The sequence below is a fragment of the Phacochoerus africanus genome, chromosome 9, assembly GCF_016906955.1.
Source record: "Phacochoerus africanus isolate WHEZ1 chromosome 9, ROS_Pafr_v1, whole genome shotgun sequence".
Taxonomy (NCBI): domain Eukaryota; kingdom Metazoa; phylum Chordata; class Mammalia; order Artiodactyla; family Suidae; genus Phacochoerus; species Phacochoerus africanus.
Genome location: NC_062552.1, coordinates 48538504 through 48682682, shown reverse-complemented (window position 1 = coordinate 48682682; position 144179 = coordinate 48538504). Strand labels below are relative to the sequence as shown.

At 41.9% G+C, this 144179-nt stretch overlaps 3 protein-coding genes across 9 annotated transcripts; all 3 read left to right on the top strand.

Moving 5' to 3' along the window:
* The first annotated feature begins 43965 nt into the window (after positions 1-43965).
* IREB2 (iron responsive element binding protein 2) lies at positions 43966-88909 on the top strand. Of its 2 annotated transcripts, XM_047795473.1 has the most exons (22): positions 43966-44140; positions 45574-45663; positions 58549-58714; positions 60259-60396; positions 61294-61512; positions 63792-63861; positions 64352-64535; positions 65377-65516; positions 67859-68030; positions 70192-70292; positions 73191-73307; positions 74818-74977; positions 76399-76534; positions 77688-77772; positions 78135-78291; positions 79172-79296; positions 81618-81722; positions 81824-81966; positions 84250-84397; positions 84482-84604; positions 87573-87758; positions 88497-88909. In XM_047795473.1, exons 1-22 carry the CDS (start codon positions 44122-44124, stop codon positions 88605-88607), a joined length of 2895 nt encoding a protein of 964 aa, XP_047651429.1. In that variant the 5' UTR covers positions 43966-44121; the 3' UTR covers positions 88608-88909. The 2 variants fall into 2 exon arrangements, with proteins under 2 accessions (XP_047651429.1, XP_047651430.1); XM_047795474.1 differs by lacking the exons at positions 43966-44140; positions 45574-45663; positions 58549-58714; positions 61294-61512 and having other exon boundaries at positions 60266-60396.
* A 6909-nt stretch (positions 88910-95818) lies between these two features.
* Positions 95819-118396, top strand: HYKK (hydroxylysine kinase). Of its 6 annotated transcripts, XR_007137063.1 has the most exons (7): positions 95819-96021; positions 100781-100914; positions 101535-101901; positions 103070-103209; positions 110813-110996; positions 115218-115396; positions 116944-117007. XR_007137063.1 is itself a non-coding variant. In XM_047796287.1 (6 exons), exons 3-6 carry the CDS (start codon positions 101556-101558, stop codon positions 117402-117404), a joined length of 1131 nt encoding a protein of 376 aa, XP_047652243.1. In that variant the 5' UTR covers positions 95819-96021; positions 100781-100914; positions 101535-101555; the 3' UTR covers positions 117405-118396. The 6 variants fall into 6 exon arrangements, 5 of the variants coding, with proteins under 5 accessions (XP_047652243.1, XP_047652245.1, XP_047652244.1 ...); XM_047796287.1 differs by lacking the exon at positions 115218-115396 and having other exon boundaries at positions 116944-118396; XM_047796289.1 differs by lacking the exon at positions 115218-115396 and having other exon boundaries at positions 100781-100918; positions 116944-118396.
* A 3172-nt stretch (positions 118397-121568) lies between these two features.
* On the top strand, positions 121569-129473 carry PSMA4 (proteasome 20S subunit alpha 4). The gene is made up of 9 exons (XM_047795798.1): positions 121569-121685; positions 123062-123085; positions 123302-123344; positions 123632-123794; positions 125452-125529; positions 126107-126195; positions 126657-126787; positions 127290-127413; positions 129068-129473. Exons 2-9 carry the CDS (start codon positions 123083-123085, stop codon positions 129220-129222), a joined length of 786 nt encoding a protein of 261 aa, XP_047651754.1. The 5' UTR covers positions 121569-121685; positions 123062-123082; the 3' UTR covers positions 129223-129473.
* Positions 129474-144179: the final 14706 nt, after the last annotated feature.

Genomic DNA, 144179 nt, shown 5'->3' with positions numbered 1-144179 from the left:
CTCAGGTGGTCCTGTACATCTTTTCTCTGTGCCATTTTTTTTTTTTTAGGGCCACACCCATAGTATATGGAGGTTCCCAGGATAGGGGCTGAATCAGAGAAGCAGCTTCTGGCCTACACCACAGCCACAGCAATGCTGGCTCTTTGACCCACTGAACGAGGTCAGGGATGGAGTGGATACTAGTCCTCATGGATACTAGTTGTGCTCATTACCAGAACAGGGACTCTCCACTTTTTTTTTTTTGGTCACACTCATGGCATGCAGAAGTTCCCAGGCCAGGGATCCAACCTGCGCCACAGTCATGACCCAAGCCACAGCTTGACAATGGATCCTTAACCTATTCAGCCACCAAGGTACTCCCGCAACCACGTTTGAAAAATCTCCAGCTCGGAGTTCCTTCAGTGTTCCTTTGCCACTGCTGTGGCTCAGGTGGCGTGGGTTTGACTCCTGGCCCCGGAATTTCCACATGACTTGGTCGTGGCCGAAAAACAAAGAGTCTCTAGCCCAAGAGTTGGAGCTCTGGACTCATATCCAACTTCCTAAATGTTTATCTTCTTGGCTATTGGAATGACATCCCGAACTTACAGAAATATTGATTTCCTCCTCCAAATTTTTCCCTTTAGGTTTCTCCATCTCAGGAAGTGATGCCGCCATCACCTGTTCAGAGAGACATACTCGCATTTGCTCCGTGAACTGAGCTTGACCTTCACATAAGCATCGAATTCATAGGAAGACCTGTCCATCCCCTTTTTGGGATATTTCTTGAATCTGGCCTCTTCTTACACCTCCACTAGGACCTCCCAACCCAAGTCTCCACCACCTGTCACCTGGAATAAAACAGTCTCTTCCTCCAAAGTTACAGACCTTTCTCTGTGCAGCAGCCAGAGCGAGCTTGGAAAAATCACTCCTCTGCCTGGGACACAAGCCTTCCAATGGTTTCCTACTGTGTTTAGAATAAAATCCCGCCACCTTGACCATGGCCCTGCATGACCCAGCCCACCCTCCCCCCACTCTCTTGTCCCCTGTCCTCCTTAAAATGCCCTTCTTCAAACCCTCAGGAGCTGCCTCCTTCTCATTGTCTTAAGGGACTCAATTCAAATGGCACTTCCTCCAGGAAGCCTTCTCTGATGATCACTGAGCTTCTCTGTTTTACCTTCTTTGCATCACTTCTCAGACCCTAAAATTGCTTTTGTTCATGCTCTGTGCCCCTGGAATGCATACTCCTTGAAGACGGTCTCCGATTTGTTTCATACTTTTTAATGCCCACTACCTAGAACAGTGCCTAGTGCGTAGCCCAATCCATGTTTGCTGATTGACTTCTGAAATGAAAGAACAAACTTACCAGTGAAGGAGAGTGTCTCAAGGAGCTGGAAACCCTCCCCAGCATCATCAGAATCATCTTTAGAATTAAAAAAAATTTCTCCAGGAGTTCCAAAGGAGACATTTCAGGGGGTCGGGGGATGTGCTGGGGTTGTGGGGTAGAAATCCTATAAAATTGGATTATGATGATCATTGTACAACTATAAATGTAATAAATTCATTGTGCAATAAAAAAAAAATTTCATGGCCACAAAAAAAAAAAAAAAATTCTCTAGGAGTTCCCGTCGTGGTGCAGTGGAAACGAATCCAACTAGAAACCATTAGGTCATGGGTTCAATACTTGGCCTCACTCAGTGGGTTAAGGATCCAGCATTGCCGTGAGCTGTGGTGTAGGTCACAGATGTAGCTCAGATCCTCCGTTGCTGTGGCTGGGGTGTAGGTTGGCAGCTATAGCTCTGACTGGACCCCTAGACTGGGAACCCCCATATGCCATGGGTGTGGCCCTAAAAAGCAAAATAAATAAATAAATAAATAAATAAATAAATTTCTTTAGTGCAGCCCTTACCATCAATCCTACCAGAGACTTGGCAGAGGTCAGAAAGGGAGTCCCACTTAACTCCTTCCTCCGCTGTCCACACACCCACAAATCCAGTAGAGTCAGCATCTGCTACATCAGACCACAGGCTCATAAATATAAAGCCTTCCCCACCCCACCCTTCACCTCCCTCTCTCCCCATATTTCCCTTGTGATGTCAAGAGGAAACAAACTGGCTTCACATCAGACCTAGCAGAAGTGGGAAAGACTTGTACACTAACTTATCTCCCTACAGGGAGACATAAAATTTGCCCATAAATAAAAGACTTTATTATTTAGCTTGAACATTAAATTTCATCAGTCTACAGCATGTGTTTCATTACACCAGACACTAACATGTACTTAAAAATGGAATGCTGAAGTGCTGCCCTGGCTTGTGTAATTCCAGCCGAGAGACTCCAGTGCAGCCTTGGAGGGATGCTCCAGACCTCAACTTCCAGAACCAAACTGGTCGTCGTGAGTCTTACACTCACACGGCACTTTGTGCTCATTAAACGTGTGGCTTTAGAGGCGGCCAAGTTGTTCCCATCGTGCCTCTAGCTGCTTCTATGTATTGCTGTTTCTAATTTACTGCAGGCTGGAAAAGAAAATTCTGCAGCCAAAGCTGTTAGAATTGACTCCAAAACAGGGATCAATACCCCCCAAATGAGTGCTGAGAATTCTATGTGAAAGAAAAAAGACTTCATTAAAGCTGTTCTTTCTGTCCACTCACTTCCTTCCTCTTTCCCTCCTCCCTCCCTCCCTCTCTTCCTTCCTTCTTTCCTTTCTTTCTTTGCTTCTTTCTCTTTTTTTTTTCCCCTTTCTTTGTCCTTGACAATGCTCCAGAGAAATCTTCTCAGTTGTTAATGTGCAGAAGAATCACCTGGGATCTTGTTAAAACACAAGTCTGGAGTTCCCATCGTGGCACAGCAGAAACGAATCCGACTAGGAACCATGAGGTTGCGAGTTCGATCCCTGGCCTCATTCAGCGGGTTAAGGATCTGGTATGGCTGTGGTGTAGGCCAGCAGCTATAGCTCCAATTAGACCCCTAGCCTAGGAACCTCCATGTGCCACATGTGCTGCCCTAAACCCCCCCCCCCGCCAAAAAAAAAGCATGTCTGATTCAATAGGTCTGGGGGTGAGGCTTAGTTCTAATACCCTCTCATGTAATACTGATGTTGCTGGTCACTGGAACGCCCTTTGAGTAGCAAGACTCTGGAACCGCCTGCTCCAATATGACAGCCGCTAGCAACATGTGGCTATTTAAATTAAAATATGAAAATGGAATTCAAAATTAATTTCTCAGCCACACTAGCCACATTTCAAATGCTCAATGGTCATGCATGGCCAAGGGCTACCATACTGGACCACCTAAGTATTTAAGATTTCCATCATTACATGACGTTCCATAGGAGAGCACTGCTCTGCAGAGCTGAGGGCGTTGGCAATATAATCCCCAAAGTGTGACATCTTCCAATCCCTCACACCCCCAGATTGGCCAAGGGGAAACGAAAGTCTACTTGAGACCAGATGCATAAGCACAAGTTATTATTCTGTCCAGAACGAAGTCCTCAGTCTTACATTGCATTTTCCCTCTTGGTGCACCTTGGTCAGGAATGGCCATGGCTCTCCCTCTCCTGGGAGTGATTTGGTGCAGAGGGAAGGTGGACAGCCTGACTCCCATGTCCCTTCCCCTCACCCTCTTTATTTGCTAGAGGGTCTGGAGTGTGGAGGGGAGATTTACAGGCAAACTGCAAAGACACTAAGGCCCATTGTCTCCTGCTTCCACTTCTCTGAGCATCTTCATTCCACGAAGAAGAGATGCTGCCAGAGAATTGAGTTGATTCTGCACACATTGGAGCAATAAAGCAATGAGGCCCAGCCCCCTCCACTCGAAACCATCCGCACCGCCCATTGCTGCAATAATTCACAGCATAAAGTTCTCCAGCAGGGGAAGGAGGGAGGGTGGAGAGATTTTCCAAGAATGCCTTTTATGTGGACCCAGAGCTGTCAATTTCCCAGCAATTCTGTGAACCAGGACCTGGGGCAATTTCCCAAAGTGCAGTTGGTGAACATGTGGCCAGCTGTAGCAATCACCCCAGAGGGGCATAACCCAGGGCCCCGGAAATGCCTCTCCCCCCACTCTCAGAGTTCATGGCCCAGCAGAGCTGGAAAGGACAAGAGAACGGGGCCACCTTGCTGTTTGGCTGGGGAACTGTTGTCACCAGCTAAGCAGTGAAAGTCTGGCCTGGATCCAAACCCAAGCAGCCTCCTTTCTTGGGCAAGGACTCTGCTAATTTGCATCGGAACCACAGACTTACATCTATAGATTCACAGGCAAAGCTGATGCCATCCATCCCAAATAGTCAGGTTAATCCTTCAACCAACCAGTAGAGATGTAGTGAGCAACCCAGGCAGGAAGAATGCTGGTGCCTGAGTCAGATGAACTGAATTCAAAGCCCGCCTCTGGCCCTTGCAAAGCATGGGACTTTGAACAATCCTTCTTTCCTCTCTGGGCTTCAGTTTACTTCTCTGTAAAGGGAGGATAATACTCATTTTCTGGGATTTTCAGCTCTTGGTATCCAGGATCAGGTGCTCCATGAAGGTAGGTCTACCCATTCATACTCACTAGGGGCCAGGCGCTGGGCAAGACAGTCAGGGAGTTGATGGTAACACAGTCCCTGTCCTCATAGAATGAACTGTGTGGAAAGGGAGACAGGCTTTAATCAAAGAGTCACATGACAAAGTGTAAAATGACAGCTGTGGCAGATGCAACAAGGAGAGTGACAATGTGCAAAGAGAATCTGTCTTGAGGGAACTAACCTAGTCAGGGAGGCTGATCTAAGGTTGTGATGACTAGGCAAATAAGGGAGGGAAGGACACCCCAGGCTGAGGGAAGGACACCCCAGGCTTAGGGAAGGTATGTGCAAAGGTCCTGTGGCAGGAGAGTACTTGGCAGTCCACAAAGGACAGAAAAGATCTTTCCTCTTTTTTTTTTTTTTTTTTTTTTTTAGGGCTGTACCCACAGCATATGGAGGTTCCCAGGCTAGGGGTCAAATCTGCGCTGTAGCCGCCGACTTACACCTCAGCCACAGCAACATGGGATCCAAGCCTTGTCTGCAACCTACACCACAGCTCACAGCAACACTGGATCCTTAACCCACTGAGTGAGGCCAGGGATCGAACCCGTGTCCTCACGGATGCTAGTTGGGTTCATTAATGCTGAGCCACAACAGGAAATTCTTTTGGTTTGTCTTTTTTTTTTTGTCTGAGGGACAGAAAAGGGATTGGCGTTGCTAAATGGCAGAGTCAGAGGACATGAGAGAGAGTGGAAAGGAAGTTGATAAAACTCTACACCTTGCTTCCTAGAGGCCTGTGCTAGGTCTTGGAGGTCAAGCCAATTATAAACAGATCTGCCCTCAAGCAGCTTATACTCCACTGAATTAGAATAATAACTGCTGAAAATTTCCTTTCAATGTTCTTGGCATATAAAATACATTATTGCATCTTGGGCCATGGCCTGTAAGAAATTAGAATGGTGTCAAACTCATGCAATCGCAATTCCTAAACTCCCTGGCCTCTTAGGAACATACATACAGCCCATCTGCAGACAACCAGGAATGGATCAGACCCAGCTTCCCAAGGAAGTCCAGGGATGGTTATGGAAGAATGAATCGAGTCTGACCAGAAATATCCCTTTTCTGCAAAATGCCCTGCCCTCTCCATACTGACCACTGGCTTCTTGAAAAAGAAGCTGGAATGTCCCAGCTGAATCACATCCCATTTTCCTCCTGACTACACAAATGGCTTACATTAGGCAACCATAGTGCTTTGCTGCATTCATTCTTTCCAGATGAGGGTAGACCTGCAGGCATAACTGGATGAGTGAGTGGGGTGATTGATGCCTCCAGCCAATCACAGGGAGTTTTTAGCTGGCATCAAGGGCCCCAACCCACTCACTTGGAATGGCTCAACCCAAGATCCACCTTAGCCAGAGAAGAGGAAGCCATAATCCTGGTAGTAGGTATATCTTTGCTCTTACCCTAGATGTGGTGGCACCTTTCCTGACATGCTCCATGGCAGGTGGCCTAATGGTGGTGACAGTGGCAGGACAAGCAGCAATAGCAGGAAGAAGCACTCCAGTTATTGTAATGAGAATGAATGTTAGTCCACAAACACTCCATTGATCTGTAACTGAGCTAAATTTCACTGGTGAGTCCCTTTCTAGCTAGTGGTAGAAATTTAATCTCAGTCAATTTGGGATTTCCTCTCCCTGTTTTATCTGGTTTGTGCCTAAGCTCTGGGGAGGTTTATGGAGAACCTGGGGCAGGTGGGCGGAATCTGATCCTACATGTTGTCAAAAATCCACGTGGGGGAGTTCCCTTCAGCAGGTTAAGGATCTGGTTGTTGTCCTGCAGTGGCTTGGGTTGCTCCTGTGACTCAGGTTCGATCCCTGACCCAGGGATTTCCAAAAGCCACAGGTGCAGCCAAAAAAAAAAAAAAAAAAGGACCCACGGGGCATCATCCACCAAGGCAGAATATCTGGTTCTTCAAAACTTAGTCATGTCTTTTGCTGGCACTGAGACCTTAGCTAAGATTTTTTGGATTTTTTTTTTTTTTTTTTTTAGACTGCAACCGTGGCTTATAGAGGTTCACAGGCTAGGGTCAAAGTCAAAACGAAGCTGTAGTCATCAGCCTATGCCACAGCAACACCAGAACCAAGCTGTATCTGCGACCTGCACCACAGTTCATGGCAACATCGGATCCTTGACCCACTGAGCGAGGCCAGGGATTGAACCTGCGTCCCCATGGATGCTAGTCAGGTTCATTTCTGCTGAGTCATGAAGGGAACTCCTAGCTAAGCTTTTTTTTTTTTTTTTTTTTGGTCTTTTTGCTATTTCTTGGGCCGCTCTCGCGGCATATGGAGGTTCCCAGGCTGGGGGTCGAATCAGAGCTGTAGCTGCCAACCTACGCCAGAGCCACAGCAACGCAGGATCTGAGCCGCGTCTGCGACCCACACCACAGCTCACGGCAATGCGGGATCGTTAACCCACTGAGCAAGGGCAGGGATCAAACCCGCAACCTCATGGTTCCTAGTCAGATTCGTTAACCACTGCGCCACGACGGGAACTCCCTAGCTAAGCTTTTTTAACCTCTCCGTTTCCTCCTCTCTAATGGGGGGATAATAATGGTGCCTACCTTACTGGGTTACTGTGAGGATTAAGTGGGTTAATGCTTGTGAAGTGCTTTAGAATAAATGCTATATGTAATAAATATTTATTTCTCTTTATATGGGGGTTTAACATTGTTATCCCTCCCCATTCTCCGTGGCTTGGCCTCTCTGGGTTCCCAGGACTGCATCCAGGCCTTTCTTAATCACACAGGACTAAAAGCAGTGCCAGCATCAGATCAGGCTGGACCCGGAGAGCTTAAGGCAGACTCTCAGAACCCAGTTGGCCTAGATACACCACACAGTGCCCCCTTCTGCCCCTATTCCACACTGGGCACTTGACCTGGAAGAAGGCAGAGCATTTTTAGTCTTTATTTTCCTCCACCTCCCCTCCCACCTACTAACCATAAACTTGTTTCTCTTTGGGGAGCCGAGTGTCCCATTCACACTCATTCTCACGCCTTAGTTCTGGAAATATCTCCAGGGCATTTTGTAATTCAAAAGCCAAAAATATTCTTTTTTTTAATTTCTTTTTTTCTTTTTTTTTTTAGGGCCACACCTGCAGCCTATGGACATTCCCAGGGTAGGGATTGAAACAGAGCCACAGCTGCTGGCCTACGCCACAGCAACTGCAACCTACACTGCAGCTTGTGGCAACACTGGATCCTTAACCCACTGAGCAAGGCCAGGGCTGGCACCTGCATCCTCATGGATACTAGTCAGGTTCTTAAGCTGCTGAGCCACAGTGGGAACTCCCCCAAAAGATTTTATTCTTGGGGCTCTCCTCCATCAAGGAGCAAGGGAGGAATCCTCTGCTAGTGGAAAGGGGGAAGGGTCCGGAGCAGAAGGAAATGTTGGGGATTAGGGAAACGGCTCAGTTAAGATGTCAAATGTTCTCTCTCCACATGTGTTGTCACCTTACTGAGGATTCTTCTCAGGGCTAGGGTCTGGTTGAGGAGTAGCAGTATTAATGTTGCAGGAATGCTGCTGAGGACCATGCTGTACTCTGATGCACTCCACAGAGAACTGCAGAGCCCTTTCGGTCAAAGGCAAGAGCACTTGAGAATCCCTGCAGTCAGTGTGTCAGGAAGTGTGTTCTCAGCACAGCAAATTGGTCCAGTCAACAATTGCCCCCAGGTGCCCTGGCACTCTGCCAGCTGCTGATGCCAGCACTGTGAATGCTTCCTGCTAACCAGCCCATCAAGCTGTTTTTGATTTTCTAATGGGACTTAACCCTGGCAGAAAAAGGACCAGCTATAATACATCCTTCTAGAGCCAGTCTCTATGGAACTTACTGCTCTTCCTTTCCTTTCCACTGTCCTCCTTACTGGGCCTTGAACTTGATTGAATTTGAACCAAGCTTGCAAGCACCCCAGGGCCTTTGCACTAGCTCTTCTCTCTGTTCAGATAGCTCTTCCCCCAGATATCTACCTGGCTGGCTCATTCCCCTCCTTCTGATCTTGGATCAATTGTCATCTTATCAGTGAAGCTTTCCCTAATCATCTTAAATTATCCCACACTTCCTTAGCCTCCATCCTTTGTCTAATTTTTGCTTCTCCAAGGCATTTACCACCATCTGTCCTATGTATTGTTTATTCTCTTTCTCCCCACTCCATGAGGGCAGGAACTTTGTCTGTCTTCTTCCCTGCTTTGTGAAAGAAAGATGGGATGAAAGGACCTCATAGGAAGCCTCTCTGCTTTCTCCCCATTGTGTATAGGTTAGGTGACTTGTCCAAGACCACGCAACCATTAAGGAGAGAAGAGGAGGAGTCCCCATTGTGGCTCAGCAGGTTAAGAACCTGACTAGTATCCATGAGGATGGAAGTTCTGTCCCTGGCCTCAGCAGGTTAAGGATCCAGGTTTGCCTCAAGGTGTGGCATAGATCACAGATGTAGCTCAGATCCCATGTTGCTGTGGCTGTGGTATAGGCCAGCAGCTGCAGCTCTGATTCAATCCTCTATCCTGGGAATTTCCATATGCCATAGGTGTAGCCCTAAAAAGAAAAAAAAAAAAAAAGAGAGAGAGAGAGAGAGAAGAGGATTCTGCGTTAATTTCTAGTGAACTTCTTTCCTGACTACATCCTGCTTTTTCCAGCCTTCCCATGGATTTCTCGCCATTGCCAGTACCTGTAATTCACTCCTTTCTATCTCTTGCTGTAGAATCCCCTCGTCCTTCCAGGCTCAGCTCATGTCCTTCTCCAGGAAATCTTCCCGGGAGTGACCCTTCCCTCCTAGGAACTCCTGATTCTTTCTCTCTCTTTTAGAGCCACACCTGCTGCATATGGAAGTTCCCAGGCTAGGAGCCAAATCAGAGCTCAGTGGCTGGCCTACACCACGGCCACAGCAATGTGGGTTCTGAGCCAAGTCTGTGACCTACACCACAGTTCACGGCAACGCCAGATCCTTAACCCACTGAGTGAGGCCAGGGATCGAATCCGCAACCTCATGGATACTGGTTGGGTTTGTAACGCTCTGAGCCACGGCAGGAGCTCCCTGATTCTCCTTATTTGCTTCACGAAGCCACTTCCAAGAGTCAGCCTGGCACCTAGGGTTGTTTGTGTACATACCAGGCCTCCGTGCAAGCTCAGGGCAGGGGCTGCATTTCCCATCTCAGTGTCCTGTCTGCACAGGCCCCAGGAAGGGAGGGGAAGCACTAAAACAGGCTCTCTTCAGATTCAGTTCCCCCTCCGTCCCCCCAAAAACTACATGCATCTCTACCTAAGAACTCAAGAGGAGGAGAGGGCTGTGGAGACAGACTGCCAACCTGGAACATGAAACGATGAACAGAGGATAACTCTGATCTCTCTCAAGATCATTCTTGGCTCGTGGGCAGGATTTGTGTGTGGTCATTCTTTGAAGCCCCCCACAGTACCTGCCTCTGGGTTTGTAAGAGGTGTTCAGCCCTCTTTACAGAAGGAAAAGTGGAAGGAATGGTAGAACCAGGTCCAGACCTATTTCAAGATCAATTCACACTGTTACAGAGCTCATTCCTGATGAAACCCCTGCTTTTCCCATCTCCGCCCCCAGTTCACCCCCCAATGGGAGTGTCAGGCCCAAGTCAAATGCTCCACCCCCAAGGCCATGGGGGCTGGCAGGCCCACAGCAGGTGCACCCAGAGGGCAAGATGCTCTCTCTTGGGCAGACTCCAGTGGAGCCAATATCAACAGGGAAAGGATGAGGGGGTTGCAAACAGACCTTCCCGGGCCTCGGTCCTCCTGTCTCTCCCCAGAACGTTTCTAAACAATTCAAGCACCCACTGACAGCTGAGATGGGAGAGGCAAACCCCAGCCGGGGCTTCCAGCTTGGATTTCACATAATGAGCCTCTGGAATCCGGGAAGTGATTACAAGACCACTGGGAAGAGACCACCTACAGGTTCTGGAACCTTTCACTGCTCTACCTCATGGGGCTCGATGGATGTTGGGCTCACCAGGAAGCTGCACTTAGCTGAGAAAGATGCAGAGCACAAGACTGCATAACAGCGCAGATTAGCAGCACAAGCCTTAAGGATTCTGTGATGGGGGTGGAGACGCTGATGGCCAAGCCTGGGGCAAAAGGGATGGGGTTGGTTTGGTCATGAGGATGCGGATTCGATCCCTGGCCTCGTTCAGTGGGTTAGGATCCGGTGTTGCTGTGAGCTGTGGTGTAGGTCGCAGACTCGGCTCTGATCCTGCGTTCTGCGTTGCTGTGGCTGTGGCATAGGCCGGTGGCTACAGCTCCGATTAGAGCCCTAGCCTGGGAACTTCCATATGCCTCGGGTGTTGCCCTAGAAAAGACAAAAAAAGGGGGGGGGGATGGGGGTCTAGGTTTTCAGCATTCACTGAGAGGTGAGGCTTGAGGAGGGCCTGAACCCACGCTGGCAACTCCATATCTCATGCAAGTCCCATCCACTGGCTCGGATATGTTTATTGAGTTTATCGCCTATCTATTTCAAAATCATGGAGCTGGAGAGAACTTGAGTTTCACAGACAAGCTCCCTCTTTACAGGTGAGACCACCAAGGCAGAGAGAGAGAGGGTGGGTTGCCTGGCATCATGCAGGCTGGGAGGGGCTCAGCCAGGCCCTGGTCTTGGTGCTGTTAGCCCACCCTGCCATCTTCACTCAGCTTAGAGCCACAAGGAAATCATGCTAGCCCCGAAGCCCACCCACTCATTCCTTGTGTGATGAGCTGAGCCACAGCAAGCCCAGCCCCTTGATGGGTGCTAGGCTTGGTTTGGGGTGACCAGTGAAAACCCTGTATGCCTGTCACTGTGCCGGCTATTTTACTGAATCCACTCACTTCCTAGACTCCCCCTATAGGAATTGTGTCCTTTATTTTACAGACGAAGCAACTATGGCTCAAAGAGGTTAAGTCACTTGCTCAAGGTCATACCACTGGAAAATAGAGAAGATGAACCTAGGCCAATCTGACATCAAGCCTTTATCCTTCCAGTGTGCTGGGCTCAGGGAAGATGACCTAGAACAGTTGAGGCAGGGGCTCTCATACAGCGTTAAGAAGAACTTTGAGAACTATAGTAAGGAAAAGAGAGAAAATTTATCTTTGAGGCCAGAGAGTCTTTTTTTTTTTTTTTTTGTCTTTTTGCCATTTCTTGAGCCGCTCCTGCGGCATATGGGAGGTTCCCAGGCTAGGGGTCTAATCGGAGCTGTAGCTGCCAGCCTATGCCAGAGCCACAGCAACGCAGGATCTGAGCCTCATCTGTGACCTATACCACAGCTCATGGCAACGCTGGATCCTTAACCCACTGAGCAAGGGCAGGGATCGAACCCGCAACCTTATGGTTCCTAGTTGGATTCGTTAACCACTGCGCCACGACGGGAACTCCCAGTCTTTTTTTTTTTTAATTAATTAGTTAATTTATTTATTTTCCACTGTGCAGCATGAAGACCAAGTTCCGTCACAGAGGTATGGCTCCTTGGCCCTCAGGCGGTCACTTAATGCTGTTAGGCAGCTTTGTTCTGCTCTGACTTCAAACACAGAAACAGATTCTCCAGGCAAAGAAGGGCCAGCTTGTAAAACAGAAAGCTTCACAGAGATGGGGCTTTTGGGAAAAGTCAGGGGACTTGTCCTCAGGTTTCTCCGAGGAGGCAGAGGAGTTCAGGGTGGCTGGCAACAAAATACCAGCCCTGAGTATCTTGGGGACACTGACCAGGGTGAGGCTCAAGGGAGCAGGCAGGGCTGAGGACGTGGACGGCTGCCAGAGTCCAGCTTAGCCTTGGGCCAGGCCCAGAAACCAGTCCTGTTAAACAAAGCATTGCACAACCACCTCGTTAACCACATCAATTGAGAAGGTCAAACTAACTCATTCCAGCTCTGTGAGGCTCTGTTCTGAGGGGCTGGGAGAGGGCAGTCTCCTGAGTTCTGGGGCCATGTGTCCATGTTGGTTTAATTAGCTCCATGATTTCTGCTTCCCTTGGGCGTGGCCTCGCATGCCAGACCCCCCGGCCACTGCCTGGTATCCTTAGAGGAGCCAGGAAAAGAGGGGGGCACTCCAGGGCTGGAGCAGACTGCTGGCAGCCAGGGCAGGAAGTCAAGGGGTGGCAGAGCAGTGATACAAAGACCAAGGCTGGAGGTACCACTGGGAGGGCTCGGATCAGAAGGACCAGGAGAGGCTGTCAGTGGGCATATGAGGCCAGCAAGCTTGCAGAGTGTGAGGTAAGTCAAGGCAACCAGTCCAAGACAGAGTCATAAAGATGCCAAGGAGGAGTTCCTGTCATGGCTCAGCAGGACGCAGGTTCAATCCCTGGCCTCACTTAGTGGGTTAAGGATCCAGTGTTGCCGTGAGCTGTGGTGTAGGTTGCAGACGTGGCTTGGATCCCGCGTTGCTGTGGCTGTGGTGTAGGCTGGCAGCTATAGCTCTGACTTGACCCCTAGCCTGAGAACCTCCAAATGCTGCAGGTGCGGCCCTAAAAAAATAGACCAAAAAAAAAAAAAGATGCCAAGGGATCATTGGCCAAGTTTGGGGCATTGCCAGCCATGCATATGACAGATGAGAGGCACTCAGCTGATTGAATTGCATTAAGCAGTTAGGACCACAGTCCTCTAGAAGTCACATAACTCAAAGGCTACTAATAGAGGTAATGAAAAGCTTAGGAAACTGGAACAAGCATTTTCAAAGCACGGTCCCTGAATTTGCAGCATTAGGGTCCCCAGAGAATACTTAGAAGTGCAAATTATTGGGTTCCCCCCACCACCCTGCCCCTGGTCTGTAGAATAAGAAAGTTTGAGAGTGGGGACCAGCCGTCTGTGGTTTACACTGACCTATAGGTGATTCTGATGCACAATAGAGAAACCACTTGGCTACTCAAAGTGTGGTCTATGGACCAGCATCATCAGATCACCGGTGAGCTTGTTAGAAATGCAAACTCTCCGGCCTGGTCTCAGAACTACTGAATCAGACTCTACAGTTTTCCAAGGTCCCCGAGGGGTTCCAGTGTACCTAGAGGTTGATACCTAAGCTCAGCCCTGGGATTCTTTGGTCTGAGTGTGGACAGGTCTGTAGGACAAATAGATGCTGATGACAAGGGGGCCACATAGTTCCAGTCACAAGGAAAGACTGTCATCTCTTCATGAATGCATGCTATTCCCAGGAAATGTCACCGAGAGAAATAAATGACTGCCCCAAGCCTGCAAACATGCTCCACCTAGACGTTGTGCAGAAAGCAGATTGCAGAGACAACAAGACAAACAGCCTGACGGGCGCTATTCATATTCCACGGGAGACGGCTAGGGCCCCCGGGAGGCAGGCGGGCTCCCAACCCTCCATGATGTGGAGATGATTTAAGGAGAAGCAGCTGAGGGTAGCTGCGAGCAAGAGAAAAACCCACAGAGACAGTCTTGAGAAGACAAAGCTGCTGAGGCAGGAGGCTGGACCCCTGACATGTCACCCGTCTGCCGAGGGTGACCCAGGTTCTGATTCTTTCCAGGGAAACCAGCTGGGCGTTGGTGATGAATTACAGGAGAGGAGCTTGCCTCTGATGGCTCCAAGCCAGAATATCAATGGCTTTATCCTCATGACGCCAGAAAGAATCCTTTCCTATCTCCCTACTGGCTTTCTGGTGCCTGATTTTACCAGATCAGCCATCCCATACCCATTAATAATAGCTGCTAATTAATATTTAGTGAGAGTTTACCATGTGCCAGCGTCTGGGCTAAGTGCCTTTGTGTATGCAGGTCCATTTTTCATTTAGTCCTTTTAACGACTCCATTCAGTAGACAGTACTATTTTGAGGTTTTACTAATAATTAGGAATTTGCTAAATACTAGCGGTATTTATTACTCTACAGAGGGAGAGGTTGGGATTAGAAGTTAAGCAGCTTTCCAAAAGTCAGCTGGGTAGAAAGATGGCTAGACATCCTGATCCCAGGTTCTCTACCAAACCTATTGTCTCTGTTACTCAGAGTGTGAACTTTGGACAAGCACTTCAGCATCCACCAGGAGGCTCATTATGCAGGACCCAGACTCACAGACTCAGACTCTGCATTTTAACAAGTTCCCCCAGGATTCGTAAGCACGTTTGAGAAACATGTCTGGTTCTATGTGTTCCCTTCCCCGTAATAATGCAAATCCCTGGTACGAGGAACACAGCTATCAGTCAGAGACATTTCAACAGGGATGAGTTTCAGACTGTCTTTGGGGAGTAGGATATCAGGAACCCCAGGGGGGCCTCTGGGTTCTAGAGGGCACAAGGAGGAGGAAGGAGGAAGAGGAGTTTGTGCCTCCTTTGGAAACATGGTGGCCTAGAAATCCGCCTTCCCAGGGTGAAATACTGCCTGCATTTTGTTTTGCATGTTAGAGTCTGGGGAGCAGATGGCTCCTGCAGACACCAGTGAGAAAGAGCTGCAAGAAAGCATTTCTGAGTTTCACTTGGTGAGGGTCATAATTCTGCCCACTCCCCTCACAGGGGTGATTCAAGGACTGCCAGCATGAAAAACAGTTCTCAGGGTTCAAAGCAGGGCACAAGTCTAGGGCACAATCCTTATTATTAGGTCAACGGGGTGCCTGATCCCATGGCCCTTCGAAGACGCATTATAAAATTCTTTGCGGAAAGGCCAGACCCAGATCCCTCTCAGAGCTCCCCCAGGCTCCCCTCTGCTCCTCACACTAACCTGAGAGCATTCCTGGAGCAGCCGTCCTCAGATTACTAATATTAATATAAAGTTTGGCCCGTTTATGATTCTGCTTTTCCTCATGGAACACGATCCTTTCAAGGCGTGTGTGTGTGTGTGTGTGTGTGTGTGTGTGTGTGCACGTGCACTTTTTTAGGGCCACACCCAAGGCATATGGAGGTTCCCAGGCTAGGGGTCAAATTGGAGCTATGCCTGCCAGCACACATCACGGCCACAGCAATGTGGGATCCAACCCGCGTCTTCGACCTACACCACAGCTCACGGCAACACCAGATCCTTAACCCACAGAGTGAGGCCAGGGATCGAATCTGCATCCTCACGGACACTAGTCAGGCTTGTTTCCACTGTGCCACAACAGGAACACCTCAAGGCCTTTGATGACCGCGCTTACGTCCTTCATGGTCATTGAATCAAGACTGGATTCCAAAGATGGGTGTTACCTTTGTTTAAGAGTTCAGGATCAGAGTTTCCATCATGGCTCAGCAGAAATGAATCTGACTAGTATCCATGAGGACGCAGGTTTGATCCCTGATCTTTCTCAGTGGGTTAGGGATCCAGTGTTGCTGTGAGCTGTGGTGTAAGTTGCAGACCTGGCTCAAATCTCGAATTGCTATGACTATGGCTGTGGCTGGCAGTTGCAGATTTGGTTCCACCCCTAGCCTGGGAACAGCCATATGTTTCAGCTACCACCCTAAAAAAAGCAAAAAAAAGTTCAGGATCATCAGGGCTCGAGTCCCAGCTCCACTATTTATTAGGTGTATGATCTTGAGTGAGTTTCTTAATCTCTTTGTGACTCAGTGTCCTCATTTGCAAAACAGAAATATTAATAGCTCCTAATTTATAGAATTACTTGGAATATTAATAAAATACATGATACTTAGTGAGTACCAGCATTTCATTGATGCTCAATTGCTATTACTAAACCATATTTCCAAGTCTCTTAAGACTTGGAAAAGGTGAGACACACCTATAATTTCAGAGCTGTTCCAAAGCCAGAGGTGTTTGGGAAAAAACAAGTTTCTTTCCTGCCAAGTATCTCTGAACCTTTAAACGCTATCTTTCAGTGTGATTTCCAGGGTAGTTACAGATTGCAGTATTTCCCAGACTTAGTAGACAGTGGAACCCTTTCCCCAGGGAGTATGCAGGACGTTCAGTGGAATACAGTTCTGGAAGTGCCCAATGCTCTAATTTCATAGAAACTGAGGGGAAACTGAGGCCCACTGAGAGGAAGAATCTTCCTGAAATTACACAGCTAGTTAAGCAGTGGGGCCTAGGCCACTGAACAGTCCAACTGGAGCCTCCTCCGTTAAAGGAACTCCACCCCCTCCACCACCTTTACCTGTCACCGATGGCACTGCTGATGCTAACTCTGAGAAGTCCCAAGGAAAGAGATCCGCCCCATTGTGCAGACATAGTGCCTGGCCACTGGGCGGTGGACAGACGTGGACTCCACATCAGACTCCTTGGCTTCCTGGTATTTTCTTTTCTTTCTTTCTCTCTTCCTTTCCTTCTCTTTTGCCACACTGGAAACATTCAGAAGTTCCCCAGATGGCGGAGTTCCCCTCGTGGCGCAGTGGTTAATGAATCCGACTAGGAACCATGAGGTTGCGGGTTCGGTCCCTGCCCTTGCTCAGTGCGTTAAGGATCCGGCATTGCCGTGAGCTGTGGTGTAGGTTGCAGACGCGGCTCGGATCCCGCGTTGCTGTGGCTCTGGTGTAGGCTGGTGGCTACGGCTCCGATTAGACCCCTAGCCTGGGAACCTCCATATGCCTCGGGAGCGGCCCAAGAAATAGCAAAAAGACAAAAAAAAAAAAAAAAAGAAGTTCCCCAGATGGGGATTAAACCCACGCCACAGCAGTGACAATGCTAGATCCTTAACCCACTGTATACAACAGGGAACTCCTGCTGTTTTGTTTGTTTGTTTGTTTGTTTTTGTATTTTTTCCTTTTCTAGGGCCGCTCCCATGGCATACGGAGGTTCCCAGGCTAGGGGTCTAATCGGAGCCGTAGCCACCGGCCTATGCCAGAGCCACAGCAACGTGGGATCCAAGCCGTGTCTGTGACCCACACCACAGCTCACGGCAATGCCAGATCCTTAACCCACTGAGCAAGGCCAGGGATTGAACCTGAAACCTCATGGTTCCTAGTCGGATACGTTAACCACTGAGCCACGACGGGAACTCCCTGCTGTATTTTCTTCACTGCCTAAAAACTGTGTCTCTGGAGGGAGCAGGTGAACAAGGAAGGTCTGAAAAGGCTGGGGCAGAAGGTGGTCTCAGCACAGACAGGCAAACCTGGCAGACCTCACTCCCTGAAGCAGTCTTGCTGGGCCGGTCCTAGCTTCTCCCCCAGTGGATTGACATGCAGCCCATCAACCGTCTGCCCTTCCAATCTTGGTCAAGGAGTGGGAGTGGGTTGTGGGAGGAGGTACCAGAGGTACTGCTGGAGGCCTCTCATTTCACACCTGCCCAGGTGCAGAGCCCCGCAAAACGGGGCGGACCTTGGGGTTCAATGTTATTTCATCGCCAAGGCACAGCCACGGTGTCCCACCGGGCTGACTTCAGATCACATTTTGAAGTCCACCCGGAGGTTCTTTCAGCACAACAGTTAATCTGATGACTGCTTTGTTTTAAGAGCAGTTTGTGTTTCACTGGCCAAGGTGAATTACCCTGAGGAGTTAGTTGTTAAGCAATTCATCAACTTTTGAACCTCAGTATGATGTTTGTGGTCAAACACGACCATTCTCACAGACCGAGTGACTCCCAACCTTTTCCTCTTTGAGACACACATGATGGATGTTGTTTATCCACATGCTTGACCCACCCCAGTAGGAACAGACTCCTTTGGATCAGCAAAAACTGTAAAGAATGGCCTCATCGAGTCTTGGTGGGAAAGGTTAACTCTTACACACTGCTAGTGAGAGTGTAAATGGATGTGGACCCAAAAGAGAACAATTGGGCTGCATCTGATGAAACAGAACACATCATTTTGGTTGTATTCCCTAGAAGCCCGCAATTCCACCTTTAAGGCTGTGCCTGAGAGGAGTTCAGTGTGTACACAGGAAACACCTCCAAGGATTTTCTTTACAGAATATTGGTATTCATGTAAAATAGAAACAACTCAAATGCCCACCAATGGGAGAGAGAAGAGGCAAAATATGGTATAGTTGCATGCTGGGATATTGCACAGCAGTTAAGAGGCAGAACTAAATCTGTATGTATCATTTTGGATAGATCCCCCAAATTTATTGTTGAGTGAAAAAAAAGAAAATTGCTGTTTGAGTCAAAATTTATTTTTATTTTTTGTTCTTGACTATGTATTTTTAGTTTAAATATTTAAAGTATGGTTGAGTTACAATGTTGTGCCAATTTCTGCTGTATGGCAAATTGACCCAGTCGTACATATATATACATTCTCTTTCTTATCTTCTGTCATGGTCTATCCCAAAGTAACTGTGCTATACAGTAGGAGCTCATTACTTATCCATTCTTTTCTTTTCTTTTCTTTTCTTTTCTTTTCTTTTCTTTTGTCTTTTTGTCTCTTTTTAGGGCTGTATCTGCAGCATGTGGAGGATCCCAGGCTAGGGGTCTAACTGGAGCTGTTGCTGCCAGCCTACACCACAGCCACAGCAACGCCAGATCCGAGCCGAGACTGCAACCTACACCACCGCTCACGGCAACGCCGGATCCTTAATCCACTCATCGAAGTCAGGGGTTAAACCTGCAACCTCATGGTTCCTAGTTGGATTCGTTTCTGCTGCGCCATTGCGGGAACTCCTACATATCCATTCTAAATGTAATAGTTTGCATGTTTGGTACAAAACTTCAATCTTGTTTATATAAATTCTCAAATTGAAAAAAATCAGTACTAGGTATTTATCATAGATGTATATACATTCGTAAATGTAAAAGCATAAGAAACAGACTGAAAGGATCACACCACATTCATGATAGTGGTTGTTCCTGAGAAGTGGGAAGAGTAATGGGGCAAGTCTGAAGGGCAAAGGGAGCTTCACTTTCTCCATAAGGCTATTGTGTCGGTTGTCTCTGATGCATCTCTCAGATGCTCTCTACCTCACCTGTCTCCTCCACCCTCAGGCACTCACTCCACAGCAAACAATTCTCTGCAGGCCCACAAGGCTCCACCAGAGGCTGACTCGCCACACACCCAGAATCTTGGGTTTCCCCATCATTTCAGGACTTGAATGAAACAGGACCTGGGATCTGCTGTAGGGCCTGGGATCTGGCTTCCTCTGGCCACGCAAAAGGACCACGTGTGATGGAGTAGTTCTCAACCCTGATTTTGCCCCACAGAGGATGTTTCGCAATGTCTAGAGATATTTTTGGGTACTACATCTGGGTGTGTGTATTGGGGTGGGGGGAGATTACCGGTCTCTGGAGGCTAGAAGCCAGGAATGCTGCTAAACAGCCTACAATGCACAGGACAGCCCCCTATAATAAAGACTTATCTGGCCCAATGTCAACAGGGCTGAAGTTGAGAAACCCCAGTGTTGTGGTTAAGAACAAAAACTCTAGAAACAGACCAGCTGTGCGACTTCAATGGAGTTAATTCACCTCTCTGTGCTTCAGCTTCCTCATTTGTAAAAGGAGCATAATGATTGCATCTACCTCATATGGTTGTCGTGAGAATTGAATGTATTAATAATCAAATATATTAATAATTTATGTCCATGAATGGCACTTAGAGAATATTACGAGTCATAGTAGTAGCAACTCTGCCATAAGGAATAGTAACATTGAACACACTAATGCTTTCTTTTTTTTTTTTTTATCTTTTTGTCTCTTTTAGGGCTACACCGTGGCATATGGAAGTTCCCAGGCTAGGGGTCTAATCGGAGCTGTAGCTGCCGGCCTACACCACAGCCACAGCAACACCAGATCCGAGCCACATCTGCAACCTACGCCACAGCTCACAGCAACACCAGATCCCCACTGAGTGAGGCCAGGGACTGAACCTACATCCTCATGGATGCTAGCTGGGTTTGTTAACCGCTGAGCCATGACGGGAACTCCAAACACACTAATACTTTCTAAGGAGGCCATTCACAAACTTCAGGCTTTGATTATTTCTAGTCACAGGTATTTCACAATACACTTCACACTGACTGTAACTAGTTGGTAATACCAGATGCCATGAATTCTTAAACACACACTTTCCTACACTTTGACCTCTGCACTCAGGATGCATTGTATAATCATGGTTGGCAGGTGGTCCTCACACACAGTGTCACTGTCTGCACATGGGCATACAACCTCGGAGATGGGGATCAGTGGTTTGCAAGGAAATGCTGGAGACAGTAGAGAAGATCTCTTTTAAGAAATGGTGCATCACCATCATTAACAGGTTAACAAACAACAAAAACTGGAGAGGGCATGGAGAAAAGGGTTCCCTCCTTCACTGTGGCTGGGAATGTAAATTGGTAAAACCACTGTGGAAAACAGTATGGAGGTACCTCAGAAAACTAAATATAGAACTACCATATTGTCCCACTCCTTTCATTGAAGAAGATACATGCACCCTTATGTTCGTTGCACTAGTCACAATGGCCGAGACATGGAAACAACCCAAATGTCCATTGACAGATGAATGGATTAAAAAGATGTGGTACATATATAGAATGGAATACTATAAGCCATAAAAAGGGGACAAAATAGTGCAATTTGCAGCAGCATGGGTGGAACTAGAGACACTCATACTAAGTGAAGCAAGTCAGAAAGAGAAACACAGACACCATATGATATCACATATGTGGAGTCTAAAATATGGCACAAATGATCTATCTCCAAAACAGAAACAGATCATAGACACGGAGGGCAGACTTGTGTTTGCCTGGAGAGTGGGGGTGAGATATGTGGACGGACAGGGAGTTTGGAGTTGGCAGATGCAGACTGTTACATTTAGAACGGATGGGTGATGAGGTCCTGATGTATAGCACAGCGAACTGTGTTCAGTCTCTTGGGGTAGAACATGATGGAAAATGAAAAAAAAAAAAAAAAGAATGTGGAGTTCCTGTCGTAGCGCAGTGGTTAACAAATCCGACTAGGAACCATGAGGTTGCGGGTTCGGTCCCTGCCCTTGCTCAGTGGGTTAAGGATCCGGCGTTGCCGTGAGCTGTGGTGTAGGTTGCAGATGCGGCTCGGATCCCGCGTTGCTGTGGCTCTGGCGTAGGCCGGAGGCTCCAGCTCCGATTCGACCCCTAGCCTGGGAACCTCCATATGCCTCGGGAGCGGCCCAAGAAATAGCAAAAAGACAAAAAAAAAAATAATGTGTATGGGTGGCTGGTTCACTTTGCTATACATCAGAAATTGAAGGAACATTGTAAATCAACTATAATTTTAAAAATTAAAAAAAAATGGTGCATCACTCACTGTTGTTGGTTCAGAGGACACTATTATGTGAAAATATGGTCATTCGTGATGCTGAACCAAAAAGTGACTCTGAAGAGTCACATTCTTCTGAAGGGAATTGTGTTTACATTTTTCTTTTTACATATGTATAAAAGTGGTATGTTATCAAAAAACCATGCCTAAATAAATCTGAGATTTTTCATTAATTACATGTTTTAAAATTCTACGTAAGGAAGCTTTGTGACATGGTTTAATTGGCAATGTCTCTTCTTTTTTACTGGTACATAAGATAACAGTGTATCTTACAGCTGATGACACCATAGATTTGATGAAACATGTATAACAATCACACTGTCATTTACCGAGTCCTTACAATATGCTAATCAGACTGTATATTACCGCTTTGAATCCTCTTAACAGCCCCTATAATGTATATACTATTATTGTTCATGTTTTACTGGTGAATAAACTGAGATTCCAAAGAGAAGTAACTTGCCCAATGCTGATAAGCAGAGCTGAGACCACAAAGCCTTGGGGCTCAAGCTCTGTATCCTGGTTCAGAATTGCAGTCAAAGCCTGGATCTTTTCTTCCAGGTGTTAGCAACCTAAGGCACGGATAGTAACAACAGAAGGTGGCTGAGCCAATATTCATCAACCTGTGGGCTGGTCTTCCCTGTTGCCATTTTTCCTTCCCTACCCCCATCTCCTAGCACCACCAGACTTTCCCTAACATAGGTCTCCCGCCCCAGTCCAGTGGTAGAATACAACCATAACTGTGGTCAACGTGGTGTGCCTCATTCGAGAGACTATTGGTCTCCCAGCTTCCCTAAGGACGCAAAATTCATGTGCTCTACAGCCGAGAAGGGCTGAAAAGGATGGAGATGGTTTACGAGCTTTGGGTAAAAATCATGTGGTCCCAGGCTGAACCACATGTTTGGCATTTTACATTGCTCTGCTTTATGGTAAAGTTCTGTCTCTGCAGATTCCAGCAAATTGTGGAGCAAAACACAGAGTCATTGTAACCTAACATCCAAAGGTAATTATGCAACGGCATCACCAATGTGCAAATAATAAAAGCCCAACTGTGAAGCCTAACAGATGTATCCTATTAGCATCAGCAAGACAATTCCAACCTATGTCTCCTCTCCAGCAGTCTAGGCCTTCCCCAGTCTCCCTGTGGGTTGGTGGAAAAGCAAAATTGGCTAGTTGCTGGAAATGTGGGGAGATGGTGAGCACTGCTCTGGGGAATCGAGAGACTGGTGTTCAAGTCTTAAAGCCTGTGTGACCTTGAGCAAGACACTTGCTTGTCTATGCCTCAATCTCCCCTCCTTTTAAAATGTGTGTTCCCCCCACCTCCCGGCCAGAATTCTAAAATTAAATGGCAACTCTAGTTTACTCTCTCCATAACCCTGTGGAATCTGGTTTTCATTCTCATCATCTTTCAGGGCCTCTGAGCCAGTTCCTGTGCCCTGTTTCTTTCAACAAGGATAACTACTTCCACCTGCTTTTGTAATTGGTTCCTGGGACAAGAAAAGCCTCTCGACAAGGCTAGGCTGCCTCGCATGTGTTGGGTAAATGCTTGAAATATGGACCTTCTCCCCCCTCACCCACCCATCCTTGGGGGTAGGAATTCAGTAAGAAGAGCTGCTGTTTGAATTGCAGGAGCAGAAGTTTTGCTTTTCCTCTGCTTTGCAACTCGCTCACGCTGATGAACAATAAAAAGATTAGAGTCTAGACTGTCTTGGATTATTTCCTGCCCCGTTCTCCCCCTCAGGTCATGGAAGTTGGCAACTCCAACCACTCTTTGCCTAGAGGCCTGGAGAGGGGACTAGATTTTCTCAGTCTCACAGCAGCTGATGGCTGAACTGGGATGCAAGTCCTGGTGGTCTGACTCCAAGCCCAATGATTGGAGAGGGTCAGAAGAGTCTGGGCTATGGACTCAAAGTGGGCTGAATTTACACCCAGCATTGCCGCTGGCTCACTGTGTCTGTCCTGCGTCCTCATCCCTGGCAATGGAGAAAATGACCAGCTCACAGAACTGGGAGCGTCAAACAGGATAACAGCACAGCGACAATGCAGTCTTGGGCTTAAAAATCTCAAGAAAAGACCCAAGTGATAAACTCTCCCCATCATTCAAGCATATGAAGAGACGGGAGCCTTGCTTGTTAAAGGCGGAAATGTGAATCAAAACAACCCCGGGTATCACATGTAAATTATACCTTAATAAAACTGGTTTAAAACGCCCAAACTACACCAAAATTGGTAAAGATCAAAAATCCTGGTAGTAGAAGCGCATCAAAGGGTGTGAGGCAGTGGGAGGATCGAGCGCCGCCTCAGCCGAGGACAATTTGGAAAGATTCATCAAAGTTGGTCACGCGCACGCACCGGCGAGGTCCCGCGACGGCGCGGGTGGTTGGTGGTTGCAGATGGCCCACCCCCAGGGTGGTAGCCACCCGCCCGGCTTCTGAGTGAGACATGCCACACCCACTTGAGGGCAGAATGACCCGAGGCAGCTTCACTTAAAGCCCACGCTTGGGGTGTAGGTGAGGTGATGCTCACTGGCAGTGCCTTGCAGGTGAACAGTACTACTGGAGTCATGGGGAGCGGGCTGGGGCTGAGGAGCAGCTCCTGGCTGCCAGGGCACCCTTCCGGGAGGGCTTGGAATCTGGTAGGCCTGCCAGTTGGTCCCTGCTCTGCTACCTACAAGCTGTATGGTCTAATACAAGTCATTTGGAGCTGCTTTTCACGGAATCATCGATTCACCTACCTTCCAAGAAGAGCTGATGTGAGAGTTAAGTGAAATCCACAGGAGGGTCTGGCTCAGGGTAAGTGTCTAGACAGCCAGCAGCAAAAGTTTCCTCTTATCCAGTTTATCCGCATAGCCCTCCTCCTATCTTTGTCTCTTCCGCTTCTCTGCTAGCTTTTTTTTTTTTTTTTTTTAGCTGTGGCCAGCGCACCCCTAACCACCACATCGCAGCAGCTTGGAAGAGAAAATTTCAGACCATACTGGACCGCGGAGGCAATTGCTCATGTCTTAGTCTGAAGCTCCAACCTGTTCTGCCCTCCCACCCTCCCTCTGGTCCTGAATGTCTTTATACTGAGCTGGCTTGATCCTTGCCTTAGGCTCCCTGAATTTCCCTGACTTCTAACCCGGTTCCCAGCCAGCTCACCAGTGTGGTTTTGGTTTAGCTTACACCTCTGATGCCAGCATCTTCCTTTCTCTGACTGTGGAACCACACACCTAAGAGAGGGGGTGCGAATTCAGACACTGTCTCCACTAGTCGTATCAAACACAACATGCTTTAAAAAAAAAATGTGCTTTTAAACAGACCTGTGGTTGCCAAGGGGGAGAGAAAGGGAGTGGGATGGACTGGGAGTATCAGGTTAGTAGATGCAAACTATTGCATTTCAAGTGGATAAGCAATGTGATCCTGCTGTATACCACAGGGAACTATAGCCAATCCACTTGTGATGGAAAATGATGGAGGATAATGTGAGAAAAAAAATATACATATATGTATGACCGGGTCACTTTGCTGTACAGCAGAAATTGACAGAAAAATTGTATTTTACTTTTTTATGTTTTTGCTTTTTAGGGCTGTACCTGTGGCATATGGAAGTTCCCAGGCTAGGGGGCTAAATCAGAGCTGCAGCTACCGCCCTACACCACAGCCACAGCAATACCAGATCCAAGCTGCATCTGCAACCAACACCACAGCTCGCAGCAACGCCAGATCCTTAACCCACTGAGCAAGGCCAGGGATCAAACCTGCGTCCGCATTGATGCTAGTCAGATTCGTTTCCACTGAGCCACGATGGGAACCTCCTTGACAGAACATTGTAAATCAACTATAATAAAAATTTTTAATGCACTTTTATTCAAAATAATTATAATCACTCAGAAAGTTGCAAAAAGTAATACAGAAGTCCTATGTACCCTCCACCGAGCTTCCTCCTCCAGTAACATTTTCCATGTCAGCAGTACACTTCTAAAACATGTGTCTGGTGCTTGTACCATCTGGGCAAGGATCTGGTATGAAAATATTTAGTGGTTCAGACATTGTCACAAAGTCTGTTCCATCCTTCCCCAAAAGCCTTGGCCTTTCCTTTTCTCCAGTACTTTGTTCACTCACTGCTTCTGCTGAGAAAGTATTCTTTACTAGCCAGAGACTCATGCTAGCTTGAGCCAAGATGGAAGTTACTAGAAAGATATTGAGGAGTTCCCATTGTGGCTCATCATGTTAAGGACACAACGTTGTCTCTGTGAGGATGCAGTTTCGATCCCTGGCCTTGCTTGCTGGGTTAAGGATCTGGTGTTGCTGCAGATGTGGTGTAGGCTTCAGTCGCAGCTCCAATTGGACCCCTAGTCCAGAAACTTCCATATGCCACAGGTACAGTTATAAATTTTTGTGCGTGTGTCTTTTTGTCTTTTTTAGGGCCGCTCCTGCGGCACATGGAAGTACCCAGGCTAAGGGTCTAATCGGAGCTGCAGCTGCCGGCCTACACCACAGCCACAGCAACACCAGATCCGAGCCACATCTGCAACCTACACCACAGCTCACGGCAACGCCGGATCTTTAACCCACTGAGTGAGGCCAGGGATCAAACCCACAACCTCATGGTTCCTAGTCGGATTCGTTTCCGCTGTGCCATGATGGGAACTCCTATAAAAATTTTTTAAAGAAGAAAAGAAAAAGAAAGATATTGGGCTGCACGAGAATCTGTGGGAAGACTAGGAGGCAGAGCAAGAGCCAGGAGAAGGACCAGGGTGTCCATAACTCCTGGGCCACTTCCTCAGGATGCTCCCACTGCAAGGAATGAATGCCGGCCACTTTGTTTAGTGTTGGTTTTCCTGTCCTTTGTCATCTCTTTGCAAAGCTTTTCCACACCACCCCAGTCAGAACAGACCCTTTCCAGCTGGACTGTGTTCCTGAGGGTCAAATTCTCAGTCTCTACATAGTTCATAATATTTACTCAATATAGGAAACCAAGAAGTAATATTGAATAAATAAATTCTGGCACTAGAGTCAGTTCACTTATTTAACCAAATTCTTTGACGTTCATACATAACCAAAATGAGGGAAACTGGTCTCTTTTAATTTTTGACTTCTCTTCTTAATGAGAGTGTCAAAGCAGTCAGGGAGTGAATTGGGCTTTTAAAAATCACTGACGGGGCTTTTAAGGAGCCCATGAACTTGCAAATAACAGCTACAGAAGGTTTTAATTAGCATAATATGGAAAAAAGTCACTTGACCTCTAGGTGCCCTTCTTTAAAAAGTGGGATAATGAGACTGGCCACCTGCCTAGCTCACGGAGGCACTTGTTCATTAATGAGACCGGTGGTGGCAAGGTGCTTAGAGCACTTTGGATGAAAGGAGGAGGAAAAGGCTCTCTAGATACTAACTGTTATAACGATGGTTTTAGCCAAAGATCCTATTACATCCAGACTCCCTCTGGTGACCAATTTAGTATACTGTATGTAATACATTTTGAATTAATTGGTTTCTCCAGCCTCTCAGTGGCCTGGGAGTTGCCAAACGGCTGAGATTTTGCGTTTGCTAAGCCTCCGTGAATGTATTCTTCTCTCAGTGGTCAGCTCCGCCATCTCTTTCATCGTGGGCCATCTCTGGCTTTGCGTTGGTGCTTGACTGGCTTTTGAAAGCCAGGCTTTTCAGGGCTGCTGTACAGTGTGGGCAACACCCTTGTCCTCATCCTTAGATCTCTGGAGGGCAGTTACATGGACACGGGAGCTGACTCATTCTGTTTGGTGCCAGGAAGCAACACCAAGACAGGCGACACGGAGGAGCGCAGGGTTCAGCCCAACATAAAACGTTTTCGTGGTCAGGCTGTCGCATATTCACCAAGCATCTCCTGGAGGTAGTCAGTGCCTGTCACCAGACTCAGAGCCTATGTTGGTGAGAGTCCTAGGTTTGTAGACCTCTGAATGTCCTCCGGTGAGTTTTAGCAGAAAAGAGTTCACAATGGTGGACGGAGCTTAGCTTTGAGTTCTTATGTGCCTTCTTCTAATGATGAGGCTGGAAATCTAGTCTGGGTTTCCCAGACTCCCATGAAGCAGAGTTCAGATGGGCCTGCACAGAGGTGCACAGAAGGTGAGGAGGAAGCCACAATTCTGCTGGGTCTACTGATTTTTCAGTGGCCCTTGCAGAAATTCCAGTGTCCAATCACTAGCTTTATGAGGATTTGGAAGCAGAGCATGAGGCATCCACTAGTGTAGACCGTAGCAGGCACAGTGTGACTCTGGCTTTGCAGCAGTGGTTGTGGTTTCTGGTCATGGTAGCATCCTGACTGTGGTAGTGTGATTGCCGTGGAGGGCAGCAGTGTGGTGCTGGAGCCAGTGGTGTCCTGATCACAGTCGAGGCAGCAGCTCCATTGACTCCTCTGAGAGTCATTCACTCAACTTCAACCTAGAATTGTGCCTTCAGCTCTGCCACCAACTCTGTAAGCCCTTTCTTACTCTGCAATGAATCATGTTCTCCTTAAATGAACTACCATGAATTCTGTCCTCTGCAAGGGAGCCCTAGCTGACGCAAAGAGACGCCCAGAGCCTAACAAATGAGTGGGACTCTGTCTAGGCTGAGCTGATGGAAACAATTCACAAAACTATGCTGCAGAACTGAGCTACTGAGGGAGCTGTTATTATGTGACAAGCGGGAGACTGTCCTCACCTGCTTATCCCAGAATCGTGCCAACTCTATGCCATTCTGTGCCAGCAAAACAGATGTCTGTGCCCCACCTCTTACTCCACATAATTCAGTTCTGAATCAGTCTCACATGGATCCATTTGACCGGCAGAACAGAAATCACAAACAGATCTCAGCCTGCAAAGGAGCCTTGGAAATGTGGTCCATCAGTGGTCCAGCCCCTGTGGTTCAGAAAGGAATCACCTGAGCCAGGCCACAGTATTTGCTACAGAATCATTGACTTTTACGGCTGGGAGAGATCTTAGAGAGGAGATGAGTTCAGCCTCCAGAGGCAGATGAACTTGGGTTGTCCAAGTTAGAGTCAAAATGACAGCTGCTTAGAGACAAAAATCCATGAGTACAAACATCTAGCTCAGAGCCCTGTCTGCCTGATCCACCTGCTCCATCTGAATCTCTGGCAGGTTCCAGAAGGAATTTCTGCATTCATTGGGAGTCTAGACCACATATACCCAGTATCCAGGGATCCATGATGTTTCTCCAAAGGAAGACACTATGGGATTTGGAAAACTTGTTTCCTCTAAGTTGAGCTAATTTGGTTTCAAATCCTGACATGTTATCCTGTGTGGTCTTGGACAAGTCACTTACCCTCTCTGGGCTTCAGTTTCCTCTTGAGTAAAGTGGACAGTCATAGTGCCTGTTGTAATGGGTTTGTTTTTTTTTTTACAAAGAATAAAATGTGAAAAGCACCTGGCACATAGTAAGTGCTCAATAAATATGTCCTGTGAGTCCCAACTTTTGATAGTCAACAAGTAGTTATATTTTTGTGCAATATGAAGGTAATGTTTCCTAAAGGAGCAAAAGAATTAAGAATTCTCAGAATTTGCCATGGAAACTTAACCTTTGAGTTGCCACATAAACCTGTGACTATCTCTAGGTCCATTCTCATGTTGGCAATTTTTCAGGCAAATGCCCCAGTATGAGCTTAGGTGAGAGTTACTGGAAAGGTTTAGTGCCTTCCATAAACTTGGTATTTATTCTTTATGAAGCAGAAGGGAGGCCCATTAGGACCTGCTGCAGGAGCACGCACTGACTGAGAACGCTTCCTAAAATGTATGATTTGGGGCTAAACTGAGGGAAGCCTTCAAGATGTAGGGCAGTTGGATACTCCCCGCAGGGGGACACGAGCTCTCCCCATCTTCTTTCTTGTTCTTTCCAAGGGCAACTGGTGGGGCTTAGAGGGGAGTTGTGCTCCAGGAACCACTGGAAAGCTGGGTCTTGCCTACCCTTTTTCCACTCTCTGGGCCTCAGTTACTTCATCTAACAAAACGAGATAGAATGGAGTTCCCATTGTGGCTCAGTGGTTAACGAATCCGACTAGGAACCGTGAGGTTTCGGGTTCCACCCCTGACCTTGCTCAGTGGGTTAAGGATCCAGCGTTGCCTTGAGCTGCGGTGTAGGTCGAAGACGCAGCTTGGATCTGGCATTGCTGTGGCTGTGGTATAGGCCGGTGGCTACAGCTCCGATTAGACCCCTAGCCTGGGAACCTCCATGTGCCACAGGTGCGGCCCTAAAAAGACCAAAAAAAAAAAAAGAGAGAGAGAGAGAGAGAGAGAGAGATAGAAGCGTGTTATATCCTGGTGCCAGACACCAGCTCCCTCCCAGTGCTCAGATCTGTGATTCTAAGGCTTAATGAGGGGGTCACCCCCTAGAGGGGAGGGCATCCTGGGACTCAGGCAATAATACACAAAGGCCACTACCTATGCAGAGCAGCAATTTGTCCAAATAGAGTCTTAATCCCTAATGGTCTCATGAACTATACGTATTGGACTCACAGCTTATAAGGGGCTAGGTTCTAAAGTCAGCACTTAAAGTGAAAATCCTCTTTAGTCAAAATTACCCTTGAAAATCCCCGAAGCTGAGTCTGTGTTGCATGATAATATCATCTTTCAATAAGATCAGTACAGCCAGTTTTTCCTCTAGTTTGGGGTATTTGAACACCAGATATAATAGTGGGCTTGTGTTTGGGGATTGTGTTGTATGAAAATAAACAATCTGTCAATGCTGTGGACAGATCTAGTGCTGGGAGATAGTGCTCATGTGATGAAAAGTTGAGCTTTGCTGAAGGGAGAGATGCAGGGGCTGGACAGACAAAGACCAGAGGAAGGACAGGGAATGGCCCTTGACATCAAGAGCAGGGGGAATGTGTAGGGTGGGACTCTGAAAGGTCAAAGGCCAGCACGTTGCGGGAGGGGCTCCAGAGATGAGGCCAAAGAGAAGCAGTGGTGCTAAAGTTGCTAAAGGAGCCCCAGCAACCCTGCTAAGCTCTCCCAGTCCAACCACCCCATCTGTCAGCACAGCTTGGTCTTAAAGGGCCCTTCCCCTAGGTCTGCAAAGAGATCTTTCTTTCTTTTTTTTTCTTTTTGTCTTTTCTGGGGTTGCACCCACGGCATATGGAGGTTCCCAGACTAGGGTTCTAACCAGAGCTGTAGCTGCCGGCCTACACCAGCCTACACCACAGCCACAGCAACGCCAGATCCGAGCCTTGTCTGCGACCTACACCACAGCTCACGCCAACGCTGGATCCTTAACCCACTGAGTGAGACCAGGGATCAAATCCACAACCTCATGGTTCCTAATCGGATTTGTTAACCACTGAGCCACCACGGGAACTCCTCTTTATTTATTTATTTTATTTTTTGTCTTTTTAGGGCCGCACCCCTGGCACATGGAAGTTCCAAGACTAGGGGGCAAATCGGAGCTGTAGTCTCTCGCCTATGCCACAGCCAGAGCAACGCCCAATCCAAGCTATGTCTGTGACCTACACCACAGCTCATAGCAACACTGGATCCTTAATGCCCTGAATGATACCAGGGATCAAACCTGCATCCTCATAGATGCTAGTCAGATTCATTGCTTCTGAGCCACAATGGGAATTCCTGAGATCTTTCAATCAAGTCTCAGCTAATGATGTCATTGGCGTTGAGAGAGAGGTGATCATGCCTAGAGGTGGAAAACTGGGAAGACCTCAGGGGAAACAGGGGCCTTGGACGCTGGGTGGGCTGCCTAGCCAGGGAGAAAGGGGACGGCGTTCTGACCCAGGGGAAACAAGTGAGAGGCGGCGGGAGGGGGGGGGGGGGAGGAGAGCAAATGCAGAAATGCTGAGGTGGGGAAGCTCAGGACCTTTTAGATGGCTATGTGAGATGATGCAGCCAGGAAGGCGTGACAATAACAAGAATGGCCACAGGTGTCCTGAGCCACGTACCAGAGGGCTCAAATACCAGGCTAGAGACATGGACTTTGGCCTTTGTGTAAGGACTCAGGGTTTTAAGCAGGAAAATTACTGTAATCAAAGTTGATTCTTCTGGAAACCCAGCTGGGGTGCAGGTGAGGCCAGGTAGGAGGCCAGGCAAGAGATGATCCAAGTCCCAGGCAGGGTTAGAGGTGGGAGCATGGAGACAGGGAAGTAGGAGGAGGGTGCCCTATGCTCTGGGCTTGGGGGCCTGGGAGCCATACTTTGGTTCCTTCCATGCAACATTCTGTCGATCCCCTAAGGTTCTTTCGGAATATCAGGACCAAGTCACCACATTTTCAGAGACAAAGCTTCTTGCTTTAGAAACATGAAGGTTTTCCAGATCCTAAAACTAAGAGTGTGAGCTTTTGTGACATCTGACCAGGACAAAGATGTCTTCCCTTGTGCTGTGGGGCTCTCTGCTGCATGGATTTGAGGGGTCTCAGTTTTCTGGGGTGTGAGGTGGGAGCCAATGTGGACTTCTGAGCAGAGGAGCCATGTGCTGGCTTCCATCTGGACAGATCCCTCTGGCTGTTGTTCTGAGACTGGTCACAAGGCCACTACAATAATCTGGTGGTAGTTCAGGTCAGGGTGATCTCATTAGTGGGGGAAGAGCAGCACTTTGTAGGAGTAGGGCCCAGGGCACCTGGCATTTGGGGAGGAAAGGTCAGATTTTAACTTTATAAACAGCCCCCAAACAAGTACCCGCTCTCAAGCCTGATCCTTCTAGTCCAGCCCTGGGCTCTCAAGGTCATTCTGAAAGAAGAGTTGCTGCAGTGATTTGAGCGGGGACAAACTCTTCTGGAATAGATACCAAGCCTGGTAGGAGAGCCGCTTTGAAAGGGCCATCGGGTGTCCTAATGTTTAAAAAAACAGTTTTTATTGCCACTTTAGAGAGCACAATTGAGAACTTCATTCCTTGTGTTTCTCCTTTAGAGAGTAAATTGTTTCCTTAGTGCTTCATTCACCACTGGTGTCCAGGTCACCCAGTCCTTAGTGTCCCTAGTTACTATAATCACGCCACAGTGCCTCATGCTGCTGCCCCCCAGAGGCTACTTGCCGCATTGCAGCCCAAGCTGTACCTTCTGAACCTCACCGTCTGTTTTCAGGCATAAAAGTCCGCTCCACGGGCAGAGCAGCATGGCAGAGCCCTCAGAGAGCTGAGAATGAGGTGTGACTCTAAAGGGGTTCAACCTCGGGGTATCTGGCCTGCATTCCCAGAAGGGATGTGGGACTGGGGATCTAGTTTCCCATTCCTGCTCAGTCTTGGTCTCACTGGATAACTCCCTGAGGAACCCGTTCTCACATAGAAAGCCCTTAAACTAGATGGTTCCTTGTTTTCCCTTCTTGCGCTGACATTTTAAAGGAGCTTGTGAAATCCATACATTAGATGGAATATGGTTGCCATATCATCCCCAGTTCTGTTTTATTTATTTATTGCAGCACTTGTGGAATGCAAGAGTTCCTGGGCCAGGGATCCAACCTGCACCACAGCAGATCCTTAACCCGCTAGGCCAGCAGGGAACTCCCCCGGTTCCTTTTAGATCCCTGCAGCCTTTTACCTCTCCCCAGACATCCCTCCTGACACCTAAGGAAACCTGTGAAACCACACTGCAAGGCTCTCTCTGGTCCTGCCTTTCCTGCCTGTGCCTCAAGTTTGAGGGAGCTTTTTTTCTTCTTTTGCTCTCATCAAAACTGACTTCTAGTTCCATCAAGTAATGAGTGAGCATGAGAGATCATATTTTTCCCCATCCCTGGAACCTCGGTTTTTAAATCTGTAATATTTATCTTCAGGGTTATTATAAGGATTACGAATAGTTTGTGCAAACCATCTGGCAGAATGTCTGAGGTATGTGATAAATGGCAGACATTCCTTTAGAATGGACTCGTATTTGACATCATTTTCTCTAAGAAGCCTTTTGTTGTTTTTGTTTCTTTTCTTTCTACAGCCGCACCCGAGGCATATGGAAGTTCCCAGGCTAGGGGTTGAATTGGAGCTGCAGCTGCCAGCATATACCACAGCCACAGCAATGCCAGATCCAGGCTGCATCTGTGACCTGCACCACAGCTTGTGTCAATACTGGATCCTTAACTCACTGAGCAAGGCCGGGGATCAAATCCACATCCTCATGGATGCTAGTTGGGTTCATTACCACTGAGCCACAATGGAAACTCCCCCAGAGGAGGTTCTTGTGGAGAACCCACAAAGTTTGATCCATAAGCTCAAAGGATGACACCAAGGATCCAATATTTCTCTACCTCTTGTGCCAATTTTCCATCGTCTTGGCTTGATTCTCAGGCACCACACAGGGGACCCCATGGCTCCAGATTTATCACAGAAGTGGCAAAAATGGCCGCAGCAGTTCCAGATATCACAACCTCACTCCCCAAGACTTTTAGAGGAATAAAGAAAGCTTCCTTTTTTTCAGATGGCCCAGCAAAACTCTCGTGGGGATTTGTTGTTGCTTCTAGTTACGTTAATCCCCAATTCCTGGGCTAAATACTGAGCCCCCATGGTGGGCCTGTGAATAGGAGGTGGGGAAGGGTTGAATTGCCTGATGGGAGATGAGGGCCATTTGGACAGGAGAAACAGGAAATGTTCACCCACAGTGTCCTACCACAAAGCTTCTAAGTTCAAATTCCATTGCCTCCCAGGAAGCTCATTTTCTGGCTCTTTGGATACAATGTCATTGTTTACCCTTCAGTAAAACTAAGGGACAAGCCTGGAGCCGTCCTAACCTCTTCTTGTGTCTCCAGCACCCTAGACCAGGGCCCAAGCATCAGAGGAATGCTTGTTGATCACTGCGCTGCTTTCTCCAGAGAGGTGAGCCACTCAGGAAGTCGCTCACAGGCTACCTCTCTCTGAGTCCATAGGGAGCTATGATGATGCCTGAACAGGCTAAACATTTATGAGAAAATGTAAGTACTTCAATGGCTGTTAAGCAGTGGTTTAGATTTAAGCCAGTTTGAGTGGAATATTTTTCTTGCAGCTAAAAACATGCTAATGGATACAAATGCCATATGGGGTGTCGGGAGGATTTAAATGAGATAATATATGTAAAGTACTTAGCAAGGTATGGTGGGTGTTAGCCATTATTATTTTTATTGCCACTTACAGTGATATTATCTATTTATGAGTTTCTCAAGGGCAGGTTGAATCCTCCTGTTCTGGAATGTAGTAAATAATACTCAGGTATACTTCAACCAAATTGAAGTATCCAGGACACTACTTTACAAGGGCCAAATTTCCATCAGTGGATTTTTTTTTTTTTTTAACCACACCTTGTCATATGTGAATTCCCTGAGCCAGGGATCAAAGCCATACCACAGCAGTGACAATGCAGGATCCTTACCTGTTAGGCCATCAGGAACTCCCATCAATGGCATTTTTCAAATGCAAGTTATATTTTCAAATTCATGAGTATGGCTTGCTATTTAAAGAATTTCTGTGGAAAAATATTTTGGGGAATTCTCTTGTGGCTCAGCAGGTTGAGGATTCAGTGTGTCACTGTGGCAGCTTGGGTCTCTGCTGTGGTGCAGGTTCAATCCCTGGCCCAGAAGCTTCCACATGCTGTGACTACAGGCAAAAAAAAGGTATTTTTGAAAGCTGAGTCATTTCATAATTCAAATCATTTATGTTTGATTTGGCTGTTGTATAAACCTGGAAATTCTTATATGCATGATCAGGTTTCTTTTATTTATTTGGTAATTCACTCATCCATTCCTTTACTCAACAACTTTTTGGAGCAACTGTCATATGCCAGGCCCTGTGCTAGGAAGTAGCTGTTTTCAGGGACTTCACAGTCTAATAAATAAACAGACAATGAACCAAGGATTTCAGTCTAGTGAGCTAAATGCTATGAGAGGGAAGCAAGGTGACTAGGAGGGCAAGAAAGAGGGGCCCTCAGTGGGGTGGTGGGGAGCTGGTGAGAGCAGTGAAATCTTCACAAATAGGAGGCTCAGCTGTTTCTGAGGGACAACTAGAAGTGAGCTGGTGCATGTGCAAAGGCTTGAGGGAACATAAAGGTTATTTTCAGCAAAACCCAAATAGGGTTAGTTCTGTATGGGTACAGATTATGTAAATGGATCTTGTGTCAGAGAGGTCAGACAGGAGAGTAGGCGAGGGTCACGTCCCTCTGAAAGGACCTCAAATGCCGTGCAAGGAAGTTCAGCTTTATCTTGAAGACAATTGGGGGAGCTTTGAAGGATTTAAGCAAACGTGACCAGACTTGCATTTCAGAAGGACTCTCCTGGTAGTGTTGTGAAGGCTCATTGGAGCCATGGTGAGAGGGTAAGGGAGGTGAGCCTGAAGCAATTAGGGGGAGGCCAGTTAGGAAATGACTTTTAGGGAAAACCATGTAAAATCACTATTTTTTTTTTTAAAGAAAATGGTCAAATGTCATGAATTTCATACAGTTCAACCCAATGTAATGGTCCGGTAAGAAATGATCAGAGGCCAGAGTTCCCATGGTGACTCAGCAGAAATTAATCTGACTAGGAACCATGAGGTTGTGGGATAGATCCCCTGGCCTCACTCAGTGGGTTAAGAATCTGGCATTGCCATGAGCTGTTGTGTAGGTCAAAGAGGCGACTCAGATCTGGTGTTGCTGTGGCTCCAGCATACGCCATCGGCTACAGCTCAGATTCAACCCTTAGCCTGGGAACCTACATGTGCCGCAGGTGCAGCCCTAAAAAGCAAAAAAAGAAAAAAAGAAATGATTAGAGGCCAAATGAAGACAGCAGCAGAGTAGATGAAACCAAGAGACATTTAGGAAGTCTAATTTGATAGGACACCATATTTCTTTGATGAGAGGGACGAAGGAAAGGGCATATGCCCCAAAGTGGAAATGTACAATCATAGACTATATAAAATAATCCTTGAGCCTAGAAGAAGACATACTTCAACCAATTAGTTTTACAGTTGAGGCCTGATATATTCTTTCCTTTGGATACGACAGCACACTGTGTTTGGGGCTTAGCTGGGATTTAAACCCATATCTCCTGTTTACTATACTTGCTGCACCTTGGACATTCCAAGAAGGTATTGGTTTCCTGGGGCTACCATAACAAAATATAACAAATTGGGTGGTTTAAACAACAGAAACTTAATGTGTTACAGTTCTGGAGGCTACAAGCCTGACAACAAGGTGTTGACAAAGTTGGCTCCTTCAGAGGGCTGCGAGGGAGCATCTGTTCCAGGTCTTTTTCCCTGGGTTATAGGCACATCAACGTGATCTCTGCCTTCATGCTCACATGGTGTTCTGCGTGTGTGTGTGTGTGTGTGTCCACCTTTTCACATGGCTGCTTTCCCTATGGTGTATCTATGTCCCTGTTTTTTCTTATAGGGATTCCAGTCATTGGTGTCCCCATAGGAGACACGGTCATAAGGGCAACAGTCATAAGAGCCACCCTACTGCAGTTATGACATCATCTCAACTAATTACATCTGCAACGACCTTATTTCCAAATAAAGTCATGTCCTGAGGTATTGGGGGTTAAGACCTCAACATATGAATTTGCTGGGGAAACAATTCAACTTATAACACTACTTCTCAAAGTCCTGTCATTTTACCGATAGAAATTTTACAGGTCTGAGGCATGAGTCTCTTCTATTTTTCTTTTTTTTCTTTTGTATCTTCTCATAGCTCCAAGAATAGTGTTCTACCCTGCAAGCCTGCATTGATTTCTCTCTCTCTTTTTTTTTTTTTTTTTTGCTTTTTAGGGCTGCACCCAAGGCATATGGTGATTCCCAGGCTAGGGGTCTAATTGGAGCTACAGCTGCCGGCCTACACCACAGCCACAGCAATGCCAGATCTGAACAGCGTCTGTGACCTACACCACAGCTCACAGCAATGCCAGATCCTTAACCCACTGAGCAAGGCCAGGGATTGAACCCGCAACCTCAAGGTTCCTAGTTGGATTCATTTCCACTGCACCATGATGGGAACTCCAAGAATGGAAATCTTAAAAGTTCTCACCACAGGGGGAAAAAGGTAACCATGTGAGATAATGAATGTGTTAACTTTATTGTAGTAATTATTTTACAAAGTACATGTATATCAGATCATCACGTCGTACACCTTACATTTACACAGTGTTGTCTGTCTATCGTGTCTCACTTAAGCTGGAAAATAAATAAACTCTCCCCCCAAATAATGAGGATCTTATCATGTAATATGTAAATATATAGAGAGACACAGCAAATGTGACAAAGTGCTAAGGTTAAGTAAATCTAGGTGAAGTGTACTCGGAAATTTACTTACAATTTTCTCACAGTATTTCTGTATCTTTGAGTTTTTCCAAAATAAAAGGTTTTAATTAAAAAAGAAGAGATGTACCAGTCTGGACATTGCCTGGGACACCAGGCTAAAAAGGTGCTAAAATACCACTGGAGGGTTAAAAAATCACTAGAAATGTAACTTGAAAAAAACATACTGTGAACATTTCTCTATGGCGCATACAAAGGTGGTTGGGAAAAAATGCTTAAGACAACTCACTTGTGGTCGAGGGATGATGTTCCCAGGGGCAAAGCGAAGGATCAGTAAACAGTTACTGTCATTTTTTGGCCTCTTAGGGAAGGTCCTCCTTCTCTACTCTTCCCCTATAAAGTTCTTGGTCTCTTCTTCTAATTAAAACCTAGATGCGGAGTTCCCGTGGTGGTGCAGTGGTTAACGAATCCGACTAGGAACCATGAGGTTGCGGGTTTGAGCCCTGGCCTTGCTCAGTGGGTTAAGGATCCGGCGTTGCCATGAGCTGTGGTGTAGGTCGGAGACGCGGCTCGGATCCTGCGCTGCTGTGGCTCTGGTGTAGGCTGGTGGCTACAGCTCCAATTAGACCCCTAGCCTGGGAACCACATATGCCGCAGGAGTGGCCCAAGAAATGGCAAAAAGACAAAAAAACAAAAACAAAAACAAAACAAAAAAAAACTAGATGCAATGGGAGGGATAAATTAGGAGTTTGGGATTAACATATAGACACTACTATATATAAAATAGACAACAAACAAGGATCTATATATAACACAGGGGTATCTTCTCAATACCGTGTAATAATGTATACAGGAAAAGAATCTGAAAAAGAATGGATATATGTGTAACTGACTCACTTTGCTGTACACCTGCAACTAATACAACATTGTAAGTCTGCTTCACTCCAATGACATTTAAAAAAATAAAATGGGAAAAAATTGTTTCTTCATAAAAAACTAAGTATATATATGTTTAAATGTTAAAAAGAGAGCCAAATTACAAGCTTCTCTTTTTAATCTGGTTCTGCCAGTGAGTTGTACAACCTTGAACAAGTACTTCATTCAACAAGCTTTTTTTTTTTTTTTAGTACCTACTCTGTGCCAGGTACTGTTTTAGATGCTGGGAACGTAGCAAAAATAACACAGATATGGCACCTGCTCCCATGGAGTTTGCAGCCCAGTGATGTGTGGCAGATATTAGAGGTTGCCAACCTTACAGGAATTTCCTCTTCTTTCTTGCTAATAAAACTCAGATTTTGTGCAAAAAACAATGTGGGAGGGAGGAAAAGCCATGTGTGTTATAGGCTGGGAGAAAATATGAGCCAACCACCTATCTGACAAAGAACTAGTATCTGGAATGTATAAAGAACCCTCAAAACTAATTAAAAAAAAAAGGAAAGAAAAATCACTCTGATTAGAAAATGGGCAAAAGCTATGAATAAACATTTCACCAGAGTGGATCTAGAGAAGGCAAAGAAGCACAAGAAAATGTGTTCAATTTCATCAGTCATTAAAACCTGGAAATTAAAACCACAATGAGTTATCACTTCATAGTTATCAGAATAGCTAAAATTAAAAAATAGTGACAACATCAGATGCTGGCAAGGATGTGGAAGAACTGGATCATTCATAAATTGCTAGTGGGAATATAAAATGGTAAGTCACTTTGGAACAGTTTTGTAGTTGCTTTAAGCACTCAATATGCAACTACCATACAACTCAACAACTGTACTCTTGTGCATTTATTACAGAGAAAAAAAATGCTTATATTTGCACAAAAACCTGTACATGAATGTTTATCGCAGCTTTATTCGTAATAGCCCCAAACTGAAGTCGACCCAAATATTTTCAGTGATGGTTGAACAAACTGTAATACAACCATATTGTGGAATATTACTCAGCAATAAAAAGGAACCAACTAGTCATACAACAACCTGGTTGGATCCCCAGGGAATGATGTTCAGTGAAAAAAGCCAGTCCCCCAAAGTTACATACAGAATGATTTCATTTGTATAACATTCTTGAAATGTCAAAATTATAGAAATGGAGAACAGATCAGTGATGACCAGGGGTTAGGAGATGGCAGAGTATAGCCTAGGAGGAAGGTGGATGTGGTCATACAAGGACAACATGCAGGATCCTTGGAAATGTTCTATAGCTTCATTGTGGTGGTGGTGATACGAATCTACACATGGGATAAAATCACATAGAATTCCATATACACATGCCTCCTATGAACCAGTGCTTGTAAAACTGCTGAAATCAGTGTAAGGTTGAAAGATTGTGTAAATGTCAATTTCCTCATTTTGATAGTGTACTATTTTACACTGCAGAAGACTGGGTGAGGAGTTAATATGGGCGCTCTATTAGAACTCCTTGTAAGTCTATAAATCACAGAAGAAAAAGTTTTTTGTTTTGGGGTTTTTTTTTGCTTTTCATGGCTGCACCCACGGCATATGGAGGTTCCCAGGCTAAGGGTCCACTCAGAGCTACAGCTGCTGGCCTACGCCACAGCCACAGCCACAGCCACACCAGATCCAAGCCGTGTCTGTGACCTATGCCCTAGCTCATGGCAACACCGGATCCTTAATCCACTTAGCAAGGCCAGGGATTGAACCCAAAACCTCATGGTTCCTAGTTGGATTCATGTCTGCTGTGCCTCACATGATGGGAACTCCTAAAAATTTTTTTAAATGGGTAAGTTAAATCTCAAGAAGAAGATAGTAGAGTGTTTTTGGTTGTCACCATGGGAGGGGAGCACTTTTGGCATTTAATGGATATGAGATCACCTTCATTCCATAGGACAGAATTTCATGGCAAAGAATCAGCCTCCTCCAGTGAACATGCTGCCAGATATTCAGGTAGATAACACACACGCAGACATAAAAACAGTAACAACAAACATGTTTCTATTTACCTGAACCTAGAACTTAATCCCATTTGGAAATAAATGAAAATATAATTTGTGTATGGTTTTAATATACTCTATATGTTCCAGCAAAGCAAATATCATGTAAAAAGAGGAAAGATGGCTATTTTGTTTGGTTTAGAACTTTGCCAAGAATTAGTCACTGTTCCAGAAAATCAACGACGATGCTTCCAATGATACTTGAGTCACCAATATATTTCATTAGCCTCCATATAACCTAGTCATTCATGATACAAATGCACAGAGATCATTTGTTATATACATGCATTCGTGATGTATATTTTTGCATAACATGCTTTTAGTCCTTATTTTGCTTTTTTTTATTTTTTATTTTTTGTCTTTTTTTTTGGTCTTTTCTAGGGCCACACCCACGGCATATGAGGTTCCCAGCCTAGGCGTCTAATCAGAGCTTTTGCTGCTGGCCTATGCCAGAGCCACAGCAATGCTGGATCTGAGCCGCATCTGCGACCTACACCATAGCTCACGGCAATGCCGGATCCTTAACCCACTAAGCAAGGCTAGGGATCGAACCTGCAACCTATGGTTCCTAGTCGGATTCATTAACCACTGAGCCACAACGGGAACTCCTAGTCCTTATTTTGAACTGTCAAATATAAATAAAAAGCATTGACTATATTTTCGGCTGAATATATTATTTTCTGTAAAATCATAAGTAGATGCAGGCATCTGATTACATCACGTCATGCAGTTGTAGATGTGCCTGTGCACCTGCATATTATAACACGTATTATTTTTTAATCAATTACTTTACTTTTATTTCTCCTTTACATTACAGCTAGGGCATTATATAGATTATTTTATTGCTTTGTATGGGTTATATTATCTGTGAAATTCATGCCAGGGTAGTAAAGGAGACATTATAAATTGTACGTTGTAGGAAGAGGGTATTGGGTTTTCTAGGGTAGAGAACTACTGGTCTAACTTCTGGTCAGTGAGAGGTGTGTGGAGGATCTTTAGGAAAATATTTTCTTCTCTGATTTAAAAAGGCGGCGGGGGGCGCTCTGCACCACTTTCCCTTCCTCTTTTGGAAGTTGTAAGACAACATAATTTTTCTGTATGATGCAGTCATCTTGCAACCGGGAGGCAGCAAGTCTGAGGAAGGAAAATTAATATGTTGAGGAGCATGGGGCCAAAATAAGGAATGTGCCTGGGTCTTTGATGGTGTTATTGATCTTGTTGCAGTAACCCTGGAACTGCCTACTATGGACATTATCGTGTAAGATAATTATAGATCTGTATTATTTAAGCTCCCATTGGTTGGGTATTCTCTTGCATGCAACTACAAGCATCTAACAAAGATATGGAGAATACAGTAAGTGGGCAATTACAATCAAGTGCTCTAATGGAAATATATAGGAAGATAAGGAAGCATTTCATCATATTCCCAACCCAAACTGGGGGTTGTATTTTCTTTAGGAAATATCTGGACTAAGGCCTGAAGAATGAGTAGTAGCAGGACAGGGCACAGCACAGTGTTCCACAAAGAAAGAATAGCAAGTGAGACACTACAGAGTGACGGAGTAGTGATTCTGCCTAAAGGAAGTTTCCTGAAAAGGTACAAACAATAGGTATGAGATACCAGAGAAAAACCTGACTCAGTCACTTGGTAGCTGAGCAATGTTGGGTAAGTTTCTTAACCTCTTAGAGTTTCAGTCTCATTATCATGAAAATGACAATTACAGTAGTACTCATGTCCCAGGGTCTTTTTGAGAAGACTGTCAGTCATCTAGACAGGATATGTTCAAATCTAGACCTGGGTGGTGGCCGAGGGAATGGTTAGAAAGGCACATAAATAGAGGAACTATACTGGGGTTTGCTTCAGCAAGGCTTGTTCGGTTAGTGATTAGGGTAGAGGGTACAGGATCAAGAATGATGTCTCTGTGGGAGTTCCCTGGTGGCCTTGAGATTAAGGATCCCACGTTGTCACTGCTGGGGCTTGGGTTCGCTGCTGTAGCGCAGGTTTGATCTCTGGCCCAGAGATTTCTGCAAGCCACAGACACTGCCAAAAAGAGAGAGAGAAAAATGGTGTGTCTGTGTCTGGCATGGGTAACTTAGGGGTTGGTGGTGCCATTCATTGATACAGGCAATACTAAAGGAGTAAAGGGTTTTAAGGGGGAAATGATGACTTCTGTTTTGGAGATTTTGAGTCTGGGGTGCCTGTGAGATATGGAGCCATCCAATAGGTACTAGAATATACACCTCTGGGCTTAGGGGATGTGTTTGGGTTTCAGGGACACCTCTGGGCTTAGGAGATGTGTTTGGGTTGGAGGTAGACTGGTAAATAAGAACATATAACTAATAACTGAAGCCAAAGGAGAGAGTGAGATGCGCCGGGAAAATAGTGCAAGGCCAGAGCCCTGGGATATATTTAATACCAGTACATTGAATGGCTGGGCAGAGGAAGAGGGACCTGCAAATGAGACTGAGACGGAGCACCCTTAAGGATAGGAAGAAAAACAAGTAGCATCTGAGGTCACAAAAACTGATGGAAGAATATTTCTCAACAAGGGCAGAGATCAAGGAGAATAAGGATTGAGAAACGTGTGATTAGCGAATGGGGTTATGGTTGTCCTTGACCAGAGGCGTTTCTAGCGGGTGGAAAGCAGACTGGAGAGGGATAAGCAGTGGGAGGGGAAGGGAGAGCGCAACCAGCGCTCTCTGGAAAGCTGGCTGCCAACAGGAGATAAGGCGGCAGAGAACGCAGGTACTAGAGGAGCGGAGGCGGGATGGAGACTTTAGCATGATTAACTGCCCATGGGAAGGAGTGTGTGGAAAAGGAGAGAATGAAGCTACAGGGGTGAAAGGAAAATTCATTCAACAATTAGAGCGCTTCCTACGTGCCAGATCAGTCCGGTCACCCTCTCCAAGAACACGCGTGCAGGCCACACATATGACAGGTTTAGCCTGAGACTATCTTCTGGGGAAAGGGGTTCGCCTTAGGCTGTTTTTCCTAGGAGTAGCAATTCTGACTCTTCCCTCCCCCACACCGCTGGATATCCCGCCGGAGCCCTTGCACCGCTGGATCTCACAACCTCAATTAGATATTTGAAGCCGCAACTTAGTAACGGATCGCTAGGAAGGCCAAGCTAGTGCCGCGGAAGATACAGCCGCTCCAGCCTTAGCGCCCGATCGCGAGAACAGGGGCGCAGGCGCAAAAAATCGCCTTCTCGCTGGCTCCGCCCCTTCTCTTTCTTTGTCTCCACGTCCGGTGATCTCGCGAGAGTTGGGCGGCAAATCCCGCGAGCTCAGACCTAGACCTGGGGTCGACTCTGCGGCTCTCGCGGTGTTTGCGCGAGACTGCTCTTTTTTTCTTCTTCCCTTGCGGGTCCGCCTGCTTTCCTCCCCTTTTTCCCCGCCCGGCCTCCCCCTTCTTACCCCGCGGGCCCCCTCCCCGCAGGGATAATATGGTCTCCGGCGATGGACGCCCCAAGTGCAGGTTAGTTTCAGTCCGCCCCCTGGGATGTGGCAGCTGGAGACGCGCGCTTCCCGGGCTCCGGGTCCTTTGCTTCTCGCTTGGAGTCACTCGGCCGGCTCCTGGGCCCTCTGGGCTCAGGTCCTGCTCCCTTAAGGCCTGCCTGCTGGGCCTCACTCTCTGCTTCCAGGCCCCGAGAGCCCGGCCTCGCCGCCCTCGCCCCGCAGCGTGACCCCATCAGGCCCGTCCGCTCCGCCGCTGGCCTCGACCAGTGGCGGCGTCAGCCTGTTGGCCCCTTCCAGAGTCTTTCTGGTACTCCTCACTTAGCACTACGGTCAGGGAGAGGCCCACTTTCGTCCTCTCCCCGCCCCCCATTTGTAAGAGATGAGGGTAGGGGCCGGCGTCTCCTTGGTTGGGTGTCTCGCAGATAGTTGTTTATTCCGCTGTCCAGCCTCAAGTCACTCCCTCTCTCTGCCTCTGGAAGCAGAGTGGGGGGCGGTCAAGGCCGAACACTGGTTAATCAGTTCCCAGACCATTTATTGCAGCTCTGGGGCTCCTCCGCCGCCCCCCCACCCCCATCCACCTTCCTAGCTTCCTCCTCAATAAAAAAGAGGAAAAACATTTAGTATACCCCCAAAGTGAGCTCTGCTTATTGCTTCTCATTTCCGAGCAAGGTCCGAACAATGTTGAGGGTCCTGCCCACCCACCGCAATGAGTCTGCACAAAAGCTCTGAATGTTCTTTAACCTCAAGGCTGCCTCCCCACCACTTTCTTCAAGAATGTAGGAGTTGGGGTACATTCGCAGGAGACCCCTGGGTCTTTGACTTTGTAGTTAAGCGTCAATTCATGCAAAACCAGGAAGACATGCTAATATACCCAGATGTTTTGTTTTTCACCTTTACCCTTAGTCTTAAGACCTATTAAGGTCTGACCTGATAAGTTGTTTTGGTTTGGTTTTGATTTTGTTCACGTTGTTGACTACAGTGTAAAAATCTGTCTTTTGATTATTTTTTTAAAAAAATTCTTATAGTTGTGGCGGTTCTCAAATTGTCCTGTCTGTATTTATGCAGGTCTTCACAAAATATACCTATACTTCTTATAAATAATTCTTATTGTCCCTTTCTAGGTATTCTTTGTTACCACATTTCAAGAGTTATTTTACCAGTTTTTAATTTGACAAGAGTCATGGTTTAGAATTATACTATCCAATACAGTGGACACTAGCTACATGTAACTATTTAAATTAATTAAAATTTAAAACTCTGTTCATTGTAACCATATTTCAAGTGCTTAATAGCCACATGTGGCTAATGGCTACCTTGATGGACAGTGCAAAGAATTGAACTTTTGGACCACTGCAGAAAATTTTATTGGACAAAGCTGATTTCTAGCTATTTTTTTGTTTGAATAAAGGTCCTTCGTATCTGTGTTTAATGGAAGTGTAATTTTTTTTTCAGGATATGCCTTTGAGTACCTTATTGAAACATTAAATGACAGTTCACATAAGAAGTTCTTCAATGTACCTAGACTTGGAGGCACCAAGTATGGTAATGTTGCCTAAATTTTCTTGGGTTCGTTTAGATTCTAATAATAAAAATGCAGTGGTTGAGCTGAGTTGAAGAATTTGTAAATTTATTTCCACCATGTTGTAGCAGTACATCTACACATAGATGTAACATTTTAAACACTCTTCTTGGGACAGCTTTTATTTGAGGAAGATGTAAGCCCATACCTTACTTCTCATTTAGACTCTAAGTTAATGTAGTAATGATTTTTCCCCCCAAAGAAACTACTAATACAATTTTAAAAAACAGCAGAAACCTGACTGGTGATATTTTAGAGCTATTAAATGTATATTTTAATTCTTCAAGTGAACAGTGGCCACAGTTCTTTTTTTTTTTTTTTTTTGGTCTTTTTGCCATTTCTTGGGCCGCTCCTGCGCATATGGAGGTTCCCAGGCTAGGGGTCTAATCGGAGCTGTAGCTGCCAGCCTACACCAGAACCACAGCAACGCGGGGTCCGAGCCACGTCTATGACCCACACCACAGCTCACGGCAATGCAAGGCCAGGGATGGAACCCGCAACCTCATGGTTCCTAGTCGGATTCATTAACCACTGCGCCACAACGGGAACGCCAGTGCCCACAGTTCTTGATCTGCTATCCTTTGAATAGGAATCATCAACAGGGCCCACTGGTTTGAATTGTTCACCAGGGCCTGATTTGCCCAGGCTTGTGCACCAGAACTCTTGGCAGACCTTTGCAGGCGCCTAATCAGGATCAAACCTTTCACTGAAGTCTAAGAAGAGTGAATTTGGCGGAACCCCAGAGTACTGGATGGAAGTCTTGACTTTGTTGACAACTGAGTACCTTTCTCAACCAGGCCAGTGAAGGGAAGGCCTGCTTAGAAGAGTGATTTAGATTATTCAGACTTTTCAGTGAAAACTACTTGAAAAGATAAATGCCAAATCGATTGCAGTTTTGGAGGGAGCATTTCCCTTAATCTTTTTTTAAAAACTTGTGTTAAGATTGTGTTCATGATTTTTCTGTAGGTTTTAATGGATATAGATGTTCTAGACTGCCATTAGCAGTGTTTTCTCATACATTGTGAGAAAATATATATTGAGTGTATTTTGGTGAATATCCGTATCTTAGAATTAGGTTGCCATTTAAAAAATAAATAGTTCAGGAGTTCCCACTGTGGTGCAGGAGGTTAAGGATCTGACATTACCGCAGCTCATTTGATCCTTAGCCTGGGAACTTCCATATGCTGTGGGTATGGCCAAAAATAGATAAGTAAACAGTTTACCCAAATCCTTTATGTTGCATGTTTAGTTGCTGGGATTAGCATTAAGAGAGATTGGTCGTTTTCTTAATGCCATGTACTTTCCATTCACATTTATTTTAGCTCTTCACTGATAATGAGTTTGTATTAATTTTAAAAAGGGAACAGCTTGGTTGATTATCTACTAGAAGGATTTTTTATTTCCCTTCTTTCAAATATCTAATGATTCTGGCTGGGAAGTTTCTTAATCCAAATTTTATAGTTTAATAAAGTAAAAGAACATATATGAGGATTTTTTTAAAGTTGAGTATAAGTTCCTCTGTGGATGATTTGTGGAAATGCACCTACTTGAAGATATTTCCCAACTGCAGAAAATAGTAGGAAACTACAACTGTAAAATGCATTTACAGAGTGATTAATAATTTCAGAGCTATATTATCCCTGCAAAAAAGCTGTCATGGGCATCTGTACAGAACTGAGTTCCAGAGTACCAGGGTTTTTGTGACCATGATAAATAATAATAGAACACCTGTAAGTATAAATGTCTTTAAGGCAAAAATTGGTTTTTTATTTCTGTGGGGTTAAAGCTTTTTTTTTTTGGTCTTTTTAGGGCCATAACTACAGCATATGGAAGTTCCCAGGCTAGGTGTCAAATTGGAGCCGGCCTACACCACAGCAGTGCAGGATCTAATCTACCTCTTTGACCTACACCGAAGCACATGGCAACGCTGGATTCTTAATTAACCCAGGTCCTCATGGATACTAGTTGTGTTTGTTACCCCTGAGCCATGATGGGAACTCACGACATTTTTCTAACAGAGTGGTTTTATGAGAGGTTTATTAAGTAATTACCTAAATTTCTTAGTAAATACTTAGTAGGGAATAAAATTTGAAAGAAGAACTGACTTTGAAAGGAGGAGCAACTTGAGTAGAAAACCAAAAATTCCTGTTTCATTTTTGGAAGGACCAGATTGAATGGCCTCCCAGAGATGCGTTTAGGAGACATTGCTTTGGTAATCGCCACGGTTCGGCGAACAGCAGAACTTTCTTTTCTGCTTCCCACGTTCTGGTGCCTGCCAGGCTGAGGCTCGCAGCTGTAGTATACAGTGAAGTGCTTAATGGAGGGAAAGTGTTCTCACTGTCTTATGTGTTGGGGAGGAAAGATAGTTGAGAACACCCTTCCAAGCTCCCTGCTAACTGTATCAGGAACATCTGCATCTGCAAGGAACGGGAAACCTACTGTACAATGGCAGGGTTTATTTTTCTCACATAAAAAGAAATCTGGATGTGGACATACTGGGATTGTATAGCACCTGTGTCATATGTCAGCAAGGACCTAGACTTCTCCCTTTTTTCTGTTTTGCTTTCACTTTTTGGGTTGCAAATACCTGCTCTACCTCCAGGCATTATGTCCATGTTCAGGCAGCCGGAAGGGCAAAACAGGAAGAACAGCCCTCCCCAGGAGCTTTTGTCTGTATCTACTTGGTCAAAATGTCATTGCCACTCTCAGCTTTAAAGGTTAAAAGATGGCTATTAGGAGTTCCTGTCGTGGCGCAGTGGTTAACGAATCCAACTAGGAACCATGAGGTTGCGGGTTCGGTCCCTGACCTTGCTCAGTGGGTTAACGATCCGGCGTTGCCGTGAGCTGTGGTGTAGGTTGCAGACGCGGCTCGGATCCCGCGTTGCTGTGGCTCTGGCGTAGGCCGGTGGCTACAGCTCCGATTGGACCCCTAGCCTGGGAACCTCCATGTGCCGTGGGAGCGGCCCAAGAAATGGCAAAAAGACAAAAAAAAAAGATGGCTATTAGCTTTCCTGCATTTGCACTAGAGAAAGGCAAGGGGTAAGTGGGTGAAATGGTTGTGAGTGAGTGAACTAACCTAGGCTATCTGCGTCACTAACAATACCTTCCCGTATTAAGTTTGTCGTTAAATAGAATGCAACACGACTTATTTGATTTCTGCTTTTTTACTGCCATTTTATCTTTTTGCTTCCCAAGTTTATACTCAAGGATCATATGGAAGTGGACACATTATGCACATTGACTGCATTTTTTTTTTTTTTCCTTTAGGGCAGCACCTGAGGCATATGGAGGTTCCTAGGCTAGGGGTTGAATTGGAGCTGCAGCCTCTGGCCTACACCACAGACACAGCAACGCAGGATCCGAGCCGAGTCCGTGACCTACACCACAGCTCACGGAAACGCTGGATCTTTAACCCACTGAGCAAGGCCAGGGATCGAACCCATGTCCTCTTGGGTACTAGTTAGTTGGGTTTGTTAACCACTGAGCCACAAAGGGAACTCCCTTTTTTTTTTTTTAATTTTTAAAAATTTCTTAAATTTCATTTTATTTGTTTTGAATATTGGGCTCATTATTAGTGCAGTTAACTTTTTTTTTTTTGTCTTTTTAGGGTCGTACCTGTGGCATGTGGAGGTTCCCAGGCTTGGGGTCTCATTGGAACTGTAGCTGCCAGGCTGCATCACAGCCACTGCAACAAAAACTCACTTAATTCAGCACTCAAGTAGAAAACATGCTGTTGCAGTTTCCAGACATCCAAATGCAAAGGAAGAAAGCACAGTCAGGCTTATGGGAACTAGAATTTCTAAGCCAGAGGCCATTCTTTTTGTCCCTTAGAGGTTGCCTGTTCTCTTTATCCCTGTTTCTCTCCAGCTCACTTTATTTATTAGATACTGTGTTAATACCCAGCATAACCACTACTTGACTCACCAGCCAGTTAAAACTGTTTGTATATCTAGATGACTTTTTCACCTATTGTTTTAACCTATAGTTAACCCACAGTTTAGCTGGGCAAGTCAGGTATCTATTGCCAGTCAATTATCTTGCTGGTAGGCACACAAGTCCATGTTTTCTCATCTTGTCTATTCCAAGGACTCTGGAAAGGGCTGGAAGTTAGGTAAGCAATGAAGTGGTTTGCTTGTGGTGCTTACATGCAATACATGACTTTTGTAAGGAGTACTTTTACCTAACATGATTTCTGTTTCGTCTACAACTATGTGCTTGCCAACCCTCCACATTTGTCCACTGGACTGTTGATTTTAACTGCTGTTGTAGACAATTTCTGTTCTAGATTAGGTCCTTTTGGTAGCTGAAAACAGACACCCACTAGCTCAAGTAAAGAAAAATTTATTTTAATGATACAGAGCTCCCAGGCAAATGAAATGTGGCTATATCTCAAGAAAATGGGCAATGGTCCAGAGTTGAGGGAATTCTTTATTTTCTCTCTGAGCTTCAGATCCCCCCCCCCCCCCCCCCCCGCCCCACTTCTGCTCCTTTTACTTCATTGTAAACTAGCTGCTTCAGCCTACTAACTTTATACATGCTACAAATGGCAACCTCTGTCTCTAGCTTAGTTCTTAACTTTCTGGTTCAGTCTCTGTCCTGATTGCAAATTCCTGAGAGAGGAATCTAATTGTCCTAGTGTATTTTTCCACCAGGCTGTTGGTCATTGACCTGCCAAAGGATTGGCTCTTGCTTCATTGCTATAGCCAGGGAGCAGTGGGACACTGAGCCCTGTCCATTCAGGCACCATGCAGGATAGGATGTCTGTTATGTTAGCAAATGTGCCAGATCACATGCTTACCAGGAGCAGGAGAGAAGAGTTTCTGTACCTTTATCAACGATAATATTATTTTCCTAGTTTTCTTTAGAGCGAGTGAAAAAGAACAAGCTTAAAGAAGCAAGAATCTGTTTTCTCTTTTTGCTTTCTTTATACTCTCCATGGCAATATTAAAAAAAAAAAATCTTTCTTGGAAATCAGTTACATTTAACTTGGTTCCAGTTAGAAACAATACCTTGACTCTAATGAGGCATGGGCATTAGTTAATCCTTTCTCAAATCTGGGGTTACAGGTCCTTCTAGAACAGTTAATCTTTTCTCTAGGCTCTTGGTCTTGAGCAAGGTTTTTGAGTTTACCCTATAGCTACTCTGGCAGGTTCTTACCAGTTAACTTGCTCTCCTAGTCTGGACTCCAAAGATAACTTCCTTGGGGCTTCAGGCACACCTAGAATATTTGAATGTTTCCCCTTTCCTTCAGTCTGGTGTATTTCTCTGTCATATTTATATAACTAAAGCCAGTTAACACTGCTATCTCCTATGGGTAATTTCTTTATCTACTGTTTAAACATGGAATTATCACTTTTAAGAAATAATAAAACCCTTTTACATTATCTGTCTTCACTACATTGCTTTGTGTTAGGCAGGGAAGACAGTTTTATGCAGTTGAGGAAAATGAGGCTAAAAATCTGAGTAATTTGCCTAAGGTCACATGTCTTCTAAGTGAGAAAGTTGGTCTTAAGAGTCAAAATTTCTGATTTCAGACCAGCACTCCCCCTGCCCTCACCACACCATTCTTTTGCCCAGCTTAATAATGGCAGTAATAAAGTGCTAGTGTTTCTTGATTATTTACTATATCCATTCTGTAAGATAAGTTCTGTTATTATTCACTTGACCAAGGTCCCCCTGCTAAGTACCGTTACCTAGTAAATGATAGAGGAGAAACTTAAAATTTTGTGATAGTAAATAAATAAACCATGAGGATTCCTGTTGTGGCGCAGTGGAAATGAATCCGACTAGTAACCAGGAGGTTGCGGGTTAAATCCCTGGCCTCGCTTAGTCGGTTAAGGATCTGGCATTTCTGTGAGCTGTGGTGTAGATCGTAGATGAGGCTTGGATGCTACATGGCTGTGGCATAGGCCAGCGGCTGTGGCATAGGCCAGCATCTGTGGCTCTGATTAGACCCCTAGCCTTGGGAACCTCCATATGCCGCAAGTGCAGCCCTAAAAAGCAAATAAATAATTGAGTAAATAAACTGTGATGTCAAAACCCATGATTGTGAAACTGCTACACTGGGGATTCCATGCTCATACTTACAAGGGCTGTAGAAGCTCCTTAAACAAGGGAAGTGGCCCTGGCTGGAATTGTGGCAAACAGGAGAGCAGATGCCTTATATAAAGGAGTAGGTGCTACTCAGTTCCAGCAGAAAGGTGGGGTTGGACTTGTAAAATTGTGTGATACTTCAGAAGCCAGAAATTGGAACTTTTCTGTAAAAAGTCTCTGGTTTTTCAACATTGGCAATTAAACTTTAAAATGTTAAAATCCTGCAGAACAAACAAAACATGTCTGTAGGTCAACAGTTTGTGACCTCAGCACTGAGAGATACATTTATTGCCTAATCTTAGTAGCAGCCATTTAGCCTTAATTGGTAAGATCTGCAGGCCTTGGAACCTGGATATGCTTTTCATCAGCTGCCTCCCATGTAAAATAACTGACCTCAGCATCTTTTTTTAAAGCCTGAACCACCTGTTGGATCTTCCACTGAGTAATTGATCGTAATTGATCAAAAATATGTATATTTTGTTAGTGACTCATTTCAGGCGTGTGATAGCATAAATTATCATACTTTTTCAGTTTAAGGTACAAGCTTGTTCTGTTTCCCCACATGTCTTTTTCATTACCTATCTTCAGAGGATTAGCTTCCCAGATTCATAGGGTTCTGCAAATTGCTGATTAGAAGAGGCAGTATTAATCCAGCCCAGTTTTTTGCTTGGTACATGGCATCCCTCAACAGTGCTGTTTAATTCATTCAGCTAACATTGAGTACTCACTTGTTTCTGGCAAGTGAAAGAGGACTAAGATAGCATCTTTGTGCTAAAGAAAGCACACAGTTTAGTAATGGAAAATATGTATGTACAGTGCTTTATTATGTTGTAGCAGTTTCAGTCCAACCAGGAGATAGAATGAGGGAAGTTTAATATAAATAATGACTAACTGTAATGCAAGAGTAATTGTAAGATGTAAGGAGATTCGATATGGTACTGTAGGGCTGACAATACTCCAGGAAGAACAAATTGGAAGAGGTTCAAACCTCATTGGAGAAGGTGTGGTTCAGCTTATTAGCAGAGAAGTTTGCTAGTTTAGCCAGTCTGGAGTTGCTGGACAGGCAGTAGGCCATCCTTTGGAGTACAGGCAGGTACCTAGGCAACCAGCAACTGCTAGTGTGGGCGTGTATTAAGAGAACAGATGCTGGCAGGGGCAGGAGCCCTTCAGAGTACATGGGCCATGTGGGGGGGGCTTGCAGAAGCAGCAGCAGCTCAATGTGTAACTCTGGGCAGCTTGCAGGGGAAGTCCAGATCCTGGCAGAACAAAGATTATTGTTATCTTAGAGGCTGGCTACCAAGAGAGAAATAAGAAATAAATTATTTTTGTTTGGGAGAAGGGGGTGTTTATTTGCATCTTCCCTTGCTGTAGGCCTCTAGTAGTTACTATGAAATAAGACAAATCTGCAAGTTATTGCACCTTAATGACAGTGATTTGTGATTTGTTTTTTCTTAGGGCACTCTTACCTGAAAATCACTTTTAATACTAATCTTCAAATGATAGAGTTAAAAACCACTGAGACCACTGAAATTATAACAAAAGAGTAGCCCTGCCCCAAATAATATTCTCTGCAGGAAATACTATTTTTAATTCTTTTGGCTTTTTTGGTAATTGCCTCCATATTATTAGCCTTGCTTATATAGCTGTTTCTTGATTTTTTTCAGTTTTAGACTCTCACCAATGAGAATTTGGCACTTTTCCTCTCTCCTACATATATCTCATATACCTCTTCATAGGATAGTTATAATTTTTGCTTAAGTCATTTTTCAGTTGCTTAAATTATCATGACTGTAAATATTCTCAGCCAATCCATGTAGTTGATGATTGCATCTCATTTCTCTTACAACCTTTTTTTTTTTCCGGAATTAATGAGTCTTTTTTTGTTTGCTTGGTTTTCTGTGTCCTTATCAATAATTCTCCAAAAGAACTAAACTGCTCCTGGGATAATCAGGTAAAATCTATCAATTTTTTCCCCTTCTTTTGGCAGCATCCCATTTGGACTTCATCTTCTGTTCCGTTTGAGACTAATTGCACTGTGGCTCACACAGCATTGCCCTGGAAGAGTCTTTGCTCTTTCCTGTGTTAGAGATTCTATTTCCTATATTTCATGGTTTTAAAATTTTCCTTTATTTCCCTATTTTATAGAACTTATCCCAGTAGTTTCCTAAGAAAGAGTGCCTGAGAAGTAAATTTTTGTGAACTTGTCTGATTAATTGATAGTTTACCTGTGTACAGATTTCTAGCTTGGAAATTGATTTCACCTGGAATTTTGAAGGCATTGTTATATTCCCTTCTAGCTTCTCACACTCCTCTTAAGAAATCCCGACTATCCTGTTTCCTGGTCTTTGTTTCTGATTGTCTTTCCTCTGTGTAGACATGTGCTCTCAGCTTTCTCTATTCTGCTCAGTCCATTACCATCAAACCAACCAATTTCCAAAATTTTGTTAGTTTTGCTTCCTCCTGTTTCTTTGTTGCTGTGGATTTATAACTTTTTTCTTTCTTTTCTTTTTTTTTTTTTTTTTTTTTTTTTGCTTTTTAGGGCCACACTGGAGGCATATAGAGATTCCCAGGATAGGGGTCAACTCAGAGCTACAGCTGCCGGCCTACACCACAGCCACAGCAACTCAGGATCCAAGCCACGTCTGCGACCTACACCACAGCTTATGGCAATGCCAGATCCTTAATCCACTGAGCGAGGCCATGGGTGGAACCCAAATGGATCCTAGTCCAGCTATGATGGGAACTCCTAACTTTTTTTCTTTACTATTATCTTAGTGGGTTTCAGGAGGGAGTGGAGATAATTACTAGTGTTTATTTTTACTAGAAATCTGACAAAATACTTTCTAGAAAGATACTTTAAACAAAAAAATTCCTGATACTGTTTTTCCAGAATAATTAACCAAATAGGAAGTTAATTTTTTGTGTTTGCTTCTATGATAATATTTTATTTCTCATTATTTCCCCATGCTCTATTAAAAAAAAAGTCCCCCTTGGTTTGGGGGGCTTGTGTTTCCAAACAAGATAAGAGTGGAAACTAATATTTGTTAATTACCTACTATTTGTCATAATATGTTTGTGTGAGCGTTTTGCATGTACTAGATAGATGATGAGGTAAGAGAGTCTTCAGATCTCCATTACATAGCTGGCATTCTCGTTTTAAGTGAGAAAATGAATCAACTTGAGTAGCTTTCCAAAGGTCATACCTATTGTAAATAGCAAATACTAGCTTTCAGTCTAGTGTTTCTGATTCTATAGTCCTTTATCCTCTTTACTTATAACTTCATCAACCTTTAATTTGTGTTTTTAAAAATTGCAAGCATAAAAGTGGGCTGAAAATGGTATAATAATCCATCATATATTTGTCAGCCAGTTATCAACATTTTGCCAGTCTTTTGTTTCAGCTATCCCATCATTTTTTTAAAATCTGTAAATGTACTCTAATATATGTCTCTGTTGTACAAAAAGACTTAACACCACCATAATCTCAGTACATTTATTATAGCTAAGTTAACAGTAATTCCTTAATACGATTTAAAACCCAGTCTCTATTCAGATTTCTCTGGCTGTCTCAAAAATATATTTCTACAGTTGGTTTGTTCTCACAGTACCCAAATAGGATCCACACATAGCATTTGGTCTTCGTGTTTCTTAAATCTCTTTTAATCTATAATATTCATCCTCTCTCCCTTTTCCATGTCATTTTTATGTTGAAGAAACAAGATCCTTTATTCTGTAGAATGTACCACATTCTGGATTTGATTGCTTCTTCATGGTTTCATTTTACTGTTGTACTGTACCCCATATTTCCTGTTAACTGGAAGTTAGAGCTGGATGTTTGTTTAGATTCAGGTTTATTTATGTATCTATTTATTTTTGCAAAGAACATTTCATAGTTGGTGCTTGTATATCCTATTTCATCAGGAGGCAAATAATACCTGTAATGTCCCACTTTTAATCAGGTATGGTTGTTCTCAGCTTGATCCATTCATTGTAAGTTCCCCATTAAAATATTACCTGATGATTTTAGCATCCATTTATGATTATTATATATATAGGTCCATTATTTCATTAGGTATTGCACATTGGTGATTTTTCTAATTACATCATTGCCCTTCTACATTTATTAGCTGTAATTCTTCTATAACAAGGAACTTTCTCTTCTTAACTATTTGGTTACTTGCTTGAGATCAGGAAAGATAAGACTAATAATTGATTTTTCTCCCCCTTTATTTGTCAGTTCTCAGAGTAATAAGCTTCTGTAGCCAGAGAGTCTTCATGAACTAAGGATTATTTATGTAATTGGTATATTTCAGTGTATTACAATCATTATTCATTTCGATGCTCAAATTGATCCATTAGTGTTCCCATGGTTTCTGACGCAAAGTTCCAGGCTCATTTTATACATAGCCTTTCCCAAACATGGAACCAACTCCTTCTCCAAGGAACTCTGTCTTTTTGGGGGGCGGGTCACCTGCGGCCTATGGAAGTTTCTGGTCCAGATGTCAAATCAGAGCTATAGCTGCTGGCCTACACCCAGCCACAGCAATGAAGGATCTGAGCCATGTCTGCGACCTACACCACAGCTACAGCAATGCCATTAGCCCACTTAGCGAGGCCAGGGATTGAACCTGCATCTTCATGGATACTAGTTGGATTCATTTCTGCTGAGCCACAAGGAGAACTCCTTGGTTTTTTAAGAACGGGATAGTATTCAGAAACAGCAAGCTGAGTTGTTAGGGGTTCGTCACTATTGGATTGTTACCTTTTTAGGCATTTTCACTTGACAGAAATAGAAAGTACAGAAATAGAAGGTACGTACCTATTTTTAAGAAAGAGAAAAAATCATGTTTGTACTCAGGATACCAATTGAAATGTAACTTTTTCAAAATTTAGCTACTTTCATTTTATACTTATACATCATTACTCTTAAATCTTTGTTCCCAGCCATAGTAACAAAGTATTTTTTACTTTGTTCTCATTATATATATGACAATTTCAAAATTATGGTACCAGTACTGATGACTGAATATAATTTGTTTTCTTTGTGGGTCTTTTTGTCCTTGTATATATCCCACTAGGGAGATACAACCAAAATACTGTATGGGACATAAACTAGGTTTTTTATTTTATCTTTTCATTGTTCTTTTTGGGGGAGGAAAGTATATATTATTATATATTCAATATATAATATATATATTTAATGTATTTTAAATTATATAGGTTAAATTTTATATTTAATGTATGTTCTTATATTTCTTCTACTCCCTTTCTTACCAAAAAGGTATATACTGTAAACATCGTTTTGCACTTCTTTTTCTTTTAATGATGTAGATCACTTCTTATAAGCATGTAGAGATCATTATTCCTTTAAACAGTTGCATAGTGGGAGTTCCCATTGTGGTGCAGCAGAAACAAATCCGACTAGTATCAATGAGGATGTGGGTTCCACCCCTGGCCTTGCTCAGTGGGTCAGGGATCTGGCATTGCCATGAGCTGTGGATGAGTCTCGGATCCCGCGTTGCTGTGGCTGTGGTGTAGGCTGGCAGCTGTAGCTCTGATTTGACCCCTAGCCTGGAAACCTCCATATGCTGCAGGCATGACCCTAAAAAGCAAAAATAAAACAAAATAAACAGCTGCATAGTAATTTGTTATGTATGCTATGATTTACTCAACTAATGTACTGATTCAGTCTTCTCTCTCTTTTTTTTTTTTCGGCTGCATCCATGGCATATGGAAGCTCCCTGACCAAGGATGGAATCTGAGTCACAGCTGTGACCTATGCCACAGCTTTGGCAACGCTGGATCCTTGAATACTGTACCAGGCCAGGGATCAAACCCTCGCTGCCTCAGAGACAATGCTGGGTCCTTAACCTACTGCACCACAGCAGGAACTCAGCCTTCCCTTTTAAGTCCTAAGGAAATAGTTTTATATGGCAGAATTCGGTGTGAGAATTTAAACTTTAGCCAATTTTGATGAAAATCTTTTGAATTTATTACAAACTTTTACACAGTTAAACCATTTTTTGCCGTAATAGTGATTTTTCATTACTGTGTTTAATTCTAATTTTCTCTGCTTTTCAGTTTTTGTCTTCCCTGAATGTATTTTTCAGTCTCCTATGCCCAGATCAGTATAGCTCTTGTTTAAGGTTTTATCTCTGCTTTTTCTGGGCCTCAGCTTACATATAGGAAAGTTAAATTTATAAAAAGCCTGGTATTAACAAGAATGGTGTTTCACTCCCTGTTATACTAGACTAAAAAAAATTAAAAAAAAATTTTTTTTTTTTTAGGGCCGCACCCAGAGCATATGGAAATTCCTAGGCTATGAGTTGAATCAGAGCCACAGCCTCCCGCCTACTCCTCACTTGTGGCAATGCCAGATTCTTAACCCACTTAGGCCAGGGATCAACCCGAATCCTCATAGATACTAGTTGGATTCTTAACCCACTAAGCTGCAATGGGAACACCTACCTTTTTTTATATTGAGGTAAAGTTCATTTAAAATACTGTGTTAGTTTCAGTTATATGACACAGTGCTTCCCTTATGTGTATTTTTTCAGTTTGTATTCTATTATAGGTTACCATAAGATATTGAATGTAATTCCCTATGTTCTACAGCAAATCCTTGTTGCTTATCAATTATACTAAATTTTTTTTCGAGAAAACAATGCATCTGTGTCTTTAACATTTCGCTCCTGTAATTTTTACAATATGTAATTATGACTATCCCTTATTAATAGCGATTTCTCTTGAATCAGATGTTCTGCCTTACTCAATACGGGTCCTGTTGGAAGCTGCTGTGCGAAATTGTGATGGCTTTTTAATGAAGAAGGAAGATGTTATGAACATTTTAGACTGGAAAACCAAACAAAGCAATGTTGAAGTGCCCTTTTTCCCTGGCCGTGTTCTTCTTCAAGATTTTACGTGAGTGATAGGTTTATTTTTCATTGATAAATTTTCAGTGTTCCCTTTTTAAAACTCAGTCTCCTTGATGGCTCTCTTGTTTCTTAATTGCGAAAATTTATAAATTTTTTAAAAATTGACTTTTCTAAACTGAAGAAATTTGTTAAAAATTAGGCACTTATTTTTTTGTACCATATATTTAAAAATTACTTTTACTTTACTGCCTATTTGTCATCTTCACCTAGCCAGTAGGCTTCTCAAATTTAACTTGTTCAAAACTTCACTGCTCAGCCCACCTTTCACCTATTCCTTTCACAGCTTTTCTGTCCTAGTGAATGGCACTTTAGTCTCCCATTTGTTTAGGGTAAAAATCCAGGAGTTAACCTTAATTCCTATCTTTTCTTTAATATGTAATCCAGTCTGTGAGCAGGTTCTGTCAGCTCTACCTTTGAAATGGAGATAGCCAAATACTTCTTACCATCTATCTTCACCACCATCATCCTGATTCTAGCCCCATTCTCACTTACCTCAACTGCAATAGTCTCTTAACTGATACTCCTGCTTCCATACTTGGAATGTATAGTCTTATATTTTCATGGTAGATGAAGTGACTTGGTTAAAAAATGTTAATTGGGTTAAGAATCTGACTGCAGCAGCTTGGGTTGCTGCAGAGGCGTGGATGGATTCAATTCTTGGCCCCTCGCAGTGGGTTAAAGGATCTGGCGTTGGCCACAGCCGTGGCTTAGGTTGCAGTTGCGCCTCAGATTCAGTCCCTGGCCGGGAACTTCCGTGTGCCGTGGGTGCAGCCATTTAAAAAATTTAATCAAGGTCATATCATTTCCCCATTCTCCAGTTGGCTTCCGTCCACTTAGGATAAAATCCAGAGTCTATTTACCATAACCTGAAAGAGTTTGAAGGAGGCATAGGCGTTGTTAGCTAGACAAATGAGAATATCCCCTTTACCCACCACCCAAATCTAGGTTGTATGCTCCTTCTCTGTGTACCGTGTATATGCTGCCACTATAGTACTTAAGATACTATTCTATAATCACTAGTTTACCTTCCTTGCAAATTCCTTGAGAGCAGTTACTGTCCCTTATTTTGTCTTGTGCCATTGGTGTCTAGCACACTGAAGGCATTTGGTAAATGCTTGTTATATAGTTGACTAGAGATATATATTTATATTCATATATTTAGTGGATAGCTTTGGAGACAAGAAGGCACTGGAGTGAAGGGGTTGGAGCTGTGGAAAAGGGAGAGGGTATCTTAAAATTTAAGGCAAGAGAAAGAATTCTATAGGCAGTTGAAGTTCTCTTATGCCTCTAAAAATCATCTCATTGTTTTTGGCACATCTACCTTTTAACACTCCAGTTCTCAGATAATATTTAATATTTTCGTTAAACCAGTATACATCTAACTTTGGATAACTGGTAAATTATCAAACATGATTGCAAACTAAAAAGGGATATTTTTAAAATTTAAAAATGAATAAATGCATGTTGATCATTTGAGCATATATAAGAAGAACAATTAGAACTATAAGTTGATATTCCTTTATTTTTTAGTGGAATACCGGCAATGGTGGATTTTGCTGCTATGAGGGAGGCAGTGAAAACTCTTGGAGGTGATCCTAAGAAAGTCCATCCTGCCTGTCCAACAGATCTCACGGTTGACCATTCTTTACAGATTGACTTCAACAAATGGTATGTTAGATATTTATAAAGACATCTATGCAAGTTAACTGACAGCCAATTTACTGGGATTGTATGGTATGGAAGAAAGGAAATAAGATAATTTGTACCAGCCTAAAATTTGCTACATTTGGTGTTGACTAATATACAAAAGAAAAACTATTGAAAAGTTTATGTATTGGTGAGGTTTTTTTTTTTTTTAACTCAGTGTATGTTTTTCATGTTTGTATACCATATGTTCCATGTTCTGCTACCATATGTTATAAAAATGTATAAGCCTACAACCTGCTTTTTGGAGTGAACGTCTGAAATAAGGCTTTATCTCCTTTTTGTTTTCTCACTTCCCTTCCAGAGAGAACCTAAAGATGTGAGCCATGAATATCTTTAAATTGGTGATTGAAAGCACTGAGCTTACTACAGCTCTGTTTTCGTTCCTCTGAAATAAATTTCTTTTATTTAAAAGGTCCCTTTGACCAAAGTCAAACCAGAGAATATGTGATTCTGTCTTCACGCACCAGCTTTCTTTTACATTCCCTGGAGTAATGAAATAAGACTATAATTTATTAAAACCCATGAGAGTTTTTGCCTTCTAGATTAAATTGTGACTGAGCTTCTTTTGTTAGATGAAAAAAATATATTTTAGTACTTGGCGAAAGTTTTTTAAATTGTTAAAGAAATATATGGAAATGATTTTAATAGGCACTTAGAATTATTTGTTTCCATTTAAATTGCTTGTCTTTTTTTAATATAATCTGAGATTTGCTTTTGAAACCTGAATTAAATGACATTAACCTTTGAATAACATTCAGTTCTTACATTCAGGTAGCATTGCTAGTGTGTGCTTTTTGAAGAGCCAAATTTCTGTCACTTTTAAATAATTTTATTTTGTTTCCTTTTTTGGAACGATAGTGCAATACAGAATGCTCCAAATCCTGGAGGTGGTGACCTACAGAAAGCAGGAAAGCTTTCTCCACTTAGAGTTCCGCCTAAGAAGCTTCCCTGCAGAGGCCAGACTGCCTGCCGAGGATCATGTGATTCTGGAGACCTAGGCCGAAACTCAGGAAAATTTTCTTCGCAGATTGAAAACACACCCATTCTGTGTCCTTTTCATTTGCAACCAGTGCCTGAGTATGAGATGTTTTTTTTAAAATATTTATTAGTGCCAGGCTATTTTTCAGTTAAGGAAATCACCTTTATTCTCCTTCCCTTCCTGATCCCTATTATGTTGCCTTCATACTTACTGTGCTTCCTCTTGCACCGAAAGAGCAAAGTTAATTAAAATGGTAGTCTCTAAATATATTACTTAGTTCTATTCCTTTGAAAGAAAACTTTTCTTAAGAATTTTTTATAAATATATTTAATTTTTGTAACTAATGTAAATAGAAAAATATCTTAAACTGTAAATTTTTTATTTTAGTGAATTTGTACCATTCACATGCACATGATTTATGCAGATTTCTTTTGTGAAATCCCTATATATGTGTATTTTTTTATTTTTTCTTTTTCAGCTGCACCTGCAGCATATGGAAATTCCCAGGCCAGGGATCGAATCCATGCTGGAGCTGCAGCCTACACCTCAGCTGTGTCCATCAATGCCAGATCACTGTGGCCCTAAAAAGCAAAAAACAAAACAATAAAAACCACATTTAAGATATAGACTAGCTCAGAATAACATCAACACATTATTTCATAAGTGTCGAATAATACATTAATTCACTTGCATCTAAACTGGATCTTTCAGGTTCTGGGTAGTTCTAAATTTTGTGTTCACTATTTCTGTAAAGCCTCAGGTTATACTGACCTTAATTGTTCCTCCTCTCTAAAAATTCAATATAATTTGTGGGTCTTTTGCCATCAGATTATGACAGTTTTATGTAAGTCCTCATTTCTCCTACCTAGTTGTCCTAATTGTTAGGGGTGTGTTGACTTTTGAGAATAACATCTCGTCTTATACAGAAATTAATTTCCTGAAAAAGATTTGTTGATTCAAAAATCATTGATTTTCTTGGTCATCTTTTTATAACTGGCAGAGTATGAAGTGCTAAGACAGTGTGTTTTTATTTCTTTTCTTTTTTTTTTTTTTTTTTTGTCTTTTTTTGAGAGCCACACCCGCAGCGTATGGAGGTTCCCAGGCTAGGGGTCTAATCAGAGCTACAGCTGCCGGCCTATGCCACAGCCACAGCAGTGCCAGATCCTTAACCTGCTGAGGGAAGCCAGGGATCAAACTCACAACCTAGTCAGTCGTTTCTGCTATGCCACGATGGGAACTCTGTATTTTTATTTCTAAAACTCCAATCTGGTGTAACATTTTCCCTCAATTTTGACTCTATAAATTACTAAGTATTAAGATGGGATATGTTATAGTCCCTGGCTGTATGAAAATAGTAACTCTTTGATGTACTTTAATGCGTCAGTGAAGTACTAATTATAGACTCGAACAGGAAATTGAGGGGTGGAGTGTTGGGAGCATACATTTGACACTTGAAATCTCTGCCTAATTTGATGTCAGGTTATGAGCTAGTAAATGTATGGCACTTTGTAGCTGTATGTGCTATGAAAGGTCAAATAATTGGAATGACTCTAGAAAGCTGTGTTCCCTTAGGTCCTAAGAAAAATCCCATTAAGATGTGCTGTGGCTACAGATGATCACTCAGCAATGAATTATTAAAGTAATCTTTGTTAAAAGTTGACAGTTAAGCAGCTATAATTATCTGGACCCTGGAGGACATGTATAATTTAAGTTATATTGATATTCTAGTCAATACTTAAATCACCATCTGGCAGGTGAAATAACTTAAAGCTGTTAGAAATAATTTTTTTAAAAATAACAATTAGATAAAAATAGCTTCCAAAAAAATGGCACTATGTTTACTGCTTGGCATTGAATTGTTTTTATCTCTTCGTTTAATTCATGTAAAATATATTTGTAATCCATATAAACTACTATTTGTACATAAGATAGAACCTTCCATTTGGAGTGAGATGAATACAAGATTTTTGCCAAATACTGTTTGTAAACTAAAATGATGTTGCGTTATTCTTTGTCATTGCTGCATATGGATAATCAACAAGCATCTCCTGGTTTAACTGGCACAAGAGCCAAGTGGGTAGAAATGTACATGCTATTTACCGTCTTTATTCCTTGCTAAGGAAAATCCAGCAAAGCTTGCCATGCTACTTTTAATATTTTAGCCAAGTGTCATAATAATGCATATTAAATACAGTTTAGGACTCTGGTGTGGATGTGGCTTTGTGATACCCAGTAAAATAATAAGTCCTTGCAACTTGTTACTTAAAGCAGTTCTTCCTTGATTTTTAAAATATGTTTTTATGTAAGTGCATAATAATGAAGACTTAGAAATGTCTTTTCTCTAATACATGCATTTAATACCTGTTCTTCTTTTTAGACCTGAAACAGTATTAAAAAATCAAGAAGTAGAATTTGGCAGAAATCGAGAGAGGCTTCAATTTTTCAAGGTATAAATGACTTGGAAATCTTTTAACTGGAATTTATAAAATGCTGTATGATTTTTATGTCTTTAGAAGTTTTTAAACCCTAGCAGTAGAACCCTCTTTTATTTTATTTTTTTTCTTCAAATAAAATCTTAATCAGAAACTCTAGTGTATAACAAAATATAAAAACAGAATGGCTCTAATTCAAGTGAGCTTGGAGAATCTTGTACTTGGGCCTTCCCCTTTTCCCACCCTTGAGAATCCTTGAAACATAGTCAAAAACTACTCTTTATTTGGAATTTGGGGGCATTTTCTTTTGACTTAATTTTGTTTTAATCTGCAAAATGAATATTTAGGTTTAGTATCTGCATATTTATTTTTAAGTAGGTACTATCAACTTTGACCATGTTGAACATTGGTAAAATATTTTTAATGTCAGTATTTATTTGTATGTTGGCACTAATTTAGATAATATACTAACAGTTGGATTTCTTACATTTAAACAAAAATATAGTGGAGTTCAAGAGTTTTTAAGAATGTGGCTGTAATCCCTCCTGGAACTGGAATGGCTCATCAAGTAAACTTAGAGTATTTGTCGAGAGTGGTCTTTGAAGAAAAGGACCTCCTCTTCCCGGACAGTGTTGTTGGAACAGATTCTCATATAACCATGGTGAATGGTTTGGGGATTCTGGGGTGGGGTAAGTAAGTCACTAAATATATTTAATTGTTTTGGGGACAGGATGTCAGGAACATTATGAAAGAAAATAAAGAGCAGGGTCTTACCAGCCTATTTGAAGCTATTTTTTCATTTATAATGATAGCAACAAAAATAAGTCTTAATTCAAGTGTGGTGTAAGAGAATTTATGAAAAGAAATGTGTACAGTGCCCAGCACAGCATTGCCATTTGTGGAGTGATTAGTGATGATAATGATGTCTCTGATGGTGATGTGGTTACTCCCTTGTTTAAAGTCCTTCAAGGACTTCTCCTGGCCTTCTTTATAAATCCACATTTCTTCATATTTTATATAAGGCCCTTCACAATCTGGCGCCTCTTTGATGTTTAGCTAAACATATCTTAGAGACTACTGGTTTATTCCCCGAGTGTGCTGTGCTCTTATACCTCATGGCTTTGTGCAGGCTATTCCCCTCTGGCAGAATATATTTACTCTTTTACAGGGTGTTATCATTGTTGTCTTTTTTGTCTTCATCATTAGACAGAGCTTCTTGAGGTTAACAGGGGCTGGGTTCTACTCATATCTGTATCTTGAGCATAATACAGTACTTAGCATAAGAAATACTAAATGTTTTCTGAATTTAATATAAAGGTAAAAGTGAGTTTTTTCAACCATGTGCATGGAGTCATTCTGTGAAGAAGATTTGGGTTCTCTATTTACAGTAATGGCATTGTAGCAATTCTGTGTAAGGTACTTAACTATATAAGACAAACTCATGAAACACCCAGAGGTTTAGATGTTACAAAGGTAACTTAAATTATCTTTAAATGTACTGTGCTCATACACCTGCCTTTATTACATTAGGGGTTGGAGGCATCGAAACCGAAGCAGTTATGCTTGGTCTGCCAGTTTCTCTTACTTTACCAGAGGTGGTTGGATGTGAATTAACTGGCTCATCAAATCCTTTTGTTACATCCATAGATGTTGTTCTTGGCATTACAAAGGTAAGCTAACATTGTGCCAACTGTATAATTTAGTGGACATAGTTTTTTTTGTAAGTAGAAGAGCCCCATGAGAGCAGGGGTTTGGGTTCATCACCTCATCCCTCAACCTGCTGACATTATTATTAACTACGTCATCATAGTAATAATAGAAGAACATAAACCTTGCATTGTACTAGTCAGTACAAAACAATTTGTGGTGTCATTGTTCACTTAATATTTTGACTCAGTTATTCCTCATTACAAGCCTGTGAGATTGGTATTATTACTATCTCCGTTTTAATTTTGAGAAAACTGCGACACAGTAAGGTTTAATGACTGGGTTTATAGGGTCATAGGGCTGAATAATAAGAGTAGAACAAGGATTCTGACCTAGGCAGTCAGGTTCTTAAGTCTGTGCTCTTAAGCATTATGCCTTATTGCCTCAGTAAATACTTGGTGACCATGTGAGTTTAAAAAAAAAAATCATGTTTAAGAAATGTCTAATTGCATCTCCTTTATGCTTAATTGAATCATTTGTCCTCTGGAAACTGATAGTGTGTAAGATAGTACTTTCAAAAATATGGCCTGTAAAAATGTGGTAGTGTCAGATTTTTCTATTGGCTATTCTGACATTTTGAAAAAGTATGTCACTTAACCATACACCTGAAACTAACACAACATTATAAATCAACTATACGTCATTAAAAAATAAAAGTAAATGATGGAAGTAATGTATAGAAACTTTTCTTCTAAATTTTTAAAATATCGGCATGTTCATTTAATACATCTACTTTAGGGTTTCCTAAAGACAATAATTTTTAACTCTCCACCCTAAATTTCTAGTTTTCACTAACTTCATTGTAATGATTAAGTCCCATTTTGTTAAATGAATGAACGTGGGAAATGTTTCACCTGTAATTCCAATTTAGATCCCAGAGTTTCAGCATTTTTGGTTAGATTATTGGTCTGAAGGCTTTCAGGATCCTCCTTAGGGAGAGAAAATGGAATTGCCACCCTTTCACCATTTAGTATTGATCCTTCTTCCCTAATTAGAAAAAAATTGACATCTTGAAGAAATGATTGATTTTATGTATGGCAGCAAAAGATCAAGAAGTTAAATTGAGAATTGAAGGATTATTCCTAAAGGGAAAAGAATATTCCATTGTGTGTTTAGAGAAATCAATTCTTTTCTTTCAGGCATATTGAAAACTAATGCTACTTTTTAAAACTCCTGGCTCAATTTTTTCCTTAATATTATACATCTACTTTTCACATTTTGGCTCATTGATCCAAAAGTTAAATCTGTTATACATGTGTATCTTTTGAATACTTTGTCCCTTTTTTGAGGTCCTGTTCTATTCAGGATCTTGACAGGATTAATCTTCTGTTGTTTTTCAAAATGTATATTGTGGTACCTCATTAATTTGGTGAAAGCAGCATTTGGCTTGGTATATGCTCTCAACCTCAAAAATATAACTGTGAAAATAAACATCTTTCTTTTAGGCTTGAGTTTGGTGAAAGCAGCATTTGGCTTTGTATTGCTCTCAACCTCAAAAATATAACTGTGAAAATAAACATCTTTCTTTTAGGCTTGAGTTTTTGCATCTGTAAAATAGTTTGCATTAAGTGATCCCTAGCGCCTCTGAAATGTTAGGACTTAATATAATTCATAGGTGAAATGTGGTTTCATACTTATTCACTCTCCTAGGCCCTCTCCCTATACCATTCTGAGACCATTTTACAATTCAGAGAAGATGAATAGCTGTTTGACTACTTGGTAATAAGAAAAATGATTTTAGAAGGAATTAAGTTTGAAGCCACATGTTAAATCCTATCAGAATGAAATTTACCTATAATTAATGATACTGTAAATATTTGAACCAGCAGTTGAAATTTTAAGATTATAGCCAGTATATGATTTTTTAATTCAGATACAGTTTCATCAATGCATTAGTATTTCATTAAATCTCAGATGCCCTCAATGGTTAGAAGTACCATTGTTTTATGTGCTGCTAAGAAAGAAGTAAGACTGACAGCTAACAGACACACACAACATTGTATCCAAGGGATTCCCTGATTTCAGAGACATTAAAATGTGTATCTTAGCCATTTTGAACTTTCAAGCCCTTTTCTACCCTAACAGTGACATTGGACCACTCTTCGATTGACCATTTGTCTTAAAATACCTACAAAACCTGAATGAGTTTTTGTTCCATAAAAACAGCAGAGGACCTCTTTCCTTCTTGGTCATTTGTATGGGTTACAAATTAGATTTTAGAGTTTTCAGAGAATCCATGCCGTTCTGACCTTGCCATTGCCGTTCTGACCTTGCCATTGCCGTTTCTGTGTTTCTCTCTATGTAGCACCTCAGGCAAATAGGAGTGGCTGGAAAGTTTGTTGAGTTTTTTGGAAGTGGAGTTTCACAGTTATCTATAGTGGATCGAACTACAATAGCAAACATGTGTCCAGAATATGGTGCTATTCTCAGCTTTTTCCCTGTTGACAATGTGACATTAAAACATTTAGAATATACAGGTAAGGTATACGATCACTAGAATAAACTTGTTATATTCCCAGTATGTCTGAAGAATTTTATGATAAATTTACTACCTTTTACATGCTATTTGATGTTCGTGAAATTACCTTAGTTTAAAACAGCAACTTTGAAATAAACTGCATCAGATGCCTTTAAAGAGTGTTCTGTACTCAAACCCTAGCCCACTGTGACTCATTTACAGCAATTTAGAGGAATTATTCAAACTACTGATCTTTGCCTCACTTTTCTCCCATAATGATGGATACCTCCACCCAGCTTGGTGATTAAAGATTGTAGTTCAGTGGAAGTCAGGCATATGCATTTCTGCAGCTGTTCCCTTCTATATCCAGGAAGAGAGGAGCCAACAGACAGAAGAGTTTGGGACCTACTGCTCTATGTAAAGAATAAGAAGCTCATGGGAGTTCCTATCATGGCGCAGCGGAAACGAATCCAACTAGGGACCATGAGATTGCGGGTTCGATCCCTGGCCTTGCTCAGTGGGTTAAGGATCCGGCGTTGCTGTGAGCTGTGGTGTAGGTCATAGATGTGGCTCGGATCTGGCATTGCTTGGCGTAGGCCAGCAGCAACAGCTCCAATTAGGCCCCTGGCCTGGGAACCTCCATATGCCTTGGGTGTGGCCCTAAAAGGACAAAAGACCAAAAAAAAAAAAAAAAGAAGCTCATAATTTAGTGAGAAGCAGTATAGGGTTACAGGTTCCAAATTCCTTTTGTAGACCAATTAACTAGGAATTTTGATCGCTGTTCTGTTGACTATTTAATACAGAAAATACCTGCAAAACTAGAATGTATTGGTATCTTGTAAGGCCTCTATTTAAAAAATAGGATCTCTTTATTTGATTCACTTCTTTTTAGGCGATCATTACTGAACTACCGATCTCTAATCAAAAGTGTATTGGAGGGATGTATTCTGGTATTCTTCATTTGGGAGCAGATTTTTATAAGTCACATGGCAAAATGCTTGACTGGTCATTTGGAACCTTGGAGGGAATGTTCCTCATAAAATGCAGAGCTTTTTCCAAACTGGATTTTGGGTGATAGAATATTCGAGAGAGACACATCTCGTTCCTTACTACTAAAATGAGTTAATGTATTAATGATCTATCTGTGTAACAAATTTTCCTAAAACTTAGTGGCTTAAAACAGCAATAATCATTTATTGCCACATAATCTCAGTGGGTCAATAATTCTGACAGGGCACAGCTAGGACAACTTGTCTCTGCTTCATGATGTCTAGAGCCTCAACTGCAAGACTTAAAAGCTAGGGCCAGCAATCCTGAAGGAATGTTTACTAGTATGTCTGGCAGTGAATGCTGGCTGTCCGCTGAGTACTCAGCTAGGACTGTCAGACAGAACACCCATATGTGGTTTCTGCATGTATGGGTTTTCTCATGTGGTGGCTTTTCAAAGATAGTAACCTTAAAGAGGAGAGGAGGGTGGGGGAGAGAGGGAGAAAGAGACAGGATACATGCCAGCTAGCCAGCTAGCCAGCTAGAAATCACATTGCTCAGGTTCAAGGGGAATAATGCAGGTTCTACCTCTTGATGAATGGGTGTCATTGTCACATTGTAAGAGAACATACAACTTTGGATATATATTGTGGCAATCATTGGCAAATATCTGCCAATTATTTACTTCTCATCAGGCTTACAGATAACTACCAAAATGTTTAATTGGAAACTTTAATTGTTAACATCTGAATTCTTTTAATTTCTGGAAGATCTTATTAAATATCTTTCTGCTGTGTAAAACTATCCTTTCATTTTGACTATTAATGTTGCTTCTTATTTAGGGAAAGTAATGAATTTCATCTTTTATGGTGGGTAGAAATTATGGTCAATTATGTTATTGATTTTTCTTTTGCAAACTATTTTTTGTGAGTTTTGTAGAACTGTCTCATTATTTCTGATCTTAGCTGTGACTGAGTAACTTTTAAAGGGGTTGTGGTCTGGTATGTATTTTATAGTTTCCATGAAGGGTAACATTTTTAGAATTGGGAATAATATTACTTTGTAAAGAAATCTTTTCTGAGTGCTTAGTAATAAGTAATGTTTGTTTCTTACTCATCATTGAAATTCAGCATCCTTATCCCTAAAGACTTAAAAATTTCTGATAGGATTTTTGTTGTTAATCTTCTTTTTAGGTTTTAACAAAGCCAAACTCAAGTCAATGGAAACATACCTTAAAGCTGTGAAATTGTTTCGAAATGACCAGGATAATTCAGGAGAACCTGAATATTCCCAGGTATATACAGAATAAATCCACCTTCTAGTGGTTAAGAGTATAAATTCTGGTGCCTGACCACCTGGGTTTGAATCCCAGCTCTAAGACTCAATATCTATATAGCCCTGGCATCTGTTTTGGGGTTTTTGTTTTGTTTGGTTTGATTTTTTTGTCCGCACTCAAAGTTTAGGGAAGTTCCTGGACTAGGGATGGAATCTAAGCCACAGTTGCAGCAGTGCCGACTCCTTAATCCATTGTACCAAAGCAAGAACCCCACTTTTTTTAGCCTTTTTGTTTTTTTTCTTTTTTTCTGTCTCAGGGTGCAGCCGCTGGTCTATGTCACAGGCATAGCCACTCCAGATCCAAGACACATCTATGACTTGTGCTGCAGATTGCAGCAACACTGGATCCTTAACCCACTGAGCGAGGCCGGAGATTGAACCGGCATCCTCATGAATACCAATTGGGTTCTTAACCCACTAAGCCACAGCAGGAACTACTCCGCTTTTTTTAGCCTTTTTGTCTCAGTTTTTTCATCTCTAAAATATGAAGATAATATCTACCTCATAAGATTCTTAAGAGATTAAATATTATAACAGTTTCAGGTACATAGTGGGTGCTCAATAAATGTTAGCTGTTATTATTTAACAAGTTAATGTTGTTTGTAACCCTGCTCTGATTTCGTTAACTTTACATAGATTTATGTTACAGTGAATTTTATGACATTTTATAAAGTCTAAATATTTAGTACTTAAAATATAAAATTGACTCTTAATTTATCACTCTAATTATTTTCTGTTTTAGAATGGAGTATACTATAGTATACTGCCTAAATACCAATTTTGATGATGTCTGCATCTGGCTAATGTCTACATTTTGTTTTAAAAAGAAATCCATTTTTATGAAAGGGATATGCAGTTATGTGGTCTTAAATGTTAAAAGATATTTTGTAATCTAAGCAAATATTTCATATCTGTTGGAAATTATATTAAATAAGGGGACATGGAGTTCCTATTATGACTCTTTCAGGCAAGTTTTAATAAAATACATTTTATTAATTCAGGCAAGTTTTAATAAAATTATTTTTAGGCAAGTTTTAATAAAATATATTTTCTAGAAGTGTGTCAGGGATCAGGAACAACTTGGTGTTAACATTGGTGTGGTTAACTGTTAAGCTTTTTTTCTGTTGAGAAATCCATTTTCTCAGCCAGCTTTATATTTCTTTGGCTGCACCCATGGCATATGGAAGTTCCTGAACTAGGGATCGAATCTGAGCCACAGCTGCAGCCTATGCTGGATCCTTAACCCACTGTGCCACAGTGGGTTAATAGCTTGTATTACTGCCTGAAATAGGTTGTTTTTCTTAATAGCTTGTATTACTGCCTAAAATCTGTTTATTTCTATGATTGTTTGCCTGTCTTTTCCTTACCAGAATGCAAGTAGGCTCCATGAGGACAGGAACTTCACCTGTTTTGTTTGGTACTCTATCCCTAGCTCCTAGAAGAGTAATACTGGATATTCAGTAAATGTGCTAGATTAATAAGTGAACACATATAGGTATATTGAGTGCCATATAGAACCAATCGGAATTGAATTTGTGTGACATTTGGGGCAAATCTTTTAACTTCTGTCTTTATCTTCTGGTCCCTTTCGGCTGTGTTTATTCAACCTAGTGCTTCGTCTACTACATTTTTTTTTTTTCCTATTAGGGCCATACCTGCAGCATATGGAAGTTCCTGAGGTAAGGTTCGAATCAGAGCTACAGCTACCAGCCTGTGCCACAGCCAAGCAATGTGGGATCTGAACCACGTCTGTCTGCAACCTACACCAGAGTTTGCAGCAACATTGGATCCTTAACCCACTGAGCAAGGCCAGAGATCAAACCTCCATCCTCATGGATACTACTCGGGTTCTTAACCTGCTGAGCCATAATGGGAACTCCATGTTCCCTTTTTTCAAAAAAGGAGAAGGATAAGAAAAATGGGAAAATTTGGGTGGTATAATGAAATAGAATAAATTTGTCTATCAAAAACCTGACCAGATTATAAGAAATAAAACTAAAATTCCTTAGGATGTTTTCAAGAGAAACTCATTAAATACATACTTAAAGACATAGAGTGGGAACACCTGGATCCTTAAAATGAAAGTGTAAGAAAAGTAGGTGTAGCAATTGTGATCAACCAGTATAAACAGGGCTGTTAAATAATGATGAAAGCCATAGTGAAGAGAAACTTAAATTGAGTATACTCAAATAGAATGTAGATAGGAAAATGATAGAAATACCAGAAGAAATTAATAGAAACCTAGTTGGGAGGTGGGATTTTTATAAAATAATTATTTTTGTTTGTTTTTAAAACCAAGGGATGAAAACATGGTCTGCAGCGGCTTGGTCAGCTAGACACACTGGAACCAGGACTAGAAAAACCCTTTTTCTGCTGTGTCCCTCCAGCACCCTCTATTGACTAGATTTAACATGCAGGCCGAGAAAGAAGAAGTGTTTACTAAGCCCACCTCCGTTATCACAGAGCAGACAAAGAAGGATGAATTTGAAGTTGAGGCAATAAACTGATGGCAAGAGCGGTCATCTATTTTATCATCAGGCATCTGTGAAGATAGTGTTAATCTTTGTGGAGAAAAACATTTGGGGAACAAAAACTTAAGTGATAAACTTTTAAATAGACTATGCACTAGGTATTGTGGGAGTGTGCATGCTGGTCTGCTAGTCTTTGAGCAAATTTTTATGTTTCATAAATGGGGTTGTTTTAAAATGTTTGTTTCTAGGGAGTATATATCACCATTAAAAGAAATGTTTGTAAACAAATGGGAATATACTCATTCAGCATCAGAAAGTAGTATTCAAGTTGAAATCTGAACTTATGAATTCTAATTCCTTTTCTTCCTTTTTCTCTCATTTCCCAGGTGATCCAGATTAACCTGAATTCAATAGTTCCATCTGTCAGTGGTCCAAAAAGACCTCAGGACAGAGTTGCTGTGACGGATATGAAAAGTGATTTCCAAGCTTGCTTAAATGAAAAGGTACATTACTTTACTTGTCAATACACTTTGTGTGGAGTAAGTAGTAGAAACTAGCAGAATGATCCATGAACCCAGTTGACTGCTATATTTTTGTATGTTAGGGAACACACCAGCACCCCACTCTTTTACGTCTGTCCAGAGTGTGAGTGAGACATTTCATAAGCTTATTCCCAGGTCCACCATGAGGGTCAGAGGTTGATTGGGTATATTTAAGTTTTCACGTTTAAAGTAATTAAAATTAAAGTTAAAAATTGAGTTTATTAGTCACAATAGCCTCATTTCAAGTTGAATGGCTGCATGTGGCCATGGCTCTTATATTGGACAGCATAACTATTGAATATCTGCACCATCACAGAAAGTTCTATTGGACGGCACTACTCGAGACTTTTGTGGTTTCCAGACTATAAAAAAAACACTATACTGTTGTGCTTACTCTCTTTGAGTCTGGTAAATTAACTGAATAACAGGGGACCTCTTCAACTTTGGGGGGTTTCCCTCTTGAGACTCATGGCTTCAATTTTGTCATTTTCTCTATTCTGAGAACCAGTGGTTGGCTTTCTTTTCAGAGCCTTTCTTTTATAATTTCTTGATTTTATGTATTTATTTATTGGTGGAAAAAGTCAGACTTGTACAGGAATAAAATAAATGTAGTGAATTCCCATGTATCTTGCTTCAACAATTACCGACTCATAGCCCACTTTGCTTCATCTGTTATACACACATACGCACACGTATGATCATTTTGAAGCAAATCTTCAAGGCCGTTGTTTTTTTTTAGTGGTCACACCTACAGCATATGGAAATTCCCAGGCTAGGGGTTGAATCGGAGCTGCAGCTGCTGGCCTCTTGCCATGGCAATGCTAAATCCCTTAACCCAATGAGCAAGGCCAGGGATTGAATCTACATCCTCAAGGATACTAGTTGGGTTCCTAACCTGCTGAGCCACAGCAGGAACTCCTTCAAGGTGTGTTGTTGTTTGTTTTTTTTTTTTAAGGGCCGCACCCACAGCATATGGAGGTTCCCAGGCTAGGGATCTAATCGGAGCTGTAGCCGCCGGCCTACACCAGAGCCACAGCAATGCCATATCCGAGCCACGTCTGCAACCTACACCTCAGCTCATGGCAACGCCGGATCCTTAACCCACTGAGCGAGGCCAGGGATCAAACCCACAACCTTATTGTTCCTAGTCAGATTCGTTTCTGCTGCGCCATGACGGGAACTCCAAGGCCATTTTTAACAAAGAAAGATTTTATACCATCTCTTGAGAATTACTTTTAAGCAGGAATGAATAAAGAACAGCAAAGCCACATAAGAGTTAGGTCCTGAATAGTCGGCTAGACTCACACAGTAGATTAAAGTTTATGAACACCACCAGACTCTTGTCGTGATTGTTGAGATTCATGCTTCAGCGGAATTATAGCTATAGAATGTCAAGGATCTGCCATATTTTCTACCAGTCTTTTTTCTGTATATATCCAGAAAATTTATATTTATGTGCAAATTTGTATAGGTTGGATTTAAAGGCTTCCAGATTGCGGCTGAAAAGCAAAATGATACCGTCTCTATTCATTATGAAGGAAGTGAATATAAGCTGTCTCATGGGTCTGTGGTCATTGCTGCCGTTATCAGTTGTACCAATAATTGCAATCCATCTGTCATGCTTGCTGCAGGTAGGTTTTGTTTAATGGCCATACATTTTCTTTTCCTAAATTATTTTTTACTTTTCTTTATATTCACATTCTGCTTCTTAGATGTGCATGACTGTTGGTGTCTTTGTTTTATATTGAGAGCCATTCTGAGATTTTAATTAGGTCCTAAGGAGCCTAAGTTTAATTTATGTTATTTATTTTGTTTTTATTACAAAGAAGGTAATTTTTCTTTTTTTGGCCATGCCCTCAGCATGCGGAAGTTCCCAGGCCAGAGGTTTAACCTGCACCAGAGCCAGTGACTATGCTGAATCCTTAACCCACTAGGCTACAGGGATCTCCTATCTATAAGTTTTTAAAATTAAAACTTGTGTCTGTGTGTTTTAGGTTATATCTGCTTTTTCTGTTAATTTATAAGTATAGTTAATTAGCAAATCTCTTGGTAGTCTAGAATTTTACCATAGTAATGTGCTAGATTGTGAGTATAAAGAAAGTAAAAGATTATTGACAAGGATTATAAATGAAATCAGTTGTATATACATGGAACAATTCAATAATGTATTAAATCAAGTCTAATATTTTTTAATTGCTATTACTTCATTATGATTATAACACTTAAAATGGTTCACTTAATAGTATGTGTTAGGAGCTCCCTTGATGGTGCAGCAGATAAAGGATCTGGTGTTGTCATTGCTGTGGCTCCGGTTGCAGCTGTGGTGCAGTTTCATTCCCTGGCCCTGGAACTTCTACATGCTGTGGGTGTGGCCAAAAAAAAAGGATATGTGTCTTTGTGTACATGATGCCATAACAGACTGTGTCTTAGTAATTTATAATGTAAAGGCTGGTACATCTACCACAATTTTTTTGTGGCTATGCCTGTGGCACGCGCAGGTTCCCAGGCCAGGAATTGAACCCACATCGCGACAGTGACCATGCTGGATTCTTAACCCATTGAGCCATCAGGGAACTCCTTATAACAATTTTTGATGGTTTTTTTTTTTTTTTGCCTTTTTGCCTTTTCCTAGGGCTGCTCCCATGGCATATGGAGGTTCCCAGGCTAGGGGTGTAATTGGAGCTGTAGCCACAGGCCTACACCAGAGCCACAGCAGCATGGGATCCGAGCCACATCTGGAACCTACACCACAGCTCACGGCAACACCGGATCCTTAACCCACTGAGCAAGGGCAGGGATCGAACCCGCAAGCTCACAGTTCCTAGTCGGATTCGTTAACCGCTGAGCCATGATGGGAATTTCTTGATTTGTTTTAAATGAAACAAATCAATAGAATAAAATGGACAAAATAATGACAGTAAATTCATGAATTTTGGATTGTTAGCCTAACCTGAATTGGAGATGAGCTGTAAAATAAACCCATACTTTAATATGAGGACAAGAAGGAAAAAAAACATTGCCATAGTAAATTATTGTTTCTTTATTGTTGCAGGTCTTTTGGCTAAAAAAGCTGTCGAAGCTGGTCTGCGTGTTAAACCTTATATTAGAACAAGTTTGTCTCCAGGCAGTGGGATGGTTACACATTACCTCAGTTCGAGTGGAGTATTACCCTATCTTAGTAAGCTTGGGTAAGTGATGGTTACCATTATTTGTACTGACATTGGTATTCAGCAGTGATCGAAGCTGCTTGTTAGGACTTCTCATAAATACAAAAAGAAGATAGGACAAAAAGCGCTTTTAGTTCTACTTGTTGCTTTGCCATTACCACAAAATCTTTGAGGCCATATCACTCAGCAAACATTTACTGAGCGTATTCAAAGAGCAAGGCAGTTTGTTGGCTACAAAGAAGTAGCAGAAGTGATCTCTAAGGATAGAAACACAAGACAAACAAGTAAAACTGGGTAACAGTGACAGACAGGATTAGGGATGGTATCGAGTACTGCATAATTTCCATGAGTCATGTAGAAGAGTTTTCAGAGTGAAGTTTTATAGGTGACATTATTAACTGAGTAAATTACCTTAAATGAGGTTTTGTGAGATTATTGGATCCAGTATACATAGGTTAAGTTGTCCCTGAGCTTTATTGAAAATAACTTTTGTATTTCTTATATACTCAAAAAAATAGATGCTGGCTGTGTTTTCACTGTGTATTTTGGAACATACTGTCTTACATAAATCATGAGTTCTTTTGCAAAACCTAACAGTTTTAGGTGTTTTTTCTTTTTTGTTTAGAACAGCTGAAAGTAATTTCAAAGATTATACCTTTAATTTTTCAGTTGTATCATCTTGGAATTTTTGTCAGACTTTTTTTTGGGTTTAGTTGGTTGAGAATTGAAAGATTACTCCTAGCAGAGTACTCAATTCCAGTGCCTCTTTGAGGGCCTTTAAGTCAGGTTGTTATAACCGGGTCCTCTTGATACTTGGCATTTTAGATACTTGGAGAGAAATAAGTATAATATCAAATTTTTGTATGGTCATGTTGTATTCCTAGCAAGTAGTGCTTGAGGAATTTTCTTGTGTAATGTGATAAGTTCTGTGTCACAGTTAACCTAAATATCAGGGCTCTTCAGAGGTTTGCATTCAGTACAGATAGCATGCTTGAGAGTCAAACTTGATTTTGCTCAAAAGCTGTGAAATGAATTATGTTGGTGAAGGTTCGTATGTTGTGAATATTCCCGTATGTTGTGACTATTCCCTTCAGGCATCTTATACAGTGATGGAAATGAAAGATAAGATTCATCCTTTCTTTACAAATTATGTGACTTTTTATTTTAAATGCAGATTTGAAATAGTTGGCTATGGATGTTCAACATGTGTGGGAAATACAGCACCCTTATCAGAAGCAGTTTTAAATGCAGTAAAACAGGTAAACTGTGGATCAGTAAGACATCCAAATGGATTTTCTTAACCATTTTTCACTATTAAATTAGCAAAAATGTATGTTGATGTATTTATATTCCTATAATCCTTGCATCTCTTGGAAAGAGTAACCTGTCAATCATAAAGTAATTCTTTGAAATAATTTTTAGATCCTTGAAATAATTTTTTAATAGTACAAGGAATTATTTTAGTTTGTTTTACATGATTGATACTTCTGTACCTAATGATTGTTACTACTCTTTGGTTATCTTGCCCTCAGAAATAGAATATTTGAGATTGCTTATATGTGATTATCCAAATTTGTATCATCTCTTGAGTTGAACATATGTGGTTTGTTTTGTTTTTCAGGGTGATTTGGTTACTTGCGGAGTTTTATCTGGAAATAAAAATTTTGAAGGTCGTCTTTGTGATTGTGTTCGTGCCAATTATCTTGCCTCTCCACCCTTAGTGGTAGCTTATGCCATAGCAGGCACAGTGAATATAGATTTCCGGACAGAGCCATTAGGTATCTTTTCATTTATATATATATATATATACACACAAATACCTGCACATACCTTTTCCCCCAAAAGTTGTATTTTTGAGATGCTTCCTATATCATTCATTCTTTGAATTATCCCAAGAAGTCTTAGCACAATGCGTTATTAATTTTTTTGTATTTAATATATATTTTTTATTTTTTTATTTAATGATTTTTTTTTCTTTATAGCTGGTTTACAGTGTTCTGTCAATTTTCTACTGTACAGCAAGGTGACCCAGTCACACATAAACATATATATTCCTTTTTCTCACATTATCATGGTCCATCATAAGTGACTAGGTAAAAGTTCCCAGTGCTATACAGCAGAATCTCATTGCTTATCCATTCCAAAGGCAATAGTTTGCATCTGTTAATTACAGACGCCCAGTCCATCCCGCTCCCTCCCTCTCACCCTTGGCAACCACAAGTCTATTCTCCAAGTCCAAGATTTTCTTTTCTGTGGAAAGGTTCATTTGTGCTATATATTAGATTCCAGGTAGAACTGATATCCTATGGTGTTTGTCTTTCTCTTTCTGGCTTACTTCACTTAGTATGAGAATCTCTAGTTTCATCCATGTTGCTGCAAATGGCAGTATTTTGTTCTTCTTTATGACTGAGTAGTATTCCATTGTGTATATTTACCACATCTTCTTAATCCATTCATCTGTTGATGGACATTTAGGTTTAATTTTTTATTTATATGAAGAATATAAAATGTGCAAGTAATAGTTCTTTCAGCTGCTTATACCTGAATCACTGTTGTTGAATAATATGTTTGGTTTCTGTGATATGTCTCTTAAAAGATGTGAACATTTTGAGGGAGTTACTTTTTATACTAAATTTCGTGTTAAAATCTTTTAACCAGGTACTGACCCTACTGGCAAAAACATTTACCTGCATGATATTTGGCCTAGTCGAGAAGAAGTTCATCAGATAGAGGAAGAACATGTTGTATTATCCATGTTTAAAGCATTAAAAGAGAAAATAGAGGTAAGAAAATAGAGGTTAGTTTAATAAAGTGGCAGTGTTTCTTTATTTTATGCATCTCTCTGAATAGAATAAAAATTAAAAACCCATTATTTTGAATGTACAGTTTTTAATGAGTGATAGTCCTTTTGTATCTGGACTCTCTAATATCTAAGAATTAACTTAGGGAGTTCCCATTGTGGCACAACAGAAACTAATCCGACTAGTATCTATGAGGATGTGGGTTTGATCCCCAGATTCGCTCAGTGGGTCGGGGATCCGCTGTTGCTGTGAACTGTGGTATAGGTCGCAGACAGGGCTCGGATCCCGCGTTCCTGTAGCTTTGGAGTAGGCCAGCAGTTGTAGCTCTGATTCGACCCCTAGCCTGGGAACTTCCATGAGCTGCAGGTGTGGCCCTAAAAAGTAAAAAAAAAAAAAAAAAAAAGGATTAGGGTATCAGAATTGATTTTATTTATTTTTATTAGAAATGTATAGCAAGCATTATTATTTGGCATCTTGGACATACTTAATAGAAACTTGCCTTGTTTGTCATTCTCATTCGGTGGTTCAAAATTCAGAAGAAGTAGGAGTTCTCGTCATAGTGCAGTGGAAACAAATCTGACTAGGAACTCTGAGGTTGTGGCTTCAATCCCTGGCCTCAAACAGTGGGTTAAGGATCTGGCGTTGTGAGCTATGGTGTATGTGGCATACATGGCTCGGATCCTGCCTTGCTGTGGCTGTGGTATAGGCCCGCAGCTGTAGCTCCGATTTGACCCCTGTGCCACAAGTGCGGCCTTAAAAAGCAAAAAAAAAAAACAAAGAAAAACAAAATTCAGAAGAAATCGAGCAATGAAATCTCCCTCCCACTCATTCCCTAGCACTCTACCTTACCTCTTCAGAAACAACCAGTTATGTCAATTTATTAAGCATCTTTCCAGAGATGTTTTGTGCATCTACAAATACATATATTCACACTTTTTAAAAAGAACTTAGAATATAAATATGAGGGCCAAAAATACTTTATTTATTTAGCCCTTAGTATGTACCAGCCACTGTTCTAGCTTTTTGGAATATACTAGTGAAGAAACCACAAAATTCTCATGGGGAGAGGCAGATAGTGAACTGTGGACAGAATGATTAGGTAAATTATACAATATGTTAAAAAGTAATGAGTGCCATGAAAAATTATAGAACAAAGTGAAACAGTTGTGTAAAATGTGGGGGCTAGATTGCAGTTTTATATAGGATAGTTGAAAACATGATACTTAAGCAAAGTTTTGAAGGCAGTGAATAAGCTAGTCATGTATCTGCACAAAGAACAGTGCTTTCCGGATGGAGGGACCAGTGTAAAGGCCTTAAGGAGGGAACCTTAATGAAGGTAGTGTGACTAGAACATAGGAACTAAAAAGGGTGATGTTAGGAAATGTCAGAAAGACATCTTAGCTTTCCTTTCAAAGAGTCCAGGTTACATAGGACATTTTAGGCCATTATTAAAACTTAGTCTTTTACCTGAGTGACATAAGATAGAGAACCATTGGAAGATGCTGAACAGGGGTATCATAATCAAAAAGGCTTGCTCTGTCTTTGAAATGTAAATATATTGGGGGCAAGAGGGTTGAGCACAAAGAGTAGACTCATTGTTGTAGTCCAAAGTGAAGAATGGTAATGGCTTGGAACATTTAGGGTAGCCATAGAGGTGGTGAATAATGGTGAGATTTTGAATATAGTTTGAAGGCAGGACTAATACGTAGTGATGTAGGACAAATGCATTGAAAAAAGCAGACATTTTTTTCCATGATAGTATTCTTAAAGATTAAAAGCATACCCCCCAGGAGTTCTTTTGTGGTGCAGTGGGTTAAGGATCTGGCATCATCACTGCAGTGGCCGCGATCGCTGCTGTGGCGCAGGTTTGATCCCTGGCCTGAGAACTTTATTGTGCTGCAGGTGCAGCCAAAAAAAGACACAAAACAAACAAAAAGAAAGGCATAACCCCAAACACACTTAATCTTGAAAGCAATGTATAATCTTTCTAAATTCTTTTGTTTTGTTTTGGGTTTTTTTTTGGAGGGGTAGATCCTGTAGAGTCTTTTATGTTCAGTTTGTATTAAAACTTAACTCTTAGGGTATTCCTGAAAATCTGCTGTGCTGGAATTTGATGAGCAAATCTGTATCCATCCTGTTCTAAAATATAGAATGCATTATTTTAGCTTCCTTTCCAAATGAAAAAGACCTATTTTCTTTTCCTTATTCTAACATAAGTACTGTCTTAATTTCCTTGATCTTTTCCATAAATCTCTTTTTCTGACTCCATTTTATCTTTATTTCAACCAAAATCATATTCACAGATGGGAAATAAACGGTGGAATTCCTTAGAAGCACCGGATTCAGTTTTGTTTCCATGGGACTTAAAGTCTACTTATATCAGATGTCCTTCATTTTTTGATAAGCTTGTAAGTACTCTTTTACTCTATGATCTTTTAAAGATTGTTATGAAGTTTAAAAAAAAAAAAAACCATTGAGTTAAATACCTTCAACATTTTTTATCTTTTAGACCAAAGAGCCAGTTGCACTCCAGCCTATTGAAAATGCCCATGTCCTGTTATATCTGGGAGATTCTGTCACAACAGATCACATATCACCTGCTGGAAGCATCGCTAGGAGTAGTGCTGCTGCTAAGTATTTGACAAACAGAGGGTATGCGTGCATGGTTATAGGCTGTTTTTGTTTCATCTTTCTCATTGATTAAGAGACTTCTGCTGGTCACGTTCCTTTATCCAGTAAATTACATGCTGTTGTGAGTGCCTGATTGTCCATGTATTTGACCTAAACAATAACTGGGGTATTTGTACCTGATTTTGCTTAGGACTTTAGACATTGAAAATGCTGTTTTAAATTGATCCCTTGTAGTCTAAACTGATTGGAAACAAGATTTTTCTTTTTTTAATGCTACTTTGTTGAAAAGTCAGATGCTTTGACCTACCAAATAAAGCCTGATGGTTCTAACCATCTCCCAATGTTGGAGTGCACAATTTAAATTTGTGTAGTGGGGGCTATAAAATGCACATGCATGAGGCTAGGCTTCATCAAATCAAAAGACAAAGACAATGGATTTCTGCTTTTTGAGCCTAAAATTTTACAAAAATAATGCATGTGAATATAAAAATAATTTACATAGGGTATATAAATCCAAAACTAGAAATATTTTGTTTCATTTCTATATGATTAATAATGTGGAGTTGCTCTGTTATCAAAGAACTGTTTTGACACCAAAGTTTTGCTAAAGGCAAAATTTTTAGTGCTGCTGCCTGATTAGTTTTGGACACTTCCTGATTAGCTTTTTGATACTTGAGCTATGCAAATGACAAGACTTTTCAATGAAATAATCTTAGAAAAATCAGTGCTACATAGCTTGGTTTGACGTGTAATAATACTGTGTAGCTTATTATATAATCTCATTAGTGATATTGTGAAATCTGAAATTATTTTCTAGTTATTTCTAGTTTGGTATGAATTAAAACACTTTTTGGTAGAAATTGCTAATAGCAGCTCCATTGGTATGATTTTATGAAAATGAATCAGTTTGTTTTACACACAGCTTTTGTTTATAATGGTGAGAAATAAGTTTTCTTTTCTCAAATATTTTTTTATTCTGATTTCCATCTTGGTCATAACTGTGACATAGATTCCACCTGAAAATATCACCAATTTTTTAAGACACTCAGACCCTCCCACCGCCTCCATCCTGAAGTACAGTGTTTAAATATACAAATGATTGATTCCAGACTTGGAACAGGAAAATGTATGGGAAGATTCTAGATGTTTTATACCAATAGCAAAAGAGCTGTCAGAGACTACTAGGCTTTCTGTCAAAATGTCTCAGGAGCCAGCTTTGAACCCATCACTGCTCAGTGATGGGACATGTTTAGCGTCAATAACTGGAGTGGTTTGAAACATAATGAATATGTTTAAATCCATGAGTTCATAATAATGTAAAAGAAAAAATTAAAACACCTTTGAAAGGTGATAGGGGAACTGTCTTACTACTTAACAAGTAATTTTTTGTATGACTTAGGAACAAGTCTTTTTTTGTATGGAATGTATTTCAGTATAACCAGATCATTGATGAAGGAAGTTTGTCTTTATTGAAGTTTTCCAGCTAAATAATGAAGCTGTAATATAATAAGAGTGTCATCATTTTATAGTCCCTAATGCGGTCTGGACAATAATAATTATCTTTCTGGAATGGTAGCATTCCGGGAAGAGACAACTGAGTATCATGTGCCTCCTGATGGAAGTACAGCTTATGAAGCATTGTTGCAAAACATTAAATACCCAAACTGTATGTATCAAGCCACTAGATCTGACATCTGGTTAACAAGAAATATAGGAGAGAGAATGACATGTGAAGTGATACTGTGGAGATGCAGTCAGCACAGTCTAGATACAGGGAATTTTACTACAAATGACCTGATATCATGAGATAAAGTATAAAAGAAGACACAAAGGGAGAGGGCACACATAGATTAAAAGAGGCTTGAGATCAACTGAATGAATTTATAAATCATATTTAGATCTGATTTGAGCAAACCAGCAATTTAAAAAAGTAAAGAGAAAGCCAGGAACATTTGAATATTGACTAGCTAGCTGATATTAAGAAGTTTGGGGGGGTTTTGTTTGTTTGTGTCAGGGTAGTTAGTATTTTAAGTCCTTATCTTGTAGAAAAACATACTGAAATTTAAAATAATATTTTCTGAGCTTGCTTGAAAACAATCTATTAGAGGATGATTGTAGAAGGCAAAAGATTCCAAGAGTTTATTGTTGTTTAATGGTAGGCTTCTGGGCATTCATTGTTCTGTTTTCTCTACTTTTGTACATGTTTGAAATTTTCCATAGTAAAGGTTTTTGATTAAGTTTTATAATTCGGTAATGTGTGATTATTTTCCACCTTAAATAACTAACTTTCAAACTTTCTTGCAGCCTTACCCCTCGTGAATTCAATTCTTATGGAGCCCGAAGAGGTAATGATGCTGTAATGACAAGAGGCACTTTTGCAAATATCAAGCTTTTTAATAAGTTCATTGGAAAACCAGCTCCCAAAACAATTCATTTTCCATCAGGACAGACGGTAAGTATGTTTACAAAGTATTTAGGCAGTTGCTGACAAGATCAAAATTTGTATTAAAAATTTTGTGTCTGTTTTAATCTACAGCTAGATGTATTTGAGGCTGCAGAGCTGTACCAGAAGGAAGGTATCCCACTGATTATTTTAGCAGGAAAGAAATACGGTTCAGGAAATTCAAGAGACTGGGCTGCCAAAGGACCATACTTGCTGGTATTGATTCTTAAATTCTTCTTATATCAAAGAGTTTTAAATATTTCCTTTTGTCAGTAGCATCCTATCAGAGTTTATTCTGTTTATTCAGTCTTTTTATGCTTCCTGGGACCTCATATTTGGATTTTTTTTAAGTGATCTCTATATAATATACTAATCTAGTTGAATTTTTAATACTCTGAATTTGATTAAACCTGCATCAGTCTTATTTGTGGAAATCAATATGGTAAAGGGAAAGGAGAGTCTGTCTTAAACTATTACTTTATTTTTTATTTTATTTTATTTTATTTTGACTTTTTTTTTTGTCTTTTTGCCATTTCTTGGGCCGCTCCCGCGGCATATGGAGGTTCCCAGGCTAGGGGTCTAATCAGAGCTGCAGCCACCGGCCCACGCCAGAGCCACAGCAACGCGGGATCCGAGCCGCGTCTGCAACCTACACCACAGCTCACGGCAACGCCGGATCGTCAACCCACTGAGCAAGGGCAGGGACCGAACCCGCAACCTCATGGTTCCTAGTCGGATTCGTTAACCACTGCGTCACGATGGGAACTCCTATTTTGCAATTTTTAGGGCTGCTCCTGCGGCATGTGGAGGTTCCCAGGCTAGGGGTCTAATCGGAGCTGCAGCTGCCGGCCTACACCACAGCTACAGCAACACGGGATCCGAGCCAAGTCTGCAATCCACACCATAGCTCACGGCAACGCTGGATCCTTAACCCACTGAGCAAGGCCAGGGATTGAACCTGCAACCTCATGGTTCCTAGTCAGATTCATTAACCACTGAGCCACGACGGGAACTCCTTAAACTATTACTTTATAGTAATAATTATTTATACCCATTGGTAGTTTGTTTATTTATTTTTTGTCTTTTTCTAGGGCTGCACTCGCAGCATACAGAGGTTCCCAGGCTGGGGGTCTAATTGGAGCTGTAGCCGCTGACCCAAGCCAGAGCCACAGCCATACCAGATCTGAGCCGCATCTGCAACCTTCGGCTCACAGCAGCGCCGGATCCTTAACCCACTGAGGGAGGCCAGGGATCGAACCCTAAACTTCATCGTTCCTCGTCAGATTCATTAACCACTGAGCTATGATGGGAACACCCCATTGGTAGTTTTATTTGCCCCTTTTTCATTTAATTTTCTCTGATTTGCTCCATCAGTAGTTAACAGACTCAGGGATAGTGGGCCAAGTTTCACTCCCCCCCCCCCCCGCCCCCCAAATAGAAAGTGGTGATGCCTGGCTGTCTGCTGGGAAACACATTTGTCTTGAGACTGTTTCTTTGTTGAAGAGCAAATAGGGGGATCTATTGGAGTGAATAGTCATGTGACTATGCTTTCTACCATTTCACACTCATACTTTGCTTCTCTACAGTTGTAGTTGTGAAAAGGCTGGTCCGAATGTAGCCCACATAGCTATCATAATCATGTAAATGTCATTCTTTTTGAATGTTTAATCTTAAAACATTAAAATGCAAATACTCTAAGGAGTTATAAGAATAAACCTAATTCTTTTATCTTTGTAAGATAACAACTATAAGTACCAACATACATCACAGATACTGTAGTTTGGGTTCCACTGCAATAAAGCAAGTTGTACAAGTTTTTTGGTTTCCTGGTGCATATGAAAGTTATGTAGTAACAGCAGAGATCACTTGACATAGATCATCTTAACAAATAAAATAATAATGACAGAGTTTGAAATATCATGAGAATTCCCAAATGTTGCACAGACGTGAAGTGAGCAAATGCTGTTGGAAAAATGGAAACTGTAGACTTGCTTAACAGAGTTGCCACAAAACTTGAATTTTAAGAAAACACGCTATCTGCAAAGCACATTAAAACAAGGTATTCCTGGGAGTTCCCGTTGTGATTCAGTGGTTAACGAATCCGACTAAGAACAATGAGGTTGTGGGTTCAATCCCTGGCCTTGCTCAGTGGGTTAAGGATCCGGCGTTGCTGTGAGCTGTGGTGTAGGTTCCAGACGTGGCTTGGATCCCACGTTGCTGTGGCTGTGGTGTAGGTCTGCGGCTACAGCTCTGATTACACCCCTAGCCTGGGAACCTCCATATGCCGCAGGCGCAGCCCTAGAAAAAAGACAAAAAAAAAACAAAAAACAAGGTATTCCTGTATCATGAAAGTTATAGGTATAGATTCCCTTTTTCCTGAAGGTTTTTTATCCCCCCCCCCCTTTTTTAAAAAAAATATTTCAGGCTTTCCTCATATAGCTGTTGATCCTTAGCTGTCCATTCAGTTAGACATTAAGAAACTGATTACAAGCTATGGTTGTGGGCTGGGTTTTGTCAGAGTGGGCCTTACTAATGATAAATTGATATGTCAGTATCTATAAATATTTTCTCTGAGGCTATACAGTTTCTTTTTTTTCTTTTTAGGGCTGCACCTGCAGCATATGGGAGTTCCTAAGCTAGGGGTCGAATCAGAGCCACAGCTGCTGGACTACACCACAGACACAGCGATGTGGACTCCGAGCCAGTTACCTATCTCTGTTCTCTAGATATTTACAGAATTTATGCATCCTATTCCCTTCGTTGCTGTGGGGTTATACTTCTTTTTTCCTTTATTTTAGTGTCAATTTAAAAAGGAGTATTGATGAACACATGCATGTGTTAGATCCACCTTAATTAAACAAATTCTCCTGAGCGCTATTTGAGTTTTAAGCAGCTGCCTCCATATTTAGAGAACTCTTACTGTGTGGTAGGCACTGGGAATACCTAACCCTGGAGGGGCAGAATACCAGTTAGAAGGAGTAAGGAGCTACTTAAAGATACAGGATACAGGAAAATGAGCTATAAAAGGCTTTTTTAAATACTTTGATATAACATTGACCTTTAGTATGTGTTACTGGGTTAAAAGTTTTTACAGAAAGGCCAAAAGTAGAATTTTTTTCCGTTTAAAATGCTCACAGCAACTTTGAGAGATGAATGGAGGAAATAAAATGCATGTTTGTTACAGGGTGTGAAAGCTGTTTTGGCTGAAAGTTATGAAAAAATTCACAAAGATCATTTGATTGGAATTGGCATAGCTCCGCTTCAGTTCCTTCCGGGAGAAAATGCAGATTCCTTGGGCCTCTCTGGCAGAGAAACATTTTCTTTAACATTTCCCGAAGAACTGTCTCCTGGAGTTACATTAAATATAAAGGTATTTCTAAAATTCTCAACTATATGATTGTGTACTATGTATTGAAATAGATGGTCATAAATCAAATAAAAATAATTACTGTAAATTACATACTAATGTCAGTTAGTGAACATAAATTGTTTAAAATGGCTTTTTTTCCATATGTACTTAAACCTATGTTAATATAGTTGATGTTCTCTGAGGAAAAGTAGAAAACACTGTACACTTAGTCCAGAAGAAGGGATATGGACTTCCATTTACTTGTGTCAACTTGCTTTTCCTGGTTATCAGCTCTCTCTGTCCTGATCAGTTTTAATCCAGGCATGTACAGCACTTCAAGAGAAGCCAAAATGGAATGTTCAGAGTCAGAGTGATACAGACTTTACAATTAAGTAAAAAAGGGGAAAGAGTAGCAGATATTATACGCAATGAACATTTAACATAGAATAAATATGAGTAATGAGTATAATTTTCCTAATTAGTATGTCAAAATCTAAATCATTTGATTTAATGTTTTAGGTGATATAATACTTGTTATTTAGAATTAGGGATGAAAACATCTTTTTCTACTTGGCTTCTGTTTTTCTACTTGATTGTGAAGCCTATCATTAGGTATCATAGGTGTTTTTCAAGCAGGAAAAATGTTTCGCAGGAAATGTGGTAAGTATAGTCATTGCATACGAAGACAAATGGTCTTAACCGCTAAGTAACGCTTTGTAGATTTTACCACTCATGTGAGATGTTTTTGTTTGTTTAAAGACAAGCACTGGAAAAATATTCAGCGTGATTGCTTCGTTTGAAAATGATGTGGAAATAATATTATACAAACATGGAGGATTATTAAACTTTGTGGCACGAAAATTCTCATAGTATCTATTCACCATGGATACCTTTCATAACTGGTAACTGCAAACAAAGCCTTTTGTGCTGGACCCAGGAATCCTTACCATGGAGCTGCAGGTAGTCCCGGTATGCTCACTTATCTCATCCATGGATGTAAATGATGATGAATCAACGTAGTGACTGAAATGAAATCTTCTTGATTTTAAATAATATACGAATGGTGCTATTAACATTGCTAAAATCAATGTGTGAAGTGTGTTGTGGAAGAGACCTGTAAGTATGGGGGGATATTTTATCAGACCATTTTGTAAATAAAGGCAGAATTTGAACTTGTGTTGAAAATTCTTATGAATAACCTTCCTGAAGTCTTTTGTTTAGTTTTGCACCTATAAAACTGTATACTACTGTTTGTTGGTTTAAGAGTAGCAGATTGAAATATAAGCCAGATAACTCTAAAATTATGGAAGGTGGAATCTGATTTATAAATGGACTTTGAGGTATGATAATTCCTTTTCAGAATTGAGCTGGACGTAGTTGGCATTCTAGTTGTATTAGAAGCCAGAGTTATCATAAATCTTAACTGTAAAGGATAGAACCTGCTCCAGACACAATCCTTCTGTCCAGTCCAGCCAAGGTTTCCGCAAGGTTTCCTCCACATTTGAAGGTGGATGTTACAGAATACACTTTGGTTGCGCAGCACCATGTGTCAGCAGTGAAAATATGTCACATATGCAGCCCTTGATTTTTCAGTAATTTCTACTGTGACTCTGGCAAGCGTCAGATAGCATTATATTAATTGGGTTAGATTATTTTGCTCACTTTACATGATACTATAACTTCCTATAACCTAATACTTTAGGGGTCATTAACCAAAATTCCACACTTACTTATCGTTGCTGAAGAGAACTTTATTTAATCATTAAATGCTAACATGATTTCCTCTAGATTTGTTTAGCCACCATAAATTGTATGGTTGCTCAGCCCTAAGCATTTTTTAAATGTTGGTTATTTCTTAATTATTTAAATCAATTTTCTGTCATTTTGAATCATTATTTTACCTGGGATGCATGATATTATTAATTATTTATGCTTTTGCTGACCATCAGGATAAAACACTTAAATTGTTGCTGTCTGAATACCATATTTTCTCTATATGCATGTCTGTTTACCACATCGAATGTTCTGTCAACAAGAAGTTTGGCAACTTTTAGAAAAAAGATTGGAATGAATAATTCTAGAAAGTCCTGTACCTTTTTTTTTAAATTAAGAAATTAAACTTAGCAGGCAGAAGGTTAACTATAGTGATTTCCCCCCCCCCCATGGAGATTATTAAATGAACTAGTTAAGTACTGCAATTCAGAATTAGCTCTCATTGCACAGAATAATTATTTGTTTTAAGCTAAAATGTTGAAACCACCAAACCAGTGGGTATAGACCACTAAGAACTTTGCACATAATCAGTCATACAGTCTTTTTGAAAATATTCTGCAAATATGTGTTTAGACAATTAGATGGACTAGAGTTTGGCAAATGACTTCCCTTTTATTTAAATTTTTTATAAATATTTTCTTTGGTACTTTCAAGTCATATTGTGTTCTTGAATATTTTATTATACTGTATTTGTCAGTGCATGTGTTTTTAATTCACATGAAAACATGAATTAGGGATGGAGACTTTTCAAATTGAATGTTAAAATATGTGTTATAGGCTTTGAAGAAATGATAACCCAGATTGTTGTGTGGGGAAAACATCTGTATTGTTTTTAAGTTGTACTATAATACGTAACCTATGGGCAGAGGCCTGGGCATCACCATAAAGAGCAGATCCAGGAGATGAAGAGATGATAAAGCTAGCTATAAATTAAGCATTTACATTTCCAGTCTACCCAGTCCAGTCATAGTACAAGCAAATCTTATATTTCAGGAACAAAATCGATATTCCCTTAATCTCCTACTTATATTCTGTGAACCAAAAAGCTTGATAAGCAGTGGTTATCAGTTGGGGAGGAGAGTCATAGATAAATGTCCCAGAGTATACCTTATAATTCTGCCCGCAGCCAAATTCTGTGTTTGCGAAAATAGTCAGCGTTGACTCTATCTGGATAATTCTGTGTTTTTAAAAAGATGCACAGGCGTTCCCATCGTGGCGCAGTGGAAACGAATCTGACTAGGAACCGTGAGGTTGCTGGTTTGATCCCTGGCCTTGCTCAGTGGGTTAAAGATCCGGTGTTGCCATGAGCTGTGGTGTAGGTCAGATGTGGCTCGTGGCTCAGATCTGGCATTGCTGTGGCTGTGGCATAGGCCAGCAGCTGTAGCTCCAATTCAGCCCCTAACCTGAGAACGTCCATGTGCTGCAGGTGCAGCCCTAAAAAGCAAAAAAAAAAAAAAAAAAAAAGATACACAGGTATTGTGGCAGGAAATATAAGAGGCCATGAGAGAAGCAAGTTAGTGTTGTAAACTTAAGAGTGCAATTTCAAGGGTCATTGTAACAGCAGCATTTGTGTTATCTTTAAAGAAACACGCTACATACCTTGCCATGTTTCATGACTTTGGGTTTTGCTAGTCGATAAAAATTTCATTCAGTCACTGAATTGCCATTATTATGCCTAAAAGTTCCCAGACATTTGTTGCTATTTCCTATTTTATCTCCAAGCTGACTTTTGAATGAAAGTTATTAGAATCTCTTTAGCCAGATTGCTTGGTTTTTCACTGGTAATCAAACCTCAGTGGTACTAAAGTCAAAAAGTACAACTAAGACCTAAACCAGAATCATAGTTTGCATATACGGCAACAGTGTTGTGTGCATTCGCCTTCTCAGTGTTGAGTGACAGGATGAAGAGAAATTACTTGACTGACATTTTTCTATGGTTGAATTAAAAGACACCTTTCTTTTGCCTTTAGGTTGAGTAGAAGGTGCTAAGATACTGGATGTTGACCCTATCTTAGTTTGATTTGGAGTAATAAAAGAGAGGGGAAGGACTTTAGGCTTCTTTATTGACTTTTTCCCCTGCAGTGTGATAGTGCTGATGTTTCTATCAATTTTACACATAGTATGTAATTTTGAAACCATATATCTCACTTAAGTAACTATAAATCATTGTCTATTATTTAAAGCCAACAAAACAGTATAACAGTTTTAAGTTCAACAATGTTAAAGTATTGTATAGAAATATATTGGAGGCAAAGTTCAGTTGATGACAATTGTGTATATGTTACGGATGCTGTAAATTATTTTTAATAAAGAAAATTGTATTATCACATATTTGACTCTTATAAAATATTTTGTGGTAATTGAAAATAAAATACCATAACTTAAAAAGGATGCCATCCAGAAATTTCTCTTCAAACATGTTATCTAAATGTTCAGACATTAATTATTCCCAATATGACTCCAAAATAAAAATGCAAACCAAGATAAAGTTTGCAATAGGGATAGCCTTCAGGAAACAATAAGTAAAGTTGAATTTGATTCAGGGGTTGTTCCAGCAGGTCCTTAAATTCAAGGGAGTCACATTTTAGATTTGAAAAGACTTAATCTCTCACCCAGAGCAAGAACCCCTGTACAAAGAAAATCTAACTGGGCAAAACCTTTTCTTGAACATTCAAGAGATGGAGACTGTTAGGCAATCTATTTTGTTAACTGAGTTTTGATGGTTAAGTAGATTTTATTTCAAGGTAAAGTCTGCTTCCTTGTAGCTTATACCAACTGATTCTGGTTCTAATTTGTGTGTGTCTCTTAAAGCACCTTGGTGCAACTGAATGTAAAATACACATTTAATGAATAAGTTAGACCCTCCACAAATTACCCTGCATATAACCTCCACACTTTTAATATGGAGGCAACTTATGTTAAAGTGACCATTTAGGACTGAATTCATCTCATGGACAAAGTTGTGTATTACAAGAGAAAAGGCCTTATCTTGGTGGATGCAGGATGGTGGTGCTGTGTTTTCATAAGCCTGTACCCTAAAGTAATGTTTTGTGAATATGGTTTGCTGCTCATTGATCTAAGAATATCTGCCCTGGAGTTCCTGTTGTGGCTTGGCGGAAACAAATCTGACTGGTATCCATGAGGACACAGGTTCAATCCTTGGCCTCGCTCAGTGGGTTAAGGATCTGGCGTCGCCTTGAGCTGTGGTGTAGGTCACAGACCTGGCTCCGATATGGCATTGCTGTGGCTATGGAATAGGCCAGCGGCTACAGCTCCAATTTGACCCATAGCCTGAGTACCACCATATGCCAGAATATCTGCCCTTTCTTCCACTCCTAATAACCTAAATGAATAAAGCTTATTAAAATTTGGTATTCATAAACTCAAATTGGTACATTGTTTAGAGTTTTCTAAGGATTCCAGTTCAGTATCCTAAGAAATTATTTCTTTTACAAAAGCTACACCAGCAGGAACATGGTGATAGCTTGAATATCCAGAGTTTTCAAGGAAACTTAGCATGACATCAGTGTTTCATTTTTGTTAGTTTATGATTCTCGCTTGATGCCAGCTTTGCTTTTTAATTATGAATTATTTTAGCTTCAGTTTTTTGTTTGTTTTGTTTTGTCTTTTTAGGGCCACACTGGCAGCATATGGGGGTTCCCAGCCTAGGGGTTGGGTCAGAGCTGTAGCTGCCAGCCACAGCCACAGCAATGCAGGATCCAAGCCTTGACTGCAACCAACACCACAGCTCATGGCAACTTCTGATCCTTAATCCACTGAACAAGGCCAGGAATCGAACCTGTGTCCTCATGGGTGCTATTCAGATTCGTTTCCGCTGAGCCACGACAGGAACTCCAGCTTCAGTTTGTTTTGATAGGAGTTGTTTGGTTGATAAGTTTTCCAAAATATCAAATTATAAAGCTTGTGTTTGGTATATTTCAAAGAAAAAATTACAGAAGCAGATGTATATGTAATAACCACAAAATCTGCTTGTATGATGACAGTTGTGTTGTCACTGTGAATTTTGTGTTTGCCAACTAAATAGCTTGCAGTCTATAGTTTATTATAAAATTTGTGGGCTATTTTGTTTTTATAGGATGTTTAATAACCTAAACATTGTTGATTTTGTTTCTAATTTTTCATCCCTAAACTCTTTTGAGAGCCATTTCCTAAGTTTCCCAGTGAGCAAATGGAGAAGAAAAAATTTAATAAAATAGTGACATGACATTTCTTGTCTATCAGTTTGGTGGAGCTTTTTTTTTTTTTTTTTTTTTGTTATTATCATGGTATCCTATATTGGCATTATTGAGGAAAAACATGATTTGGTAGCCTGTATTAAGGGCTTTGATTCTCTTTGATCCAGTAATATGACTGAGCCGTGTATCTTAAAAGACATCACTAAGTGGGCACAAAAGATTTATGTATGAGGACATTCTTAAAGACAAGGAAATGCTTGTTTAAAGTTACAAAATACGGGTTATTTCTAAAGAAGTTATAGTGAATGTGGAAAGAGGTGTGCCAAGGGAGGCAATAGCCCTGTCCCTTCAATTCTCACCACAATTTCCAGATTTAATCTTCCCATCCTTCATCCTAAGGAAAATAGAAGAAACAACAGCAACAAAAACAAGACCAATAGAGCTGGAATGGTGAGAGGGTACAGAGAATTCAGTACCTGCCTGAGGGAAGAGCAAGCAGAAGGGCCTACAGAGCCAGTGGGAGTCAGATTTTGGTTACAGATAATCCTTTTAATCACAGTTGGTCTTTGACAATATAAAGGAATGATACATTAAGAAACCTGCTCTGGGGCTATTAAAAAAACAACCTGCAACTTGGAAATTAGAAAATGAAGCAGCTAAGAACCATATCAAAGGGAGCAAAGAGGAGAGAGATCCCTTCAGCCGGTGGTTAATAAGAGGTTTGGGAAACATCCAAGTTAATTAGTCAAGGTGACTGTAAATAACTGGAGTGTGCCATTTCCTGACCAGGAGGTAGGCACCCTGAGAGAGGGAGATGTGCCTGGACAAAAACAGACTTAAATTGGAGTTCCCATGTGGCTTAGTGAGTCGTATGGACCCAGCACAGTGTCCGTGAGGATGCAAATTGGATCCCTGGCCTTGGTCAGTGGTTTAAGGATCCTGTGTTGCAGATATGGCTCCATCCGGTGTTGCTGTGGTGTAGGCCTGCAGCTGCAGCTCCCACTTGGCCCCTAGCCTGGGAACTTCTATATGCAGCAGGTGCGGCCCTTAAAAGAAAAAAACAGACTAAGTTGCAGGCGTGAGTGATGTCCTCCAGTAGAGAGAGTGCTCTGTATTATCAGAGAGGTTTTGTTTGCCTGTAGACATGTAGCAGACTGGCCATCAGAGCCCAGTGCCCTTGACAATTAAGGTCACCAACTAGCGGGTTATTGCAATTCCTAAAGCAGCCTCTTGATAATCATGTGGTTTCTGCTCTTTCCTGCAGGAGAATCCACTAGTTGATCTACCTAAATAAGGATTGTGACCCAATTATCAGCTCAATTTCTCTGTAAATGAATCACTTACCACATCAGACCTGAAACCCTCCCCCCATGCCCCGGCCCAGGGGAACATTTTAGGGTGGCTTTCCCACTCCTTTTACAGCTAATATATTCAGTTCAATGGCTTGAGAAGAGAGTAGAAAACATGGTACTGTGCTGAAGCTTAAACTAGCACCCGAGTGACCAGGTCTCCTTGAGGCTCTGTGCCATCTAGACTTCACTTTCCCCCATCAGTACAAGGAACGTGTGGACCTATCCGATGAATAAGACAATTTGATGTCCTAACATTCTTGTAACCTGGGAGAGCTAGGTCCTGTGCAGAACGCTGCCAGGCCCAACTCCCAGGTCCTCTGCGCAGAACTCTTACACTTCCAGGGGACTGAGTGGGTTTGGGCCATGCTTGCAAAGCCTCTGGGATACGTGTTTCCAGCAGGAAGGGGAGGAAGGGCTAGGAAAGAAAAACGAGGATGTGAATTCTACCCACACACCTGGAAATCTAAGAGAAGCAGTCCACGAAGCCTCCACAGCTACGTGGACCGGGAAGAACTGCGAGGTGCCACTCAAGAGCTGAAAGCCTGCTAAAGCCTGCCAAGGGGTGGGGCGGAATCTCGAACAACCAATCAGAAACCAGAAGTCCAGTTTTATAGAGAAGTAGCAGGGTTCTGACTGGAGTCACCACCGAGAGAAGGCGGGTCAGGATTGCAGTAAAGCCCATCAGAAGCCCAGTCTCAGAATTTCTGTTCGCAGCTTCCTAGGCAGGCCAGGGGCAGGGCGGGTTGGGTAGGCCTGGTAGTGCTTAGTCTTTCCAGGAGTCTGTGCTGATTGGCGGCAGGGGGTATCCAGGAGCCAATCAGAAGTCAGGGATCTCGGGCTCGGAGGACGGGCTGACCGAGGGGCGGCTGGTACGGCGCGACCTCCCAGCCAGAGCGCGAGACAGCAGCCAGGGTCGAGGGCCACCGGAGAACGGATCCACCTGAGGACCTCGGGTCGTTGCGGGTGAGCCGGGTGGGGAAAGGAGAAGCGAACCCCCCCCCGGGGGGGGGCAACCCGGAGAGCAGGGAGGCTAGCTACAAGTCTGGGGCCAGGAGTCGTGAACCTCGGGGTCTTCCAGTCCCTGCTTCTCCTCAGACATTCTGCGTGCGTGATGCGCCAGTCAGTCACCTCTCTGGACCGCACCCGTAATCCAAAGACTGGCCTGAGATCCCAGAATTGAGGAGTGGCACCCAAGACGCCATCTGGTCCAACCCTGCCGAGACCTGTGTGGAGACCCTGGCAGAGGGCAGGTGTGGCGCCTGGCACTTGCGGCCAGGTGTCTGGTGCGAACAATTTCTTAGGGCTCCACTGGACCTCACTAACATAATAACGCTCTGCACCTGACTTGCGCCCTCCCCCTCCCTTATTTTCCTGCCTCTTGGATCAGCAACCCCTCTGCAGCACACTAGCCCACCACTCTCGTCTCACCCAGCAGGAAGATACTCAGAGCACCCATTGTTAAGCTTAGGTAGAATTTACTGGATGTTGTAACACTGAGAGTGAGGGAGAAAGAATCAAGAATGACTCCTGTTTCTTGGCTGGTATACCTTACACAAAGTGCAGAGTTTAAGGTCCGGCCCCCTCGGAGTTGTAGGACAAAGGTTTTGAAATTCTGGCATAAGGCCTAGAATTGGAAAAAAATTGCTTTCAGGGTGCTTTCTCTGAAGCCAGGTCAAACACTGTTGGCAGGAAATATCTGCTGCCTATAGGATTTGAGGTCCCTTGCTGGTCCCCTCCACCTGTACAAAAGACATTTGGTTAAGACAGACTTTGCTGATAACCACATTACTTTCTACGTATTTACTTTTTACAGGAACTGACTTGATCTATGCCATTCATACCATAATTTGAAGTCCTTGTATACAAAGAAAAAAGGCAAATTTAAGTTCAAAAAGAAAGATCTTTAGAAACATATAATATTAGCACTAAAAGTGATTTTTAGGGATGATCTACTCCAATTCCAACCCCCTTCTTCTTCTTCTTCTTTTTTTTTTTTTCTTTTTTGACCACAAACAATTTCTCAGGGATAGAATCCAAGCCACAGCTGCAGCAACAAAGGATCCTTAACACACTGCGCCCCCAACTCCCTTTTAGAGGAGATATGAATAGTCCAAAGTTTCAGAGGCTAAGAAATAGAGCTAAAATATGTTTACTTTCTCCCAGCATAGAACTTTTATCCCTCCATTTAAAAAAAAAAATGTGGTAAAATACACTTAGGCAGCACAACTTTTTATTACACCAGGCTGCCTTTTGGTGGCTAGAGCTGCCAACATTGCTTTAACTTGCTTTAGAAAATAGGGCTCTTCAAGCAGAGGCTTAACAAACCCCATTTAGGAATGTTATAGGCCTTAACTAATTGCCTCTAAGTTTCCTTCCAACTTTAAAGATTTATAATTAATATCAAACTCAGAATTATTCTGACGTCTTTAATGGTTTATAAGTGTTGAAAACTTACCCCAGGATTTCATCTTGGATTTAAAGCATTAGTTCAAATTACATTCTGAATATGGGCCATACACCTGTTTATAAATCTCTAGAAGGAATGTTAAAACCCCATCACATGTAAAGTCTTAAGCCCAAATACAATGTGACAGGATGTATTGGTTCCCAGAAGTTTCAGGTGCAAAGATTATCTTAAACTCCATTTAGGCTTTGTCACAATGCCTTTAGTGAACAAAATCTGGATGACTTAATTTGCACAATTGCTCTGATCAGAAAATAGACATGAGGAGTTCCCTTCCGGGCTCAGCAATTAATGAACCCGACTAGGATCCATGAGGATACGGGTTCAATCCCTGGCTTGCTCAGTGGGTTAAGGATCCAGTGTTGCCATGAGCTGTGATGTAGACCATAGACACGTCTTGGATCTGGCATTTCTGTGGCTGTGGCCTAGGCCAGCGGCTGCAGCTCCAATTTGACCCCTAGCCTGGGAACTTACATATGCTGCAGATGTGGCCCTAAAAAGCAAAAAAAAAAAAAAAAAAAAAAAAAAAAAAAAAAGGCGAAAGAAAAGAAACAAAAGGAAAAGCAAAGAAAAAGAAAGTAGATACGAGAAGTGATTGTCAAGAATGCAATAACTGGGGGAGTTCCTGTTGTGGCTCAGTGGTTAACGAATCAGACTAGGAACCATGAGGTTGTGGGTTCAATCCCTGGCCTCACTCAGTGGGTTAAGGATCTGGTATTGCTACGAGCTGTGGTGTGGGTTGCAGACGAGGCTCGGATCCCTCGGTTGCTGTGGCTGTGGTGTAGGCCAGCAGCTGTAGCAATGATTGGACCCCTAGCCTGGAAAAGACAAAAAAAGAATGCAATAACTGGGAGTACCCTTCATGGCTCAGCGGTTAACGAATCTGACTAGGATCCATGAGAGTGTAGGTTTGATCCCTGGCTTGCTCAGTGGGTTGGGGATATGGCATTGCTATGAGCTGTGGTGTAGGTCACAGATGCTGCTCAGATCCCCGCAGCTGTAGCTCCGATTCAACCCCTAGCAAGGGGAACTTCCATATGCCTGAGGGTACAGCCCTAAAAGGCAGGGGAAAAAAAAAAGAATGCAATAATTGTAACAGGTGGTGGAAACCTACAAGCTGCAAAGGGGCTGTGCAAGCTTAGAGGCAGGAGAAATCATGTGTGGGTGGAAGATCAGGAATGACTCCATGGGGAAGGGACTGGCCTTTGAGGTTTATGTTGTTATCTCTTGAGTCATCAGGCTGTAGTCTTGGGGCTGAGTCAGAGGGGGGTCATGTGGGAGAGCCCTAGTATACCACCATCTGTTTTATCCTCTTCCCCTCACTGGAGTAAGTTGGACTTTGGCTATCATAGATCTAAAGTGATTAGACATTAACAGACATAGGTCTGATTTGGGGAGCTCTGAGAAAGTCCCAAGACCCTACCCCCACCCCCTTGTCATAGCCAGTCTCTCACAAGGCCTTTTTTTTTAAGGTAAAACTTAGACATTCAGTGAGATTTACAGATCTTATGCTTAAGTTTTGTTTGTTTGCTCAAATGACTAAGGCTTTATTATTTGTGGAAAACATTCTTTTTTTTTTTTTTTTTTTGGCCAGGACGTGCAGTGGCTTTATGTGGAATATTTGTTCCCAGATCAGGGATTGAGCCCAAGCCACAGAGGTGGTAGTGCTGAGTCCTAACCACTAGACCACAAGGGAACTCCTAGAAAAGACTTGAGATTTGTGTTTGTTCTTGATCAACACTTAAGGAGGCTATGAATTAGACTTTGGCTTGAGGGAATCTTTCTAGTGGTTTCTATTACATTTATAGTTGTACAACGATCATCACAACCCAGTTTTACAGCATTTCCATCCCAAACCAGCCCATCTCTCCCCACCCCAACCTGTCTCCTTTGGAAACCATAAGTTTTTCAAAGTCCTTGAGTCATTATCTGTTCTGCAAAGAAGTTCATTGTATCCTTTTTTTAGACTCTGAATATAAGTGATAGCATATGAAATTGATGTCTTACTGTCTGACTGACTTCAAATAGTATGATAATTTCTAGGCTCATCCATGTTGCTGCAAAATGGCATTATTTCATTCCTTTTTATGGTTAATATTCCATTGTGTAATATTCCATCTTCTTTATGCCTTAAGTTTTAAGCAAAGTTTTGACAAATACATACACTCATGTAACCAAAGTCTATTTATGATCCAGAACATTTTCCTCCCAGAAAGTTCCCTCAGGCCACCTTCCTGCCAGAAGCAACAATTGTTCTGATTTCTATAAACAAGAGCTAACTGTTTATGAGATTCTTTTATATAAGATTCTTCCACTACATCCCTTGAACAGCAGTAAAAATTGTATCCTAAAATGCAACACATCCTCAAGATCTTATTCATTATTTATAATTTAGTATGAAGGGAGGCTTGGAATTAAACTATTTTGGGAAGAGTGGGAAGTGAGATTGCAAGGATCTTAAATTATTTGGTTCCTAAAGAAAGAACCTACATTGCCTCAGAAGCCCTACAACGCCTTTCATATATATTTGTATGCTCAGGAACTATGCCAAATATGTGTAGCAGAGGGCGGTATTATCCAGGGTAAGAAAACGGTCCCCTCCCCATCTTGTTTATCCAAATCATATTTACTAACTCAATTCAAATCCATCTTCTCAAGAACATCTATCCTTAAGCTGTAGTAATTTCTCTTTCCCCTGAATTTATATCATAGTTCTTGTAGATAATAATTTGATGTCATAAACTCAGATGTACCTTTCTTTTTAATAGGTGACCTTAATTTTTTTTTCAATTCTGCTTAGTGGAAATTTTATGCTTTACATTTTAAGGTAAACTCAGTGATACTTAAGTGAAATGTCACTAATAATTCAGGCATTTCAGGTTTATATTTAATTCACTGTTTTCTTTGGCATTCTCTCTCTTTATCACTTACTGCCTTATAACTTGTATTGAACAGCTTTTAAGTTTTTTTATCGTTTAGGATATCTGACTGTTGAGTTAACTTTTTAGAACCCTCTAAGCACATTTCCTATCTCCCATGGTGCCTTATGTGATACCTTGCACATCAGCCAACGCTTTGAAGTACGAACTAGATGATGATCTGTACAATTTAACAGAACTGGTGAATAGAAAAGTAAGATCACTCTATTTAAATTTATATTTTAAACCAAAACTGATTGTAATATAGTCAAAAGGACGTAATTATGGATTAGGAATCTAGAATACGGAGTTCTTACTATAACTTGGTATATAACTTTAGGCAAGACACTTAACCTCTCCGGATGTAAATTCCCCCTGTGAATAAAGTTGATGTTGCTGGAAGAGGTGGAGGAATTGGACTAGATGATACCAGAGTGTTTCCTGGTCTGTGGCTGAAAACGCACCTTTAGCTTGGTAGGTGAGTTTAGAACTCATTTGTGGTACAAGGAGTTTTATTGTTGTTGCTGTTTTTTCATGCAGAAGTTCCCAGGCCAGGGATCAAACCTGCACCATAGCAGCCCAAGCTGCAGCAGTGACAACACTGGATCCTTAGCCCGTTGAGCCCCAGGGGATCTCCACAAGGATTTTTATTCACTAGATTTTAATCTACTTTTTAATCTCATTTATTCATTTGATTTTTTAAATTTTGTGAGTAAAAATTAATAATCAAAGAAATACAGAATCAGTATGGGGAAACATTATTGGTCTGTCTTAAGAAAGATCATTTAGGAGTTCCCATTGTGGCTTAGCTGTAATGAAACCACCTAGCGTCTGTGAGGGGGCAAGTTTGATCTCTGGCCTCACTCAGTGGGTTAAGGATCCAGTGTTGCCGTGAGCTGTGGTGTGGGTTGTAGACACAGCTCGGATCCTACATTGCTGTGGCTGTGGCTGCGGCTGTGGTGTAGGCAAGCAACTGCAGCTCTAATTGGACCCCTAGCCTGGGAACTTCCAGATGCTGTGGGTGCAGCCCTAAAAAAAAAAAAAGAAAAAAAGATCATTTAAATAAACATATTCATTATATGTCTCCTTTCTAGTTTGTTTTTCCCTTAGAAATAATGTCAAGTGGAGATGGTCACCAGTCACAGGCTCTCACCAAACCCCCTTTCACTGAGGTACAAGCCTCTGCATTAGTGGAATCAGTATTTGGGTTAAAAGTTTCCAAGATCCTGCCACTTCCTAGCTATGATGACCAAAACTTTCATGTATGCATTTCAAGAGCCAAGGACACTACAGATGGCCCAAGTGATTATGTTCTCAAAATAAGCAACACCGAGTCCAGCAAAAATCCAGACCTGGTTGAAGTGCAGAGTCACATCATCATGTTTCTGAGAGTGGCTGGATTTCCAACAGCCTCTGTGTGTCGCACTAAAGGAGACAACATAACCTCTCTCGTGTCTGTAGGTAAGAGACCACCGCTGGTCGTCGCCTGTCTGTGTACACTACTACATTTTGGCTACAAGTAGAAATATCAAGAGCAGGTATGTTGTTGCAAGTGTAGAAGTGGTTATTTTTTCAGCACTTGGGAGAATCACAGCATCACCAAAGTGGAGATTGGGGCTCTGATTCAGAAGTGGTTAGAGCCGGGATCTGGTGTAACTCTTCTGTCTAGAAAGGACCTGATGGATGTGTAACTAAGCTAAGGGGACATGTGGAAATTAGGGGAACTTTTATTTTTAAGCAGAAAAATAATTAAATATTTTTATTCACCATTCCAGCTGTACATTTTGGCTAATGTAGTAGAAAGAACACAGAATCAGGAATTTTATTTTATTTTATTCTGTCTTCTTGCCATTTCTTGGGCTGCTCCCATGGCATATGGAGGTTCCCAGGCTAGGGGTCTAATTGAAGCTGCAGCCACCAGCCTACGCCAGAGCCACAGCAATGCGGGATCCAAGCTGCGTCTGCAACCTACACCATAGCTCATAGCAACACCAGATCCTTAACCCACTGAGCAGGGCCAAGGATTGAACCCGCAACCTCATGGTTCCTAGTCAGATTTGTTAACCACTGAGTCACAACGGGAACTCCAGAATCAGGAATTTTAGATCCCAGCTCTGTAATTACTGTGTATGTGATCTTTGGCACACAGCTTAAAATCTTCAGGCTGCGAGCACTCATCAGTGAAACTTGGTCCCTTTCACTTCTAAATGCCGAGACATACATAATAGTGTTCTCTAAGAAGTAGTTTGTCCCTAAAGAAGCCTGAGAATCTGTCATTTCTTTATCACCCTTTTTCCAAGTGTAAATTTATAAAAAGTGTATTGTAGGCATTCACTTACCAAAATAGGTAATTGATGTTGAGAGCTAAGGCTGGCAGTTGGGGTTACAATTCTGTTCGTATATAATGCCGGGTTTCAGTGTTTGAAGTTCTCTCTGTTCTACCTGCTTGCTTGAGCCACTCAGCCCTGCCTCATAGAATCCTGCTGACTTGTCTTAGGTTAGCACATTTTTTTCTCTTCTTCTGTAATTTCTATTATTCTTTGAGATAATAATTGCAAAGGCAGAACAGCCTCTAATCATTTCTTTTTTTTGAGAATGGTTGACAGGGTGTATCCTTCCGTCCATCTAGATAGCGGCTCTGAAGTCAAAAACTACTTGGTGAGGCTGCTGACTTACCTGCCAGGAAGACCCATAGCTGAGATACCCATCAGCCCTCAGCTATTATATGAAATTGGAAAGCTAGCCGCCAAATTGGATAAAACACTGGAGGTAAGATTTGGGGGTTTTATTTTATTCATAAGAATTTTTTATTTGTTGGTTTTGATTTACTTTATTTTTAAATTACACACAGGGCCAGACTCTCTTAGCATGTGTTAGGAAGGAAGCAGGATACTAGGTGCTTGAATTTATGACAATAAGTTTTCTTATCTTTTTTTTTTTTCTTTTTATGGTCACACCTGCAGCATATGAGAGTTCCCAGGCTAGGGGTCAAATCAGAGCTGCAGCTGCCAGCCTATGCCACAGCCATAGCAATGGAAACTCCGGATCCAAGCGGCATCTATGACCTATGTTGCAGCTTGTAGCAATGCCAGATCCTTAACCCACTGATCAAAGCCAGGATTGGAATTCACATCCTCACGAAGACAATGTCTGGTCCTTAACCAACTGAGCCACAACAGGGATGCCAAAAAGGTTTCTTTCTGCCCAGGTCTGTACTTTACTAGTATAAGGGCAAGATTAACCTACATCTTTAGAAATTCAAGATTTTTTTTAGGGCCGAACCTGCAGCATATGGAGGTTCCCAGGCTAGGGGTCGAATCGGAGCTGTAGGCTGGCCTACACCAGAGCCACAGCAACGCCAGATCCGAGCCATGTCTTCAACCTATACCACAGCTCATGGCAACACCAGATCCTTAACCCACTGAGCAAGGCCAGGGATCAAAGCTGCATCCTCATGGGTACTAGTCAGATTCATTTCTGCTGAGCCACAGCCGAAATTCCAGAAATTCATGATATTCTTTATGTAGCTCACTGAAAACAGTCTGCATTCACAAATTAAAACCTGAAGTTTTCATCCAGATAAGACATAATCAGCCAGAGCTCTATATGAAGCAATAGCTAAGTTATAAATGGATTGAAACAATTTGTGTGAAGGATGTTTTTGTCTTATAGAAATGATACCTTGTTTGACACACATTTTTCCACCTTCATTTAATCCAAACATGTAAGGAATTCCCTGGTTGTGTAGGCTAAGTTGTTGATATGAGACTTTTTCTTTTTTGAGAAAGGCCTTATCACTATGAACTTCCCTCTAAGAACTGTTTTTGTGGCATCACATAGATTTTGAATGGTTGTGTTTTCATTGTCATTCGTCTTGAGTTATTTTTTAATTTCCCTTGTGATTTCCTCATTGACCTATTGGTTTTTTAGTAGCATGTTGTTTAGTTTCGATGTAGACAGTTTTTCTCATTTCTTTTCCTGTGGTTGATTTCTAGTTTCATACCATTGTGGTCAGAGAAGATACTTGAAATAATTTCTATACTCTGAAATTTCTTGAAGTGAGTTTTGAGTCCTAGTATATGGTGAATCCTTGAGAATGTTCCATGAGCACTTGAAAAGAATGAGTATCTGCCTTTGAGGGTGTAATGTCCTGAAAATATCAATTAAGTCTAACTGTTCTATTGTGTCATTTGGGGTCTCTGTTGCCTTGTTGATTTTCTGTCTAGAGAATCTGTCCCTTGATGAGAGTGGGGTGTTAAAATCTACTATTTTTGTATTCCCATCCGTTTCTCCTTCGATGTCTGTTAGTACAGGTTGCCCTATTTTTCAAGTGTAATAACCTCTTCCTCCTTGGTTTAGACTGATAGTCAAATAGGCTCAATCACAGTCTAAAAAAAGAGTCTAGATTTTCTTACTTTCCTCCTCCACATTTTATGATTTTAGTGTTCTTTTTGTACATCTTCATGTTTATCCTTTTCTGTTCCTTGTGTTTATTGTCACTTTTACAGTAGGTTTTTGTTTTTTGTCTTAACTTTTAGATCTGTGTACTGGCTTATTTAAGTGATTGCTCTCCAGTTGTAATTTCCTCCATCCTATATCTTCTTACTTCTTTCCTATTTAGAGGAGACCTTTTAGTATTTCTTTAGAATGGGTTTAGTATTGCTGTATTCTTTTGATTTTTGTGTTTTGGAGAAATTCTTTATTTCTCCTTCTATTTTAAATGATATTACTGCTTGGTAGAGTATTCTAGGCTGCAAATTTTCCCCTTTTAGAACTTTACATATATCTTGCCACTCTCTTCTGGCCTTGTAGTGTTTCTGTAGGGAAATCAGCTGTTAGCCTTTTGGGGGTTCCCTTATAATTAACTCTCTATTTTTCTCTTTCTGCCTTTAGAATCCTCTCCTTATCTTTAGATTTGGCATTTTTATTATAATATGTCTTGGTGTGGGTCTGTTTGGGTTCATCTTGTTTGGGGCCTTTTCTGCTTCCTGTATCTTGATATCTGTTTCCTTTAGATTTGGAAAGTTTTCAGTCATAATTTCTTCAAATATATTTTCAATCTCCTTTTCTTTTTCTTCACCTTCTGGAATCCCTATTATGTGTAGATTGGTCTGCTTTATATCATCCCATAGATCTCTTATATTGCTTTCATGTCCTGATTGGGTGATTTCCATTATTCTGTATTCAAAGTCACTTATTCTTTCCTCTGCATTTTTCATTCTGCTCTTCAATGCCTTAACTCAGCTCACAACTCTGCAAATGAATTTTATAATTTTTCTTGGCTCCTTATTATATTTTCTAGTTCCTTTCTGAAGTAATCTACATTATTGTTCATATCTACTCTTAATTCCTTCAGTATTTTCACTCTCTCCTTTTTCAACTTTGTGTCTATTAGACTGTGGTGGTCTGTTTCATTGTTTGCTCCTTCAGGGGAATTCTCCTGTGCTTTTAACTACAAATGATTCCCGAGCATCTTCATTTTGCTTATATTTTTCTTATTCTGTGAGTTTAGGGAAAACAACTACTATAGTCTTGGAGAGCTATTTATATGCGAGAGCACCCCTGGGTAGTTTGTAAGGGCTTATTAGTTTTCGTGGTGTGGGGGCGGCTTTTGATTTGGATGCTGGCTGTCTCTTTGCTCAGTATGTGTAGGCTGTTATCCTCTTGATAGGTGGTGTGCTGGTGTAAGGCCTATGCTTGCTTTCAGGAAGATGGAGGCAGTGAGCAGGGCCAGTAGCCAGTGCCTGGTTGCTGGGCCCTTGACAGTGGCAAGGACCTGCAGGGTGGTGGTGCAGGCTGTTCCTGGTTGCAGGGATCTGGGAAGTGGCAGTGACCCTCAGGAAGGTGTAGGTGGTGCCCAGAGCCTTTGCAGTGGCAACAGCAGGGTGTGTGTGTTCCCAGGGGAGTTAGGGCAATGGGTGGTGCTCAGTTGCAGTGCCATCCTCTGTGCCAATCCCTGAGGTGACTGGGGCCATAGGGGGTGCCTGTTCACAAATCCCTAGTGGTGGCAGGCCACACCCACCTCTGGAATCTGAGATGCCTGTGGTGGTTTGCGACCACTACCTGTAGCCCATGCAAGAGGCACCCTACCACCCGAGAGCCCACACATATGCCGGGAAAGATATTCCTATGCTGGTCCGCCCCTTCTCCTTTTGCTCTCCCAACAATGGTGCCCAGGCCTCCTCCTGTGCTCCCTCAGCTGAGATGCTCTGCTCCCCAGCCCGTGGTGCACCATGCCCTAGCCTCTCAGGCTGTCTCCACACAACCACTCCCAGAACTGACCTCCAAAGCCTGAGTCTCAGCACCTGGCCCCCACCTGAGTGTCTCAGCCCGTGATGTCTGAGGGCAGTGGTACCGATGGTCTGTGCAGCTCTCTCTCTCCTTTGCCTTCCTTAGTCTGGCTGCTGTGCTTTTCTCTGAGGCTTTGAGGTTCCCCTTTCCAGGACTGTGGCCTCCCAGGTGAGGGTTCCTTTCCTCTTTCACAGCTTCCCCTCTGGAGTGCTGGTCCATCCTGATTCCTTCCCCTGCCCTTCTCTCTCTCTCTTTTTTTTCCTTTTGTTCTACCCAATTGTGTGGAGGGTTTCTTGCCTTTTCTTGAGGTTTCATGTCTCCTGCCAGGGTTCAGTAGATGTTCTGTGCCAATCGTTCTACCTGTAGATTTTTTTTTTTTTTTTGATGTTTTTGTGGGAGAAGGAGAGCGCCATATCTTACTTCTCCGCTATCTGGATCCCGCCTCTCATAACAGAGTTCTTTATAGACTTTTCCTTCTATACTCCCTGTGCCCTTCATTAACATGCCTGTTGCCATTGAGGTTTAACTTCTACGGCTAGATTCTGAAATGGAAAATATAGTTCTCAGTGGGAAATGGCACACCATCATTGCTGACAGTGAGTTCTGTTGTGTAGTTAACCACCTATTGCTCTGCTGTGCAACTTATTTTAGATTGTCTCACAGGGGACAGGGGACTTCTAGAGGAAACCATAAAAGCATGATGCAAATTTTATCATGCTTTATTCCATTGCTCATCCCCTCACCTAACCTCACCCCATACCTTTGCAGGTGTAAGTTCTTAGTTTCTATCTAAGCACTAGGAACTCCAGAGTCTGCACACTCAGGGGCAGAATTTTAATTTTGTAGGAGTGGCAGAGGCCATGACTGCTCTACTGGAGATGTGGCTGGGCCATTGAAGCTTCCAGCAGCTGGACAGGCCTGGGGACCCAGAGTACAAGGAGTCCTGAGGGTGGTCATTGCCAGAATTGAGGCCTTCGCAAATGAGGTGATCGACTGATCTGTACTGGAATTTGGGTATTTCTTGGTTCACAGATGGGCTGGAGGTCAGTCTCAGGAGATATCATTTAAATGCAAGAAAGAAGAAAATACAGGGTACATTTAGGAGTCTGATTGTAGTCAGTTTTGTAGTAGAGGAAGGAAACACGTTGCTTGAGAAATGGGAATTGGGGTGAGAGGTTGGGAAGGAAGTTGACAAGAGGTGGGGCTTAGATAGACTAATAAAGAGTAGTGAAATTCAGATTGGTTTGCCAAGGAGCCAAAAAATGGAAAGGCCAGACAAGTCAGGCACATGAGCTACCGTGTTCACAGTCTTCAGGCATTTATTGAGAACCTGTTATGTATGAAATCTTTATTTACTTCATGTCTTAGTTTATCAACAGGTGACCATAAGGTTAGTATTGATACTCTGATCTTAAGGAAACTAAGATCTGAGATGTTAGTGATAGAACTAGTTGAAACCCAGATCTCTTTGATTCCAAATCCAGGTCCCAAGTATTCTTCCCACTACATACCAGAGCTGGATGCACAGGACAGCAGTGCTACTGTTCTAGAAGCTGACTCATAGCCTTCTCTGAGTGGACTGTTCTCCACTGGAAACCCAACAAGAGTGTTATATTTTGCTTTCTTTAAAAATGAAAGTGGGAGCTCCTGTTGTGGCTCAGTGGGTTAAGAACCCTACATAATGTCCGTGAGGATGTGGGTTTGATCCTTGGCCTCATTCAGTGGGTTAAGGATCCAGTGTTGCCACAGCTGCAGCGTCGATCACAGATGTGGCTTGGATCAGGTGTTGCTATGGCTGTGGCGTAGGCCAGCCACTGTGGCTCCAATATGACCCTGAGCTTGGGAACTTCCATGTGCCACGGGTCCTCAGGTGTGGCCCTAAAAAGACAGGAAAAAAAAAAAAAAGAAAGTAAGGGCTTCCCTGGTGGCTCAGCAGGTTAAGGATCCAGCATTGTCACTGCTGTGGCTCAAGTCACTGCTGTGGCACAGGTTCCATCCCTGGCCCAGGAACTTCCACATGCCTTGGGCACAGCCAAAAAATAATAAGTAATATATGCACATGGCAAAAATTCATTAGTACCCAAAGGTGTAATTTTCTTTCCACCGTCTTCTCCATTCTTAGTTCCTTTCTAATCCAACTCCCCAGAAGTCACAACCCCTAACAGTGTTTTCCGTGTTTTTTATGCAGAGTATTTTTGTGATCCACGGTGACATTTAACACATCAGATGGTCAGGAGATTCAAAACCATGTCATGTGGGAAGTAATTGAAGGAACTAGAAAGGCTTACTCTGCAGAGACTGAGGGGCAGAAATGCTTTCTTCAGACATCTGGAGCACAGTCATGGGGGAGAAGACTAATTCCATTCCCACTGGCCCCAGAACCTGTGGAATGGACACTGTGGGAGAGGCAGATTTTAGCCCAGCAAAAGGAAGAACACAGAGACATGTCAATAAGGGTAAAAGTACCTCCTACAGGAAGTATTCAAGTACAAGCTAAGTGACCACTTAGCAAGGACATGATCATGATAACAGGAACATCAGGGAAGTTTTCAAACTCCAGGTCAGGTGAGTGGGTGTGAAAATCAATTTAGAGGAACGTTTTTAAAGAAAAATAAGCAAAATGCAAAATACCAGAATATATCACATGTAAGATTATAAGTCCTTTTTTTTTTTTTTTTTTTTGTTCTTTAGAGCTGCACTCACAGCATATGGAAGTCCCAGGCTAGGGATCGAATCAGAGCTACAGCTGCCAGCCTACACCACACCCATAGCAACGCAGAATCCAAGTGTGGTCTGTGACCTACACCACAGCTCACGGGAATGCCAGATCCTTAACCCACTGAGCAAGGCCAGGGATCAAACCTGCATCCTCATGGATACTAGTTGAGTTTGTTACCACTGAGTCACAACAGGAACTCCTAGATTATAAATGTTATCATGGAAACTTTTTCCCCCTGGGTGTGTGTTGTCTGTATACCCAGTTGTAATGTAAAATGTATTTCTTACTGCAAGTCATGGGCAAAAAAAATATGAAAGCTACTCCCCTGGGTGACGACCTAGGCACTTTCTAGTACTCTGTAAAAGAGATCTGGTCCTCTCTCAGGCCCATAGTGGCAACTTGTCATCCTTTTCTGAACTCTTCTCCAGTTGCGCAGAGATAGTCAAAGTCACTTAGAACCTTAGAGTGGTCAATGTAAAGGCCTTTCCAGGAGTCCACTGGTGCCCTAACGATACAGCCAAAAAAAAGTCTTTCCTATTTTAGAATTTTCTATGCTGAAGACGTTTATTTACTCAGCAAATATTGCTTGAGCAGTGCCTTTTGCGTACTAGGCACTGTTCTAGGTGCGAGGATACAGTAGTGAACAAAGCACACCAATTACAAGCCCCTGCACCTCACAGAGCTTACATTCTAGTGAGGCTAAACAATGAGGTAAATAAGCGAATCATGGTGAACATTAGACAATTCACGCTGAGTGCTTAAGGAGAAAAAAATAAGCAGGGAAGAGGGATAGAAAACACTGGAGGGAGCACTGAAAATTTAGATGGCGTGGTCCTGCAGAAGGTAACTTTTGAGTAAAAACCTGGTGGAAATGAAGGCACTAGCCATACGGATTCCTGGGGACATGAAGAGGTGGGAACAGCAAATGCAAAAAGGGGTGAGAACTTCCCTGGCCTGTTCCTTGAATAGCAGGGAGGCCAGTGTCATTGTCCTTGGAGGAGAATGAGAAAAAGGAATCAAAGATGAAATCAGAGAGGGAACAGGGGGCCCAGCAGAGTCTTCAGAGCTGCGTCCAGTTCCTTTGGTGCCCTGTGGATAGTCACACCTGTCTTCACCCATCTGTGAAGATCGGGTGAGATGGGAGAGTACTCTCATCTGTATGATATCCTGTAGAAATATGAAGTTGTTACCACTTTTCAGATTAATGTAAATGGAGCACATCCGTGACCATGAGAGAAGGCAGCTCTCCCTAAGGTATCCTGGCCTACCCTTTGGAGGGTGCCGTCTTCCAGCCCACAGCAGACCTCTCAGTAGTACCTGTTCCAACCGTCAAAAAGACTGAGTTTTTTGCTTTTGCTTTAGAAGTTCCATCACCCAAAGTTAAGTTGTCTTCATCGGGAGAACTTCCTTTGGAACCTGAAAAGTGTTCCTCTTCTGGAGAAACACCTGCCTGCCTTGGGCCAGAATCGGAATCGCGAGATTGTCAGACAGGTCATTCAGCTGTTCAAGGATGAAGTCATGACCAAATTAAGTCATTTTCGAGAATGTGAGTATCCTCCCCCGGTCAAATTAGTATTTTTCTTGATTTTTAAATTGTCAAATTTCAAACTATCAGAAAAGTATGGAGGTACAACTTTATTAAATCTTAAAACCTTGTCATATTCATTCCTATTACTTTTTAAAGAATAATACTTTCCCTTTCCTTAAAAATGCTACATTTGGAACCTCTTCTAAATTTGACATGATTCTACCTCTCCCCTCCCTACTAATATTACTACACGTGTATGTATCCATAAATCACCCATAGTAATATTTTGCATATTTTCAAACTTGAGATAAATGACATCACACTGTATTTTATCATTCTGCAACCTGCTTTTTTAATTCAATATTATGTTTTTCAGATTGACCCATTTAATATATGTTCATTAGTTTTAACTGTTGAATAAGTATAACTCCATTGTGTGTGTGTAATGTAATTACCTAATTTATTTGAATGTACTGTAATTTTTTTGGTCTATTCTCTTGTTAATGCAGTGTTAGGTTGGTTCCTTTTTTTTTAGGATGTAGCAAACCTTTTGACCGAGCATGAAGTACTGGTCAAAGGGCACAGAACTGAGGAGGCATTTCTAGCAAAGCTTTGAATGGGCAATGTGTGTCCTTTTCACCCTCTGCTTTCTGTAAGAGTAAGTTCAGGCTGCCAGTAAAAAACACCAAAGACTGGTGGCTTAAACAACAGAAGTGTTTTTTCTCATAGTCCTGGAGACTGGATGTCTGAGATCAGGGTGACAGCACGGTCGGGTCCTGCTAAGGACTCTTCTCTCTGTGTCCTCACGTGGTGGAGAGAGAGCTAGCCAGCTCTGTGCTGTCTCTTCTTCTGAGCACACTAATTCCATCATGAGGGCCCCACCCTCTAAACCCAGTTATCTCCCAAAGGCTCCATCTCCAAATACCATGGCACTGAGGCTTATGGCTTCAACATATGATTTGCTGAAAGTGGGGGAGGCGAGGGGGGGACAGTGGCACTTTCAGTCTTACTTTATATAAACACTAAGTATAATGTGGTTTAAAAATAGAGTTGATTTCTTCCCCCTCAAACCCATTTCCCCCTCCCAGTCATCTTCATCTCATTAAAATGGTATCCACTATTTACTTAGCTGATCTGACCAAAAACCTAGTCATCAGCTTGACTTTGTTCTTTCTTTTGCTCCTCACATCCAACCAAACTCTATCCGTTCTAACTTCAAAAGATACCCTACTCCTGGAGTTACCTGGTGGCACAGCCACTTAAGGATCCTGGTGTTGTGGAGCTCCTGCTGTAGCACAGGGGGATCAGGGCCTCTTGGGAGCACTGGGATGCGGGTTGGATCCCCGGCCTGGCACAGTGGGCTAAGGATCTGTCATTGCCACAGCTGAGGTTTAGTGACAGCTGCAGCTCGCATATGCAGTTCCCTGTCCTGGGAAATCCATATGCCATGGGGTGGCCAAAAAGGAAGAAGAAAAAAAGAAAAAAAAAAAAGATCCTGTGCTGTTACTGCTACTATTGTGGCGAGCAGTCAATCTCTGGCCTGGGAACCTCTGCATGTTGTGGGTGTGGCCAAAAAGAAAAAGAAAAAAAAAAAGATACCCTACTTCTGTTTTTTTAAGTTTTCAATTACAGTTGATTTACAATATTCTGTCAATTTCTGCTATACAGCAAAATGACCCAGGCATACATATACATTCTTTTCCTCATATTGTCCTCCATCATGTTCCATCACAAGTGACTAGATATAGTTACCTGTGCTACACAGCAGGATCTCATTGCTCATCCACTCCAAATGCAATAGTTTGCATCTACTAACCCCAAACTCCCAGTCCATTCTACTCCCTCCCCCTCCCCTTTGGCAACCACAAGTCTGTCCATGAGTTTGTTTCTTTTCTTTTTCTTTTTTTTAGGTAAAGGAGAAAAAGATAGCTTTACTGCTTTGCCAGGGAAAGGGGGCCACAGCAGGCTAATGTCTTAAAGATTGTGCCCTGTTTCTTTTCTGTAGATAGGTTCATTTGTGCCATATATTAGATTCCACATATAAGTGATATCGTATGGTATTTGTCTTTCTCTTTCAAACTTACTTTGCTTAGTATGAGAATCTCTAGTTTCATCCATGTTGCTGCAAATGCCCCATTATTTTGTTCTTTTTATGGCTGAATAGTATTCCATTGTGTATATGTACCACATTTTCTTAATCCATTCATCTATCAGTGGACATTTAGGTTGTCTCCATGTCTTGGCCATTGTGACTAGTGCTGCAATGAACATAAGGGTAAATGTATCTTTTTCAACGAAAGGAGTGGGACAATATGGTAGTTCTATATTTAGTTTTCTCCATACTGTTTTCCATAGTGGTTGTACCAATTTACATTCCCACTAGCAGTGAAGGAGGGAACCCTTTTCTCCATGCCCTCTCCAGCATTTGTTATTTGTAAACTTACTAAAGATGGCCATTCTAACTGGTGTGAAGTGGTACCTCATTGTAGTTTTGATTTGCATTTCTCTAATAATTAGTGATGTTGAGCATTGTTTCATGTGCCTATTGGCCATCTGTATGTCTTCTTGGGAGAAGGGGCTTAATATCCAAAATATACAAACAACCCATAAACTCAACACCCAAAAAACAAAAAACCCTATTGAAAAATGGGCAGAAGACCCCTAGCCTGGGACCCTCCATATGCTACAGGTGCTTTTTTTTAAAAAACAAAACAAAACAAAACACTTTTATTACTGTAGAGTATTCAATTCATAAATATACCACACTTTAGCTATCTTACTCTTAAAAGTTATTTGTGTTGTTTGCAGTTTTGATATGTTAAGAACAGGGCTCTGTGAATATTACTGTGTCTCCTGGTGTACATGTTCCTGAGTTCTTTGGATATATGACTTCATGAGCTAAGGGGTAGGATTACTAGGTCCTAGTACATGTCCATATTCAACTTTACTAGATAATGCATTTTCCAAAGTGTTTGTATGACTTTGTACCACTACTAAATGAGTGTAAAAGTTTTCATTCCTCTACAACCTAGGTACTATCAGATTTCAATTTTTGCTGATCTGATATGCGTATAATGGTTGCTTTGTGGTTTTATTTTTTATTTATTTTTTGTCTTTTTGCCTTTTCTAGGGCTGCTTCCTGCGGCATATGGAAGTTCTAAGGCTAGGGGTCAAATCGGAGCTGTAGCCACCAGCCTACGCCAGAGCCACAGCAACGCGGGATCCGAGCCGCTTCTGCAACCTACACCACAGCTCACGGCAATGCCAGATCTTTAACCCACTGAGCGAGGCCAGGGATCGAACCCGCAACCTCATAATTCCTGGCCGGATTCGTTAACCACTGCACCACGACGGGAACTCCTTATTGTGGTTTTAATATACATTTCCCAATTTATTGGACATTTGGATATATTCTTTTGTGAAGTGCCTTTTCAAGTCTTTTGCCTATTTTTCTGTTGGGAATTTTTTTCTCATTGATTTTAGAAGTTCAAAATATTTTTTGGATACAAGCCCTCTGTTTGTTATTTGTGCTATAAATATTTTGTCCCATTCTGTGATTTGTCTTTTTTCACTCTCTTTATGATGTGTTTTGATGAGTGATCCTTAATTTTTTGGTTTCAAATATATCACTCTTTTACTTCCTGATTAGTGTTTCCCACTTTAGTAGAAAAATTTTCCTACCTGTGGTCAGGAGATATTATCCTATATTATCTTTGTAAAGTTTTAGTTTTTGCCTTTCATAATCAATCTATAATCCATCTGGAATTATTTTTATTTATGGTGTGAATTTTTCTTAAATTTATATATGGCATAAAATTTCCCATTAACATTTATTGAAAAGCCAAGTTTTCCCCTTTGTTTTGCAGTACCACTGCTGTAGTGAATCAACTATGTTTTTGGATTCTATTTTACTCTTTTGGTCTATTTGTCTATCTCTGCATCCATTCCACGCTGTGTATCAGATAGGCTAGGTCATGCTGCAGTAACACATAACTCCCCAATTCTTTTTTTTTTTTTTTTGGCTACACCTATGGCATGCAAAAGGTTCCAGGCCAAGATCAAACCCATGCCACAGCAGTGACAATGCCAACAATGCCAGATCCTTAACCCACTGAGCCACCAGGGAACTCCAATCCCCCAATTCTTGTGGATTAAAATAACAAAGGTTTAGTTCCAGCTCAAGCTGCAGATCTATCTTGGATTGACTAGGGCTCTGTATATTCTCATTTGGGGATTTAGACTGATGGAACTTTCACCAACTGAAATACTGGGGAAAGAGAATGTAGTCATTGTACCCTGGATCTTAAGGCTTCTTCCCTGAAGTAATTCCACTTCTCTTCATATGTCTGTGGCCCAAAAAAGCCACATGTCCACATACAACTTACCCACCATGTTTCTGGAAGATAACTGGAATATTTGTAAGTATCCCTAAAGATTACCACATAGTCTTAATTTCTTTAAACTTCTAAGTCTTCATATCTGGCAGAACAAGTCCTCCCATCTTCTTGAGTCGTTTGTTTAGATCTACTTATATATTCACTTTGTACAATAGATAGCCAATTACTTTATGAACCTCTAAGGAAGAAAAAACATTGCCAATCAAACTATTAAATGGCATCAACTGTATGTTGAATTCCAGTATTTTTCAGTAGTGTTCATTGCTTCTACACGCCATCCTGTCATCGTCCTTTATTACCTAAGCATGATTTACACAATCCTAATTCATATAGAAGAAATCAGCCTTATATTTAGAAGCTAATATTATAGACTTTATATCATGTACTTACTCACTCAGAAGTTTAAGCCAGTGCTTCTCAAACTATCCATGGTAAAAGACAAGTTTGAGTTTTCCCCTCAACCTACTGCAGTATGATAGATGGTCCTACTGTTCAAGATTGGCTCATGGCTCACACCACACATGACCTACCATGGAAGTTTGACAACACCCAAACTAGTCTGTACTCTATTAATGAGATAAGGCCCATCAAAGAGTATGATCCATCAAAGGTCATACTCTTTGATGAAACATTACTATGACATTAGCTAAACAATCTCAATTTCCATTTTTTCTCATGCAGAACAGACACAGTTTGTAGGTCAGCACAAGCCACAGGTGCCACCTCCACCCCCACCCCCCACCCCCTACTTTGAGTGGTACTGACTTTAAATGCCGTCTATTCTAGTACTCAAAAGACTGGGGACATTTTTTTGTCACCAGAAATTTATTTTAGAAGTTCCCATCATGGCTCAGCGGGTTAAGAACCTGACTAGTATCCATGAGGATGCGGGTTTGAACCCCTGGGTTCAATCCCTGGCCTCACTCAGTGGGTTAAGGATCCGGTGTTGCCACAAGCTGCAGCATAGGTCACAGATGCAGCTTGGATCTGACATTGTTGTGGCTGTGGCGTAGGCCAGCAGCTGCAGCTACAATTTGACCCCTAGCCTGGGAACTTCCATATGCTGCAGGTGTGGCCCTAAAAAAAAAAAGAAAAAATAATAAATTTAGTTTAGAAATCCTAGGTTAAAATAAAGGCACATTTAGCTCATTCTAGGACTCTCTGTTTCTAATAATAGTGTATATGTGTGTGTGTATATATACACACTCACATACATATGTAAACACTTTTAAACACTTCTGCTTTGAGGTAGTTCTTTTCCGTTTACTCTTTTCATAGCCAAAATGAGGTGTTTGCAGGAACTACAGTCTCCATGTTCTGACCATGTAGTGATGAAAAGCAAAAGCAAAAAAAAAAAACAAAAAAAAACAAAAAAAAATCAAAATTGCCTGCTTTTATCCTTTTTGGAGGAAATTATTTTATTTCAAGAAAAAGAAGGTTAAACTCTTTATCTCTGAGTGCTCACCAAATTATTTGAATGTCCATACCTGAGAAAGAGAAATGGAGAGAAAATGAACTGGACTACTAAAAACAACTGTTTTTACTTGGCTTGATTTTTCTCCTTTCAGGTATCAATCATGGAGATCTCAATGACCATAATATTTTAATTGAGTCCAGCAAGCCAGCCTTTGGAGATGCTGTGTATCAAGTGTCTGGGATTTTAGATTTTGATGACATGAGCTATGGCTACTATGTATTTGAAGTGGCAATCACCATCATGTACATGATGATTGAAAGCAAGACTCCTATACAAGTAGGAGGTCATGTCCTTGCAGGGTTTGAAAGTATAATCCCACTGACACCTGTGGAGAGGGGTGCTTTGTTTCTACTTGTATGTGGTCGTTTTTGTCAGTCCCTTGTCATAGCTGCATATTCTTGTCAGCTATACCCAGAGAATGAAGAATATCTCATGATTACTGCAAAAACCGGGTGGAAGCACTTACAGCAAATGTTTGACATGGGCCAGAAAGCTGTAGAGGAAATCTGGTTTGAAACTGCCAAATCCTATGCCTCTGGGATTTCTATCTGACTACATAAAAGTTCACATTAACTTGGGTAATTAAAAACCAGGAGGACTAACTCTAATTCCCTAAAGATTTTCCCTGCACAGTTAAAAATGAACTGATTGTACAGATCAATGCACATGAAACCACTAAGGTCTTCCAGCAAGTTTATGACCATTTTTGAAACCTAAGAAAATACTCCTTGAGCAAGGATTTTTCTATGGGTCTCGCTTGCCTTGTGTTTTAAACAGGCAGTGTTATTCTGAATCAGATAATCTCTCAAGGTATACTCTAGCCCCAAAATCAATCATTTTTTTTTAAACTTTGAAAGTTTCAGAGTCATTATACACACACACACACACACACATATAAAATAACTGGATTAACATATAGACCTAGTTAACCTAACGTCAACTCTGTGAAGCCTTCTCCCATCTCTTCATTCTCCAGAATCACTTTGTACCCTGTCTACCTTATGGCACATCACTTGGTATCATGGATTGTGACTGTACAGCCATCTAGCCTAAGAGCTATGTGATGGTAGAAACTTTGTAAAACTTTTGTCTTTCATCTCTTGCATCTGATATAGTGACTGTCCTATGGTCTTTAAAAATATTTGCAAAATTAATGTATGCTAGAAGAAAGGCTGGAGAAAATAAGGCACACACTAAGATGCCTTAGGAGGAAACACAGATGGTATTCATAAGAAAAAGCTTTAACTTGTTTGAGAGGGCAGTTGAGATAGATGCCAGAATATACTGGAACCGCAAGGAAGCAAATAAGACCCCCAGGCAAGCCAGTAACTCCTGAGTTACCTCAGTAGTTTTCAAGTCAATACCAAGAAAGTCCCTAAGCAGATATTTTAAAATTTTCTCCTACTTATGTTTCTTTTCATATGAATACGTAATACTGATGAACATAGCCCATGTATACTTGACTTTAATCATACTACTGTATTTCCTTCGCTGGTTTCTCTTCATGCCCCCTTAGTATGATTTAGTAAATAGCTGTTTACTCATTCTTGTCATTTTATTTTCATTATTTAATTATTTATTTATCTTTTTAGGGCCACACCTGCAGCATATGGAGGTTCCCAGGCTAGGGGTTAAATTGGAGCTGTAGCCTCCAGCCTACACCACAGCCACAGCCACAGCCACGCCAGATCCGAGCTGCATCTGCAACCTACACCACAGCTCATGGCAACATCGGATCCTTAACCCACTGAGTGAGGCCAGAGATCGAACCTGCAACCTCATGGATACTAGTCAGATTTGTTTCTGCTGAGGCACGACGGGAATTCCCATTCTTGTCATTTTCATCATCCATTCTCTGTGGATAATGCAAGTCTAGAACCCTGCTCATTCAAACACCTTCTCAGTAGTTCTCTCTCTCAATACACATGAGTGCATATTGACTGTATGTCTCTCCACCTACTCACCTACCTAAGAACTATCTATACTCCCCAAACTAGGTCTCTCTGAATGGTCTTCTGTCATTCACTTGCATCATTCTGCTATTCACCTTTAACTTCTCTGTGCCTCTATTTTCTTATCTATAAAGGTGAAGTAGGATCTGTCTTACATAGTGCCTGTGGTACCAGTCTCAGAGAGTTAGTTGTGAGGATTTCATAGAGATTAATGCAAAGTTCTTAGCACAGGGCTCGGCACACTGAAAAGAATAAATATTTATGAAATGAATGAATCAGGTTATCCAAACTCAAAAAACTGCAGTAGTTTCCTACTTGCCTCTCTCATATTCAACCAGTGATCTGATTCTTAGGATTCAGAATTTTAGAACAGTAAATGATGACCATAATCTTTGTCCTTCAGGCCCTACTGTTTAACAATAGATAATAAAAAACCAACATTTACTGAGTACTAAGTACTCAGTTTCTTTCAAAGAAACTTTCTCTCCACTCTCACAACACTTCTGACACTAAATGTGTGGGGTTTTCACGCACATTAAACAATTCTGACACTCCTAGGTATTAGAGCAGACCCCCAGATTAAGAGCTCAGTCCCACAAAAATGCCTCTACTTCAGATGCCAGCCTCAAGTCCTAGGTTGTACTTTTGATCCACTGGCTGTAATTTGGGGGTTCCCAGGACTTCCTCCTTACATTTGATATATTTGCCAGAAGCGCCCACAGAACTCAAGGAAAAAGTTTATTAGTTTATTATAAGGGGTAACAGCCAGAGGAAGAAGTATGTAACATGAGGTCCAGAAAGGTTGAAAGCCCAGATGCTTCTAGCTCTGTGGAGTCAGGGTGCACCATGCTACCAGAATGTGGATGGATGTGCTCACCAACCCAGAAGCTCTCTCAATCCCTCTGGTTAGGGTTTTTATGGAGGCTTCATCGGTGATCGAATCAACCTCCCTCCCATCTCCCCTCCCCAGAGGGTGGGGGCGGGTAAGACTAAAAGTTTCAGCCCTCTATTCACTTGGTTGGTTCCTCTGACAGTCAGTCCCCATCCTCGAAGAGTCACCTCTGTTAGCATAAATTCAGGTGTAGCTGAAAGGGGCTTATTATGAATAAAAAAGCCACTCCTTGGCTTCCCGTTGTGGCTCAGCTCAGCAGAAATAAACCCAACTACTATCCATGAAGACTCCGGTTCAATCCCTGGCTTTGCTCAGGGATGCTGAGTTGCTGTGGCTATGGTGTAGGCCAGCAGCTAACAGCTCCGATTCGACCCCTAGTCTGGGAACTTTCATATGCCACCGGTGCGGCCCTAAAACAAACCAATGAAAGACACTCCTCTTCTACCAACCAGGAAATGACATGAGATTTAGAAGCTTTGTGCTAGAACTGGGGACAAAAAGACTAAACATAGATTTCATATTATATCACAGTACTTTACATGTATTATCTCATCTCCACAACAAACCCATGAAAGTAGTACTGTTATTAGACTGATGCTCTCATGGGAGATTATGAGGCTTTATCATCCTAAAACATCACTTTAATCCTCTTTTCCCATTACCTACAGAAAAAGTTCTAGCATTGAAGGCATTCTACAGTCTGGCTCAAAATGCCTTTCCTGCTTTACTCCATTATTGACTTCTTCCTTCATCTGGAACTACTCTGTCACCTAAACTTGTCAAAATTATTTTTTACTTCTGCTTTTTTAATCTCAACCGATCCCTCTTCTTTTTCTTTTTTCTTTCTTTTCTTTTTAGGGCTGCACCAACGGTATATGGAAGTCCCCAGGCCACGGGTAGAATTGGAGCTACAGCTGAGGGCCTACACCAACAGCCACAACAGGGACCCAAGCCACGTCTACGACTTACACCACTTTCACAGGAATGCCGGATCCTTAACCCACTTTTTGAGGTCCGGGGTAGAACCCGCATCCTCACGGATCCTAGTGGAGTTCGTTAACCGCTGAGCCATGAAAGGAACTCCCAATAATATTTTTTTACCCAACCTAAAGAGGACAAAGTCCCTGCCCTGAGAACCTCCCCTTGGAGGAAACTGTGAGCAAATAACCAAGCATTAACGTCTAGTCAAGAAACTTAAACCATGAATAGTTTATCTAGGGATCGAAGCCAGATGAAAAAAAGGGTGGAAAGGAGAGATGGATAATGAACACATAAACAAACATAATCTCTGTATAGAAGATAATGTGTATGTGTGGTGACGGTAGGGTATTACTTTCACCAGGTTGGTCATGGAAATCCTTTCTGACCAGGTGAAAGGCAGAGGAGGAGATTAAGGTAAAGTTTCTCCCAAAGCTGTAAGCCCCATTATAATTTGCTTTATATACCCAAAAATGCATGTATGAGCAATAAAAGTGGAAGAAAGATTCAAGAAGGGAGATGAGAAGAAGCAGGGTTAAGGGTAACGTCTGATTTGCTTGGGCCCATTAGGAGAACAGGGCAGGAATAGTAAGCAATTTAATAGGCGGTCCCACGCCATTGCTCTCCCAGGTCTACGACTTAGCGCACAAGAGAAAGTGAAAGTAAAAATAGAGCCCACAGCGTGAAAAACGGAGTTTAGCCACAACTCCACCTCCGACTTGGCCAGGGTGTTTCTGCTCGCCTTCCCATGCTATAGTGCCCCATCTGCTGGCTCAGGATCCCAGCCACGCCAGTCGCACCCCAACACCCCAGCTCCCACGAAGGCCACCTGCTCTGGCTCTGGCTCTGCCTCCCAGAAGAACTTCCGCGTCTTCCGCTGCCCCGCCCCCGGTGGTTCTGCGCACGCGCGGGGGCCATATTAGCGGCGGATTCACGCGCAGCGGCGGTGGGTTTTCACCCGCGGAGGAGGGTCCTCGGTCTAGGTCTCGGCTCTTCACAGTCCTCCCTTCGGTGAGCCTTTGCCCCCTGGGCTTCCGCGGAAGCTTTGCCGTTCACCCCGCGGGCGGGGGTCGTGGGCGTTACCGCAGAGCGAGTCCCGGCCTGCAGCGGCCGCTGGGGAACCGTGGGCACGATGACTCTGCACCGCCTTCTCCGAGGCGCACCGGCCGCGGGACTGGCCCCAGGCGGCCGCGTCGAGCTTTCTTGCGTGGAGCTGGCACAGCGGGGCCAGGGACGCGCCAGCGGTGGGGTGGGCTTGGGCTGGTGGGCAGGGCCGCCCCTGGAAGAGTCAGTACGTGGAAGTTAGCTTTGCTGGCTAGGGGGTGTGAGTGAACTCTCGTGGGGCCGGTGTCCGGCGTCAGGCGTGGAGATGAGAAAGTTGTGTTCTCGCGCGAATCAGAACTCTGACGGATGTCCTCTGTCCTCCCTTCACCTGCCTGTTGCAGCAGCCTCACAACTGCTTACCCTGCCCCAGCGTTTACCAGCCAGAGTGATCTTCCTGCAATGCCAGTCAGCTCCTGTGGCTCTTTGGCCCAGCATCTTTCGGTGGAGCCCCTTTGCTTAAGAGAAAATTCATGGTTTTAGTTCTTACCTAGGCACGCGGGCCTTCAGGCCCTTATCCCTGCTTGTCTTTCCATTCCTAATTCCCGGTACTCCAGTATTTGGGAAGATTGGCTCTGAAGTCCGAAATTGGGCTTTTACACCAAATCACTCTTATCCCCAGTGTGTCTCTTACGGGAATGGTAGTGATGCCATAGATTACCGCCCCTTTCCTGCCCTTCGGAGTTCAGGACCCCGTATCATTTTCTGGAGAAGCCTAAGCCTCTTAGCTTGACATTCAGAGCTCTACATGATCTGGATACTTGCTTAATTCTCTCCTTTTTTTCATATTACTTTTTTAACTTCAGGAGTGTATTTCTCCCATTGAGCTAACCTGCCACCGTGCTCTTTGCTCAGGCTTTCTCTTCTCCCTTGAGTGCCCTGCCCTTCTTTCTTCCCCTATTCTTCTTCTTAGACCTCAGTGTTCTCAGTTTTGTTTCTGCCTCTCCCATCTCTAATTTGGGATCATTTTCTGTATTTGTTTCACAAAAAAATACTTTATTGATTTTCTCCATCCCCCTTCGCACTATACCCTTAGTGCCTCTGTTTTGACATTGATGTTATGATTGTCCCTCTTTGTCTGTCTGCCTCACCTCACTGCCAGTCTGCAAGCTCTTCAGGAAAGAGATTGGTCTTAACTACTCTGGTATTCCAGCATTTACCATAGTGCCTGGTGCATCATAAATGCTGGCTGAGAGAAGGGAGTGAACAAAACAGGTTTTTTTTTTTACGTCAAGTGGTGCTGTTTAAAGTTTCATTTTAATAATTATCCTATTTTCTTTTTACAGGAATTATAAAGTTCAGAAAATATGGTGAGTTAATACACATGTCAATGAGCTGTTGCCTAATGAATTGTATTGCTTGTACTCAGCTTACAGACTTGCATGAGAAAATTGAAATAGAATGATGTCTTATCAGTTTCCTCCCACACTCTGAATTTTGTGTACCATGGCATATTCTACAAGATGATTTGTGGGCTTTGCTTCCTTTTATTGGGTAGGAATCACTTATTTATTTTTCCTTTGCAGTCTCGAAGATATGATTCCAGGACCACTATATTTTCTCCAGAAGGTAAAATATAAATTTTCTGATCTGTCTCAAAAACAAATGAACAAAAAATTTAAGTGAATTTTAGGGGAGGAAAAAATCTATAGACTCTTTTAAATATTTACTGTCTTGTTCATCCTTTTTGTACTTTGAAGTAATTATGGTCACCAACTTGATTACATGCATCATAGGGCAGTGAGTCAAAGTGGGGCTTTATTTGTAGTCTTCCATTGTTGTTGCTGATTCTCCTTTGACCAGTGGTGCAGGAGCAAGGAGGAGAGTCATGTTTTCTCACTGCTTGTGTTTTGTAGGTCGCTTGTACCAAGTTGAATATGCCATGGAAGCTATTGGACATGCAGGCACCTGTTTGGGAATTTTAGCAAATGATGGTGTTTTGCTTGCAGCAGAGAGGCGCAACATCCACAAGCTTCTTGATGAAGTCTTTTTTTCTGAAAAAATTTATAAACTGAATGAGTAAGTGAAATCTAAAGGAGAGTTTAAAATATCTCACATACTTTGAGAGGTCTGTTCATGCAACATGGTAGAGTTGAGCAGTTTGTGGGGTTTTTGCTTTTGAAAATATTTGCTATTACTTTATTTGCTTAAAAGTTCCTTGGGGCCTAGGACCATTTGTTATTCTTTTTAAATGCTGGGAAAAGTACTTAGTGTAGAAACACTGTTATACGATGATAAGAGTACAGGCTTGGTAGCCATGCTACTTTGGGTTAAGTCTAGGCTCTACCAATACAAACTGTGTGACTTCCCACCCATTGTTTAAATTCTGTGGGCCTCAGCCTGCTAGTGTAGTTGTGGCAGTTTAATGAAATAAACTATCACAGTGTCTGGCAGATGGGATGCCCTCGAGGTATTATTTAGAATGGTTACTCAGGAATTGTATTGAATTATACTGAGTCTTATGAAAGAACAAGTCTTCTGGAGTTCTGGGGAAAGTTTAGACAATCCCTGTATATTTAGTAAAGTTTCTGTTACAGTTAAGTGTGCAGGGCTTTGCCGCTAGCAGAGAACTGGATCAGCTCATTGGAGACTTTTCCTTCAGTGAGTGCTGGTTATAGGGCCTTTCTCATATACTCATCTGAAAATGCATCATCCCTCCACAGAATCCCTGTCAGGCCCCCTCTGCAGCTTGCGCTTGATTAGGAACAGTTCCAGAGGATGCCTAGGCTGTAGGAGAGCTGGGGCAGCCTCCAGGGAGCAGGAGGTAAAGAAAGGAATGCACTCTCCCTGTGAGCCTAGCCCTAGACTTTGTAGGCAGGCTCATAAAATATGCTGCCCTCTGGTCCTCTCACTGCCACCCATCAGTAAGGCCTTAGGAGGTGAGTGTACTACTACCTAAGAGTGTGGGGGTAGTCTGTCTTTCTGACTGGCAAGACCTTTTTCTTTGTAGTTGGATCTGGGGATTTACCATAGTTTCCTAGTGTTTATTCTCCTCCCTCTCCACAGGGTGGTGATGGTAAATGCATTTGTTGTGAAGAACTTAAGGGTGCATTTGTTTATCTTCTGTGTTGAATGACATCCAGTTGAAGTTTCCTACAAAGATAAAACATATAGTTTTTGTCTGAAGGGTGTAGCAGCTGAATTTCTTTTTCTTTGGCTGGGCCGATAGCATATGGAAGTTCCTGGGCCAGGGGTCAAACCCACCCCTCAGCAGAAACTCAAGCCGCTGCAGTGACAACACCAGATCCTTAACTCGCTGTGCTACAAAGGAACTCCATGTGGTAAATTTCTAATAAAAGTTGGTAGTTTTTAAAACTTGTAAAATAGAAGTTCCTGTCGTGGCTCAGTGGTTAACAAACCTGACTAGCATCCATGAGGACGTGGGTTTGATCCTTGACCTAGATCAGTGGGTTAAGGATCTGGCGTCGCCATAAGATGTGGTGTAGGTTGCAGATGCAACTCGAACCGTGCACTGCTGTGGCTCGGGTATAGGCTGGCAGCTACAGCTCTGATTTGACCCTTAGCCCGGTAACCTCCATATGCTGTGGGTGCAGCCCTAGAAAGACAAAAAAAAAAAAAGACGAAAAACAACAACAAAAATAACAATAAAACTTGTAAAATACTCCTGGCAGACATCTTCCCTGCTTATTAATAATTGTCTTGTCTTTTTCTCAAGGGATATGGCCTGCAGTGTGGCAGGTATAACTTCTGATGCTAATGTTCTGACTAATGAACTGAGGCTCATCGCTCAAAGGTATGGTCATAAATAGCATAATCAATAATATATAAAATTAGTTTTGATGTTTCTAAGAAGAACGCTTGTGAAGATTAAAGTCATTAAAAACCTGTTAGTTTTACAGTGTTTTTTTTTTTAACCAAACTTGTAAAATATTATTTACTCCCCCCCTTCAAATTATAAGTAACTTTTTTTTGGTCTTTTTGCCATTTCTTGGGCCGCTCCCACGGCATATGGAGGTTCCCAGGCTAGGGGTCCAATCGGAGCTGTAGCCACCGGCCTACACCAGAGCCACAGCAACAAGGGATCTCAGCCGCGTCTGCGACCTACACCACAGCTCACGGCAACGCCAGATCATTAACCCACTGAGCAAGGGCAGGGATCGAACCCGCAACCTCATGATTCCTAGTCGGTTTTGTTAACCACTGCGCCACAACGGGAACTCCTATAAGTAGCTATTATGTTCTCCCCATGACATAGATTTCTTTTCAGAGGGTATTTTGCTTAGAGTAATACGCCAATTTCTTTCTTTCTTTCTTTCTTTGCTTCACTTTTTTTAAAATTTATTTTTTATATGCCAATTTCTTTATCCTAGGTATTTATTACAGTATCAGGAACCAATTCCTTGTGAGCAGTTGGTCACAGCACTGTGTGATATCAAACAAGCTTATACACAGTTTGGAGGTACTGAAACTCTTGGAAGTTTTATTCCCCAAAGTTAAACTGTTTTATGAGTTACAGCCTTTTTAAAACAGTGAGGAAAAATTCAAAGTGAAGTAAGTAGGCATTTTCCATGCATTCCTGCTTCATGAACTGTTTCTACTATGTAAACTATCAAACATTTTATTAATAGACTATTGAAAGGCCAACATAGTATTTTCAACTCGGGAAACAAATTGCTTTTTACATAATAATGAAATTCAGCACTGGTCCTCTGTGTCTTTATTTCCTCTCCTGGCTGTGTCCAAATCCTAGAAACAAAAGTGGAGTTTTTGTTGGAGCTTATCTGTGGCGGCCAGAACATGAATCAGTTTATGAATGCTTAACTTCACAGAAAAGGAGCTATTCACTGAGCCCAAGTAACCATAGTGGTACTAAATATAGATTATTGGTATATTTGGCTCTTTTTTTTTTCTCTGTTAAAGGAAAACGTCCTTTTGGTGTTTCGTTGCTTTACATTGGCTGGGATAAACACTATGGCTTTCAGCTCTATCAGAGTGACCCTAGTGGAAACTATGGTGGATGGAAAGCCACATGCATTGGAAATAATAGCGCTGTGAGTATTTCTGTGGTGCTGTAACATCTAGCAAAAGGTCTAATAACCGCCATGATTTTGAAGTAATGAGTGTAAACATTTTAAGGTAGCTGCAGCAAACCTTAATGTGATATGAAAATATCTGATTCCTTTTGGTGATGAAGTCACAGATACTGCTAATACTGCTGGGGTTTATTGCCTACAGTAATAATGAGGGGAGATGCTAATTTTCGGTTAGGAGTTAACGAGAGTAAGATCTAGCTTTGTTGTTGTTTTTCCCCACATAGTCATTCACTGACCCCCTGAATTCTGTCATGGACATCTGGGATCCATTCATAGATCGTCAACATCCCCTACCCCCTTCGCACCCCAATTCCATGTCTACCTTCCCGGCCATCAAAATTGTTTATGTTGGTTATAATGCCAGTAATAATTCAGGCATTATTTTTCTGACCAATTCATGTCCCTTGAAAGGATGAACATTTAAAGGAAATTCTCTATGTTAATTCTCTATGTTTTATAGGCAGCTGTGTCAATGCTGAAACAAGACTACAAAGAAGGAGAAATGACTCTGAAGTCAGCACTTGCTTTAGCTATCAAAGTCCTAAATAAGACCATGGATGTTAGTAAGCTTTCTGCTGAAAAAGGTAATTTATGTCCACTGCTCTAATTTGTTTGCTTAGTGAGGGAATTGATTGAGTGGCTGCTGTGTTATGCCTTTAACATGTTATCATAATTCATTGAAACAGCAGCCTTATAAGTTAAGTGGCCTTATAGCTATTTCCTACGACCTGACCAAGGTCACATTGATAAGTTGTGGAGCCACAATCCCGAACCACATTCCAGGTTTAAGAACTGGAGCCTGAATGTTCATAGTTAAATCTGAGCCGTGCTACTTTTGTTAATAATTATCTTAGAGGAGTTCCCATCATGGCGTAGTGGTTAACGAATCCATGAGGTTGCGGGTTGGGTCCCTGCCCTTGCTCAATGGGTTAATGATCCGGCGTTGCCGTGAACTGTGGTGTAGGTTGCAGATGCGGCTCGGATCCTGTGTTGCTATGGCTCTGGCGTAGGCCGGTGGCTACAGCTCCGATTGGACCCCTAGCTTGGGAACCTCCATATGCCGCAGGAGCAGCCCAAGAAATAGCAAAAAGACAAAAAAAAAATTATCTTAGAGACTTTTTTTTTCTTTTCTTTTTGTGGACATACCCACGGCATATGGAAGTTCCTGGGCCAGGGCTTGAATCCTAGCAACACCTGCAGCCTGAGCCACAGTTGTGGCAATGCCGGATCCTCTTAACCCACTGCATGGAGCCGGGATCGAACCTGAGTCTCCCACAGTGACCTGAGCTGCTGCAGTTGGATTCTTAACCTACTGCACCATGACAGGAACTCTTCTTAGCAACTTCTTAATGATGATGTCTGTGCTCACATATATATACAATACAGAATATAAAGCAGTAACATATATACCTAGGATATATATATGTATCATAAAGTATACCATATATCTTAGGGTATGCCATATACGTATGTGGTATACTTTATCCGAGATACAGCATTTGCATGAGTTGTGGTATCCTCTGTTCTTCTGAATCTCCTGATCTCTTATGTTAAGCCATTGTTTGTGATTTTAAATGCTTTATTTAGCTAAAGTTATATGGCCATATAAAACAATATTTCTAAATAATGTTATTCAAAAATTGTGGTAAATGAACATATTGATTTAGTTTGGGATAACTTAGCTCCTGGTGTTTCTTTTAAAAAATGCCATTTATTTGCAAATTGCCCTCTTGTCTACTACTTCTCCCTAATCTTGAGGAGGCACAACTCAATTTCCCCTACTCAGAATCTCTTCTTCTCTTGGTATTAGTTTGCTTTTCTCATCCATAGTCATGGGAGCTGCTTTTCATACTTTGTTTTGAAAAGATAGTCAAAAAGTCCATGAAAAATAAGTGCAAGTACTAATTATAAGATTCTGGCTGATCCTTCGGAGATCCCAATGAGGACATTATGGTTCCTTTTGGTCAGGGCAGCTAGAGCAATTGGCTGATTTGTAATTTTTCCAAGAAAGTGACAAACAGCAGCTCAGAAGGTTAGGATGGGTGAAGAGAAGGACGATAAAAGTAAAAATATTAATAACATTACAAGGTTGTTTGTTCCCATAAAAGTACCCATGAATTTTATTAGGCAGAAAATTGGAAAGGTTCAAATGATGTAAAGAGATTTAAACTGTGGTTGCCTATTAAGTGTGTGGACCAGGTATGGCTGCTCGTAATAGAAATGTGTGTTTGCTTCTAGTGGAAATTGCCACACTAACGAGAGAGAATGGAAAGACAGTCATCAGAGTTCTCAAACAAAAGGAAGTGGAGCAGTTGATCAAAAAACATGAGGAGGAAGAAGCTAAAGCTGAGCGTGAGAAGAAAGAAAAAGAACAGAAAGAAAAGGATAAATAGAAGACAAAATCAGGGATTTCATAACTCATTTGGGGCACCAGTTCAGTGTAAAAGCTGTCCTACTCTTCCACACTGAGAAAGCTTTGACTTTTTAAAAACTTGTCTAGTGGGAAAATAGGATGGTACCAACTGAATTGGGTCCTTGTTATTTCTGCCCAGTTGAATATTGTAATGATGATTACTCTATGGACATCTTAATCACCACGCCCCCCCCCCCCCCTTTTTTGAATAAAACTTGGAAAGGATGGAAATGGTGAAGGAAAAAGTTCTCTAGCAATAACTGTTAAAGGACCATGGCTTTTCATGCTTTATGTATATCGTGGCTGTCTTTGCAGTTACTTTTAAATAAGATGTTAAAATGGACAGAAATATAAACATAAAAAGAAAGATGAGAACTGTGCACTGAACATTTCCTATTTTGTTGTTCCCCACCATCTTGGAGAACCAATTTGAGCAAAACAGAGAGCCACCTTTTTCCTAGGCCTCACCTGATAATACCCTATCAGAGGCCTATCTAGTGAAATAATCATGTTTCTCTTCTAGATTTGCCAGCCTTTGGCATTGATGAGTATTCATACTGGACTGAAAAATTGTGTTTGTGTACGCATGCATGCACATTCAGACATGCACACAAATAATTACAGTAAAACATAAAGGGCGTTATTAATTGAAAGCCCTGTGTACCCACTACCCAGTTTTAGAAATGAATTAATCAGTACTTTTGTAGCCCTCTCTAGGTCTCTTTCAGGTCTCATTCCTCTTCCCCTCTACCACCACCTTGAGTTCCTCATTCCTCTTAGTTCCGGTTTTCCACTTTGGTTTTCCACCCCTCTACTCCAGGGGGTCCTGGTAGGTCTGTCAGTGAGAGACACCCCACTCCTTTCAAAAAGGTGAACACATCTCAGTCTGGACAGAAGACCTGTGTCTTGTCTCCAGGGATGGGTTTGAGAATGAACATGTGGGCTGAGCCAAGGCAGACTTGATGTGTGGATGTGAGGAAAGAGTGCTGAGGATCCTGCAGTTAGAACAGGCTGCCCATGGTCAGTGGCCCAAGCCACATGGAAGGTTATGCAGGAGAAATGAAGGCCACAGGGGAAAAATGGAACCAGAAGATGAGAAGTTTAGTTTGGCTGAAGGGAGCTCCATCGCTGTGCTTTGCTCAATGGCGTTCACCAGGATGCTGTCACCTAGGAGAGTCCTCTGATGAAAGTGCTGGAGAGCAGTGCTGCATAAGTGTGGTCTGTGAACCAGCAAGCATCACCTGGGGGTTGGCTAGACATGCAGATTCTGGTTTCCCATCCCAGACCTGCCGAATAAAAATCTTGGCTTAGAGCCCAGCAGTCTGTTTTAGCAAGCTTTGCACGTGTTTCTAATGCATACCGAAGTTTGAGAAGTGCTTTGCCGCATGTTGGAATCACCTGGGGAGCTTTTACATTTCTCTGTACCCAGGCTGAACTCCATACCAGTTAAATCAACCTCTGTGGTGAGACCTGGCCTTACCACTGCATTAAGTCTCCCCGAGTGGTCTAATGGACAGCCAGGAATGAGAACCGGTGCCCAGAGCCATGGCTGGGTGTTGTCAGTCAGCTACAGGTCCCAGCCTAATCCCTCGTAAGTGCTCTTAAGGAAAGCAGTTTCTTGGAGTTCTCTGCGTCTGGTGGTGTTTAAGCTAGGGTATCCAAGCACCTTTGACATAGGGCTTTTTGAACCTTCTAATTATTTTTTTTACTTTATACAGTTGATTGTTATTCATGGTAGCTGTGTTCTATAAAGTCACCGTGAACGCTGAATTAGCAAATTCGGAGCCATTGCTACTAGTAAAATAACAGGTTGGGTTCCTTTGAGCATCTGATCACAGCACTTTCAGCAAATCAGTACATAGCCTTGTTTTATGTGTGTTTCTGTTTAAAGACATCTTGTTTAATATACATTGATACCTCATCAATATTGAGCTCATGGTCAATAGCTCTCATACCTAAATGAAGCTTATCTGATACGTCTTTTCTCCATAAGGCGAGTCACAGCCTTCCAGTGCTTAGGAACACTGACCAGCACTGCACTTAGGGGACATTTTAAGTGAAATCACCAATAAAAAGCACAAAAACTCAAAAAGCATAACAGATCAAAAGAAGAACGCTTGTTGATAGTATGAGCTGAAACTAGACAGAGTCACCTTGTTTGGCTGGAAATGTGCACATCAGGCAACAAATATTTCCATGGCTCTGTGCTTGTCCACAGTGACCAGGAGAGTGCTGTGAGCATTGGTTTTACGGTTACAAACAAACTTGCAAACCAAGAGTTTGTCGTTCATGAGGGTTGACTCTGTCTTAAAATGGCCTTTCAGTCTTGCTCTGCATAGACGTAGAGGCAGATGGAGAAGTGAACTTAATCCTCTTGGCTTTATCGCCAGAACTTATCCAGAATCCAACCATTTACCACTGTAGGGACCCTGGCCCACACCATTGTTCTTTCTCATTTGGGCATAATTACAGTCTCCGTCCACTTCCTTCCCTTCGGTCAGTTCTCAACACAGCAGCCGGAATGATCCTTTCAAAATATAAGATTATGTAACGGCTTCGCTCGGAACTCCAATGGCATCCCCTCTTGCTCAGTAAAAGCCAAATTCTTTTTTTTTTTTTCTTTTTGGCCACACTTGTGGCATACAAAGTTCCTGGCCAGGGGTTGAACCCAAGCCATGGCAGTGGCAACACCAGGTCCTTAGCCCACTGAGCCACCAGGGAACTCCACAAAACTCCACTGGTTTCGCTGCTACCCTCTCTTCCACCTTGTGCTCCCTTCCTCACTTTTTGTTCATCAGATGAACTCCCTTGTTCCTTGAAATACCAGGCCCTCCTCCATCCCATAGCCTTTGTACTTAACATTCCCTCTGGCTTGAGAATACTCTTCCCCAGGAACATCTGTAGGGCCCACTCATCTGCAGGTCCCTCTTTGTTGCTGTATTTGGCTACTTCCTTCAGAAGAGCAATCTACTGCCCACATGTACACATTCTCCCTTTCCCTCCTGGGCGTCCTCCATAGCGCTCAGCACCATCTGGCTGTCTACTGTCCGTCTACTGCGCTGGATGTCAGCTCCCAGAGCAGGGATCTTGTTTCATTTAACAAGGAACTAGAATAGAAACTGGCACCTACTAGGCAACAAATATCGATGAATGAATGAATAGGCTCTTGATATGCTGAAGTGAAATCCTAAAATACACCCATTTTCCATCCAGGTCATAGACCTGGTGGGTTTTCTATATTCAGATCACCCCTTCAACACTGTTGCTTCAAGTTGTACCAACTTCAAAGACTAGTGGGTAAGAGAGCCTGGCATATTTTACCACCACACGAGGAGCAAGTCTTCAGAGCTTTACCCAAACGATGGACAAATGTCAGCATATTTACCCTTTTGTGGAAATGATTTCCTACCGTGGGGGAAAAGCAGAAGATGAGGGTACAGCAGGCACTACTCTATAACTGGGTTTCTTTCTGCTCTAGGGCTGACTGCTATCCTTGATTCTTACCCAGACTCTTTATTTTTAGCTCTAATTGCAGAGCCCCTGGTTTCTGAGGATGCATCTGGCATGTAAGCTTAGCAGTCCTCACCTGCATGCCTCCGTGCCAGCAGGTGTTTCATCCTCTCACCTGGGCAAAACTCAGTTCTCACGGGGGCACTACCAGTGCAAGAGCACCTTAACAGAAACAAATAGGACACCAAAAACCAAAACGTTTTAAATCTTGAGTCAGAAGTTAAAATCTTGGGTTGTTTCATTTTGGTGGATTACAAATCATGTCCTTAAAAATAAATCCTGTGGTGAAAAAACGTATGTAGTCCTGCATATAATTTTACTGCTGGTGTTTTTCTTAATCAGAAAATAAGCAAGACTAGAATTTCTACAGTCTAGCACATTGAAAGTTCCATGAACATGTTTGTTTTAGCAGTGCAAAAATATTCCACATTATGGAAAAAATCAGAAGGTGGATTCATTTCTTTATTTCTGTATGTTTATCATTTTCCTGGTAGTTTCAGGTGATGGTGATTTGTGGATGAATTAGACATGTCCTCAGTTCCTTTTATTATTATTGTTATTATTTATTAAGTATAGTTGATTTACAATGATTCAGATGTACAACAAATTGATTCCATTTTATGTGTATGTATGTGTGTTTATGTATTCTTTTCCAAATTCTTTTCCATTGTAGGTTATTACAAGATATTGAATATAGTTCCCAGTGCTATACAGTAGGTCCTTGTTTATCAATTTTATATATAGTAGTGTGTATCTGTTAATCCCAAATTCCTAATTTCTCCTCCCCCCACCTCAATCCTTAACCTGCAGTCTTGCAGGAAAGGCAGGACTGTCTTCAGCTACTTAACAACGTGGAGGACGTGCCAGACTCCTGGTGGCTGTACACTGAGGCTGAGGAGTAAAAGGCAGGAGCTGCTTATGTAAAGGGCTGCCAGGGGGAAAACTTCACATTTCCATCGAAAGTCAGTAGCTGAGCAGAGCTGAAGCACAGCTGTCAGTGGAAGAAGCGTACTGACAAGAGCTGAGAGTGGAAATGTACGCTAAGGAAAGAAGACGGCTTCACTGACCTTGGAGTTTGTGCTCAATACATCAGGGAGGCCACTGAGATTCCTGAGTGAATGAGAAAAACAATTACACTCTAACTCTTGAAGCCCAGAGGATGGATTAACTGGGAAGAGACGAGGGACCAGTGAGGAGGCTACGCAAATAGGCAAGAAAGGATGAAGGTCTGAGGCGGGGAAGGGAAATAGAGAGGAGTGAGGCTCCACAGTGAGGGATGGGAGGGAGCAAAGGATGACTAGGTTTTCTTTTCTTTTCTTTCTTTCTTTCCTTCTTTCTTTCTTTCTCTTCCTTTTTTCTTTCTCTCTTTCTTTCTTTCTTTTTCTTCCTTTTTTTTTTTTTCGATTTTTAGGGCCAAGCCTGCAGCATGTGGAGGTTCCCAGGCTAGGGGTCTAATCGGAGCTACAGCTGCCAGCCTATGCCACAGCCACAGCCACATCAGATCCGAGCCTCATCTGTAACCTACACCACAGCTCATGCCAGTGCCAGATCCTTAACCCACTGATCGAGGCCAGGGATCAAACCCACAACATCATGGTTCCTGGTCAGATTCATTTCTGCTATGCCACAATGGGAACTCCTAGGTTTTCTGATAAGTAGTTACAACCCAATTTATTTTTTTTTTAATTTTTTTTACAGCCCAATTTAAAAGACTCTAAATAAACATGATGAACTACTCTTAACATTTCCTAGGAGTTCCCGTGGTGGCGCAGTGGTTAACGAATCCGACTAGGAACCATGAGGTTGTGGGTTCGGTCCCTGGCCTTGCTCAGTGGGTTAACGATCCGGCGTTGCCGTGAGCTGTGGTGTAGGTTGCAGACACGGCTCGGATCCCACGTTGCTGTGACTCTGGCGTAGGCCAGCAGCTGTAGCTACGATTGGACCCCTAGCCTGGGACCCTCCATATGCCACGGGAGCGGCCCAAGAAATAGCAAAAAAAGACAAAACAAAACAAAAACAAAAAAACATTTCCTAACATCTTTTTTGTTATTGCTGTTTTGGCCTGAAACCAAATGGATGCTAACGTCCCTGGGAAGGAAGAATTCTGCACACAGTAGTACACATTACGCAGTGAGTAAAACCATGTCAAACACTTTTGTCTTCTTTCTCTCCCAGATTTTGTTCATTTGTATTCTTTGGTGCACTGTCTCCTGTTGCCCACTTTCCTATCAGAGCATTTAACTTTAAAAAATTCATTTTGGGAGTCCCCATCGTGGTGCAGCGGAAATGAGTCTGACTAGGAACCATGAGGTTGCAGGTTCGATCCCTGGCTTCACTCAGTGGATTAAGGATCCAGCGTTGGTGTGAGCTGTGGTGTAGGCCACAGACACAGCTCGGATCTGGTGTTGCTGTGGCTGTGGTGTAGGCCGGCGGCTACAGCTCTGATTAGACCCGTAGCCCAGGAACCTCCATATGCGGTGGCTGCGGCCCTAAAAGGACAAAAAAAAAAAAAAAATTCACTTTGGGTGAAGGCTTTTTGTGTTTATGCAGGCAAAGCTTTCAATCATTTATAACTTTTGTTGTTAGTATAATGCATATAAAGAGATGCCCCATGCCAAAATATGTAACATTCTCCTAGTAAAGTTGTGGTTTTATCACTTTTATCATGCTCAATTTAAGATGTATAATTGCTACCTATTTTTAAAAGGCGTTATTTAAATTAATCATGCAACTTTAATTCCACTGCTCCAGAGTAATTGGGAATTGTCCATTCTTGAATAGATTCAGAGTTACATGAAATAAGTTATTTGCCTTTCTTGGTTTATTTACTTTTTTATTTTTTATTTTTTTACTATTTTTTTGGTAACAGCTTTATTGAGATATAATTCAGATACCATACAATTCACTCATTTAAAGGGTACACTTCAATGGCTTTTAGTATATTCACAGAGTTATGCAACCATCATCTCAGTCAATTTTAGAACATTTTCATCGCCCTGGAGAGAAATCCTTCACCAACTCGCTCTCACCCCAAGGTCCCTCCTTAGCCCAACACAACCACTAACCTATTTTCTGTCTATACAGAGCTGCCTATTCTGGAAATGTCCTATCAGTGGAGTCCTATACCATGTGCACCTTTGGCACTGGCTTCTATCCCTTCATGTAATGTTTTCAAGCTTCGTCCATGTTGTAGCATGTTGGTCATTCATTTCTTTGATTACTAGATGAGAGGGATAGTAGCATGAATTTATTTCTTTTTATTACTGAATAATATTCCATTGTGTGATTATACTGCGTTTTATCTCTTCATCAGTTCTTGGACATTAGGGTTGTTGCTGTTTTCTGGCTGTCATGAACATGGCTGTTTTGAATACTCATGGACAAGTTTCTGTGTTTTAATTTCTCTTAGGTCTATACCTAGAAGTAGAATTGATGGGGTCATATCTTGGTTTATTTTATCCATCATTATGCTATACCTTCAAATTAGCAATATGGATTTTAAAAGGAGTCTACTTTCCCCTAAAAGGAAACTGGATTGCCTCTGAGTGTGCATATACGATTTTGTTAGTTATTGTTGAAGTAGGCCTCACAGTTGGAGAGGATTTTGGCTCCCTTTCTTCCTGGCAGGAAGAATCTCTTCTCTTAAGTTCCTTTATGCCTAATGCTAGGAAAGGCCGTGTCTTTGATTCTGCACCCAAGAACCTTACATAATAACATTCTCTGACAAAATCAGAGTCACACGAATGAGGGAATCCAGGGTAAATTGTCTTCTGAGTCCTGAACAATCTGGTAACTTATTTCTTCCAGTTACAAAAGCAGTACATGCTCACTTCGGAAAATGCATGACAAATTCAGTAAAAATTGCCCATACTATCTTGCCCGGAGTTACCCACTCTTAACTTATTGCACTGACCCAGTTTATCTGATGAATAAGTATATATAGACTGGAAAACTGCAGAAAATTTATTTTAGAATAATCTTAAAGGAGAATTTAAAATATTTTTTTCCTTTTCACTGCTTTCCTAAGTATTTTGCAGCTTTAGAAAACTTTATTCCTCAACACAATAGAGCAGAAGCTATAATTTAAAAAAAAAAATTTCAGCTACACCCATGGCGTGAGGAATTTCCTGGGCCAGGGATCATACCCTCACCACAGCTATAACCCAAGCCACAGCAGCGACAATGCCTGATCCTTTACTGCCTGAGCCACCAGAGAACTCTGAAGTTATTGTTTGTTAAGTACACAATCTGTGTTCACTTACTTTATATATGTTAGCGCTGTTTCTCACTGTAACCTTGTAAACATTTAGTACAATGATAGCACTCAGTCATTGAGGGCCTACTATGTGCCCAGTGGTTTAGAGGCAGCCTTTATATCATGTAGTTGAGAAGACCAAAGCTCTGAAAAGGCGAGTCATTTGTGCCAAATCATACAGCTCCAGTGTCATCATTGCACTGCAAGCTGTTACTGTCACTCCCTGCCTGGGCTTCTATGGGAGCTGCCCACACTTGCCCTTCTCCAGCCATTCTCCCCTCAATTGCTAGAGTGATCTTTATAAATAAATCAGAGCACATGGCACATGTCTTACCCTTTCACTGGTTTCCCATCAGAGAATTTTACAAATTTACTAGTGAAGTTTAAACTCCAGTGCCCTGGGAAGAACATTAACAATGTATTCGTATACTCATCTATTTTTGCAAAGTTTGCAAAAGTACTTTATTATTATTATTATTTTTTCTTTTTAGGGCTGCACCTGCAGCATATGGAAGTTCCTGGGTCAGGGGTCAAATCTGAGCTGCCGCTGCCAGCCTACACCACAGCCACAGCAATACTGGATCCTGAACCCACTGAGCAAGGCCAGGGATCCAACCCACATCCTCACAGACACTATGTCGGGTTCTTAACCTGCTGCACCACAACGGGAACTCCTCGAATATTTGTTGAATGAATAGCTAGGAAGGGACAGAACAAGGACTCACATTCATGTTTATCTGACCTCAAAGACCAAAGGCTGTGCACTTCCCAATATGTCAAAAACTTTCTGTATTTCCCAATCTAGTCTCTCACTGTTGGAGAGATCAGATGGACATCAAAAACACAACATACAATTTCAACTCCGCTTTACCAATGACTGAGAAGATCCATTGGAATCTAGAATCAAAATATCCTTTTCCTTACAGGTGACTGCAAATACTGTTTAGTTTTCAACCAATTGAAAACACCTAAAATTGGAGTTCCTGTTGTGGCTCAGTGGAAACAAATCTGAATAATATCCATGAGGATGCAGGTTCAATCTCTGGCCTCGCTCAGGGGGTTAAGGATCAGGTGTTGCCATGAGCTGTGATGTAGGTCTCAGATGCATCTTGGATCTGGCATTGCTGTGGCTGTGGTGTAGGCCAGCGGCTTCAGTTTTGATCTGACCCCTAGCCTGGGAACCTCCATATGCTGCAGGTGCGGCCCCCAAAAAACAACAACAACAAAAAGAAAACATCTAAAATTAATCAAGCCTGTTACAGAAGAGTAAGGAAAGACTGTGTCTCAGGTGAGACAGCTGTGGAACTGGAAATTACCAAATGATTCTCAATTTTATTATTTTTTTTTCTTTTTCAGCTACACCCATGGCATATGGGAGGTCCTGGGCCAGGGATCAAATCTAAACCACAGCTACAACTTATGCCACAGCTGCCACAATACCAGATCCTTAACCCACTGGGTCGGGAATCCATGCTCCCACAGAAACAATGCCAGATCTTAACCCACTGTGCCACAGCAGGAACTCCAAATGATTTCCAGTTTTGACAGGTTTGTATTGCTGAAAGGTTGCTTATTTGGTCTTGCTTCTCAGCCATATAGAAAACTTGACATTAGTTAGTTTTGCAGCTAGATGAGAAAGTGAACCTTGTTAAATAAAAGAGCGGATAATAGGAGCAGATTCCCAAACACAGTAGAGAAACGGCTCAATTGTGCTTTTAATTTATCCTCATGTATCCTTAATATATCCCCTAAAAGCATTATATAGCAGTTTACAAATTACAAATGGAAGTGAAATATATTTAATTTAAAAATTTTTGAGTGCTTTTGAGGATCAGAATTTTCTAAATCCCTTGAAATGGGAAGCATGAGGGAACAATTAAATTTGCAATCAGTGAATTAAATTCTAAGACAGCAGTTTTCCTGGTGCATGGCTACAAATTTCTGGAGCATTTGTGGCCCATACCTGTAGCATAATTTGTCCTTTGGATTTATTTTTGGTGTATGTGGCATTGTGTATAAATATCTTTCCTTTCTAGAATAGGAAGCGAGATATAGGCTATTTAGTAAGAATATTTAAATTCCACCCTTTGCACAGAATTGATTATTTGCAATTGTTTTGCAGTCACCAAATAAGGGCGTAAGTTTCTTTAAAAAGTTTATAATAGAATGTTACCTATAAAGAACATTTTACTTAACGCAAAGAGTAGTTATGTATTCCTAATAAGTTGTGTTTAATATACAAGTGTTGAGCTTTTGCACTGAAGTTGCAAATCTACTGAGGGAATTTATCTACAAAAATCTGTATTTGTCTTTTTTTAACTGTAAAAATTATTTTTACCAGAGTTGCCATCGCAGCTCAGAGGTAACGAACCTAATTAGGATCCATGAGGATGCAGATTCCATCCCTGGTCTCTCTCAGTGGATTGAGGATCTGGCATTGCCTTGAGCTGTGGTGTAGGTCCCAGATGCGGCTCAGATCCTGTGTTGCTGTGGCTGTGGTACAGGCCACAGCTGTAGTTCTGATTTGACCCCTTGCCTTCAAATTTCCATATGTCACAGGTATGGCCCTAAAAAAGCAAAAAAAAAAAAAAGGGAAGAAAATTATTTTCACCTTTATTGAGCTATCATTGACGTATACAAATTGTGTTTCTTTAAGGTGTATGACTTGGTGTTTAATATACATACATACTGTGAAATGAGCACCACAATCAAGCTAACTAACATATTTGTTACCTCTGCACAGTTACCATTTTGTGTGTGTGTGTATTTAAGATCTTTTTTTTTGCAAGTTACAAGCACACAATACAGTATTGTTGATGTTTATCTTTAAAAAAAGGTCTTTAATGATATGGTTCATCACTTCTAGACACAAAAGCTTCCAACATTTAAGGGACATGGGGTATTGGAATGCACTTTCTTAAGGTGGAAAACAGTATTTCATTTGTAACATGAGATGGTGTTTGTTCAGGACACATTGTAATTTACTCTGCTTTGTAGTGAATTTTCATTTGTTGTTCTCTTGTGTTTTTCTGATGACAATGGGGTCTGTGACATTGTCCATATATACTATTACTAAATTCTGTTGAGACAGCTCGGTTTTATACATGGTTTATACTTTTTGAAATATTTGATTTTATATGCTACTGTTTAGTTATTACAATCTAGTAAAAATGTGGCCAACTAATTTTCTTTTAAAGCTCTGCATTAAAATCTGTCTGCATATATACATTTTGATTGCAGCCATTGAAATAGCCCCTGAAAGGGACCTTTTGTTTTTATATCATTTCTTTTGAAGGATTAATTTTAAAATCCTATCAATACTTGCTTGTATCGTTTAATCTGTGAAAATGCATTTAATTTCAGCAGTAAAATTGACAGCATCCATTTTTATCTTTAATTAACTTTTCAGTTTGGTGCTCATCTTCAGGGCTCACAGCAGAATTTATCACCAAGCCATAATGGAAACGCTGAATGGAAGATTCGGAGGATCTGCCTAGCTCTGAATTTAGCTCATTTGACCCCATTATAAAAAAGAAAAGTCAACAACGACATTGATATGAAAGACAACTCACTGGGTCATACCACTTGCAAGGGACAATGTTTATTTTTGATTTCCTGCTATTTATTTGGCTCCCTAATTCCCTTCCCATGCACTCTCTTTTAGCTCCAAAGCACCAACTGCCCTTTGCTTAAGGGTTTTGTAAGTGCACAAGCACATTGGAGAATAATTGCCCCACAAATGGTAATAGCTGTCACCTCTTGAACACTTGGGCCCCACAGCTTACCTGCTTTATTTCCCGCAAGGCAGGTTTTACAGCACCGGTTTAAAGATTAGGAATGGGGCCCACAGAGAGAGATGAAGTTTACTTTGAAGACTGGTCAGCGGGGTGTGAATCCTGGCTCACCATTCTTTACCTCATTAGCTCGGAGATCTTGGGCAAACTACTTAACATTCATTTATTCATCCAACAAACATTTTGTGCTCAATAAACTGGGCACACACTGGTGGGTAACAGACGCAGCTGCTCTCCGTCTGGAGCTAATTTTCTATAGCGGGAATCAGGCACATTAAAATTATGTGGTTATGACAAATGTGGTGAGGGGAGGGCGGAGGGGGTGGCGAGCAGGGATAGAGAGTAATAGGCAGAGGGAGCTGAAGACCCAACAGAGAAAGGTTGGGTTGCTTCCCAAGAGGTGAGGAGGAGGCTTAGTCTTGGAGGAGGAGGAGGAGGAGTGAAGCCAAGCAGGGGAGGAGGGGGAGAGAGAAAAGACAGGCAGCGGGAGTAGTTTATGTCAAGGCAGAGCCCTGCTGGCCAGTTCTAGGGACTGAAAGGGGCTTATGAAGCAGGACCTCAGGGGGTGGGGTGGGGGTGGACGGATGTCAGTGCAGGCAGCAGGGACCCTTCTAAGGATCCTGGTGAGGACGTGGGATTTGTTTTCTGTTTTAAGATGGTCACTCGGGCTGCCCCCAGCATGTACTGGAGAATGCAGATCAGGAGTCTAAGATAGAGATAAGCATGCACTTGACTATAGCTCCCCTCTTGACCATAGGAGAGGAGGGGAGGAAGAGAATATGGATTCCAGATAAATTCAAGGCAGATAGCATTTAAGCACTAATTCAACCTTAAGTTGAACAGACTTGGTATAGGTGAAGCAGAAGGAGGAATGAAGGCTGAGCTTCGGGTTTTTAGCTTGCGTCATTAGTTGGAGGGTGGTCCCATGGAAGACTAAGAGGACAGTGGTTTGGGACATATAAAGTGACCTGTCCAAGTGACAATGATGTCACATACACAGAGGTGAGATTAGCACCTGAGTGTGACTCTGGTCTTTGCCAGTGTGTAGAAGATACTTAAAGCCAGGGAAATGGATAAGATCACAGAAGGGGGAGGGGGGCAGAGTGTAGGGAAAATAGGTCCCAGATTTGAGCCTGTGAAATTCCCAACATGCAGCATCGGGGTGGAAGAAGAGGAACCTGCCAAGAGCAGTGAGAAGGAGAAGTCGAAACAAAACAAGGGTAATAAAAGTCCCACCCTTGTAATACTGCTAGAGATTAAATGCGCTAGTATGTTAAGCAGTGCTTAGATTATTATATTCCCCGCTACCTAGCAAGATTAATAGGGACATTATTAAAATTCCACTTTCTGTGGCAAGGCACTGACTGGCTGTTGAGTATTATAAAGATGAATAAGACCTAGATTCTAGGCCTGGGAGCTCATGATATGGTAGAGGAGGTAAGACTTCTAGAGAAATGGACAAAAAGGTGGAACATGGTACATGCTGTGAGAGAAATAAAATTGATCTGAGAGTTCAGTCTAGGGAGGTGCCCGTGGCAGATGGGGGAACCAGGCTAGGCCTCATGGGATGAGAGGCATTTGAAATGGGTCTTGATGAAAGGGTGCGTTTGGATATTCAGGGAAAGGGAGTAGGGTGCGCGAGGACAGGGAAGTGTAACAGAACTTCCACAGCCTTCAGAGGAAATGGGGTATCTGGTGGGATGTGGCTGCACTGTAGATTGTGTAGACAGTCCCTTTGGGCAAATCTCAGTAAGCTGGTAGACAGATGCTACTTCAGGGGACTTTTGTAGGTGGTGGCCACAGCAACAGCAGCAGTTTTCATTGTCATTTGATCAGCCAGAGAGTCTCCTAGCAGTGTGAAAACGCCTGTAATCAGAGTCAGGTGCTGCCAGCACAGCCAGCAACTGAGAGTAATTGGTGTATCCTTCTAGAAAAAGCCGTCCAAGATGCATACATTAGATTCTACAATTATTTGCTTGGATTTTAAAGTGCCCAACAAATTACACACTTTGCCTTTCACTTAAAAACAGTAACAACAACTAGTAATAGGTTTTGGTTTTTGTTTTTTTTTTTTGCAAATTATGTAAATAATCATTGCTCTCATGGTTATTGATATAACACTCTGGGGAGGCTAGGAGTTCCAATTATGCTTGCCGTGACTGAGCTAACAACCATTTAATTCTAGTTTTTCCACTGATAGGTGCTGAGTGTGTGACCTTCAACAGTTATTCACACACTCTGTTTCAAATCCCCAGCTATAGAGGCGGAGTTAACATTTTCCCCCAACACGGCTAGGGTGCATTGCATCAGTGTCTACCTGTCCCAGTCATTCTTCAGAGCAAACAGAACTTTGTAGTGTAGGACAATAAATGCTGTCTTTCCTTCCTAGAAGTGTAAGTAGTGACTAACCTACTTATTTTCTGTGCCCCCTTTCTGTAGCCTCTTTCTTGAAGCCCAGTTTACACCGACTAGTTTCAATGGATATTGTTTCCACTTTCCTGATTGTTAGATGCAAAGTCTTAACTAAATTTCACCCTTTGGATTCTTTGCAACCAGGTTTAGTTTTTAAACAGATTCAGAGTCTGGAGCTTGGAGTGATATTTTTGTTCAAAAGGAATCTTAGACATGTCAACTCCATAACGCTTTCTGTGAAGAATCAGTGAAACACGCTGCCACTGAAGTTTAAAGATGATTTGCCTGAATCTCTCTAGCCAAATGAGGCTTTCTAATCAATTATGAATAGAAAGGATGAATTGTAGGTTCTAGTGGGATGTGAGATGGGATTCCAGCAGTCATCATCAATCACTATTGGAGCTGTTAAGTGTCTGTGGCAGATAGGGTCACTAGTATTTACTAATGTTAATTGGTGGCAACAGGGAGGGCATTGTCCACGTTGGAGGCATCTGCATGTCATTTCTGTGGAGGGTTTGAATGAGTGTCAGAGCTGGACCTTCTGAGTCCTCTAGTTTATCCGCCTCCTTTTTAGGGTGAAGAAACAGGCCAGGAGAGGGTGACTTGCCCAGGGTTGTCTCGCTGGTCTGTTGGGGATTACTTTGCTCCCATGACAGCCACAGGCAGGCAAACTTCAACTGGTATTTGCCTCGCAGGGAAGAATTCAGTGGGCATCAGGGTGCGTGGAGAGCGTCTCAGCTGGGAGCCTAGGAATACGTCCCCTCCCACTATGTTTCAGCCTCCCGCTCATTTCCTCTGCATCTCTCTTCACAACTCAGTAACTTACTCACGTCTACTGGTTTTCTGTTTGCAGTCTGTCCATCTGGTTCCCCTCTTGGTGATGGGCACAGAGCAGACATTAACGGTAGTTATCATAGTTATGCAGTGGCATGACCACGGTCACTCGGTAGTTAGACGAAGGACCAG

Bases quoted from the DNA above. Each gene is read 5' to 3' on its own strand.
- IREB2 (XM_047795473.1), top strand. The intron at 65,517-67,858 runs GTAAGCTAACAT...CTCTCTATGTAG, and splicing joins TTGTTCTTGGCATTACAAAG to CACCTCAGGCAAATAGGAGT. The intron at 81,967-84,249 runs GTATGCGTGCAT...ACTTTCTTGCAG, and splicing joins AAGTATTTGACAAACAGAGG to CCTTACCCCTCGTGAATTCA.
- HYKK (XM_047796288.1), top strand. From the start codon at position 101,556: ATGTCAAGTGGAGATGGTCACCAGTCACAGGCTCTCACCAAACCCCCT. The intron at 103,210-110,812 runs GTAAGATTTGGG...CTTTTGCTTTAG, and splicing joins AATTGGATAAAACACTGGAG to AAGTTCCATCACCCAAAGTT. The intron at 110,997-116,943 runs GTGAGTATCCTC...TTCTCCTTTCAG, and splicing joins ATTAAGTCATTTTCGAGAAT to GTATCAATCATGGAGATCTC.
- PSMA4 (XM_047795798.1), top strand. The intron at 123,795-125,451 runs GTAAGTGAAATC...CTTTTTCTCAAG, and splicing joins AAAATTTATAAACTGAATGA to GGATATGGCCTGCAGTGTGG. The intron at 126,788-127,289 runs GTGAGTATTTCT...TATGTTTTATAG, and splicing joins GCATTGGAAATAATAGCGCT to GCAGCTGTGTCAATGCTGAA.